Source organism: Neophocaena asiaeorientalis, unplaced genomic scaffold (assembly GCF_003031525.2).
Source record: "Neophocaena asiaeorientalis asiaeorientalis breed wild unplaced genomic scaffold, Neophocaena_asiaeorientalis_V1.1 scaffold21, whole genome shotgun sequence".
Classification (NCBI taxonomy): domain Eukaryota; kingdom Metazoa; phylum Chordata; class Mammalia; order Artiodactyla; family Phocoenidae; genus Neophocaena; species Neophocaena asiaeorientalis.
In genome coordinates, this window is record NW_020174053.1 from 1,823,254 (window position 1) to 1,955,722 (window position 132,469).

Sequence of the window (132,469 nt, forward strand, 5' to 3'; positions counted from 1 at the left end):
ATGGTGAGGGCACATCACATTTAGAACTGACGAGGCTATCTACTAAAAAAGAAAGGGAAGGATGTGGCTATAAAACCCAGCACTGAAATTTTAATTAATTTGAGATCAGTACAGCTATCCATGAATCTCAAACAGTAATGTGATAATGTAGACTTTGGCCAAAATACTAGCATTACAAACTTCAACACTCCTTTTTTGTATGGAGAGTCCTCAACTCCCTTTAACCAGAATGTAGTAAAAGTGGTTAACCAGAGACATTTTGCACAGAATATAGGCAAACAGGGAAGCCTCCCTGAGCAAAAGTCAAAACTTATTTATCTCAAAACCATACTTCCCTTTCTTCTGAGATAAATATTCCTTAAATCACAGAGACATTTAGTAGCACAAAATCTATGTGACATAAACCAAGAAATTAATTATATTCTTCTATGGCTTTGCTTTCAGATAGTGGGGAGGTGAAATGTGTTTCTATAATACCTTTTTATTAGAAGTTAATGCAGGGCTTCCCTGGTGGCGCAGTGGTTGGGAATCCACCTGCCAATGCAGGGGACATGGGTTCCAGCCCTGGTTGGGGAAGATCCCACATGCCACAGAGCAGCTAAGCTCATGCACCACAACTACTGACCCTGCACTCTAGAGCCCGCGAGCCACAACTACTGAGCCCACATGCCACAACTACTGAAGCCCACGCACCTAGAGCCTGTGCTCTACAACAAGAGAAGCCACTGCCATAAGAAACCCACGCACCGCAACGAAGGGTAGCCCTCGCTCGCCGCAACTAGAGAAATCCCGCGCACAGCAACAAAGACCCAATGCAGCCAAAAATAATAAATAAATTAATTTAAATTTTAAAAAAAAGGATACATAAAGTTTAAAAAAAAACAGAAGTTAATGTACTGATGAAAATGCAAACCACTCTACAGGCAACTAAGAGAGACAATACTTTCATGAGTCTAAATGAACATAACCACAGGAGCTACTTGGGCCTCCTACTTGCCATGGTAAATCTGCTCCACTATCGGATGCTATCCTTCAGTTCACAGAGCACCCATACTCACCAGCTGGCCTGCCAGCAGTGGCATATACTCAATGATGGCCAGCCGGACCCTCCATTTGGCATCTTCAGCCAGCTCCACTATGGCAGGAAGGAGTGATTGAGAGAGCTGCCGGATTCCAATCACTTCATTTACACAATCCAAATTGGAGATGATGTTCAAACGAACTTCAGGACACTGTAAGTACACAAGCCCCAAGAGACCACATGTAAAGATCAAGTTCTCTGCCCAATATTCTCCTACCAACACAATGAGTAAATAACATTTAAAATAAGAAAGTACTGACTCAGGTGAAAAAAGTATTGTCTTGGAAGAAATACTTAACACTGAGTACACAAATAATTCAAAGCACATAATTTAACTGATCTTAACCAGAACTTTCAATGAAAAATCTATAGAAAGGTAAAGGGCACAGGCTATGAAATCAAATTACATGCATTCAAATCCCAGATCTACCACTGCTGAGACCCTGGGTAAGTTATTTTACCTCTGTGCTTCACCTTCTTCATCTGTAAAATGGGAATAATAATAAGACCCACCCTCATAAGACTGTTGTGAGAATTACATGTAATAATAATACATGCAAAGCATTTATGATCATGCCTGGCACATGGTGTTAATAAATATTAGCTAATGTTATAATTTTGATATTATTATATTTATATTTAAATGAAAGAAACTTATCAAACAAAGATCCATTAAGTTTAAAGAGAAAAAAAAAGCAGCAAATATAAGCAGGAAATAGGCAGAGAAGATAGAAAGACATTTTTAAGTCTGTATCAAATAGCCCATTTTCTGGGGAACTTATAACCCCATGCCCAAACATTGTCAATGGTTTAAAATAAGTTACTTTGTTGGGTTCTATCTCAGTGAGACCCCAAACAAAAACCAAACCAAATCACTGACTATCAAAGGATAACAAAATTTATAGCCAGACTTACCTCATCCTTTAACTGAGCTAAAAAAAGAGGTAGAAGATGTTCAATGGTATTCCCTTTGCCCAAAATCGTAGACAATCCCATAATTACAGAAGCTAGAGCCGACTTGACATGTTGATTTGTATCAGATACTAATTCCTAAAACAAAATCAAAATTAAAAGCCTTTCTTTTTTTTGCAAGACAATAGAAACTTCCATACCATTTCACAAGGAATTTTAAAAGTCAGCACTATTTCAGTATTGATTAGTTGATAAAGTTTCCTCAGACCATCTGTCAAATAATATAAACCTATGCACCAAAGAGCACTTTACACTTATAAAGCACTAATAAGTAATAAATAATAATGTCACATGTTAACATATCTGTCCCATTCATCCCTGGTCCACGTTTAAACTCAAAGAGCTTTAAGGGAATGTTGATACAAACAAAAACTGAGGTAAGGTTTACCTTCATATAGGGCAAAGTGAAACAAAAAATAAACTAAAGTTAGGTTTACCTTTATATAGGGCAGAATCTGATTCATAATTATGGTCTCTCTACCTTCCATGGGCAAGTTCTCACAAAGTTCTAAAAGAGATAAATAGAAAAAAAAAAAATGCTTAATTACAAGGAACCAAAAGAAGAAATTTAACCGGGTTTATCAACAGTTTCAAGTTAAATCAAATCATATGTTTAAGCAAGTAAGCTCCAAGGAGGAAACCTGGCTTATTTTAAATGCACTTTTTGGTCAATCTATATGCCACTGTGTACCACACCAATCCAACCTGGAAATGCCTTTTTTCTTTTTTTTTCCTAAAAACAGAAACAGGGTAACACAGCTGTTTGATTTTAAATATAAAGGGAGTAGCTTTATGAGACAATGTAACATTTCAACACATTAAAATCATCTCTATTTACTTGAAAACATAATCTAGAACAAAAAAAATACAAAATTCACTGACATAAAAAATGCACCAAAGTGAATGACATAAACTACAACATAAACTGATGTCTTAACCTTTTACTTTATGGGCAGCAGCTGCTCGGACTTCAGCTTCACAGTCTTTGAGTAGGTTCTGAAAGGCGGGGATGAGGTCATTTAGGGTGATTTTGGGACCCACAGCTTTCTGGAGCTATAAAAGAATTTGTAAAGGTTTTAATGTATTCTAAACAAAATAAGTAACATGAACACACAAAACAGCGCAATCTTCAAGTACAGACAGTCCCCAACTTATGATCGTTTGACCTAAGATTTTTCAACTTTAGGATGGTGTGAAAGCAATACACGTTCAGTAGAAACCAAACTGCAGATTTTGAATCTTGATCTTTTCCCAGGCTAGCGATATGCAGTACAATCCTCCCGTGATGCTGGGCAGAGAGAGGAAGCCCCAGCTCCCGGTCAGCCATGCAATCATGAGGGGAAACAACCGATACACGTAAAACCATTCTGTTTTTCACTTTTAGTACAGCATTGAATAAATTACATGAGATATTCAACACTTTATTATAAAATAGGTTTTGTGTTAGATGATTCTGCCTAACTGTAGGCTAATGTAAGTGTTCTGAGCACATTTGAAGTAGGCGAGGCTAAGTTATGATGTCCAGCAGGTATTAAATGCACTTTCAACTTGCAATGGGTTTATCGGGACATAACCCCATCCTGAGTCCAGGAAGATCTATATATGTTTTTGCCATGAGCACTTCCAATTCAGAAATTTTTGGTACAACAGCAAATCTGTGGGTTTCTGGTTTTTATCTTTAGTACTCAAAAAATGTCAGTGCAACCATTTTACCTCTGAAAATTTGTCAGCTACCATATAGCGAACTCGCCAAGATTTATCTTCTGCTGCTTGTCCAAGTGTAGGCATCACCAAAGCCTCAAGGTCATCCTCAGAAAGTAACTGAGCAATATTGACACAAGCTTCCACAGCTAGGAGGCGCACTGAATCCTAATGAACAAAATTCCTTTCCGTTAGTCAGATAATATTTACTGAGAGCCACGCGGCAGTGTGTGGTGTGTGGTATTGCCGTGGGTATCATTTAATTTAAAAAAAACCAACCACACTATATGCAACTCATGTCTTTATGTCTTGAAATAGCTGCTCCCTTTGCCTGGAATGGCAGGCATGTCAAAGCCATAAAGGCAGAAATGACTGTTCTCTGAGCGAACAGCAAAGTAATGACGTTAGTTAGAGTGCAGGATTTTTATTAAGGAAAATGAAAATAAAATGTGAAGATTAAGTGAAAAAAGAAAACATTTTAATGATGTCTCTAAATCCTCACTATAAGAAGTTGAGGGATAAAAATGAAAACAATGCTTGTACAAGTTGTTTACAACAGATCAGAAAAGAGAAAGAGAATGGGGGATAAGAGTAAGGGAATGACTTAGGAAGCTCAGTTTTCAAAATACTCATTGTAGGATGGCAGTAATAGGAGTTTAGGCATGAGATAATGACTTGGAAAAAAATACATAGAAAAACAAATTTTAAAAGTAATTTAAAAAAACATTCAATTTAAATGTTGATGATCAAGGACAGAATAACTTTGAGGTAGCCAAGCATAAAAAACCCAGCAGAAAAAATTAGGTATGGGATTAATGAACTCAGCTTCCCAAATGTAAACCACCAAGTATCAACGTAGTACCTATATGACCTTTGCACAAGTGGAAGTATATAATTAGACAAATCAATGAAAAATAGGGAATTGAGACTATAGAGTTGGGAATCATAAATATATTAGTAGGAACTGAAAATACAGAAACATCTGAGCACCCAGAAGAAACAAGACAAAAATTTTAAGAGTATGTGTGTGTATATATACATATATAAATATTTTATATATGTAACATTCCTGTATGCGTATATCTAGGCATGTGCAAACACACAAGGGATAACAGCAACTCCAACTTTCCGAGACACTACACGTTTACAGATCAACAATAACTTACCCTACGCCCAAGACACTCACTACTCTATCTAAAGGAACAGGCTAAAAAAGGCAGAATTAGGTTCTTGGTAGTAGCTATACAGCTATTTTCAGATTCCAAAAATTATGATGAATCAAGGGATTACCATCATCTATGGAAATATATACCCATCAATATTTGTTCAATTAATCAACTGCTTCTCTTCCAGAACTCCTGATTTTCTTCCCTGTACCTGCTACTCCTCCCAGAATCTTCTCCACTCAGCAGTGACACCAGCATCCACCCAGTTGCTCAAGCCAAAAATCAAAGAGATCTTGATTCCTCTTCCCTTCATCCAATTCAATCATAGCTCTACTGACTACCTCCAAAACTATCTCCAGTTTCTCTCCATCTTCACTATACCACCCTAGTTCACCACTGTCTCCTGCCTGGATTATTACAAAAGTCTCCTAACTTGTCTTGCTGTTTCTACTCTCAACCCCACCTTACAATTTAGTTTCCACCCGGAAGCCAGAATGATCTTTTAAAAATGTAGATTACATCAAATCACACCGCTGCTTAAAATCTCGGTGTATTCTCATTCCACCTAGAAAAGAAAATCCAAACTCTACACCCTTGTGGTTTAAAGGTCCCCCACAATCTGGCCCCTGCTTATCTTCTCCAAACTCATCTCTGATCAGAGTCCCTTTCGCCCACTATGTTCTAACCTCAGGGCCTTTACACTAAGTGTCCTCTCTTCCTGGAATTCTCTTTTCCTGGAGCTCTGACACCCTAGGAAAGGGCATGGCTGGCATTTTTCTTTCATGTCTCAGTTTATGCCACCTCTTCACAGTCCTTCTCTGACTAACCAGTCTAGAGGATGCCCTACAATCACTCCCCACCACTGTGTCACCCGACTCTATTTTCTTCATAGTATTTATCCCCAATGTTTCGTTTGTTTATTATCTGTTTTCCTTCATTAAATTGTAAGCTCCATGACAGCATGGTCCCTGTACACCCTGTTTAACACTGTAAACCAGCACTAGAACAGTGCCTGATATGTAGAAGGTGCTTGATAAATACTTTCTCAATGAATGACTAAGGCAGGAGCAGCAATTCTATCAGTAGTCAGAGTGAATATACACACATGTATTTTACAACTAAGCACAATATTTTTTTGAGCATCCATCGCTGCTAATACCACAACTAGACATATCTCTTGATGAAAAGTAACCTCCACCTACGAAGTGATCTTATTGCCCCCAAAATATCAAACCTAACTCTCCTTAAGCCTTTAGATCAGAGCTGGGCCAAGTGCTGGCCAAATCTGAAAAGCAGCAAGTTTCTGTAAATAAAATTTTACTGGAACGGCACCATGCCCATTAGTTTACATATTATAGAGTGCTACATACAACAGCAGAGCTTTGTAGTGACAACAGAGACTGTCTGGTCCACAAAGCCTAAAATATTTACTATCTGCCCCTTTCACAAATCTCCACTCTAGATTCAACTACCAATTTTGCAGGACAAAAGAAAATGTTAAATTATACCACTGGAAATGTAATCAACGAGATCTCCAATGAGGATTCTAAACCTGTACTGTCCAATGCGACAACCACTACCCACTCACTACCTACTTCTGTGTGCCTGAAATGTAACTAGTGCCACATGTTTAAAGGATAGTTATTTTGGATATATTGGGTTAAAATATATTATTAAAATCAACTTCACCTGTTTTTTACTTTTTAAAACGTGGCTACTACAAAACTTAAAAGTAACAGCGGCTTACATTGTATTTCTGTTAGATACTGCTGTTTTAAACTATACTGTATGAGTAATAAAAATGCAAAGAGAAGTAAGGAGGTGGTTACCACGAAAGTCAAGATGAAGTGTTAGTCTTAAGGGGGTGGAGAGTGAGGAGTGGGAACTGGGGAGCGGGGTTGTGTTTGGGAGGGAGCCCATGCTGGGCTTCCAGGGTAGTGGCTGTCGAAGTTCTATCTCCTTTCATGGATGAAAGTCACAAGATGACATTAACTTGTAATGATTCATTAAGATGCATATTCACTTTGTGCTGTTTTCTATATATTATTTTAATAAATTTAAAAAATTATTTCAAAACATTTACCATCTTTAGATCTAGAAGCTGAAAATAAGACTCATGGGTATGTATCTGCTGCTCGTGATCCTGTACACATAAAGTGATTCTAGGGCAGCAACTAGGTAAAACCTGAAGGGCTCTTCTTCTGGAGTCCAGGAACTCTGGGGGCTGATCCTCCAAAGCACCATACAGAGAGGCAGTGCAGCTTAGCAGTGAAGGCCATGAACTCTGGAGCTAAACTGCCTAGACTCAAATCCCAGTCCAACACTGCTAACCATGCAACCTTGAGCAAGTCACTTCAATTTCCTGTGCCTGTTTCCAATTATGTAAAGTGGGGTATCTACCTAATGGGGCTGTCGTGAGGACTGAATTACTTCCCATATGTAAACCACTTAAAACAGGCTGAGAAAGATTTATTTAGGTGCTTGCTAGTGTATTATTATTGCTATTTCTACAACAATGAGATCCAGATCCTTGGATTTATAACTGCTATCAAGTGAAGTCATCCTATACACTCACATAGAGGATGCAGAGGGTCAAACAGCTTTCCCAATACATGCTATGCTTGTTTATCTGAAAGCCAAAAATTCCAGGAAACATTACGCTCCCATGACAATCCAGCCTGCAGTGCCCAAAGGTATGTTACCCTTTCATGCAGCTTTGGTCTTCCTTTCTAATTATGGCTCCCATTTCCTCTTTGACACCCCCTTCCTTTTAACAGCTGCTAATGTAAAAGAAAACTGTGGTCTGGCTAAGAAAGAATTATAAGGACACTGAGATGGGTCATATTAAACTTTATCCAGGCCAGAATTAAGTATTAATTCTGCAAAAAGGATCCTACCACGAGAACAAAAACACCCAAAGAAATTCTTAAAATTTTAAGAGGAGCATATCTGTGTACTTTAATTACCAAGAGTTAACCTACCTGTTCATCGGAAGCTAGATTAGTGAACAATGGAACAATTTCACTTTTCACACTGTCTAATTCCAAAACTTTTGCAAATTCACCCAATTTGGAAGCAGCAGCACGTCGTACCATTGGTGTGTCATCTGAGCACAAGGAACGGAAGTGCCTGCAGCAAATAAAATGATGAAGGTATTTCCTGTCAAATGCCATTGATTAAGCATCCCCCAACGCACACAGAAATTTTAGAGGTTTTCTCTTACAACCATCAGGGATCAGACTTCTACTCATAGAAGTAACAAGGGAAAACCCACGGGTATATTCAACTGGACAATTAAAAGTGGTGTCATTAATCCGACTACCCTGATACCAGTCACTCACTGGTAACAGGGTACTGTGTAACTTGTCAGCTGTGAACTCCCAATAACCCCAAATAACTAAAAAATACCATATCTTACTGTCTGATTTCTGCTTTGACAGCATTTGAAGCCCTGGGATAGCAAACGCTGAACAAACCACATGCAGATGTGCGAGAGGTAAACCAATCCCCACTCGCTAGGCGTTTCACCAGAGGGACAAAGTGAGCCTCCAGAGCCACAGCAGTGTGCTCCTGGGAGATCTGCCTCAGGGACTCCACAGCCTTGTCTCGAACCACAGTCTCTTCCACGGTCGCCAGACTTTCCAGAGGAGGCTAAATAGACCGAAATGGAAAACCAGAGAGAAAACTTACTCAATCAGGTTAGATACAGATTATCACCTTTTAAAGTGACTGAAGGGAGGTGGTACATGTAACCAGAATGTTAGCTACATCACACCAAATGGTTACTTTCAGTTCACATGGTGATAACATATGGTGTGTCCAACCTGAAGACACGACTTCTGTAGGACAGCCAAGATCTCACGTCCCAGATGGCAATTCCCAGATGGTGTCTACAAATGACACAGTGGAAGAGACTTGACACAATATTAATATTATTGCGAGCTGAATCACTAGATTTAAAAGCTATGTAGCAGGACTTCCCTGGCGGTCCAGTGGTTAAAACTCCGTGCTTCTACTGCAGGGGGCGTGGGTTTGATCCCTGGTTGGGGAACTAAGATCCCACAAGCCGCACGGTGCAGCCAAAAAAATAAATAAATAAAAGCTTTGTAGCCAAATTCAGACAGGATAATGTACACTTCCTCGAGTAAGTGCAAAAACATGACCAACGCTGGGCACCATAATTACATGAGGACATCTCATCAGGACACTGAGTCCACGGCCTTTGGGTTATTATTCTACCATTCCTGGAGGTGGACGCTACCTGTGTCCACTGTCTCCACACCAACCTATAAATGGCTGAGAACAAAATCGTTTTTTCAGAATACATCCAGAATCTTCCCATGAGCCACACACAGTGGGAGCTTCCAAAAGAACAATTAAGTGAAGAGTGCAGAGGTGGTAGCAAACCTTGCCTGCAGCTTTAGAAACAGAAGAGACCAAAGGGGCTGGTCTGGACTAGGATCAGTGAGTGACTATAACACAGCCCAGTAAAAAAGTGACAGAGGGCGGGTTCTCTGAACCTCTGCCTTTCTGGGTTTACACTCAGTCCAGGCAAATGCAGCATATACCATGAGGTGCAAATGTTAAAGACAAAACCCACATGTAGAACTGACCAGGAGAATGAAACACAATTGTGAGTCAAAGGAGAGACGTGTGTCTATCCAATAATACATTTCAAAAATTATTTGATACACAGAGGTAGAAAGTACTCAGCTTTTCTAAGAGGCATTTCAGAAGCCCTTTGAAAAGATATTGCTTTCTGACTTGTAAAGGCCTTTCATGATCTGTCCACTGCCATCTCTGACCTCCTCTCATGCAGTATCACTGGATAATCTCTATCACTACTACAGGATAAGGCGAGCTCCTGTCTCTTGATGTGAACTCTGCCTATCTCTCCATGCTCTTTTCCTATGCCCCCGGACCACCACTTCTTCCAACTCTAGCACCAACACTGTATACTCCTGCAGTCCAACCGGCTCCATGCTTCCAAGGCTCTTAAACTCTTTCTTTTAAAATGATAATTATTGCTATATTCTAGCACTGAGGATACGGAAGAAACAAGGCCACAATTTCCTTGCTCTAGTGGAGTTCACATTCTTTTTTTTTCTTTTTTGGGTCTTTTGATTTTTTTTTTTTAATTTATTTTATTCATGTACAGTTGATGTACAATGTTGTGTTAATTTCAGCAAAGTGATTCAGTTATACATATACATACAGTCTTTTCCATTACGGTTTATCACAGGATATTGAATATAGTTTACATTCTAATGGAGGAAGATAACAACTAGTCACGAAACCAACTAGATGGTGTTGAGTGTTCTGTAAAGAACTAGAATAAGGGGAATTCCCTGGCCGCCCAATGGTTAGGACTCCATGCTTTCACTGCCAGGGGCCCAGGTTCAATCCCTGGTCGGGGAACTAAGATCCCACAAGCCAAGCGGTGCGGCTAAAAAAAAAAAAGAATAGGATAATGTGATAAGGGGTGAGTGGGGAAGCAATTTCAGGTTGAGTGGTCAGCGAAGGTCTCTGAGATGCATTAAAGTTGATATGTGAATGACAAAGAGACAGCCCCAGGAAGCTCAAAAAAGAAACATTTTATTATAGGGAATACCTAGGGCAAAAGTCTTAAGGCAATAAACCTGGTTTATTCAAAGAACAGAAAGAAGACCATCGTGAATGGAATGAGGTTATTACGAGGGAACACATGAGATAAGCTCATAGGGGCAAGTTTTGTAAACTAAGGTACAAGCTAAGGTAGAAATTTGGGATTTTCTAAGAGTCGTGGCAGGTAGTGAGTGATCCACCCACTGGGTGAAGAGTGAACTGTAGTGGTGGGGCGGGAGGCATGAGTGGAAGGCAACTAGTTAGAAAGTTACTGCAGTAATCTAGAGGAAAGATCATGTCGTCTAGAAAGATTAGAGGAATGAAGAGCTAGGTGGTAGTAGGGATGAAGGAGAGTGAACTGATTTGGAATATATATAGAATCTATAGGAGTTACTAATGGGTTAGATGTGGGAAATGAGGGAAAGCGAATTCAAGAATGTCTTCTAGGTTTTGGTTTGTGCAACTGGGTAGACGGTGATGCCATTTACTGCAATGGGGCAACTAATAAGGAGGCATATTTGGGGGAGAAAATTGATGCTGTTTTAGATATTAAATTTGAAATGCCTGTTTGACATCCAAGTAGAAAAATCACAGGCAGATATATAGAGAAAGACAAACACAGATATTTATATCTATCTTTCTACATATATCTATAACTGGAGTTCCATGGAAAGGTAAGAGGTAAAGACAGAAGTCACAAGAGTCAGCAACATAATACAGACAATATTTAAGCCCGGAAGCATTCAGCCCTATCTTGTCTAACTGGCAAATTCCTAGTCATCCTTCAAAACCTAGTTCAGACATTCTCTCCCAACAGATCTTCCCTGATCACCCTGGGTTAATCACTTGCCCTTCTCTATTACTTGAATGCCTTTTATGTGCTTCAAAATTTTCCATCTAACACCGCACAGTAATTATTTGTTGACACATAAGGACAGAGGCCTCATTCCATTCATAATGCTCTTCTCTAACATTAACATTGTAACTTCAGTGCCTGATATAATAGGTTCTCAATAAATGTCAACTAAATTAAACTGAATTCATCAAATTCGCAAAGTAAGTCAGAAGCAAAAGTTACAATTAAAGACAAAACTAATAAACATTCCCAAAGCCATAACATTGCTAGATGAGCATTAAGATTTCCACTGTAAGGGGGAAAAAGCCATGAACAAAAACCATCAAATCCTTTTTCTCCTGACCTCTAAATTAACAAATCTACAGAGGCAAAAAAGAGGGAGAAGTTCTTTAATTCATAGTCAGAAAAAATAAGAAAGGGTTAATTGAGTCCAAAGGGCCTAGTTATTTGTCCTCTCAGTAGCTAACACTGTGACTATCCATAAAAAGATCTGTATAAAAAATGCTGCAGTGTGCCTATCACCAAACAGGGTATCATTTATACTGCAAAAGTTGTAGAAGGAGAGTAGGCAGAATATACTCACCAACAAACAGTGGGCAAAGTCAGGACCTCCCACCAGGCCAGTGAAATTTCCCAGCTGCTCAGCAAGAGCTAACAGTACCTCATCTTCATCATAAATTGTATCTGGAAATGACAACAACCCAGTACTCATCAACAAGGATATCTGGCCCAGAGCTGGACACTCACACAAAACTAGGAATAGACTCAATATGTAACTAGATGGTCTGTCACAGTCCTAACAGCCTTTTCCTCCTTCTCAATCAAGAGTCTTTGTGGATCTGTTTTACAGAATGAGTTAGAAATTCATAATCCATATCAATTACTTTCCTATTAGCTAAATAGTTAAGGTCTGAATATGTCTGGCCACAAAATTACAGTATATGCTGTCCTGTTTCTTCATGGGAAACAGCAGGCTCAGTTTAGTACTTACTAATACTGTGGGTCACAAATTCGAAAAAAAATAGCCAAAGTTTTGAAAGCCACTGGAAAACAGAAATGCCCATGTCTTTCCTCCAAGAGTCACATACCTGTAAGGAAAGGCAGCAGTTCAGTTCGCGTCCTTTCTACTCCAAGTGCTAGAGCAATTGTTGATAATTTCTTAATACTATTGAGACGGAGCTTTAAAAAAGTAGAAAGAACGAAGTCAAGAAACAGTTGTGATTTAGACCAAAAGACAGTAGTTGCATGCTTCCCTGATGGCGCAGTGGTTAAGAATCTGCCTGCCAATGTAGGGGACACAGGTTCGAGCCCTGGTCAGGGAAGATCCCACATGCCGCGGAACAACTAGGCCCGTGCGCCACAACTACTGAGCCTGCACTCTAGAGCCCTCGAGCCACAACTACTGAAGTCCCCATGCCTAGAGCCCGTGCTCCGCAACATGAGAAGCCCGCAATGAAGCCCGTGGGCAGCAATGAAGACCCAACACAGCAAAAAATAAATAAAATAGTTTTTTTTTAAATGTGAATCATTTTTAAAAAATTTAATAAAAAAAGGACAGCAGTTGCAAACAGGTGAGATAATAACATACAGGTAAGAATGAAGAAAACCTTTAATTTAGATTTTATTCTATGAGGAACCTCAAGAACAGTGGAACACGTCTTCATTAGCTAAAGGAAGATTTCTTAGGAGAAACACGTTGACGGGCCCATTAAAGAAATGAAAGAAAATACAATATTCAGAAAAGTGAGACAATTTTAAAAAGAGAGAACTTTGGCAGTGGTGAAGCAGGTGAAACGGTTGAGTACAACCCCTGCCTTTTCAAAGAAAAGTTCCATCAGAGGTGATACACCGCCTCCTCTAGGTTAGTTAGCCATCCAACCTAATTTCTACCCCACAAGCCCAGCGGAAGGCAGTCATTCACCTGCACTTCACTGGGCGCCTTGGCATCCTTGCAGCCCGCTCCAGGCCCTCGCGGTTCCGCTCCGCCCTCCTCCCGCTCGCTCAGCTACAGGGACGACCCGCCCAAGGCTGGACGCGGCGTTCCCACCGCCCGACCCGGAAGGAGGGCCCAGGACGGAAGCCGGTTCCCCTACAACCGCCCCGGACCCGGTGCGACCGCCGGGCCAAAGCCTCAGCGGGCCGGGACAAGGGGTGCTGGAGAGGTTCCCGGCCCGTCGGGTCGAGCCACCAGAATCCCTCACGGATCTCTCCCCTCCTCCCTGTCAAGTTTCTGCTCCGAGTCCCAGCTTTTAATCCCCGGGCCTCCCCTGCCCCGGGGCGGGCCTTCCCCCTTCCCTACCACGCGCCCGGCCGAGCCCGCCTCCGCTCCCCGGCCCGACTCCAGTACCTGCACATCCTCATTGCGCAGCTCGTCGATTAATACCGCGATCGGGTAGAGCGAATCGTCTCCATCTCCGCCCGCTGCCCCCTGGCCCATGCGGGGCCCCGCCACGCCCGCCATGTTCTTTCTCCTCCGCTTGGTCGCCACCGCCCGCTTCGCTCCCAGGCCCCGCCCCGCGCCCAGGCCCCGCCCCGCGCCCGGAGAGGCGGGGCTAAGACCCAGGCTCGGCTGGTGCTGAGGTCTGGGAACTAAGTGCCCGGCCGGCCGGTGGAGGCCCCACCCCGGACCCCGTTGCTGGAGGTGCACGTCTGAACTCCAAAAGACAGGTGGGCTGAGAAAGCGAAAGGAGCCCGCGTGTCCTTTCCCCAGGCAAAAGAAACAGGGGCGGGGATTCGTCCTGCTCAGATCTGAAGGCGTCGGGGACTACCTGAGTGAACCATGCTGTGCCCTCTTAGGACTCAGGCGGACCAACGAGGATGCCCAAGGACAGGAGGAAAAAAGATTTAGCGCCTCTCCTGACTTCATCCTGGCCCTGAGCCATTTGGGTCTCCAGTCCTAATTTCCCCGCTATCCTCAAACTTCCACAAAACCCCTCCACCTCTTCCTCCGGCCTGTGCGCCAGAATTGTATCTGGCTCCTGCCCCGTAAGACAAATAACGCGGGCGGTGAGAGAAAATGAACAGCGCTATCCAAACTCCCCAGTCAATATTTTTTCCGCTTTCTCCATGCAAGCTGTTAAAAACATGTTGCTCTCTTGTTTTTGTTTCTTTTCAGTTTGGTACTGGAATGGTGCCTTCTGTTGTATTTTCTTCCTCCCATTTTTTAGGTCTTTAGCATGCTAGAAGTACAACAATCAAGCAAAACTAGGACAAGCTTTAATCCTTCCAAATTGGGTGGCGTGGCTACTTTGCTTGTACAAGAAAGGCTAAACTGACCTCTCTAGAACTCCAGAAGTCCTCAAAGGCAGCAGTGGCAGGAGGTGAGGGTATGGGAGTGCTTTCTTACAAAATTTAGTGGGAAGTTTCCATTTACCCTTGTTAGGGCAGCATGGAATAACTACAATGTCCCTTTCTGTTTGTTTGTTTTGAACTATAATTTAAGCAGCTTAGATTGATAGCTACCTATGGTGATCACAAGCTCTGAAATGATAATTCTATGTGTTTGATTAATAAAAAAAGTAAAATTATTAATAAATCTAATTTAGGAGACTTTTTAAAAAAAACATGGGGTTCGGGCTTCCCTGGTGGCGCAGTGGTTGAGAGTCCGCCTGCCGATGCAGGGGACACGGGTTCGTGGCCCGGTCCGGGAAGATCCCACATTCCGCGGAGCGGCTAGGCCCATGAGCCATGGCCGCTGAGCCTGCGCGTCCGCAGCCTGTGCTCCGCAAAGGGAGAGGCCACAACAGTGAGAGGCCCGCGTACCACAAAAAAAGAAAAAAACAAAAAAAAATATGAGGTTCTTGGAAGTAAACACAGTAGATGAGGCTTTTGATCATAGTGAAAGTTTGGGAATCAATGGATCTGAACAGTAATTCTCAATTTAGGTTTGTGCATGTGTTCTCTAGAGTTTTGTCTTTTTTAAAAAATATTTATTTATTTATTTGGCTGCATCTGGTCTTAGTTGTGGCACACGGGATCTTCCTTGCAGCATGTGGGAACTTCCTTTGAGGCGCCTGGGCTTCTCTCTAGCTGTGCATGGGCTCAGTAGTTGCAGCACGCGGGCTTAGTGGTTCCGCGGCATGTGGGATCTTAGTTCCTTGACCAGGGATCAAACCCACGTCCCCTGCATTGGAAGGCGGATTCTTAACCACTGGACCACCAGGGAAGTCCCTAATTTTGTTTTCATTTTGATAATTTTTTTTTAGATTTGCATAAGCATATTCTGGATTATTTGGATGACTACTTTATAACCTGGTATTGCCACGTGATCTCAATACCTACATTGCATGTGTGTTCATTGCTGCTTTTATTGTTCTGGGATCGTGAGAAAAGAACAGAGGTGGATTTAAAATGAAACTGGTGTTTTCAAGCACAAAATGAAAGCCAAATCACATCATAGGACTGCACTGTCACAGTAGTTCTAACAGAAAAGTGGTGAGAAAATTGAGATAATATAGGTCACTTGGTGGCATAAGCATGTTGAACTCAAAAGAAGCTGAGCTTTCGCAGGCAATAACAGTCACAATACAAGGGATAATTTAGTCTCAGCAAAATACATCATTTGCCGTGTTAAATTACTATAATATTAATATGAGTAGTATTAGTTTTGTGGCTTCATTTGTATTTAACTTATAAATCTATTTTGTTTTTTTAGTTGTATAAGAACTATAAATAAAAGAACATTATATTCCTACTTTATATTTGTAAATTTAAGTAACATGGTAATAAAAATAATTTAAGTAAACTTAGGGTTTTCAAGATTTTTTTCCTTAGAAATGGATCCAAGTACTACTTGAGAAGCGGAAAGTTAATAGTTTTTTTGATTTAGTACTCTACCAGTTAGATCAGAGGGGGTTCCTATTGGCATGAGGAGAAGAAATCTGTTCCCTTATAGTTTATGTGAAAAGGCTTCAGAAATGATGAAGGAAGCAAGCGCAGAAAGAAGCACATTAAGTCAGTTCCACACATATCATCTCTAGATATTAGCTCAGGCTTAGACGAGCTTCGGTATGATAAACAAAAACTAGCACACTGATGGATGCTAAGCTATTTTGTTAAAACTCAAATATGCTTTGCTTACCCAAGCACAATGAATTGGACACCTATGGAATAACACAAGCTGAGAAAATAGGCCCCAGAAAATTGCCCGGTTTGAGAGTCATCAATTCTGGACTTCCGTGCCCACCTCTGTCTCTGACTTATCGTGACTTACCTCTCCCTATGCCTCAGTCCCACCTCCCACCCCCTCACCCCCAATAAAATGGAGCTAACCACCTCTGATTCCCTCTCTAGTTACTGCGATGATGTGAGGATGAAACAGGTAGTAAACGTGGAGATGCTAGTAAATCCTTCAATAAAGTGATTAAAACAAACAGACTGCAGCAGAAAGAGGCTATTTCAAACACTGGGCTGAATGGAAACTGGAACTAAATCTAAGACTGTCTTTTGGGGAATGTAGTCCACTGACTATCTGAATCACCTAATATGCTTGTTAAAAATGCAGATTCCTGGCCTCCACCCCGGATCTACTGAATCAGAATCCCTGAGAATGGGGCACATCTTGCCGTTCACCCCTGGTGATTTTAATGTTCACTGATGTTTGAAAGTCACTGATTTTAAAAATTCATCTGGAAAAATAATTTCCATGTCAACAAAGAAGCATCTGCTCATGGAGAGTCTGAAAGGTCTGCTCAGGTAGACTTTGGAGGCCACCTCTGTCCAGGAAAAGCAAATGACAGCTACAGCTGCTTATCACTAAACAATTCTGTCCCTTTTGGTTGTGGTTTTTGCCAGATTATAATGATCCCTCTTTCCCGTGGTTCCTGGAAGCTAGCAAAGCACTGCAAATACAGTCCTGTGGCACTGAGCTGTTTCTATATCCCCCTCCCCCCTCTGCTGCTCCCTCTGGTTCTCCTTTCCACATCCCACACACACCACAAGAAGCTAGTGGCCGGGGAGCATCAGAGGCAGCCGCTGAGATTAGGCTGAGGATTTAAGGCAACCCTTGGGAAACAATGTGACATGCTCAGCACGAAAGCACTGAGTTCTGACACCCACATACAGTTCACTCATCAAATGAATCAAAGGAAGACAAGGTTAGACTTGCCAGTTCCTGTCAGATGAAGCATGGAGAATACACAGAAGCACAGGCAGATGGGATCAACAGCTCTCAGTGTCACAACAGAAAAGGGTCAGTCCTGAGGAAGCTTGGATGACATTGGCGTATCCTCCTGCCTCTTGCCTCACGTGTATTAAAGTTGCCTCTTCCTCACAGAGCTTTGCAAATAAGCACTCATTCAAGGGCTGATCTGCTCCACAGTCACCCTACTGGGAGAAGGCTGAGTGCAGGGGAGAAAACTACGTGTAGGTGGTTCTCTCAGGGCAGACCCAGAAGTGTCATCCCATTGAGAGGCCGTCAAGGAAGCGGTGGGTGGCCCAGTTCATGCACAGAAAACCTGAGGCACATACAGGCATGTTCCAACTCTGTTCATTTAGCAAGATGACCCTGGGAAACTGATTCCCAGGTCTGTACTTGATTCACTGCAGAGTAGTAATTATCACCGTAGCATTAACGATATTTCCAATTTATATTTATACAAAGAATGTCTTCATTCTGTGGGACTCAAATATTTTCCCCTCAACTTTACCTCAATATTTTCTCCTTTTTTCTCTTTTCCACTTTGGGGCAAAATTTTAATCCCAATATTATGGCTGGGAATACTTGACAAAGAGAAAGAGACTTTACCTGGACCCACACAGTGACTCGGAAGAAGCTATAGAACTCATAATCAGGGATTCTCACTGTCCCTTGCTTTATCCCCTCCCTCCGTGCCACAGCTTATCACCGTAGGTAAAATTGGATTTCCAGAGCAAAACTTTGTTTGAATTCTTGGGAAGAACAAATCAAAGAAATGAGACAGTTCTGATTCAGGGCAGTCTATACAGTGGTTACGAGAGTATACAGTGGAATCAGGAAGACCTAGATTGACATCCCAGCTCTACCAGTTACTAATGTGTGACTTTGGGCAAATAACTTATCCTCTCTGAATCTTGGTTTCTTCATCTGTAGAGTGGGGCTGTAAAGCTTTACCGCATGTGGTTAAGATTAAATAATTCACATAGAGTGCTTAGATTGGTACCTGACAAGAGTAAGCCCTCAGATATTAGCCATTAATAGTTATCATCTACTGAGGAAACAGAAGCAGGAAAGAAAACATTCCAATCAACTGAGCTTTGGCAACAGAGAGGACCAATGTGAAAGGATGATGAAATCTACATGATTTAGAGTCAGAAGACCTGACTCAAGGCCTTCCAGAAGGCTTTCTCATTGGTAAGATAGGGACATATCTTACCTTACTTTTCTCTTGGGGTTGTTGTGAGGAATAAGATCCATACTGTAAAGTACCTTGTAAATGGTAGGCATGACACGATTGTTAGCAGTTATGTTTTTGATTTCCAGGGGCTCACTGAATCACTGAATCTGGTGCCCACACCAAACACATAAAAAGGACACCTGGAGACCTAAGTTCAAGGTCTGTCGGCCCCCAATTCCTGAAGAACAGCAGTCAGAATTAGTACTTCCCCTGACCACAAGGGTAGATTTACAATACAACCAATCTGGAGATCAAGCAGACATGACATGGTAACCTTTCTCAAAAGTCTTAGGCCCCTGAGTCCTATCATGGGCCCTAACATTCTTAGGACAGACCCCTGGTTATCTTGCCAGATGCTATACACAGCCCAACAAAAAAACCTTTGTTACAGTGTTAAGTGAAAAAGCAAGGTACACAGTGTTATTGAAATTGTGGTACACAGTGTAATTTAAACTGAAAATGTTCAGAATTAATAGATTACTCCTAAATAGTTAATATCAAAATATCTTAAGATTTAAAAAAAAAAGCAAGTGCCAGAACAACGTATATAGTATCTTACTATTTGTATAAAATGGAATGCACATACATGTGCTTGTATAAGCATTAAAAAAAATCTCTAGAAGAACGCACATGACTGATCACATTGGTTGATTATGGGTATCTGGGAAACAGAAATGGGAGATTTTTCAAGTTTTCCATTTATCCTTTTGTTTGTTTGGTTTTTACTATTTACTAAACTCCAGATTTTACTCAAATTTCATCCATTTTTCCACTAATGTCTTTTTTTCTGTTTCAGGACCCAATCCGGAATATCACATTGCATTTAAGCTTTTTGAATACTGAACCATAAAAATTATTACATATTCAAACAAACACACCTTCTGGCTCTTGGTTACCACACTGTAGACTGCACTCTGCCTCCCCCTGGTTGGTTTCCCCTGTGACATCCATAGATGTGTATTAATAGTCCCCTCCTGCCAGCTATTCCCTAACTAGCCCTGCTATGTCCATGGGGTAGAGTCCAGATTCCCTTCTCCCTTATTTTTGTAAGCCCTCATCACCATGTATTGTACTACGCCCAGCCAACATAAGTAGCTTCCAGCATCAGGGCATACTGTCCCCAGATCCCAATTAGACAGAGGTTTGATTTAGCAAAAGCAGGGATTACTTAAATATTCCAGGTCCCCTAAAAGCTTTTCCCTGTGGTGTCCCCTGAAGATGGTATTCTTTCCCATTAAAAAATATTTATTTATTTATTTGGCTGCGTTGGGTCTTAGTTGCAGTGTGTGGGATCTTTGTTGCAGCACACGGGCTTCTCTCTAGTTGTGGCGCACAGGCTCTAAAGCATGCAGGCTCAGTAGCAGTGGCACACAGGCTTAGTTGCCCTGCAGCATGTGGGATCTTAGTTCCTTGACCAGGGATCGAACCTGCATCCCCTGCACTGGAAGGCAGATTCTTAACCACTGGACCACCACGGAAGCCCCCCCTTTTTTTTCTCTGACCTGCCCAACAGAACTGTTAGGAAAAAGGTCACAGGAGTAAGAAAGAAGCAGTGCCAAGACCCCTGGACACACCATTCACATCTCAGCAGAGATTCAGCTGGAACTGTAATTAGAAACCAGAATTTCCACTGACTTCTAGGACTTCAGGAAATCAGCTCCCTTTCTAGTGTGAAATTAAAATTAGCTGAGGGCTCACAGTGTTCTAGAAAATCCCCTACAGATGAGAGTGGGCATATTCAGGGTGGTATGGCAATAGACATACAACACAAAAACAGACTCACAGACTTCGGAAACAAACTTATGGTTACCAAAGTGGAAAGGTGGGGGGAGGGATAAATTAGGAATTTGGGATTAACAGATACACACTCCTCTATATAAAACAGATAATCAACAAGGACCTACTGTATAGCACAGGGAATTCTACTCAATACTCTGTAATAACCTCTATTGGAAAAGAATCTGAAAAAGAATGGATGTATGTGTATGTATAACTGATTCATTTTGCTGTACCCCTGAAACTAACATAGCATTGTAAATCAACTATACGCCAATATAAAATAAAAAATATTTTTAAAAAAGAAAGAAAAGAAAAGCCCCTACAAAGACTGAACACTCTGTCTTACTAGGACAAGCTCTGGGCTCCGATTATGGAAGGTAGAATAAGAAGGTTGTTGAAAAAATGACATGACTATGACTAGACCGTGTTCTTATCTCTGCCCATCTAGCCATTCCAGACACCTGAGCACAATACCCAAACAAGAGGTCATGAAATAGGGAGTGTACCATCATGGTTACGAGAGAGGGTCTGGAGCCAGACAGACTGTTTGCGTTTGAATCCCAGGTCTGCAACTTTCTACCCAGGTGATCTTGGGCAAGACATTTAATATCTCTGAGTATCAGTTTCCCCATCTTTAAAAAGAGGATAATAGTTACCGAGCTCACAAGGTTGTTGTGAGGATTATGTGAGGAAAAAAAGCAACTTGAAACCTTCTTGACATATAGTAAATGCTTAATAAGTGTTAGGTATTACTCGTATTATTTCTGCACAGAGCAAATCTGATGATCTAGAGGGTAAAAAAAATAAAAGGAAAACAAGAAACCCCCCAAATGACAAAAACCCCAAACCTCAATCTATTCTTTATCAAAGAGCTGAACTTGTCTGGCCCTAAAGGCCTAAATCTGCCTAAGTGGATACCCTATACGTTTAAATGCAAATTCTACTTCCTTCTGCAAATGTTTGCTTTTCACCCCATGACCTACACATGAGGAGAAATCAAAGGTATTCTCAGACCGTTTACTTTATAGGGGCTCAGCCCCTTCTACCTTAAGTTGAGCTACTGTGCTGTAGATAATGTGTTGGCATCTGATGGAGGGGAGAACCCTGAACATTCATATAGCCTTTGAGTTGCCTTTGATAATAAGTTAGCAGAGGAAAAGTTAAGACTGCTTTGCTCATGTCTGGAAACTTGAAAATGAGTAAATGGCTGGTAATTACCCCTAAAAGTAGCTGCTTCCCCCTCTCAACCAAACACATATCTTTTACTACCTATGAAGACCATCAAGGGCATGTCAACAGAGGTAAAATTAACTGGGAAGAATTGACCTGTGGATCATTTACCAACCAGGGAATCACTGTTAGCGGTGATGATCCAGCTGTCACAAATTATGGTCACGGTTTTCTCCAGGAAAATTTTGTAATTATAGAAATATAGGAGTGTAATTCTAAAGTATACAGATTCTCAAGAAATGCAACTCAGATATTTCAATTTACACCGGAATTTTGACACCAAGGATACAGCAATTAGTGGAACTAGTTAGATTCCTAGAGGAAAAGGAGAGCTGAAATTTTTATTGAGAATAGGCTGCCCTCTGCTGGACACTAGGGCACTGCAGACAAGGCTCCCTCGAGTTTTCAGAAACTGTGATACTTGGGAGTAAAACAAAAACAAAACCCAAAAAGCATGGCAACAAATTTAAACTCTGAGTTCTATTTTTTAGAATATCACAGACTCTGGGAACACAATTATAGAAAAAAGCCCAAGGAAAGGGGAAGGGGCTGAGTTTTTTTTAAAAATTCACAAGATTCTTTTATAAATGTAGCACTGCAAAGCCAGCCTCCTTTTCTACGTAACTCCACAAATACTTCACAGGCAAGAAAAAATGGGAACATATTATAGGAAATACCAAGGAGGCTTAGAGACATATTGTTAATAGGGAGACAAGGAGCAAGACCAATTCCTGAATGATACATGGTGTTTTCTTGCTGGTTGGGTGAACACATATCAGGTCATTTCTCTCAAAACGTGATTAATCTTTGCTCTCATGTCTGCGGGAGTGAGGAGGGGGAAGTAGCAGCAGCTCCAGAGAAGCTCCGAAGACCAGTGGCACAATAACAAAGGGGAAGTCTTCACTGTACTTGTCTCAAACAAACAGATAAGTATATAAGATCGACAAAGCAGCCTCCCTCAGTGTGCCCAGAGCAGGAGGGCTTAACACCCACACACATTTTTTTTTCATTCTCCTATTCAAGACAGCCACAGGTCCTTATCTGAGGGGGCCAGTAGGGTTTGAAAAAGGCCAGGCAGTCTTCCTGAAGGTTGGATCTGCCAGCTGAAACTCTCTCCTCCCATATAATAAATAAATTAAATGGCACTTGAATGGGTCTGAAATTGCCAAGATTAGTCATTCCTTTTTTCCAGATTGTTATCATTCAACTGTACTGAGATGAGAGGATCAATGAGAAGGGAACTGGAGTAAATTATTAACATCCATTAGTGTACTTCAGTACCACATTAGTTAATTGTTTCCCAGAAAGCGGGGCCCAGAAAGAATGAGAGATGGGACAGGTAAGGTTTGATAGGGCAGAAAAAGCAGAGAAAAGGGTCTGGGGAGGGGAAGAGGGCTGGGTTCACAGGCGTTGTAATTGGAAAAAGACACCAAACATTTTGCTGACTTAATTATCTTTGATCTTTCGTGTGATTGTTTGCTTTCCAGTCTCTAATATCAATAGCAGTGGGTAGTTAGAAAAATCACCTAAGTAGTTTAAAAAAAAAAAAAGTAATGATGACTAGGCCCATCTTGGGCCACTAACTCAGAATTCCCTGGGAGGAAGGGGGTGGGTCCAAGCAGACAGTGGCAATTTTCAAAGGGTCCCCAGGTGATTGTTTCGTGGAGCTCCAGCTGAGAATCACTGCTCTGTGGTCACATCTTCTCCAGCATTGAGTATAATGCTGCTGAAGCGGCCTAGCAAACAGACCAGAAACCATACCCTTCTCATTTGGCAAGCTGGAATTCGAGGGTTAAAATGGCAAATTACAGTCCAATGGCACCAGTTGCCAAATACCTACAGGCAAATAAAAGTCAAAGGTAATCCTCCTAAGGCAGTAAATGGCTGGAATCCATGGCTGTGGTCTGCAAAAAACCCTTGTCAGAAGTTACTTTTATCTCACACCATCTTTTGGCTGACAGGACCATCAAGAATCACCCGATTTACACTCTTATCTCTAGGCATGTCAAGGCAGAACATGCAGCCCAGAAACGAGAAGCAAAAACAAACCCAAAACCCCTACTACCTTCAAGTATCTTATAAAGATACCTTAAGATTTCCTTAAATATTTTAAAGAGATGCTCATACTTAGGTATGCTATTTAACCCAATTGTTAATCACGAGCTGTTTATTCTAAGGAGCTACAATAGGAGTTCCCAGTCTGCCTGTCGTCTCACTACAATTCTGTATTCTCACATCCTTTATCTGAATGTCTCTCATTTCATTTATCAAATCTGTTGGTTGTAATTTGTTTCAATGCCAGGTCTGTGGTGAACTCCAGGGCTGAAGAGAGCCAAAACAGCTTTCAGCTGCAAAAAAAACACTTACTACTTGATATTATTGAATTTGAACGTATCACTACGAAGTCATCTTGCAGTTATAGACTTCCTTTTCCTAGCAGGGCATGTATCTGGTAGGAACTGAGCATCTCCTCACACCTGGAGGAGAGGCTTTCTGCTCCAAATTCATTCAGAAGGTGTTGTGGGCTGTCTGACTCTCCAAAACCAAGTAATAATAAAAATATTCAATGAAGGTACACAATCTCTCTTTTTCGAAGGTATTCTGAGGAATCCTCCTTTGTGTGAAAGCATGTGTCCTAAAATATACATAGCATTTAGCCTCATTCACATCTTTCAAATTGCGCTTTGAGTTACTATAGGGCTCATGACTTGCTCTATTTTCTGTGGCCTAAAATCGACCAAACTGAAAGTAACAGCTGTATTTTTTTTTTGTTCAAGGTTTCTTTCTTTTTTTTTTTTTTTTTTTTGTTCAAGGTTTCTTTTTTTTTTTTTTTTTTTTGTTCAAGGTTTCTTGAAGTGTGACATGGTCTTTGCCCCCAGACGTGCCAACAATGTTCTTGAGAGACAGGCTTGCAAGGGTTGCATGTTAAGGTTCTATGTCATTAGTAAAGACACTGGGTACTCAAGAGGGTTCAGGAAGTAATCACAGGGGTCTGAAGTCTAGAAAGACTTCATAAAAGAGAGGGAGACTCGAGCTGGCCCTAAAAGTAAGAGAAATAAACAGGGAGAAGGATGGCCTTCTAGGAGGGGAAAAGAAATTCATTAGGGCTGTGGACTTCTCCCTTCTGGAATTATATTAATAAAATATCCTTCTCTAAAACAACTTGGAAGAAATAATCAAACCAAGTTTCCTGGGCATTTTGGGTCCTATGGAAAGAAAACTGGTAACCAATGGTACTAAACCAGATGGCTACTAGAAGTTATTGGCTATAAGGTGCAAGATACAGGAATGACGTTAGAAATTCATTCACAAAAAAAGTTTTATTGCTCCTTACAACCTCTGACAAAGTGGAAAATTACCTAAATGTTAGATATTACTAGATCACATTTCTATGAATATTAAGACTCTCAAAGCCCAGAGATTCTTTTTTTTTTCGGTATGCAGGCCTCTCACTGTCATGGCCTCTCCCATTGCAGAGCACAAGCTTCGGACGCGCAGGCTCAGCGGCCATGGCTCACGGGCCCAGCTGCTCCGCGGCATGTGGGATCTTCCCGGACCGGGCCACGAACCCGTGTCCCCTGCATCAGCAAGCGGACTCTCAACCACTGCGCCACCAGGGAAGCCCGCCCAGAGATTCTTAATCCAAAAACGTAACATGGACCCAGAAACTCTCTTTTAGGCACAATGTTGACACACTGAGTAGTTCCCACTGTGCTTGGTTTTTCCACAAAATTAAACTAACCCTCACTGGGTTTTCCAATGGCTTCTTCCCAGAGTTTTCAGAATAAACATTCTGGGCTATTTGGTCTACAGAGGGCAGGTCTATACACTGAAGGAGGAAAGTGGGGGTGATGGAAGGAGTTGAGCTCCTTCAGGTTCCAATCTCCACCAAAGATTTAAAAGCTAAAAGCAAAAGAGAAAATATCAACTTAATAAAAGGAAAATCAAACTGCCAAGATTTATTTAACTTTTTCTTTCACAGAAAATACAAGTATGTAATGTAAACACTGACATGTGAAATAAGGATCAGGAAGACAAATGAATTGAACAATACTCTTGCTTCAACACTGCAGTGCTTCCTGATTTCACTTGGCAGCATGAATCTAACGGTTAAATAGATTATATACTGGAAAAATTAAAGGCAACATTCATTTAGATTTATCAAAACACCAGAGAGCCTCTGAAATCCAACAATGCTATATGGAAGTCAGATCTTTCTTTTGCAAAAAAATTACAGCTGAGCACATGTCCATTTATCTGTTTACCCAAGGCATTTAATGTAGGAGCCTAAGAATGAATTAATACATGAGCTTAATATGCCTGTGGAGGCAAAGATTAAACTGTGCCTCTTTTCGCTCTTCAGAGAAAATAAAATTCACCAAATTTAAAGCAGAGCTGCCCAACACTGGCCAGAAGACAGCACAATCACAGTGAATTCTTATTTCAATAAATCCTACAAAATGCAAAACACAATAAAGGATTTCCATTTGTGCTTTGCCCAAATGGTCAATCTGGATGTAATGCTGCAGAATTACATGGGGTTTGGAAGGTTCTTTCCCAGAACTCCAAACTAGAAAAAATGACCCAAATAAATGGTTGGGATCAGAACCACCTTGATTTAAAACAGAGAATCAGTTTCTAGACTTGAATTCAGTAATAAGGAGTGTGGGCTTCACTTTAATGTTATAATCTCAAGAGATTAAAATGAGTGGTCTTTCTTATCAGATGACACCTACCAGTTGACAGGTATACTTTGATAGCAGATGCTACTACACAGGCTGGTTCAGTAATAGGACTCAGTGTTGTGAGATCTGGGGTTCAGACAAGGCTGCTTAAGATCCAGAGATCAGAGAGCCCTGGGACTGCCAATACACCCAACTCCCTTGCTCAGATCTACAATCAAAGCTTATTACCAATAAGCTGTAGACCTTCATTCATTCCTTGATAGTCAACAATCTGTGGAGAAAAACGTACCTGAGATACTTTATCCTTACAGTGAGCAGAGCGGTCAGCTCATGCTGAACACTGATTCTCTGGAGGAGAAATGCTCCTCTCACCAAGTGTTTTGAAACTCTCTTCCCAGGCAAAGCTAACCTCCCTGTATTGCTGAGGTGGAGATGTTTTGTTTTTTTCTTTTTGCGGTACGCGGGCCTCTCACTGTTGTGGCCTCTCCCGTTGCAGAGCACAGGCTCCGGACGCGCAGGCTCAGCGGCCACAGCCCACTGGCCCAGCCGTTCCGCGGCATGTGGGATCTTCCTGGACCGGGGCACGAACCCACGTCCCCTGCATCAGCAAGCGGACTCTCAACCACTGCACCACCAGGGAAGCCCAGGTGGAGATGTTTTAACGCGTTTATATACCATGTGAAAAACACCTTCACAACAGACGACATTCATTTTTATATCCCTTACCTATCGAATTTGGCAGAGTGTTCTGCAATTTACTGTGCTCTCACTAAAGACATTCATAGAACAGAGCAAACTGAAATCAGGTGTTAAAAGGGATAGCAGCTGATATTCCCAAGGAATACCTAGATTGATCATGACCTTTTTTGTGCTATATTACAGTAAGTTCTTGCTTAGAAGGCTTTTTTTTTTTAACATGCAACATGATAAAATGGATCAGTACTGTACCACTTTGATTAGAAAAAAACCACTCACCATGGACCTCCATTACTGTACCTTCTCATTTACCTTGGCAAAAAAAAGAGCTCTAGCCACTGTGAAGGACAGTGCACTATTACTGCAGGTACGGCAAGATCTTTCACTAGAAATTCTCTGTCCCATAGTCAGACCACATGTGCCAATATCTGCCTTGGGAAACAGTAATCAAGTATTGAAAATTAAATACAAAAATCCTTAAAGCAGCAAGTGGGACCCCAGTTTATCTTCACTCTCCAGTTATCATTGTTCATGCTATCTAGACCTACTGACTCACAATTCTTCAACCCCTCCCCAGATATTCCTTTAGAGGGGATCCGAATGAGGACTCTTCATATGGTAACTAGCCATTTCTTCCCTTGTCACTTCTCCTCTCTTGGATCAGTTCCTACTGAAAATCCCTTCTCTTTGAAAAATGAAAGATGGAAACTCTGAAAAATGAATGCATCCTATTTGCAGATACTAGACACAATCACCCTTAGGGAAATAAGGCACTATAAAGTGACCCCAGATTGACTGTAGGAATGGAACTGGTATTGGATCCTGTGTGGCTGCAAAGGAGCTTGACTTCCAAACATGAGCACTACTTTCTTGCCACAGGCCAGGCTGCATCCCGGAGTACTGCTATGATGGTCTAACCAATAGGCAGACTGGAGGCTCCAAAGAACTCACAGAAACACAGATAAAATTCTTCCTTAAAATAGAAAGTTACGTTATCAATTAGGTCTCTGGCCAACCTCATCATTCTTTCAAGTAATGTTCTCATAGTCAAGTGAGGAGTAGGGACGAGCACTGGATGAGAAGTTAGGCAACCCAGGTTCTGGTCCTAGCGCTACTACTTATTGGCTGTGTGGCCTTGGGCAAGTCACCTTACCTCCCCCTGCCCCCTGCCCCCTGCCCCAGAGTCTCAGTTTTTTCATCTGTAAAATGGGGATAAAACCACTTGTTTTGTCTACCTCACGTCATGACTGTGAGGATCAAATGAGATAATGTGAAAGTGCTTTGTAAACTATGAAATACTGTGTGTAAAAGCAAAGTATATACTTATGTTTTGATTAAGTCCTTATCATTGCCTACTTGACTAGAGGTGCCCCATGCAGGATGTGCTTTGCAATAGACATACTCAAAAACAGGTGCCATGAATATACACTGGTCTTTTTCACTAGGGTTGTTTAAAAAAGGGAGATTCTTAATTTCCTCAGAAATGGCCTCAGAATAAATTACTTTAAAATGTGATGTCATCCAAATCTACCAAATGATAGAGTTAATTTTCTCCACGTATGTCCTGTACAGTTATAGTCTGGTCTGTTGATATCTTTATACAGGGAAGTCTTGAATTCAAGAAACAGCATGCTAAAGCTTAAAAAACAAACAAACAAAAACCCAAACCCATATAGTTATAGTTTGTTGTAAAGGAAATAAGATGAAAGCAAGAGGCATCCTATGTAATGAAATTAAGCCACAGTTCCTCAACTGGTTGCATTTTTCCTGAGATACCTCCAGGGTAGGGTCCTGGTCCTGTGACGTGCTTTAGAAAAGCTTAGTCTTGCCGGAGGTGAAAAGGACATGTAGGTTGGAAATTAGGCTGTGCTCATTTTCAGCACTAGGCTTGGAAGGAGGTCGTCTGCTAGGAGCTGCCAAAGAGCTTTGGTGGAGAAGCTCATACGGCCCAAGGGAGGCTAGTTCTTGGATGCCAAGCCAGAGTGTGTAGAACAGCTCAACACAGCCATCCAGTCCCGGGATTTTCAATTCTTCCTGAAAGTTGGTTCTACTCTTCTCCGGTCTAGTAAATAATTGAACAGAAGAAAAACAATGAGATGTGGAGCAATGTATCTACCCGGACTTTAGGGCCTTTCTCCACCTAGCTGCACCAAGTGTACATGCAGAACAGAGACACACATTAAGAAGTGAATGTGATTAACTCTGACAAGCCCAAAGAGCCCAGATTCCAGTATTCTTGTCAGACGGCTTTTATTACAAATGTTACAAACGATGACTTGGAGGGAGTCCTGTCAGTGGAATTACCAGTTAACAGGATGGTTGTCCTTTGGGGCCACAGGCATGGTGCTAACCTCCACTTTTCTTCCTGATTTGCTTTCCTTTCCGGGGTTTGAGGATGGTGTAGTTTGCATACACTGTATACTGATCTGACAGGAAGGGAACATAGAATGCCCGCAACAACTTTGAAGATCTGAAAAACAAGAGAAAAAAGACAAGACAGAATTTTATCATTTGAGAGGATTTACTAATGTATTGAAAATGATTAAAGGAAATAAACAAAGTGCTATGCTGAGGATATTTTATACAAGCAGCACAGAAAAGTCTGTTATTTAGCTACTAGATCTTGATGAAAGACTTAAGCAAGACCAAGTACCTTCTTACCTGCACGCAAATGATAGCCTCTCTATTAAGCCACAGGATATCCTTCAGAATAGCTCTAGGTCTGCACTTTGCATTAGAATTTGCCATAGAAAAATTCCAATTCAATCAAAGGACTGCTATTACAGAAATAAATTCTTAATACCTCAAAGGTTTCTGTACCTAAAAAACTGTAGAGATGCCAAAATGCTCAAATGATCCTGACTCTGGCTCTAAGTTTTCCTAGAGAGCTGGAGAAAACTGTGTTCTGGGCTTCCTGTGAGTACCGTTATGGCAATTCTTAAGTCAAAGAGAGAATCTTTTTACTTTTTGCTAAAATATAGATAAGAACAGCTAAAAACCTGAATTTCTCACAAGTTTCTAAAGAATGTGAAAAATACCTCACATTTATTGAATACCTATTATTGAACAGGCACTGGTGCTTATACTTTTAAGGATATTATTTAATCCATCTGATAACCCTATGAGGAAAGTGATATTATCCCTATTTTATAGATAGGAAAGTGAGACTTACATAGATTAAGTAACTTGATCAGGGTTACACAGTAAGTGATAAAGCCTTCATTCAAATCCAGATTTGATTTCAGGTTCTGCACTCTTACCACTCTGGTTTATCCTGCATCCCAGGAACAGGCTAACAGGATTCATCACTTACTAGAAAAAGCGGCAGTGATAGTTTTAAATTCTATACGAAGTATTACTTCTTGACTATGGTTTCTGAGTCTAAAAACCAAAAGTTGGCCCTGAAACCGCCAACCTAAATAAGGTAGCTGAAGGGTGTTCCACTGCCAGTCCTCTTCCAGACTCTCAACTTGTAAATGTCATGTCAACGTGGCATTTGTACTGGCAGCCTACCCCTGAGTTTGGCAGACTCCTGCAATGCCTGCACACAATGATATCGTGCTTGGCATACACACCTCTTAGAGATTCTCCCCAACTGGGATGCTGGCAGTGCTCTGTGCTCTACAGAGATGCACTTCACTTCAACAGCTAACAGCTCAAGGGCTTTGATAGAGAAAAGAGGCTTAGAAGAGAGACACACGAGATAAAGCAGGGCTCCTGCAAACAAAATGAACAGGAGGAGGAAGCACCTACCTCAGTCAAAAAGAAGTTAATTTATTCTTTCTGTCCGTGCTGCACAGATAAGGGGAAGGTCAGAACAGAAAGTTGTAAGCTGGAGCAAACTCTTGCAGGCTTCAGTGTAGTAAAGAAAGGCTAAACCGAATTAAACGTTATTTCCATTCCAGTTGACTCCACACTAAAAGCTTCACTAATAACAGTCAGTATATATTTCCGGTCAACTCAGTCCTTGGTATAACATTAGGTCCATTGGGCCCAATTTTACTTTCTTTTTGGAACTATTCCTTACTACTTGGAAGGATTGCTATTTCATAATTTTATTCTTCTTAGAGTCTTCCAAACAACAAAGGGAAATTATACTTACTATCAAAAATAGAGTAAAACTCATTCTATCTTGTAACTACCATATGGGTCCAGCACAAGCTTTTATAAATTTAAGCTATAATACTGAATCTTAGTGGTCTTTTTTTTTTTCCCTACATCTTGGATTATTTACAACTGTGCTTTAAAAAAAAGACAAATGATAAGAGAAAGGAAGAGTGATGAAATCCCCAAAAAGGATGATGCAAAAGTGATTCAATTATATTATCCTTCAATTTTCTCACTGCACTGTCCAAAGTATGCATCATCTTTCAATAAGGTGCAAAAGACTTGAGACACTATCTTTGTAGTCTGCACTTAGCTTTAATTGAGCACAGCTGAGAGTTCAGAATTTTAAAATGTTCTGTCCCTAATGCCAATGAGAAGAAAATTGACAGAGGAAGACATTTCACAATTAGACAAATCAGAAGATGAATGCAAAGAGACAAATTGCAGCACTTAAGACTCTAATGATGATGGTAACATTTATCATAAAGGCAAATTTCACACTATGAGTCTTTAGATGACCACATACTAGACAAATTTTCTAACTCAAGAAGGGATGAGTGAACAGTATATTTCTAAGAACAAAAAGGAAATAGGTGTTCTCATTCAGTCAGTCATTCAACAGGAAGGACTTTGGAGGGATTCAGAATGAGCCTCCCCAAAGCATACAGCTAGCATGCAGACTATTTTGAGTCGAAGATAAGGCCCAAGAGACACAGGAAGAACTTTCTACCTCCCCCTTAACTACCTAAAAGAATCTAGGTAGGGAAGCTGGCTCAGAGAGAGAGGTATTACCAGAGATAATTTTTTATCTGAATGACATATCTGTGTGGCAGGGAAAACATCTGCCCTTCTTACTGTGAATGACCCTCCTCCCCTCCAAAGCCCCAGGCCTCTATCCTGTTCCTTAGCTCAGGATGGCATATAAGCCTCAAATGCCTGAGGCTTGTCTTTGGGTCTCTTATTTTTATGGGGCTCCTGTACATATGAAATTAAATTGGTTTTTCTCTTGTAAATCTGTCTTACGTCAATTTGATTATTAGGCCAAACAAAAGAACCTAGAAGGGTAGAAGGAAAAGTTTTGCTCCCCTACGACTTCATCATGCAATATTTTGCAACAAGAACTTGACTATCCTGTTACGCTAAAAGGGCATATGACTACATTCTTTTATCTTTTATGGGGTCTGTGTGCCAAATTCTATTTGATACAGTTCATGAGTGGACAAATGTTGAGGGCAGGTTAATATATGAAAGTGACTAGAAGGATACAGATAATAAAGAAATAAAAAATTCAAAGAATTGATCATTTTGATTGACGTTTATAAATCTAAAGATGAAAGTGTTTAAATTATGGAGCAAAGAAGATAGCTCTCTTCTCTTCAACAAAATTACGAGCCATTTAAGGTTTCAAAAAATTCTTCAAGTTTTGCATTTTGATAATACAAATGCAGGAAGAACCAGAAGTAACAAGCTAGAACCTATTAGAGATGTATCTGAAGTCTGGAACCAGTATTTTCAAGATGTATATATTCCAGGTTCATGCATGACAGTTGAGTATTTAGTTGAGTTCAGAGGTGCCCATTTCAGGTATGTATATTCAAAACCAGGAGAATATGGAATAAAGATTGGGATTGCTACATTTATATTATTATTAAAATTTCAAATGAAGATTTTTAAACTGTCCTTTCATTATTCTTATAAGTTATTTTTAAAATAACTAAAATATATGAAAACAAACAGGGTCTATTGGGCCAAGACAGCAAATGGTGATGATTATTTTTAGGCTGATAGGTCATGCCAAGGAGTTCGTTCTAAAAGATCATTTCAGAAAACTATCTTGGGCTACACATGGGACATAATCATCATCAAAAATACTGACCTCCCTAAAATGGAAGAAGGGCCACTATGCTTTACTGCTGAATGCAAAAGGCAAGCTGAAACAAAGATAAAAAAATAAAAGAGATTGGGACAAAATATTTACCATACATTAACAGAGGAAGAGTTCCTAGAATATATAAAGTATTCCTGCATTCACTAAGACAAACAACTCAAAAGGAAAAAATGACAAAGGACATAAACAGAGAAAAGAAATGTAAATGGCCAATAACCATATGAAATAATGTCCAATTTTACTAGTAACTGGGGAAATGTAAATCTAGATACAATTTTTCAATAATCAGGTTTGCAAAAGTTGAAAAGTCTGACAGTATTAAACACTGGCGAGAAATTAGGAAATTGATATTGCCAGTAAAAGTGGAAACCTGCAAGAGCCATTTGGAAAGGCAATTTTAACAATACCAATTAAAACAAAAATTATGCAGTCCCTATGATATAGCAGATGATTTTTATTTTGTACTTTGCACCATATTACTTTTTTTTAACAACCTACTTTGTTTTCCATTTGTTACATAGAAAATTTCAAATATATACAAAAGTACATGAAATATATTACTTGTAATAATTTTTAAAAACCAGTAGACAAAGTTTTAAATAAAGGAAACCTCAAATCCTTAAAATGAACAAACAAAAAAAACCCCTATGTGCTTACTGTGTGTAGAGCTTTGTGTGCTAGCCCTGAAGCCTCTGTTCTCAAAGAGCTAATAATCTATCGTTGGAAGAAACAGAATATGAACGACGTAACCATAATGTAGCATACACTAAATATTAAATAGCTGATACAGAAGTTCAAAGTGATAATACACATATTCAGAAGACAGAACAAACACTGAGGGTTGTATAGGTGTGGAAGAAGCATTTACTACACATTATTCCATTTTGTCCATCCAACATTCCAAGGTACACTAGGCAAAAAAAAGCAACTTGCCCATCCATAACCAAATCTATAAGCCACTCAGGTTAAATGCTCTGTCCACTCAGCAACAACTGGAGAATGGCTTGAATAAAATCCAAACTCTAATGATCTACAAAGCCGTAGGAGATCTAGCCCTCACTTACCTGTCTCACCTCACCTTGTGCCATTTTCTTCCTTGCCCACTACACTCTCACCACACCAGCCTCCTTTCAAGTTCCTCAAAATTACAAGTTCTTTCCTACTCTCAATGAGGATTTCAAAGTCCCACTGAATGTGTGGTTTGCAATAACCATCTTGCTAAGGACAAGCATGTGTTTGTCCCAAGAGACCCAAGAAGCACTGGGATTCTTCCAGGCTTCCTCAGTGTACAAGCATAAGAAATTTGGCATCAAATTCTAGATAATGTGTTCAGGAAGCAAGGAGGCATTTCTAATTAAGCCTGAACACAAAACTATGTAAGAAGTGGGAACTAAATGTAAGGAGAAGTTAAGTAAAATTTATCATCAGTGCTTCGTACTGGAAAAATCCTTACTAGAAGATGAACCTTCTTTTCTCTTGCAGATTTTGCTTATGATTTTTAATAGCATTGTCTGTCTTTAACACCTAAAGCCACTAATTTCTTCCAGTGGATGAAGTGAGTAAACAATCAACACATACACTTCTGAGCTGGGAAGGGAAGATTCTGTGATTTTTTTTTTTAAACCAAAAGACGAAGTTGATGTGAATCCTTCATTTCTAATACTATAGCTGCTGTTCTAGATTAATTTCTTTCCCATCAGTAGCTTTAATATGTTAAGCATGACTAAGGCTTTTCAAATTGTTATATTGTACGATTGCTGGAAGAAGGGAAGAAATCATATTGGTTATTTGCCTTTGTGAAAGAAAAGAGCACTGGAATAACATGCATGTGCGCACATTCAGACATGGGGAAACAAAGATCAGACTGAATCACAAATTAGAACAAAACTAACGCCGATCAAAACTCATACAACGTCCGTAATAATGTGAAATGCCGAAGTATTGCCCTAGGGAAGCACAGGTAGCATAATTGAGGGAGACGCAAAATATGTGCCTCTATCGTGGACACTGAAGTACTTCCCCTCCCAGTGAGAAAGTCACTCAGGCAATTCAAGGATGAAACAGGCGTGAACAAAGCAATTGCCTGAATAGCATACTTAGCTGATAGCTCAGAATGTTTTCTAATTCAATTACCAGCCCTACTTATCAGGGCTGGGGAGCACTCTGCTGTGGAGATTTCAATCTGCTCTTGCTGACGTCAGTGGAAGACTGGCTGCTGGTCCCTGATGTCACCAGTTCAACAGATACAATGGAAATGCTGGGTCAATTTTTCGTTTTAAAAAGAAAACGTCCTAGTACTCAGGTTTTCTCTTTTACTTTTATCTATCTCTCTATCTCTCCATCCATCCATCCATCCAAACATTACTATCCGTGTAAACCTGTAGTCTGAGCTCACTGCCAGTTCTCTTTCTTTTTAAAGTTAGTTCCCTCTCTTTTTGTCTTTGTCTCTTGTTCTCTCTTGCACTTAGTTCACAGTTCAGTGACAGACTTCCACAACCCTCAGAACAGAACTGGCCTTTCAGAGAAATCATCAATTCTGAAGAGAGTCTCAGAATTCCCTCAAGACTTAATCTTAGTCACAGTCAGTCTTTAGTCTCATATTAAGCCGTTTAAGAACTGCTCAAAAAACTGATATGCAGCAAAAATGTGGCTGGTCTTTAATATACTCTAATAGGAAATGGGGTGGGAGACATTACTCTCATGGTAAGTAAGACAGAGGTGATATTTATCCCTTCTCCAAAATAAAGAAATGGACACAGGAGTTACATGCTATATGTTAATTCTCCCCTAGAATATCAGTCCCTTGAAGACAGAACTTTACCTGTCTAACTGCTGTACTCCAGCTTTTAGAACAATGCCACAGAAAGTGCTCAATAAATATCCTGTGAATGAATGAATGACTACACCCTGACTCTTAAATCAGAGCAACTAGTTTATCTCCCTCGCTTCTGGCAATATTCATCATCTACAAGGAAAATGAAATATCAAAAATATGAAGCTCTTCTGTCTCGTCTCTTCTCAACCAATTCAGTCCTAAAGTCACCAGATGGGGCAGAGCAAAGTAGGAGTCTTCAGTGTGCACGTGGGGAGGGGGAAGCTGCAGTGGCCATTGGGATCTCAGAGCACAAGTGAGATGTGGAGGGCATCCATATCACAGCAAAGAGAATATATATATATATATATATTTTTTTTTTTTTTGCGGTACGCGGGCCTCTCACCGTTGTGGCCTCTCCCGTTGCAGAGCACAGGCTCCGGATGCGCAGGCCCAGCGGCCATGGCTCACGGGCCCAGCCGCTCCGCGGCATGTGGGATCCTTCCGGACCGGGGCACGAACCCGCGTCCCCTGCATCGGCAGGCGGACTCTCAACCACTGCGCCACCAGGGAAGCCCGAGAATATATTTTTTTCCCCAAAAAGTTTTAATCTCTTTTTGGTGGGGAGGGAGGCTTCACACATCAAGGATTTAAAAAACAAAATCTGGTAAAAGTAGATGAGAAACACCTGTAGGACACACCTGTACAACACAAATGGTCTAAATGTCAGTAAAATAGTAGCCAGGGGAACTGACAGTGACTGAAGGAACAGGAAGAGGAGAGACAAGAGACAAAACCACAGAGAATGCCAAAGACTCTGACAAAGTGGAAAAATGCGTTCAAATCCATTTTAAAGCGTTGTGCTGGCTGTACAAAGCATTTCTGCAGACCTGCATTTCTCATTCTTTGCTAGGGCTTCATGGAGCTGATCAGATTACTCTCACACTCCATGTTTCGTATCATCTTCTGGTTCCTATTTCCCTTATTGCCTTGTTTTCCTCTCCTCCAGCCTCTCACTGTATGCCCCAGCAACACAGAACTACTTGCACCCTCCCATTTCTTACCTAGCAAAGAGCACGTTAATGCAAAAGGTCAAGAAACCTCTCCAGGGACTTCCCTGGTGGTGCAGTGGTTGAGAATCCACCTGCCAATGCAGGGGACACGGGTTCGAGCCCTGGTCCGGGAAGATCCCACATGCCGCAGAGCAACTAAGCCCGTGTGCCACAACTACTGAGCCTGTGCTCTAGAGCCCACGCACCACAACTACTGAGCCTGTGCGCCACAACTACTGAAGCCCGTGTGCCCTAGAGCCCATCTGCCACAACTAAGCCCACACACTGCAAATACTGAAGCCTGCGCACCGTAGGGCCCACATGCTGCAACTACTGAAGCCCAGGTGCCTAGAGCCTGTGCTCCGCAACAAGAGGAGCCACCGCAATGAGAAACCTATGACTCTCCAGGTTTCAGTTTCCACAAAATTTACTAAATTATCATTACCCATGTGACCAGAATGACACTGTTTTCAGTGGGCATGTCCACAAACCCTTGAGCATTCAATGAATACATTCACAGTTTTGACTGTTTGATCCACAACTCCAAAGAGCCACACTGTGGATGACCTGGAAGTTTGCTAAGGAACAAACGAATCACATCACCGCAAGACTGGTGTATGGAGTGAATCATTTCACTGCTTTGTGGCCTTGGCCAATCATCTGACATAACAGCATAAGCTCTTGACCAGTCACCTTTCACCAATATTCAGAATGGGAGAATTGAGAAAGAATTGGTATTAAGCAAGCGGTCATTGTCTGACCTTCAGTCCCACCAAGGTTGATGGAGAAATGCTCTTGACCAGCCTTTTTCCATCTGATAGCTACTTAGATGTGAAGGTATTACATGCTCCATCCACCATTCCTGTGGAGAAGACACTAAACAGTGTTCAAGAAGGTTTCTGTCCCTACTCTTTGGACCCTCATTTGAGCTACTTCTCTGTGACAGACAGTAAGTAGCACTGGAGGTCACAACAGGTAGATGATTCCGGCAAGTTTTAGAGAGAGGAGATAATGAGTATACTTTAAAATAACTCAACAATCTTTTCTCTTCTTTTTTAGCTTAAAAAAACAATTTATTATTTCTCCCAAATCTGTGACTGACTGATAGGTTTTCTGTTTCACTGGGCTTTGGCCGGAATGTTCATGGCCAGCCATGGGCTGCAAGTTCAGCTAGATCTACAGGCCTTCAGTCCTCCTTTATGTGGGCTCCTCTCTCCACACAGCCTTTGGATTTCCTTAAGAGGTGGTACCTGGGTCCAAAGAAGGAGCAATCCAGGAGACAGGAAATAGAAGCCAATCAGCTACTCCACAATCTTTATTTTATCAAATAAGAGCATGAGAAACTTCTGAAGAAATTCTTATTTCACCTTTTTTTCTTCTTGCTTTGACATAAATCCAGTTTTAAGAGCATGAAATACATCAAATAATTGATAACCATTTTCTGAGACCCTAATATGTGCTAGGAGTTGTGAGATTCAACAAGAGATGTTCTAACTCACGAGAAATCTAGAACAAACACCTCTCATGATGCCAGCTGCTTGGTCTAAGCTAGCTAAACGTGGTGGCAGTTCTAAGACACTGTATGTATATACTCTTCAAGCCTGAGAGGCTCTATAGCATGGACTTGGAGAACAGACAGTGTCTTTCTGGAGAACTAACTTGACAACAATGGAAAGCAGACTCTCTGAGCTTCAGAACAACAAAATGATAATGATTAAGCAGTTGAAGAATACAATGAGCAAAACACCAGTGTGTTCTGAAGCCAAATCTAGCCTGAGGTAGTAGTCCTGCCAGACAAAGGGTCTCAGGAGAGCATTTGGGGAGAAGAAAAAAAGGACAGCCCCCAAACTGGTAAAGAAACAGAAAGTATAAGAGAATAATAAGGTGATAAAGAATTACAAAAGTACAGAAACTCCGATCGCTTCTTCCTTACAGTTTCTCAGTACTCTTGGCAGAGATGAAGGAGCTGAGGGCACCACTGTGGTTGACGCGCAGGGAAAAGACAAGAGCACTTCAATCGCTGCTTGGGAGGGAGAACTAATTCCACCCAAAGGATCTGAATGCCATCGGAAGCATGTCAAACTGTTGGCCTAAAGCCAAATTCTGCCAGGGAGTGTAGTCTCCCTTTCTACCTGGGTAGCAAGAAGCTGCAGATGGAAACAGCCTGCTGGACTATTTTGGGCGCCATAGGTCTCTTCTGCAAGAAATCTCCTTCAAAACATATTCTTTTTCAAAAATTATCTAATTCGGATAAAGAACAGCATCAAGAGCTGTGATGTTTTTAAAGCACGTCCATAAATTCTTACACTCTCCCCATCAATACGGGAAGTCTAATTCCTTTCCCCCTTGAACATGGGCTATTGGAATGCCTTGCTTTCAATGCACAGAATGATGTGGGAGTGATACTGTGTGAATTCCAAGGCTAGGTCATAAAAAACTATACAGCTCTTGAGATCCTAGCTCCTGAGAGCCAGCCACCATCCTGAGAGGAAGCACAGGCCACATGGATAAGCCACTTGTAGGTGTTTTGGCCAACAGCCCCAGCTGAGAGCTAACCAATAGCCAGCATCAACGGCTAGACATGTGGGAAAGCCTCTGAGATGCCTCCAGTCCCCACCACCATCTGATGGCCAAAGTATAAGAATCCGGAGTAGCTGAAAAACTGCCTAGCTGAGCCCAGTCAGGTCACAGACCCATGAGAGAAAACAATAATAAATAACTGTTGTCCTTTTATACCATTAAGTTTGGGATGACTTGTTACACAGCAATAACTGGAACAAGAGTTCCCAATTAATTTTCACTTTACAGTGGTTTTCCAGTGGTCTTCTTATCTTCCAGAAATAAACTGTTCTGCTTATGCTGGGGTTAGGGCTGGGGACACAATGGCTGCCATGAACTAGACTACGACACAGAACCAAAATGGATACAGGTGCCACGTACTCTTTAGGCCTCACAGCTGCTGGATTCCCTTCTTGGATGTTAAAAGGAGAGTAATAGTCTCAGTAAGAAAAACCTACACGAGAATCCTGTGCTGGGCAGTGAAGGAACACAAGCTGCAGATGCTATCACCACAATCCCCACCTGGCTCTAAGGAAATCCTCTGACTAGAAAAGGCCCCTCTCCTACCATACTAGCTGAAGATGTGAAGTTCTAACTCTTTGCTTGCATCTACCTGTAACCATAAATTTGGCAGGGCTTTGAAATCCTGTCCTATTTAAGTCTCCCCAAATTATCTCACATCCTTAGTCAGGGAAAGCCTAAAATCCAGCTGGATGAGGCTAATATGCTCCAAAATGGGGAAGAAGAAAATATCACAATCCAAAAACCAAAGGCGAAAGCAAAGCAAGCAAAACAAAAGGGACCTATAATGAAGGAGGAAAGAGTGGGTGGCAAGTGGCTGTGCGAAGCACTGGCAGGGCCTCCCAATTTGTTTCTAAAGCTACAAACAGGCTCTGTTGCTCAGGAGGCCAACTCCAACATCCTGGAGAGGCATTTCCCACCAGACTCCCTCAGCCAAATATTCTCACCACACTTAGAAAGGAACCCACCGTTGAGCTGGCAACTTATTGCAACAGTCTCCCTTCACTCCTCTCTGGGGAATCTCAAAGTAAGCATTACATCCACCCACTTGTCCAGCTATTTTACACAAGTAGCCATTATACCATGTTTCAAAGAAAGAAAAAAAAATCCTCTCATTTTAGAAACTTTGTTGTATGAGATGTCCACAGAGTAACGAATGTGTCTTGTTTAAAAAGTGGTATTTCACCTAGTTTAGCCCCCATATCTTGGAAGTTTGATAAACCTTTCTAATATTAGCCAGACACAGACATAGCAAACTCAGGGAGAGGAAGCTGCAGCTCTGGTACCAGCTATGTGCAAGGGGAGACAAGAAGATGGTTATCAAGATCTTATGCCCGGATCTTCTCTCAAACTAATGGGATCTGGGGTCTCCAGTCCTTTGATAAAGCAGAGAAGAAGCCTAACAGGAAAAGAATGGATGGGCATCTGGGCTGCTATTCTCCCAGACGGGCTAACAACATTCAGCCCTATTTGTGAGTCCTTCTCCAATAGGCCAACAGTAAGGGCCTTGCTTATCTTCCAACAAGTTCAACAGAAAACACGCCTCTTCACATATTCATAGGTATACAGAATTCCTAAATTTGCACCAGTCACAATATTGTCCTAATAAGTTTAGGTTGCTTCCCCCTGGGGCTGAGTCTCCATTGGCATACACTCAGAGTACAATTTTTTTTTTTTTTTGCGGTACGCGGGCCTCTCACTGTCGTGGCCTCTCCCATTGCGGAGCACAGGCTCCGGACGCGCAGGCTCAGCGGCCATGGCTCACGGGCCCAGCTGCTCGGCGGCATGTGGGATCTTCCTGGACCGGGGCACGAACCCGTGTCCCCTGCATCGGCAGGCAGACTCTCAACCACTGCGCCACCAGGGAAGCCCCAGAGTACAATTTTTTATGTGCCGGTACTGTCTTCAAACTAGACTCATCACTTCCCTTTCAGAGAGCTAAGACCCAATCCATGCTACAGCACCAAGAAAGGTCCACAGATTATCAAATAAGTAAGCTATGGGCAAATCCACATGGTAAATATGGACTGTGGGGCAAAGGAACTACATCTATGTGCTCCATTCTCCCATCCTGCTTTTTGGAATAAGCTCTTGTATGTATCCTGGCCACATTACAACAGGATGACCACCTATCTCAATTCGCCCAGGGCAGGGCCCCTTTCACCTTTAAAAGTGTTCTGACTTGGATGATATATTGCAGATCACTTTAACTAAAAGCAAATTTAAATCAAAGAGGTAAATTAAACTTTTCTTTTTTGCTTTTTTTTTTTGGGCCGTGCCTCGTAGCTTGTGGGATCTTAGTTCCCCAACTGGGATCGAACCTGGGCCATGGCAGTGAAAGCGCCGAGTCCTAACCACTGGACCGCCAGGGAATTCCCTAAACTTTTCTTTATGGACCCTCAGGCCCCTCATCCAACAGGCTTCTTTTTATTTTTATACCTGTGCTCATGCTTTCTTCTCCTTGAATTACAGACGTGATTCTACCTTCTTTATCACTGGTACAAATCCTCTTTTTCCTTTAAGCCTCAGCTCAAGCACCACCTCCTTCAGGAAACCTTCAGAGGCTACAGGAGGTTAGTACACTCTTAACCTCCACAGTTCTAGCACACAATCTGGCACCATCTATGGTCTTTCAAGGTGTTTTTGTATATGTAACTACAAAAGCTGTAAATTATTCAAGGGTAAAAATCTGTGTCTAATTGCTTCTCTTATACCCCTTAAATAATCTAACTCTGTGACAAGGACATAATAGCTATTCAATAAATATTTTCTGATTTCCAAACCTGCTTAACCAGCTGGCTTCAGGACATAAAAGAAGACTCCAGGGATGTCCTGCTGCTGACTCCTTCTCTCCCAGCACCCTGTACTCTTCTCTTAAAGTACTTAACATGGGTTGTAATTCCAGATTGATCTGTACGGTTATTTGTTTAATGCCAGCCTCCCCATTATACTGTAGGGTCCAAGAGGACAGGGAATTTGTGTGTTCTGTTCACCACCATATACTTAAGCTCCATCACAGTTCCTAACAGTGTTCAAAAAATATCTGCTGATTAGATGGATGTCATTTAGATAGACAGATAGATGGATAAAGGAAGAAAGAAAAAATGAACTCAAAGTGAACTCTAAAGACAGCAGATTTAAATTTTAGGGACTTACACAGATGTAGAAAACAAACTTATGGTTACCAAGGGAGAAAGGGGGGTAGTGGAGAGATGGATTGGGAGATTTAGGATTGACATATATACACTACTATATATGAAATAGATAACTAATAAGGACTTACTTTACATTTGGTACTGTATATATGTCAATGCTACTCTCACTTCGCCCCAGCTTACCCTTACCCTGCCCCGTGTCCTCAAGTCCATTCTCTATGTCTGCGTCTTTATTCCTGTCTGGGCCCTAGGTTCATCAGAACCATTTTTTTTGATTCCATATATATGTGTTAGCATATGGTATTTGTTTTTCTCTTTCTGACTTACTTCACTCTGTATGACAGACTCGCGGTCCATCCACCTAACTACAAATAAGTGAATTTCGTTTCTTTTTATGGCTGAGTAATATTCCATTGTATATATGTGCCACATCTTCTTTATCCATTCATCTGTCGATGGACACTTAGGGTTGCTCCCATGTCCTGGCTACTGTAAATAGTGCTGCAATGAACAGTGTGGTATATATCTGTTTTTGGATTATGGTTTCCTCAGGGTGCTAGTGGGAAGCAGCTGCATAGCACAGGGAGATCAGCTCGGTGCTTTGTGACCACCTTAGAGGGGTGGGATAGGCAAGGTGGGAGGGAGGCTCAAGAGGGAGGAGATATGGGGAAATATGTATACGTATAGCTGATTCACTTTGTTATACAGTAGAAAGTGACACAACATTGTAAAGCAATTATACTCCAATAAAGATGTTAAAAAAAAAAAGAACCTACTGTACAGCACAGGTAACTCTACTCAATACTCTCTGTAATGACCTGTATGGGAATAGAATCTAAAAAAGAGTGGATATAACTGATTCACTTTGCTGTACAGCAGAAAGTAACACAACATTGTAAATCAACCATACTCCAATAAAAATTAATTTAATTTAATTAACACAATAAAATGAAAAAAAAAAGCCTGGAAAAAAATTTTAGGGGCTTCAACATTTGAGAAACTAACCTGCTTACATTTCTAAAAAGATCATGTGGTGGTACGTCACAGGCTTATGAAAACCTCCTTTCCTCGGGAAGAGCTAAATAATAAACAGGTAGGCCTGCAGCCCCACCTGATGTAGGGTCTAAGACATGAGTGACTATTACATGTGGATAGTACCATTCTCTCTCCTTGTTATATAAATAGCTAAAGTACAAAAACCATTGTTTCAAGAAGACAGAGGAAACATTAACAGCCCCATTCAATAGGCTCAAAGGCATTCCAGGGTCAATCTCCCAAGAGCCTTTCATATGCACCACCTCAGAGTGGTATCCCTGAGGCCCACAGCCTCTGACAGTACAGTCCAGCTTGACTGGCCCCAAGTCAGCAACAGGAGATGTCACAGTGCTGACAGTTACAAATTGCTGTGGCAGATGGGGCTGTAGGATCCTGCTGTTTTTGCAGTTAGGTCAGTATATACTAGGAAATGCTGAGGAAGAGAAATGTAAAGAAAATCAGCATAACTTTGGAACTTCAGGCAGCCTGCTAATTAACTGGAAGGCCTGACATTTTATATAATACTTTAGAATTTAAAAACACTTTCATATTTCAGCTCTCATTTAATCCTTACAACATTCCCATAAAGTATGTAAAATATTATTATCTCTGTTTTCCCATAAAGTATGTAAAATATTATCTCTGTTTTACTGATATGGAAATTTGGGAATAGAGAAGAGCAACCAGCAAGTAACCAGGATTAAATGCACATGTCTTCTGACCCCATGCTCTTTTCACTATACTTTGCATACCTTCAAGTAACTGTACCTTTGCAGTTCTTAAACCAACTGATTTCTTTCTTTTCTCAGCATTTGGTCATGAAAAGAATTCCAGTTTAGGGGAAATTAGTACAATTTATGGGAAACTGAAAATCTGTGAAGGCATTCCCCAATAGCCTTCTCCTTCCCTCTACCTACAATAGAGGTGTGCTCAGTGGGCAAATGGGAAATGAAGCTGCACCAGGGACCCACAGGAGAACAGGATGTACAAGAGAACAGGACATACAAGGAGATAAGCTTAGGGTCTCATCGCTCTAGCAAGTGCTGCTCAACTTGTGAAAGCTTCTGGTTAGGGACCAACCCAGCCACAGAAAGCAAACAATAAAATGGTTAGTACTTCACTGCTAACAGAGCAAAGGAAAAACTTTAAAAGCTTGATACAGTTCACTGGGGAAAGTTGCAGGCTTCTGGGATCTAAACTTTGGCCTGATCTTTCTCTGCAAAAATGTGCCTCCTGAGTCCATCCATCCTTTGCAGCTGAGTTCACTCTCTCGTCACCTCTCATCTAGTCAAGCAGAATAGCCTCCCAACTTGTCTGTATGCCTCCAACGTTCCCTCCCTTCATCCACCTCCCATACTTAGCACCAGTGTGACCTTCAGATGTCACCTCCTCTTGGAGTCTTCCTTAGTCCCTCTCACCATAGCCTCCTGGAACTAACCCCTCCCTCTGATGCCCCAACAGCACCTCTCTGAACTACGGTGTACCTCCCCAAGTAAACTATAAACTCCCAGGGCAGCCATCTCACCTGCACACAGTCTACATAGTCTTACATGTAGAAGACGTTCAACAAACGTTTATCAAACTGAGCCAGTCATGCTCTATTTCTGCCCTTAAAATCTAGCTTGTTAGGGAAGCAGGATGTTCAGTGAGGAGCAGTGAGGAGCACCCCTGGGAAAGGCCCTCATATTTCATGGTCTCCCACTGTGTCCACTGCTCCCTCTGGCTGAGGAGACGGCTGAACACAGAGGGCCCTGGAGGAGTGATGCTCAAGCACATCACTGTGTGACTGTGTGGTCATCTCTGGTCACTCTCTGCTCACCACAAGGCAGATGGGAAGGTGACCAACACCTTCTGCTCTTCCCTCAAAAGATTTCCAGTTCTCCAGTGAGAAGCATACAAGCAGCAGGCTTCTTTGCCTTGAATGGGCTCTCAGTTCATGTCTACCAGCTGTGGTGCCTGTGTGCTACCAAAAGGGGAAATGGGAAGATGAGGAACCTCACTTCAATCCTTCAAAACCAAAAGGAAAACAAATTTGCCTCAAAAATACTCCCTTGCCCCATTTGCTATAAACAGAGTTTATTCTGTGACCAAGGTACTGCTGGTCAGTATTTGTGAACCACTAAGTTTCCCTTTGTTAACAGGAAGGTTGTTTGGGATCTACTGAGCCTCCAGGGCTGGAGATATTTTCAGGCCCAGATCTCACGTCATCATAGTTTTCTTAACTCAAAAATGAAGGCACAATAGCGACCTGCCCCCCAAATACTATATCAAACAAGTCAGGCACCAAAGAATATGTGTGATGCAGAGAACTTCATACCTTCACTGCTGCTTGAAAGAGAATTTCAAGCTCTCTCCTACTACTGCCCTGATTCTGACAATTTTTTGAATATCAGGCCATGATCCCACCACCTGTCATGGTCTTCCACTCCCTCAGTGCCCTCCCCGCTCCCTCCCTACCCACTTAAGGCCATGATCAATCACTGACCTTTTCTATTGTTTTCTTTGTCTATTTCATTTATTTCTACTCTTACCTTTATGATTTCTTTCCTTCTACTAACTTTGGGCTTTGTTTGTTCTTCTTTCTCTAGTTGCTTTAGGTTGTAAGGTTTCGTTGTTTGAGATTTTTCTTGTTTCCTGAGGTAGAACTGTATTGCTATCAACTTCCCTCTTAGAACTGCTTTTGCTACATGCCATAGGTTTTTCTATCGTTGTGCTTTCATTTTCATTTGTATCTAGGTTTTTCTTTTCTTTTTTTTTTTTTTTGCGGTACGCGGGCCTCTCACTGTTGTGGCCTCTCCCATCGTGGAGCACAGGTTCCGGACGCACAGGCTCAGCGGCCATGGCTCACGGGCACAGCCGCTCCGCGGCATGTGGGATCTTCCCGGACCGGGGCACGAACCCGTGTCCCCTGCATCGGCAGGCGGACTCTCAACCACTGCACCACCAGGGAAGCCTTATCTAGGTATTTTCTGATTTCCTCTTTGATTTCTTCAGTGATCCACTGGCTGCTGGATTGGCTGTATATTGTTAAGCTTCCAAGTGTTTGTGTTTTTTTACAGTTTTTTCCTTGTCATTGATTTCTAATCTCATAGCGTTTGGTCAGAAAAGATGCTTGATATGATTTTAATTTTCTTAAATTTACCAAGGCTCACTTTGTGGCCCAGCATGTGATCAATCCTGGAGAATGTTCCATGTGCACTTGAAAAGAATGTGTATTCTGCTGCTTTTGGATGGATGCTCTATAAATATCAATTAAATCCATCTGGTCCACTGATGAAAGTAGGGTGTTAAAGTCCCCCACTATTATTGTGTTACTGTTGATTTCTCCCTTTAATGTGGTTAGCATTTGCCTTATATATTGAGTGCTCCTACACTGGGAGCATATATAGTTACAATTGTTATACCTTCTTTTTGGACTGATCCCTTGATCATTATGTAGTGTTCCTTGTCTGATATGAATATTGTTACTCCAGCTTTCCTTTGATTTCCATTTGCATGGAATACATTTTTCCATCTTCTCACTTTCAGTATGTGTCCCTTGATTTGAAGTGCGTCTCCTGTAGACAGCATACATACAGGTCTTGTTTTTGTATCCATTCAGCCAGTCTGTGTCTTTTGGTTGGAGCATTTAATCCATTCACGTTTAAGGTAATTATTGATATGTATGTTCTTATTGCCATTTTGTTAATTGTTTTGGATTTGTTTTTGTAGGTCTTTGTTTCTTCCCTTCCTCTTTTGTTCTCTTCTCTTCTGATTTTATGACTAACTTTATTGTTGTGTTTAGATTCCTTTTTCTTTTTTGTGTGTGTATCCATTGTACATTTTTGGTTTGTGGTTACCATGAGGTTTTGATACAGCAGTGTAATGTTTTAAGTTGCTGGTCTTTTAATATCAAACGCACTTCCAATATCTTGCATTTGTGCTCTCCTCACAACTGCTGGGTTTGATATATTTGTGTGCAGATGATTTCTTAACTTTACTGTATGTTTGCCTTTATCGGTAAGCTTTTCCATTTGTAATTTTCTTGTTTCTAGCTGTGGCCTTTGTTTTCTGCCTAGAGAAGTTCCTCTAGCATTTGTTGTAAAGCTGGTCTGGTGGTGCTGAATTCTCTTAGCTTTTGCTTGTCTATAAACCTTTTGATTTCTCCACTGAATCTGAATGAGAGCCTTGCTGGGAAGAGTATTCTTGATTGTAGGTTCTTCCCTTTCATCACTTTAAACATACCGTGCCACTCCCTTCTGGCCTGCAGAGTTTCTGCTGAGAAATCAGCTGATAACCTTATGGGAGTTCCCTTGTGTGTTATTTGTTGCTTTTCCCTTGTTGCTTTTAGTATTTTTTCTTTGTCTTTAATTTTTGTCAGTTTGATTAATATGTGTCTCAGCGTGTTCCTCCTTGTGTTTATCCTGCCTGGGACTCTCTGCACTTCCTGGACTTCGATGATTGTTTCCTTTCCCATGTTAAGAAAGTTTTCAGCTATAATCTCTTTAAATATTTTCTCAGACCCTTTCTTTTTCTCTTCTCCTTCTGGGACCCCTATAATGCGAATGCTGGTGCATTTAATGTTGTCCCAGAGGTCTCTTAGGCTGTCTTCATTTCTTTTCGGTCCTTTTTCTTTATTCTGTTCCATGGCAGTGATTTCCACCATTCTGTCTTCCAGGTCACTTATCCGTTCTTCTGCCTCAGCTACTCTGCCACTGATTCCTTCTAGTGTATTTTTCATTTCAATTATTGTATTGTTCATCTCTGTTTGTTTGTTCTTTAGTTCTTCTAGGTCTTTGTTAAACATTTCTTGTATCTTCTCAATCTGTGCCTCCATTGTTTTTCCAAGATCTTGGATCATTTTTACTATCATTACTCTGAATCCTTTTTCAGGTAGATTGCCTATCTCCACTTTACTTAGTTGTTCTTCTAGGGTTTTATCTTGTTCCTTCATCTGGGACATATTCCTCTGCCATCTCATTTTGTCTAACTTTCTGTGATTGTGGTTTCTGTTCTGCAGGCTGCAGCACTGTAGTTCTTCTTGCTTCTGCTGGCTGCCCCCTGGTGGATGAGGCTGTCTAAGAGGCTTGTGCAGTCTTCCTGGTGGGAGGGACTGGGTGCATAGTGCTGGGTCTTGTCCGTCTGGTGGGCAGGGCCATGTCTGGGAGGTGTGTTTATTATCGGGCAGCTGTTTATTCAGGAAGACTTTAAGGGACTTCTCTGGCGCTCCAGTGGTTAAGACTTCACTTTCCAATGAAGGGGGTGCAGGTTCAATCCCTGGCCAGGGAGCTAAGATCCCACATGCCTCGGGGCCAAAAAACCAAAAAACATAAAGCAGAATCAATATTGTAACAAATTCAATAAAGACTTTAAAAATGGTCCACATCAAAAAAAAAAAATCTTTAAAAAAAAAAAAAACTTTAAGCAGCCTGTCTGCTAATGGGTGAAGCTATGTTCCCACCCTGTTGGTTGGTTGGCCTGAGGCATCCTAGCACTCAGGAGCCTACAGGCTGTTGGGTGGGGTCAGGTCTTGGTGAGAAAATGGCAGCCTCCTCGAAGGCCCATGCCAATGAGTACTTGTCAGAGCCACTGCCGCCACTGTCCCTGTCCCCACAGTGAGCCACAGCCGCCCCCTGCCTCTGCAGGTGACCCTCCAACCCCAAAAGGTAAACCCGGCCCAGTCTCTTATGAGGTCACCACTTTTTTCCCTGGGTCCTGGTGTGCATGACACCCAGTGTGTGCCTTCCAAGAGTGAAGTTTGTTTCCACCAGTCCTGTGGAATTTCTGTGGTCAAATACCAGTGGCCTTCAAAGTCAGACCTGCGGGCTCCTCCTCCTGTTGCCAGACCCCGAGACTGGGGAGCCCAATGGGGGGCTCAGAGCTTTCACTCCTGTGGGAGAACTTCTGTGGTGTAATTATTTTCCAGGTTGTGGGTTGCCCACTTGGCAGTTATGGGATTTGATTTTATTGTGATTGCACTCCTCCTACCATCTCGCTGTGGCTTCTTCTGTGTCTTTGGATGTAGGCTATCCTTTTTGGTAGGTTCCAGTGTTTTTTTGTCAGTGGTTGTTCAGCAGTTAGTTGTGATTTTTGGTGTTTCCATAAGAAGGCGTAAGCTCATGTCCTTCTACTCTGCCATCTTGCCTCCTTCCTCCCTGCTAGTTTTGCTTTGACCCCTCTAATCTCAAGTCCCTATGCCCCCACCATTCCACTAAAATTGCTTTCATCAGCTGCCAAATCCAATGAACAATTGTTATATTAATCAAACGGACTTGATCAGTAGGTTCTAATCACTCCTTCCTGAAAATAGTTTCTTCCCTGTTTCTGAGTCCCAGACCTGCCTCTCAAGACCTGGTCCTCTACCTTTTTGTTTCTGCCTGATTTCTTGGATCCTGGGCTCTGCCCACCAGGCGTCCCTGGACCTCCTTAACTTCAACTGTCTGTCTACCTGGACCTCTGCCCACAGACAACCTACACCTTTCTAACTCTCCCTCACTCCTTCACCTGGATATCCTGACTCAACCTCTTATCACGAATTCTGAGGCTTTTCTGAAGAGCCAGCCAAGCCCTGGTCTATTTGGTGTCACTACTACTTAAGATCTAGTAAGGCCTGGTCCCATCTCTGACTGAGCCTTGAGCCCAAAAATAATGCGGATATGAACTTCTAGCTCCTTAAAGAACACAGTCAATCTTCCTAACAGTATTAGAAAACTCTTGGTTAAGAAAGTTGAAGTTGATTGCCAAAAATAATCAAACACTTATTTGTGTTTTCTTCAGTGGATCTATCTGTTTAGATTCTGTTATTTGAATGATACCAGAATATACTTTGCACTCTGATGCCTAGAAAAGAAGAGCACTCTTTTAGATTTCTCAGGGAACTGGACAAGAATAGAAGATGTTTGGGCCCAAATAAAAATAAAATTAGATGGCTACTAGAGTTAGCCCAGGATTGGAAGTTATTCAATCCCAGATTCCAATTTTTGCCCTTACTAATCCTAGTACATTTCTTAGGACTAAAGCCACATACCTAGATGCATCAAGGAATGGTCTGTAGGCCAAGTTGATCCATTCTTCTCTATTGGATGAATATTTTGGCTCCCGGGGTGTTTCTCTCACAGTGTCCAAATCCACTAAATAATGGCATTTATTGATGTCAATCTGCAACAGAGAAAGGCCAACTCTTCATCAGTAATTGCAAAGGTCCTTTCAGAGTAAGAAACATCAACTGTAATCCTAAGAATTCCCACAGGGTTTTAGAAGCACAAACATCTAAGTCCTCAGAAAATGTTACCAGTGCTCTCTTCACCCAGCTAAGAGTGCTGGGTGTGGGGGTGTTATTTAGGCTCCTGAGGGCAGGGGTGAGACATGCACTCACCCAGCCAAAGTTCACTTTGCTGTGCACCTGAAACTAGCACAATATTGTAAATCAATGATAGTCCCAAAAAAATACAGTAAACAAGTTTCTATGAGATTAAATAAAAACCCAAAGATGGAAATCATTACTGTGATATTGTGATTTATAATAAAAATTTTTTTTGGTCTTCTTCCAATGTTTCTGGTTCAGAGCACCCCAAACCCTTGTAATTTCCTAAGCCATGAGAGCAATTGGAGCATCTTTTGTTATAATATTCAGTCTCTTGTCCTCAGTTCCTGAAATCCCTTCAAAGCCATAATGGTGAAAGGGGTGTCTTGTTATTCATAACAAGCCCCTTTCAACCACAACGGAACTTATGTTAATGAGGTGACTTTTGAAAATCCTGTAAAGATGGGAGGGGGTGCTGGTCACCAGTTGAACTAACCATGTGAAAAGAAGGTTGGACCTTTCAGTCACTGGGGGAGGGGGGAGGGGCTGGAGATTGGCCAATGATTTAATCAATCATGCCTGTGTAATGAAGCCTCCATAAAACCCTAAAAGGACAAGTTTGGAAAGCTTCCAGGTTAGTGAACACGTGGAGATTCGGGAAGAGTGCTGCACCTGGAAAGGGCATGAAGATCCCCACTCTTCCCCTATACCTTGCCCTGTTCATCTCTTCCATCTGGCTGTTCCTGAATTATATCCTTTTATAATAAACCAATAATCTAGTAAGTAAAATATTTCTCTGTGTTTGCCACTCTAGCAAATTAATCAAACACAAGGAGAGGGTCATGGGAACCTCTGCTTTATATTCAGTCAGAAGTATAGGGAACAACCTGGACTTACAACCAGCACCTAAAGTTCAAGGAGGGGGTAACGGCTCCAATCTGTAGCCAGGCAGTCAGAAACAGGTAACAACCTGGGCTTAAGATTGGCATCTGAAGTAGGCAGGAGAAGGGGGCAGTCTTGTAGGACTGAGCCCTCAATCTGTGGAATCTGATGGTATCTCTGAGTAGACAGTGTAAGAATTGTGTTGAGTTGTAAGACACCCAGATGGTGTCTGAGAATTGCTGTTACTGTGAAGAACCCCCCAACACTCAATATTAGAAAGCGGATCCCAGAACCCTCTTAATTACTAATGTAGTCAGCTAAAGATAAGTAAATCTCAAAGGAAAGTTGCATTTTTTACATGCAACTATGTTACACATATTATTTTTTAAATCATTATATAAAGGCCTATAGGGGATTATTAATTCCTATTTTATAAATGAGGAAGCCAAGACTCAGAGACAAATTATATAACTTCATTTTTTTCAAGATCTATATTAAGCCCCTACAATGTACTAGGCATTAATAAGTTAAAGCTAATGATACAGAATTAACTAAATAGCATGCAGTTCTTGCCCTAAAAGGATTTATAATCCTAACCAAAATCACATGAGTTTATAGTAGAGCCATATTTGGACTCAGGTCAGTGTGACTTCCAAAGTCATACATCAAGACTGCCAAAAATGACCGAATCAGAGGGGAAGTACCCTCAGGAGCTCATTTAAATGTTTCTTAAAAATTAAAACCAAAAAGGATTTGTCCTAGAAATCCAGGTTTCAGCTAAGATAAAAATCATTTGAAATATGAATAGAAATAGCAAATCTCATATTTAACAGTGAAGGGTTGAAAGCTTTTCCTTTGGAATCAGGAATAAGTCAAGGCTGCTTATTATCATTACTCTATTCAACACTGTACTAGAGGTTCTAGTCAGCAGGGTAAGATACAAGGAAGAAACAAATGGCAGAAGAAATGAAAAGAAACAAACAAAAGTCCTTCATTCATCACAATGATTGATATATATAAAATCCAAAAGAATCAACATAAATTTTTGGGATTAAGAGAGTTTATCAAACTTTAAACTATTTATAGAATGTAAAATTAACATCATATGTTCCTATATAACAGTGGTAAACAACATATTAAATTACATTTTAAAAAATTATGTATTTTCAAATTACATTATAAAAATATCATTTAAAAGGATTTGAAAACATGTGTCTTGGAATAAATCTAACGAAATATGGGCAAGTCCTCTACAAAGAATTATAGAATTTTATTGACTAGTGTCTATCAACTGATGAATTTATAATATGGTATATTCATATAATCAAAATGTGGTATATACATGCAATGGAATATTATTCAGTCTTAAAAGGGTACATACTACAACAAAGATGAGCCTTGAAAACATTGTGCTGAGTGAAAGAAATGAGACACAAAAGACCATATTTTGTGTGACTCCACTTAACATGAAATGTCCAGTAGAGGCAAATCCATGAAGACAGAAGGCAGATTAGTGGTTGCTAAGGATTGGAGGAGTGACAACTTAATGCACATGGGGTTTTTTTGGGGGGGTGTGGGGGATGATGAAATGCTCTGAAATTAGATAGTGCTGGTGGTTGTATAACATTATGAATGTACTGAAAGCCACTGAAAAAGTTCTGGAGGTAGAGAGTGGTGATGGTTGCACAACAGTATAACTGTTCTTAATGCAACTGAAGTGTATACCTAAAAATGATTAAAATGGTAAATTTGATGATAAAATATTGTTGAAATATGAAATTTACCTCAAAAAATTTTTGGATAAACAATAAAGTAGACCTTATTACATGGAGAGATAAACCTTATTTCTAGATTTAAGACTCACTATTATAAAGATGTAAATTCTAAATAAATGGATAGATTAAATGCAATCTCAATAAAAATGCCAACAGACTTTTTTGATGAAACTTGACAAGCTGAGTCTAAAATGTATATGGGAATGCAAAAGGACAAGGATAGCCAAGGCACTCTTAGAAAAGAACAAGGTGGGGACTTACTTACTATAAAGTTATAGTAATTAAGACAATGAGGTATTAGTGCAGAAATATAACAGACCACTGAATAGAACAGAGCCTGGAACAGATACAGGCACATATGGACCCTGATCTATGACAGAAGTGACACCTCAGAGCAATGGTGAGAGTATCTCTCTTCACTAATTGGTGCTGGGACAACTGGATATCCATTGGGGGAAAAATGAAATTGGACCTCTGTACACAATGAATAAACAACAAGGTCCTACTGTATAGCACAAAGAACTATATTCAATATCCCATGGTAAACCATAGTGGAAAAGAATATAAAAAAGAATATGTGTGTATATATCTATATCTATATATAACTGAATCACTTTGCTGTATAGCAGAAATTAATACAACGTTGTAAATCAACTATACATCAATAAAAAAATTGATAATGTAAAAAAAATCAACTTCAGATGGATTACAGAACTAAATGTGAAAAACAAAGCTCTTGGAAGATAATATGGCAGACTATCGTCAAAATCTTACGTATGGCAAAAGTCATTTTAGACAAACACAAAAAGTATTAACTATAAAAAAAAAGATGAATAAATTTGACTACATTAAAATTGGGAATATCCGTTCATCAAAGACACCAATAAGAGAGTAAAGAGATGAGACACAGAATGAAGATACATGTGACACATTAACAATCAAGTATTCATATCTAGAATATATAAAGAACACCTGCTGATCAGTAAGACAAAAATGGACCATTCAACAGAAAAATAGGCAAATGACTTGAATAGGTACTTCATAAGAAGAAATCTAAACAGCCAAAAACAAATGAAACAGTACTCAACTTCATGAGTAACCAAGGAAATGCAAATCAAAATTACAACGAAAAATTACAATACCAAATGTAGGCCAGAATGTGGGACAATTCTTATACGTTGCTGGAGGGAGATTAAGTTGATACAAGATTTTTAGAAAACTATTTGGCAGAATATACTAAAATTGAACATATGCAATTCTTATGATCCAACAATTCTACTCCTAGGTATTACAATGAACCATATGGAATCATTAATATGTGACTGATCCACAAAAATGGTACTTTCAGGGACTTCCCTGGCAGTCCAGTGGTTAGGACTCTGTGCTTCCACTGCAGGGAGGCACAGGTTCGATCCCTGGTCAGGGAACTAAGAATTTGCAAGCTGCACGACACAGGGGGAAAAAAAGGTAATTTCACATGGTTCAAGGTAATGTATATCCAACGGGAATTCGTGAACCAAAAGACAAGTTCAAGAATGTTCAAAGTGGGGAATTCCCTGGTGTTGCAGTGGTTAACAATCCGCCTGCCAATGCAGGGGACATGGGCTTGATCCCTGGTTTGAGAAGATCCCACATGCTGTGGAGCAGCTAAGCCCGTGAGCCACAACTACTAAGCCTACACTCTAGAGCCCACGAGCCACAACTGCTGAGCCCGCGTGCCACAGCTACTGAAGCCTGCACACTTAGAGCCCATGCTCCTGAACAAGAGAAGTCAACGCAATGAGAAGCCTGCACACCACAATGAAGAGTAGCCCCTGCTCACCACAACTAGAAAAAGCCCACGTGCAGCAACGAAGACCAAATGCAGCCAAAAATAAATAAGTTTGTTTAAAAAAAAAGAATGTTCAAAGTGGCATTATTTACAGCTGGCCCAGACTGGAAAGAACCAAACAACTATCAAAAGTAAAATAATATAGTCATACAATGAAATACTCTAATAAAAGAGAACAAACTACAGCTATATTCAACAATGTGTAATTACAAACAAAACATTAAGTAAAAGGATCAAGACACATAAAAATGCAATATGATTCCATGTATATGAAGTTCAAAAATAGGCAAAATGAATTTATGTTGCTTAGGAATGCATATAAAAGTGGTAAATCTAAAGAGAAAAGCAAGGAGATTATTACCATAAAAGTCAGGAGACTCCTGAAGGGGGAACTGGGTAGTGATCAAAAGGAATTGTTGGGGGAGCTTCTGGGTGCTGGTAATGTTCTAGTATTTGACCTGGGATGATTACACAGAGGTATTTTCTATTATTATTAATTATTATTAATTTACTGTACATTTATGTTTTGTGCACATTTAGGCTTATGGGTTATACACAATTGAATGTTTGAAAAAGTGTGTATAAAAACAACTTGGTCATCTCTGGCTTACAGTAAACTTGGTTCTTCCCCAACCTCTAACTCACGGTAATGTTCTCATTCTCTCCCAGCATTATTTATATGTAAAAGAGACTTCAGTCTCACATCTGTCTCTACATATGGGCTATTCCTCTGGGGAGAGAAAGCACACTGAGAATTGACGTCAGACCCAATTCCATTCCTCATAACTCTCTAAAAATGACCCTTTGCACAAACACTCCAGGAAGCAGCCTTTTTGGTCTGAACACCCACTCTGTAGCTCCCAAGGATTTTAAAAACATGAAACAAGTTTTTAAAAGCTCTGCCAGCACCATGTCTCTGTAATCAAATAGAACCAGCAAGGGGTAAAGATTCATGGTCTCATGCCTAGACCTCCTTTGGTGAGGGAGCTCTGAGTATGACATTTCAATACTTGACCTCAGCCTGGCCTTTTCTGGCTAGGCATACTACAGGTCTGATTATCTAGTTTTGGTGCTGGATACATGGTCTACCAGAGATGTGGGTAGTAACTAATTAATACCCAACTACACCAGTTAGCTTTAGGCTTCACTCATCACACCATCCATATGCAAATTTCATTTAAAGTTTTTAGAAAGATACTAAGGCAAAATCATATTAATTGAAATACTAATCCATTTAAAAAATGTAACCTCTTTTCATGCTTCCTGAGAAGCAGCTGCTGAACATTCTTTTTTTCTAGGAATCAGTTACTGAACAACTAAAATACACAAGGACAAAGGTCTCTGGCAGAAAATGGTTAAGTATGAGCAAGGGCAGATTCTCTAATAGAGAAGAAATACAGTGTTTAAAAAAGGAGCCCCAAATAAAAAGGCAACCTATGGAAAGAGAAAAAGTATTTGGAAATCATATATCTGATAAGGGGTTAATACCCAAAATTTATAAGGCACTCATACGACTCAACAGCAAAAAGCCAAATAATATGATTTAAAATGGGCAAAGGACCTGAATAGACCCTTTTCCAAAGAAGACATACAAATGGCCAACAGGTACACAAAAAGGTGCTCAATATCACCAATCATCAGGGAAATGCAAAACAAAACCACAATGAGATTATCACCTCATACCTGACAGAATGGCTATCATCAAAAAGACAAGAGATAACAAGCAATGGCGAATATGTGGAGAAAAGAGAACCCTTGTACTGTTGGTAGGAACGGGAACTCGCATAGCCATTATGGAAAACAGTATGGAGGTTCCTCAAAAAAATCAAAAATAGAACTACCATATCATCCAGCGATCCCACTTTTGGTATGTATCTGAAAGAAATGAAATCACTACCTTGAAGCAATATCTGCACCCCTGATGCTGAACTCACAGAAACAAAGTAGAATGGTGGTTGTGAGGGACTGGGGGAAACGGAGAGATGCTGGTCAAATTTCAGTTATAGATGATGAAGTTTTAGGGACCTAGTGTACAGCCTGGTGACTACAGTTAACAATACAGCACCGCATGCTTGAAATCACCTGAGAGAGTAGAGAAAAATGGCAACTACGTGAGGTGATGGATGCGCTAACTAACTTATTGTGGTAGTCATTTCACAATATATACATATACCAAATCATCCCATTGTATACCTTAAACTTCCACAATGTTATTTGTCAATTATACCTCAATAAAGCTGAAAAAATTTTTTATTTAAAAAATTAAGAGGCTTCCGGTCAAGATGGCAGTGGGGGTGGATGTGGAGTTCGTGTCTCCCCACAACTAGGGCGCCTGCCAGACGCTAGTGGGGGACCTGACCGCCTAAGGAGACAGGAAGAACCCCTCAGCGACCAGGTAGGACATAGGGGGAGTGAGAGGGGAGGCAAAGTGGAGGCTGGACAGGACTGGCGCCCCTGAGGGGTGGCTGGGAGTAGGGAGGGGTTCCCACGCCTGGAGGAATCCTGATCCTCCGAGACATTTCCCTGCCCCATCGGGCCCGGGAAGCCTGTGGGGCTCCCAGGAAGGGTCCTCCACCATTCGAGGCCCCCTCTGGGCCACGTTGGTCCTAGGGGTGTAGGAGGGAGGTGGGGGGAGAAGAGGAGAAGCTGGCAGGAGGGGCCCTCGAGGACTGGAGGATCCAGGGAGGTACAGAGGGCATTTCCCCCACTCACCCAGGCCTGGGAAGACTGCTGGGCTCCCAGGCCTGGCCCTCCATTCTCCGGGGTCCCCTCCAGCCTCATGGTTCCTAGGGGCATGAGAGGGAGGGAGGAGTGAGGGGAAGAGAAGAGGAGGCAGATGATGGGGGGAACCCTCCAGGACCAGAGGATCAGGGGAGGCCCAGCGGGCATTTCCCCTGCCCACTTGGCCCCGGGAAGCCTACTAGGATTCCAGGTCTGCTCCCCTGCTTTCTGGGGCCCCCTCCACCATGTGGATCTTAGGGACATAAGAGGGAGGGATGGGAGAAGAAGAAGAGAGGCCAACAGGGAGGGGCCCTCTGGGATGGGAGGATCAGGGGGAAACGCAGCTGGCTGGCGTTTCCCCCACCCACTTGGGCCCAGTGAGCCTGCTGGCATGCTGGACCTGGCCCTCTGCCCTCGAAGGCCAGAGGCACTCCTGGGCCCCTCCAGCTGAGATGAGCCTAAGCCCCACCCCCAACCCCCCAGGGCCTTTTCCAGCCCTGTGGTCCTAAGCAAAGGCCCTGCTCACTGCCTAAACCCTGCCCCTGCCTAAGCCTCACCCTCCACAGCCAAGGCTTTTTTTCCTTTTCTCCCCTTTTTTACTATTATGGTTCTGTTTTACCTTCCAGTTCTTGTTTCATCTACATTTTTCTTTTTTTTATTCTTTGTAACATATCTGTTAGTTTTCTAATCTTATTTTATTTTTTACTCTTTGTTATTGTTCTGCTATTTTTCTTTTTTTTTTTTTTGCCACCCTGCATGGCTTGTGGGATCTTGGTGCATGAGACAGGGGTCAGGCCTGAGCTCCTGTGGTGGGAGCTCTGAGTCCAAACCACTGGATTAACAGAGAATCTCAGACACCAGGGAATATTCATAGGAATGAGGTCTCCCGGAGTTCCTAATTCTTGGCACCAGACCCACCTCTTCCCAACAGCCTACAAAACTCCAGTGATGGAAGCCTCAGGCCAAACAACCAGTAAGACAGGAACACAATCTCACCCATTAAAAAAAAAAATATATATATATATATATAATTTACAAAGATCTAGAAGAACTACAGAACAAAAAAACAGAGATGAACAACACAATAACTGAAATGAAAAATACACTAGAAGGAATCAAGAACAGAATAACTAAGGTAGAAGAACGAATAAGTGAGCTGGAAGACAGAATGGTGGAAATAACTGCCAAGGAGCAGAATAAAGAGAAAAGAATGAAAAGAATTGAAGACAATCTCAGAGACCTCTGGGACAACACTAAATGCACCAACATTCACATTACAGGGGTCCCAGAAGAAGAAGAGAAAAAGAAAGGGTCTGAGAAAATATCTGAAGAGATTATAGTGGAAAACTTCCCTCACATGGGAAAGGAAATAGTCACCCAAGCCCAGGAAGCGCAGAGAGTCTCATACAGGATAAACCCTAAGAGAAACACACCAAGACACATATTAATCAAACTAACAAAAATTAAATTCAAAGAAAAAATATTAAAAGCAGCAAGGGAAAAGCAGAAAATAACATACAAAGGAATCCCCATAAGGTTATCAGCTGATTTCTCAGCAGAAACTCTGCAGGCCAGAAGGGAGTGGCAGGATATACTTAAAGTGATGAAAGAGAAAAATCTACAAGCAAGATTACTCTACCCAGCAAGGATCTCATTCAGATTTGACTGAGAAATCAAAGGCTTTACAGACAATCAAAAGCTAAGAGAATTCAGCACCACCAAACCAGCTTTACAACAAATGCTAAAGGAACTTCTCTAGGTGAGAAACACAAGAGAAGAAAAAGACCCACAAAAACAAACCCAAACAATTAAGAAAATGGCAATAGGAGAATACAAATCAATAATTATCTTAAATGTAAATGGATTCAATGCTCCAACCAAAAGACACAGGCTGGCTGAATGGATACAAAAACAAGACCCATATATATGCTGTCTACGAGAGACCCACATCAGACCTAGGGACACATACAGACTGAAAGTGAAGGGATAGAAAAAGATATTCCATGCAAATGGAAATCAAAGGAAAGCTGGAGTAGCAATACTCATATCAGATAAAATAGACTTTAAAATAAAGACTGTTACAAGAGATAAGGAAGGACACTACGTAATGATAAAGGGATCAACCCAAGAAGAAGCTATAACAATTATAAATATTTATGTACCCAACAAAGGAGCATTTCAATACATAAGGCAAATGCTAACAACCATAAAAGGGGAAATTGACAGTAACACAATAATAGTAGGGGACTTTTAACACCCCACTTACACCAATGGACAGATCATCCAAAGAGAAAATAAACAGGGAAACACAAGTTTTAAATGGCACAGTAAACCAGATAGATTTAACTGATATTTATAGGACATTCCACCAAAAGTGGCAGAATACATTTTCTTCTCAAGTGCACACGGAACATTCCCCAGGATCTATCACATCTTGAGTCAAAAATCAAGCCTCGGAAAATTTAAGAAAACTGAAATCATATCAAGCATCTTTTCTGACCACAACGCTATGAGATTCAAAATCAATTACAGGAAAAAAAACTGTAAAAACCACAAATATATGGAAGCAAAACAGTGTGCTACTAAATAACCAAGACATCACTGAAGAAGTCAAAGAAGAAATAAAAAAATACATAGAAACAAATGACAATGAAAACACAACGACCCAAAACCTACAGGACTCAGCAAAATCAGTTCTAAGAGGGAATTTTATAGCAATTTAATCTCACCTCAAGAAACAAGAAAAATCTCAAATAAACAATCTAACCTTACAACTAAAGCAACCAGAGAAAGAACAAAGAAAAGTCAACGTCAGTAGAAGGAAAGAAATCATAAAGATGAGAGCAGAAATAAATGAAATAGAAATGAAGAAAACAATAGCAAAGATCAATAAAACTAAAAGTTGGTTCTCTGAGAAGATAAACAAAATTGATAAACCTTTAGCCAGACACATCAAGAAAAAAAGGGACAGGACGCAAATCAATAAAATTAGAAATGAAAAAGGAGAAATCACAACTGACACCACAGAAATACAAAGGATTATAAGAGACTACTACAAACAACTATATGCCCATAAAATGGACAACCACGAAGAAATGGACAAATCCTTGGAAAGGTACACTTTCCAAGACTGAACCAGGAAGAATTAGAAAATATAAACAGACCTATCACAAGTAATGAAATTGAAACTGTAATTAAAACTCTTCCAACAAACAAAAGTCCAGGACCAGATGGCTTCACAGGCGAATTCTACCAAACATTTAGAGAAGAGCTAAGACCAATCCTTCTCAAACTCTTCCAAAAACTGCAGAGGGAGGAACACTCCCAAATTTGTTCTATGAAGCCACCAACACCCTGATACCAAAACAAGACAAAGAAATCACAAAAAAAGAAAATTACAGGCCAATATCACTGATGAACACAGAGGCAAAAATCCCGAACAAAATACTAGCAAACAGAATCCAACAACACATTAAAAGGATCATACACCATGATCAAGTGGGATTTATCCAAGGAATGAAAGGATTCTTCAATATACGCAAATCAACCAATGTTGATACACCATATTAACAAATTAAGGAATAAAAACCATATGATCATCTCAATAGATGCAGAAAAAGCTTTTGACAAAAATTCAACACCCATTTATGATAAAAACTCTCCAGAAAGTGGGCATAGAGGGAAACTACCTCAAGATAATAAAGCTCATATATGACAAACTGACAGCAAACATCATACTCAATGGTGAAAAACTGAAAGCACTTCTACTAAGATCAGGAACAAAACAAGGATGTCCACTCCCCCCACTCTTATTCAACATAGTTTTGCAAGTCCTAGCCACAGCAGTCAGAGAAGAAAAAGAAACAAAAGGAATACAAATTGGAAAAGAAGTAAAACTGTCATTGTTTGCAGATGACATGATACTATACATAGAAAATCCTAAAGATGTCACCAGAAAACTAATCAATGAATTTGGTAAGGTTTCAGAATACAAAATTAAGAAATCTCTGGCATTCCTATACACTAACAACAAAAAATCAGAAAGAGAAATTAAGGAAACAATCCCATTTACCATAGCAACAAAAAGAATATAATACCTAGGAATAAACCTACCTAAAGAGGCAAAAGACTTGTACTCAGAAAACCATAAAACACTGATGAAAGAAATCAAAGATGACATAAACAGATGGAGAAATACACCATGTTCTTGGATTGGAAGAATCAATATTGTGAAAATGACTATACTACCCAAAGCAATCTACAGATTCAGTGCAATCCCTATCAAACTACCAATGGCATTCTTCACAAAATTAGAATTAAAAATTTTACAATTCGTATGGAAAACAAAAAACCCCAAACAGCCAAAGCAATCTTGAGAAAGAAAAGCAGAGCTGGAGGAATCAGGCTCTGTGACTTCAAACTATACTACAAAGCTACAGTAATCAAGACAATATGGTACTGGCACAGAAACAGAAATGTAGATCAATGGAAGAAGATAGAAAGCCCAGAGATAAACCCACGAACATATGGTCACCTAATTTATGACAAAAGAGACAAGAACATACAATGGAGAAAAGATAGCCTCTTCAATAAGTGGTGCTGGGAAAACTGGACAGCTACATGTAAAAGAATGAAATTAGAATACTACCTAACACCATACACAAAAATAAACTCAAAATGGATTAAAGACTTAAATGTAAGGCCAGACCCTATAAAACTCATAGAGGAAAACAGGAAAAATGCTCTTTGACATAAACCACAGCAAGATCTTTTTTGACCCGCCTCCTAGAGTAATGAAAATTAAAAAATAAACAAATAGGACTAATTAAACTTAAAAGCTTTTCTACAGCAAAGGAAACCATAAACAAGACAAAAAGACAACCTTCAGAATGGGAGAAAATACTTGCAAATGAAGAACGGACAAAGAATTAATCTCCAAAATACACAAACAGCTCATGCAGCTCAGTATCAAAAAAACAAACAACCCAATTAAAAAATGGGTGGAAGACCTAAATAGACATTTCACCAAATAAGACATATAGATGGCCAAGAGGCACATGAAAAGATGCTCAAGATCACTAATTATTAGAGAAATGTAAATCAAAACTACAGTGAGGTATCACCTCACACTAGTCAGAATGGCCATCATCAAAAAATCTACAGACAATAAATGCTGGAGAGGGTGTGGAGAAAAGGGAACCCTCTCACACTGCTGGTGGGAATGTAAATTAATACAGCCACTATGGAGAACAGTATAGAGATTCCTTAAAAAACTAAAAACAGTACTACCATATGACCCAGAAATCCCACTGGGTTTGCTAAGAAAACCATAATTCAAAAGGACACACATACCCAAATGTTCACTGCAACACTATTTACAATACCCAGGACATGGAAACAACCTAAATGTCCAACGACAGATGAATGGATGAAGATGTGGCACATATATGCAATGGAATATTACTCAGCCATAAAAAGGAACAAAATTGGGTCATTTGTAGAGATGTGGATGGACCTAGAGTCTGTCATACAGAGTGAAGTAAGCCAGAAAGAGGAAAACAAATACTGTATATTAACGCATATATGTGGAATCTAGAAAAATGGTACAGATGAACCTATTTGTAGGGCACGAATAGAGACGTAGATGTAGAGAACAGACATGTGGACACAGAGGGGGAAGGAGAGGGTGGGGTGAATTGGGAGATTAGGTTTGACATAAGTACAATACCATGTGTAAAACAGATAGCTAGTGGGAACCTGCTGTATAGCACAGGGAGCTCAGCTCGGTGCTCTGTGATGACCTAGCTGCGTCGGATGGGGTGGGGGGTGGGAGCGAGGTCCAAGAGGGAGGGGATACGGGGATATATGTATACGTATAGCTGACTCACTTCATTGTTCAGCAGAAACTAACACAACGTTGTAAAGCAATTTTACTCCAATAAAAAAAAGTACATAAAAATAAATAAATAAAAATTTTTTAAATTAGAAGAGGAACTTTAAGTCAGAGGCCTAGGTTCTGGTCTGGGCTCCAAAATAAACTAGCTGGGTGACTCACACTGATTTAAGTTTTTTATACCTCAACTTCTTCTTCAGTAAAAATTAAGGATAATACCATTTACCTCAAAGGGTTGTAATGAGGATTAAATGAGATGATTCGTTTAAAAGAAACAAGGATAATACCATTTACCTCAAAGAGTTGTACTGAGGATTAAATGAGATGATTCGTTTAAATAAAACTTGCAAACTATAAAGGACTAGTATTCGAATAGCTGTAATATTAGAAGGAATCCTAATTACTTCTGTGAAATGTGAGAACTTGACTAATATAAAAGAACCTTGGAGCATTAGAGCCCGTTACAATGAATTATTCCTGTTGTCAACCTAGATTGGTGTTTACTGTCAATTCAAGTTACGCCCAATGTGTAGGACACAACAGTTACAATATTAACGACTCATAATCCTTGATTAGCAACCTCCACTAAATAATATTGAAATGAATCTTCTGGACTCAAAGAAATAGAAACTTATTGTTACCAAAGGGAAGAGGGAGAGGGGAGGGACAAATTAGGAGTATGGGATTAACAGATAGAAACTACTACACATAAAATAGATAAGCAACAAGGCTTTACTGTATAGCACAGGGAATTATCCCCATTATCTTGTAATAACCTATAATAGAATATAATCTGCAGAAACCCTGAATCACTATGCTGTACACCTGAAACTGATGCAATATTATAAATCAACTATACTTCAATTTAAAAAAACTGGAAAAGTCAGTCTTCTGGGCATCATCAAAGCCTTTATTAAGTACCTATACTTAGGTGAATCCTAAAGCAGGGTATATAAAATTCCTGTAAGACATGTCTCTGTTTTTAAATTTAAAATTTAGGTCAGGAAATAATATTAGCACATATGAAATACAGAAAGTATTATAAGTAGAGTTCAGAGATGAAGAAATCACTGGGGGCTACACTAGTTGAAAAGCTTTCCTGGAGACAGTGGCAAATGTTAGAACAGAGAACAAAGGCAGAAAGGAGCATGGTTTACAGAAAGGGGAAAGAGGTGGAATATCTGTTTGTCCCAAGAGGTGTGTGTTGAGAAACAAAACTAGAGACAGGCAGTCTGAGGACTGATAACCGAGGACCCAAATTAGGGGAATCTGGATTTTGTGCACCAGGAATCTACTCTAGGTTTTTTAACCAAGGAGTAATATAATTAAAAACGGGTCTCAGAACGAGAGGTCCGTATTGGCTATGCTGGGGAGGGTGGGGCAAGGAAATGTTGGAGGAGAAGGCTGGAAGGACTCTAGTCACTATCACAGTATCCAGCTGTGAAGTGACCATACCTTGAAGCCCTATGGCAGGCAGAGCAAATGAAGGAAGCAGAAAGGGTAGATCTCAGGTCTATTTCAAAGGAAATCAATGACACCAAGACTTCTAATGCAGTGAGCTGGGGAAAAGAAGGAATTGCAGTGAAGAATCAGTTTAGGTAAGATTGAGAAAAGATGATAACTCGTGTTTCATCACCTGAGGTGGGAAGAAACATGGTGTATTCAAGGAACTGAAAGAAGGCCCATGTGACTAGAATACTGAGTTAAGAATTTTCTTTTTTTTAATATTTATTTATTTATCTACCTATCTAGATATCTATCTATCTGGCTGCACCAGGTCTTAGTCGTGGCACACGGGATCTTTTAGTTGCAGCACGCGGGATCTTTAGTTGTGGCACGAGGGACCTTTTAGTTGCGGCATGTGGGATCTTTAGTTGTGGCACGAGGGGTCTTTTAGTTGCAGCACGTGGGATCTTTAGTTGCAGCAGAGAGATATTTTAGTGGCGGCATGCGGGATCTAGTTCCCTGACCAGGGATCAAACCCAGGCCCCCTGCATTGGGAGCACGGAGTCTTAACCGCTGGACCACCAGGAAAATCTGCTGAGTTAGAGTCTTCTGTTGCAACTGCCTGGTACACTCCCTGCTTCTACCTCAGAAATTCCTACTCACCCTTTAGATTTTAGCTAAGAATGATTTCCTAGGGAAGACTTCACTGTCCACTTAAACTAGGACAGGTCCCTAAATTACATGCTCTCGTATCAACCAATACTTCTCCATTAAAACACTACTTAATTATAATTTATGAATCAATTGGGAAAATAGTAAATTCTATGGAAGCTGGAGCTGTATCTATCTCATTCATGCATGCATTCCAAAAACCTAGTACCTAGCATAGTACAAAGCACACAGTAGGTGCTAAGTAAATATATATTTAACAAATGTACCCAAGAGTGCATGAATAAAAAAGTGAAAGATGAGGGAGGAAAAGGTGAAAGGGTAGGAAAAGAGAAGAAAGAAGAGAGAGGAGCAGAAGACCCCAGAAAAAGTTTGGGGAGATACCTAAAGTACTGGGCAGAAGAAAGTGGCAGAAGTAGGGTACGAAAAGACCCCTTAGAGAGGTCGTAGGAGAAGGATCAAAGAAGTACACTGTTTTGAAACTCGGGGAGAGTGGACTTCAAAAGCCACAGAAAGGCTGTGGAGGAGGCTGAAGACTGAGAAAAAATAACAACAGGAATGGGTTTAACAGTTGTACCAAACAATAAATTTATTACAGCTTAGAATGTCGTGTGGGGACAAAGAAAGAACTAATAGTCTAACCTCCTTTTCTCAGTGACCTTCCCTGCTGTCTATCCAGCCGCCTGAGCCAAGCCCCCACAAGTCCTAAGGCAGGAAGGATGTGAACTTGCATTCATGCATCTATCAGTTGGAAACAACAATGACGCACATAGCTGTAAAAATAGAGATCTCTGGCAAGGGCCAACGTGAAGTTCAGGGAACATCACAGAGAAACCATCTCCATGTAGAAAACATCTTATTTCTCAAATGTCACTGAAAATTCTTTGGTAAACAAATGCAATAAAGAATCCTCTAAGAGTTTAAGGTGATGATGTGAAAGATCAATCGAAATCAATCGTCCTGTAACCTCCAAGGCAAGTGGGAGGACTGAAGCTGAAAAAACTGTTTAGACGCTTTGCCCAGAGCTAAGTAAAATTTGGTTCTAACTGAAGCTACCAAACAGCAACAATGGCTGACATACACTATGAATTTACTACTTAACTTTTAAGCAGTACTCAGGATGTCCTCTTTCTTTCCAAAACATGTAATACATTTTGATTCACTACATGTCTTCATGTCCCTCTGTGAGCAACTGTAGTGAGGCCCAGGACTCCTTATAGCTGAGCATTCTAAGCTCTGTGAAGGCAGGGACTGAGTCCCTCTTGATCAACACTGTCTCCCTGGTGCCTGATACAGTACCTGGCACACAGCAGGCAGTCACAAAATATTTGCTGAAGGAAAGAATGGTCACCAGCTGCATCAGGATGCTGGATAACTTCAAACACCAAAACTGAAACCAACTATCTGTAAGTGCGAAGAATTTCTTCCCTTAGCTTCTAAGCCCCAGGAGGACAACCTATTTCCTCCAAAATATACAATAAAGATCAAATCACATTGTGATAAATCTACTAAAAAGTCTCTAGCTATCAAAATGAGTTCAAGTTCTAGTAAACTGGCTACTAATTTTGAGTAAGGCTAGACAATTCATCATAACAAGATTTGATTTACTTAGATATTTTATAGAATAAAAAAATTAAAGTATGGGAGTTGCCTAGAAAAATCAATTTAAACAATTATTCTGGGATCCCACTACTGTGAATAGAATACGTAACTCCCTTCAGATCTATGAGTGCATTCCTGCTCTTGGGAAGGGGATTAGAGAACACAAAGAACACAGAAAATGAACAGAAGAATCACATTTAAGAGTAAACCAGGGACTTACCTGGTGGTCCAGTGGTACAGAATCCACCTTACCATGCTGGGGACACGGGTTCAATCCCTGGTCAGGGAACTAACATCCCACATGCCGCAGGGCAACAAAGCCCGTGTGCCATGACTACTGAGCTCGCATGCCCTGGAGCCTGCGCGCCACAACTAGAGAAGAGAAAACCCGCATGCCACAGCTAGAGAGAAGCCTGTGCACCGCAATAAAAGATCCCCCACGCCTCAACAAAGATCCTGCGTGCCGCAACTAAGACCCAATGCAGCCAAAAAAAAAAAAAAGTAAAGCAAAACTCCACATGGATATTCCTTGCTTATTCTCAATTCACAGACAAGATGTTAGAGACAACTAAGTCCAGTTCTACAAGCTTGCAGAACTTTCTGCATGTAAAGAATTTCTCTGAGAAGATACCTTTTGATTCCGTTTTAGCCACAACGTTTCATTATAAAGAAGATAAGTGTATAAAGAAATCCTACTGTATATAATCCTATTATAATTAGATGTGGATTCTGCCAGCAAGGAATCATAAAACAAACAAGTATTTGAAACAGCTAAATCTCTGAAATGACACCAATAGCAAAGCAGAATAATGCTCTGAACCCCTTGACCCCAACTGAGAGCTCTTCTTATTTAAACCTGTCTAATATTACCATGCATGTCAAGAAATGGGACCTCTAAATACTCTACCTCTAGCTCTAGCTCTGTGATTTAGGGAAGTTCTTTACCTAGCCTCAGAGGTTTTACCATCTCTTCAAAGGGTTTAGACTACAAACCACTAAAATCCCTCTCAACTCTAAGGATCACTGTAGAGAAAATAATTTCATTATAATTGTAAATATACTCCACATTGCTGATTCTACTCTTCTCAAACTACTGCTGTTCATCATTAGATGTATTTTCATATTGAAAGACATCCCTATACTAGAGGTAACAAATACACAGGGTCTGCTTTTCATATTGCCAAGACATGGGCAATTAGAAGGTCTATGTTACTACTAGCACTGAACATAGTTGAAGATACATATTTGTCAGGAATGGCAAAGGCAAAATGAGATCATTCAGTTCTCTGAACTCCTTAAATAGTCAAGGAGCTATTTAAAGCCAAGACGTTATCATTGTTATTCTGACATTGTTAAATATGCAAAGGGTTAGGGAAATTTTGTGGGCTTGTGTGCTTGAAAAAATGTTAAATTTTTACAGAGCTTCTTCAATTCCAAGGGCTCTAATCAATGTACAGGCGGGTGAATACCCAGGATAGTGGTAGTGCCACTCAATGAAGCCCAATCTACGTATCTCTTAGTTCTCAAGAACACATCTCAATATAAACAAATCTACTATTTTGTACAAAATGCATTTTCAGAAAACTGAGAAATCATGGGAGACTGTTTCATTTCTTTTGTTTTACAACAGCAAATTCAGGGTTTCTTCTGTAAATTTGATTTTTTTTTTCTTTTGCCCGCCATGCGGCTTGTGGGATTTTAGTTCACCTACAAGGGATCGATCAATCCCAGGCCCTCAGCAGTTAAAGTGCTGAGTCCTAACCACTGGATCACCAGGGAATTCCCTGTATATTTGATTTTTAAAAATATCAGTTGATATAAAATATTTTAAGACTACATCTATAATATAGAATGAAATTCATCAGTTTTTATGACTGAAGTCACTATCACTACCGTCTTTAAGAAAAGTCTATTAAGTGCCAAATTAGGGAAAGAAAGAAAAATAAATCACACAGCTTTCAGAAAACTTCTACTTAAGTTGAGTCATATATACAAAAAGCTATTCACCATTTTTGTCAAAATTTTCCTTTTTCTCTTTAAGGTTTTTATACTGTCACTGTAATTTAAAAGAAGACCAGAGGAAGACAAACATATAGATAGATACCTACCCTTTAGGAGCTCACTACCTAAGATGGACAATACAAGATGAATAAACTTCAAATGGCATTCAGCCAAGAGAATAAAGCAATTATGCCAAAGTAGAAATAAAAAGTAATAGAAAGTTAATTTTTAATCATCCAGAGTTGGCAAAACATGCTCACAATTTTTTCTATTATAATTTTCTCTGCTTAATCAGTTGATTGACATTATTATCAGTTCCTGGTATATATTTTGCATTCCAAGAAGAAAAGAAGGTTTTTAAATTCAAACCTTTCACGGTTGTTTTCATTACCCATTCAAAAGGATATAAATTCAATAAATGAAGCTCTGCCTTAGGTTAATATTTGCATCAACCTATGAAATTATATAACTTGTTCTGTACATGAATGTTGGGAAAAGAGAGGTAGGGGAAACAGACTGGGAAAGGTGATAATTTTCTGGTGATTCTTATGCTGGGTTTCAATGGGTAACTTTGTTAGTTTATTTGAAATTCTGTGAATTCTCAAAATATTAAGAGCAAAATATATTCAGGAGTAGCGGTTATTTATGTACTGTTGTTTCTAGTTACATAGATAATTGAAGGGTGGCTATAAATGGATTTTTTGGAAGATTAAGATTTTTAGATTTTTTTAAAGGGAAATGGATGGTGCATAATTAATAGGGGATTGGAGAGGGTAAAGAGCCATGGGAAAATCATGTCACAATAACAAAATAAAAAGAAATATAAGACGCTCTCCTTTGCTAAATCTGCAAGAACTCCCGTAGAAAACAAGATCTGTAGTTTGAAAAGTGGTTTGGCAGACTATCTGGAGGAAAGGCAGCAGAAAAGAGTGGCATTACAGGAATAGCAAACTACCTTTGTAACGAATCACAGGTGTAAGCGAGCCAGACAGGCCAGGTGAAAGAGACTAACGTATGTGAAGCAGCTGTGGCTCCCAGGCTTTGAATTAGTGTTTCTGTACACGACCCTGACTAGGGAGTTCAGAAGCATCCATGTGAAAACAGACCTAACATAGCTAAAAGAAAAGTAGAAAAGTATTCTATCTTCCTGCAATACATCAAACTTGATAGGGAAACAGCTAGGACACAAATCTGCCAAACACTAAGCTCTGCCAACTCACATCAGAAACAACAGAAGAAAGCGACACTGTATCTTAAGTGACTCTGAGGTCACAGATAGTATACTGAAGGTCTCTGTAACCAAGAGATGAGATTTTCAATTTCTGTCCAGGCTAAAGGTTGGGATTTTGGAAGAAAAAGATACGGGAAGTGAACAGCAGGATATAAACAATGGAATCAAATTACAGAACAGTATTTCTGAATTATGGCTTATAGACTACTGAGTTCTTGGCAAGGGTCAGGATACATATCACCAAGACCAGAGTGAATGTGCTTAGAAAAACTTACAACTAAATAAAGAAAATTTTAAACTAAAATCTGAAGGAGGAAAAAAACACCCAGAGAAAATCATAAAATCAGACACTCTAGTCCAAAAGATGTGATATTAAAACACACACACACACACAGAAGGAAGAACTTAAGTTTCAGGAGAAAATAGAGAAGAGAATTAGAAATAGAAACCTATGGCCTCAAACATCAATGAAGTATTTAATCTAACATGTTAAAAGAAGGCGACAAAAAAAAAACCAGAGTAGGTACTTTTCCATATTCCTTCAGCTGAGTCCAGCTGAAAACCCTGGACATTATGCATGAAACAAATATAAGACAACTAGAAAGAGTAGATGAAAGAAGGCAGACTGGCTAGGAACCTCAGGACCACAGGAACAATATTTTTAGACAGTAACCACTCTACTCCAACTGATAATTAATTTTATGTGTCAACTTAGCTAGGCCACAATACCTAGATATCTGGCCAAACATCATTCTAGATGTTGCTATGAAGGTATTTTTAAGATCAGATTAACATTTAAATCAGTAGACTTTGAATAAAGCAGATTACCCTTCATAATGCGGGTGGGCCTCATCCAATCAGCTGAAGACCTTAAGAGGAAAATAAGTATTCTCTCACCCCTCTAGGAAGAGAAAATTCTGTCTCCAGACTGCCTTCCGACTGGAGCAGCAACATCAATTCTTCCCTGGGTCTTCAGTCCACCAATCAACCCTGCAGATTTCAGACTTACCAGCTCCCACAGTTGTGAGTCAATTCCTTAAATCAAGCTCTCTCTAATACACATAAACACACACACACACACATACGTACATGCATGCATACATATACACACATTCTATTGATCTCTGTTTCTCTTCAGAAACCTAACATACTAGCCAACACACCATCAAAAACATGTCATTCCACCCATACCTCTGACAGTAAATGTCCAGTGGAGAGCCCAGCTTTTCACCTTCATCAGGCTGTAAGAGGAACCCCTTCTCCCAGCATGGATGGTGTCAGAAAAGACCAAGTAGGGATCTGGGCAGTAACAAGCTTCCCCTCTCCCTCACCACCCTGTGGCAACAGTGGAAAGCATGCAGGGAGCCTGGACTCCCAGCTACCTGGCAGTAATGAGGCACCCCTCCTCTTACATGCTGAGGTGGTCTCAGAGAGGGCCTAGTGGAGAGTCAGGACTTTCACTACTGTCCAACAGTAATGAGGCCAGCCCCCTCCAATGACATCAGTCGAGGCTATGTGGAGAGCAGTGACAAGGCACCCCTGCCCCTCTCAGCAAGGCGATATCGGTATAAGCCTAGTAGAGAGCATGAACTCTTGCTGCCATCCAGCAGTAACAAACACTGCTGTCCAGCTCCAGGGGTCAATGGAGGCCAAGTGGGGAACCTGGACTTCCATTCCCCATCTGGCAGTAACAAGGCAACACAGCCTTTCTCCCATCACTGTAGGGTCAGAGGAAGCTGGCTAAAACAGAAGCTTTAAATAAGATCCAGAGTTTCATAATACTCAAAATGTCCAGGTTTCAAAGAAAGGAAGATCTCAAGACATGACAAATGACAACAAACAAACTCCAACATAGAAATGACAGAGATGTTAAAATTATCTAACAAAGATTTTAAAGCCACCATGATAAAAATGCTTCAACGAGCAATCACAAACATGCTCGAAACAAAAGAATAGAAAGTCACAGCAGTGCACCTGAAACTATCACAATGTTGTTAGTCGGCTATATTCCAATATAAAATAAAAAGTTAAAAAAAAAGTCACAGCAAAGAAATAGAACGTCTCAGCAAAGAAACAGAGGAAGTAAAGAAGAACCAAATGGAAATTTTAGAAATAAAAAGGACAAGAACTGAAATTAAAAGCTCAGTACATGTGCTAAACAGCAGAACAGATGAATCAGAGGAAAGATCAGTGAAGTAGAAAACAGAATAATAAAATTATATAATCTGAATAACAGAAAGAAAAAGGACTAGAGAAAAACAAGGAGAAGAGAGGTTCAGGAGCCTGTGGAACGGTAACGAAAGATCTAACACTAATGTCACTGAGTCCCAGAAGGAGAGAAGAAAGAGGGCAGGGCTGAAAAAGTACTAAAATAATGGCTGAAAGCTTCCCAAATTTGGCAAGAGACTTAAACTTATGGAATCAAGAAGCTAAGTGAACCCCAAACAGACTAAACTCAAAGAAATACACTCTAAGACATATCATAATTCAACTTCTAAAAACTAAAAACAAAGAAAAACTCTTGAAAGCAGCCAGAGAAAAATGACACCTCACCTACAGGGGAGAAACAAGTAGGGTGACAATAGATTGCTCATCAGAAACCATGGAAGTCAGAGGAAGGGGCATAATATTTTTCAAGTGTTAAATGAAAAAAAATTATCAACCAGAATTCCATCTCGAGGGGAAAGCAAAACATTTCCAGATGCACACTGGTCAGAATGGTCATCATCAAAAAGTCTACAAATAATAAATGCTGGAGAGGGTGTGAAGAAAAGGGAACCCTCCTGCGCTGTTGGTGGGAATGTAAATTGGTGCAGCCACTATGGAGAACAGTATGGAGGTTCCTTAAAAAAATATAAATAGAGCTACCATACGACCCAGCAATCCCACTACTGGGCATATATCTGGAAAAGATGAAAACTCTAAGTCAAAAAGATACATGCACCCCAGTGTTCACAGCAGCACCCATCTACAATAGCCAAGACATGGAAACAACCTAAATGCCCATTGACAGCTGAATGGATAAAGAAGACGTGGCATATAAATTTATTCAATGGACTATTACTCAGCCATAAAAAAGAATGAAGTAATGCCATTTGTAGCAACATGGATGGAACTAAAGATTATCATACTACTTGCAGTAAGTCAGACAGAGAAAGACAAATATCATATTATATCACTTACAGGTGGAATCTAAAAAAATGACACAAATGAACTTATTTACAAAACAGAAATAGACTCACAGACTTTGAAAACAAACTTACAGTTACCAAAGGGAAAAAGGGTGGGGAGGGATAAATTAGGAGTTTGGGATTAACAGATACGCATACTATATATAAAATAGATAAACCACCAGGACCTATTGTGTAGCACAGGAAACTATACTCAACATCTTGTAACAATCTATAATGGAAAAGAATTTGAAATATATATATGTATAACTGAATCACTTTGCTGTACACCTGAAACTAACAAAACATTGTAAATTAATTATACTGCAATTAAAAAAAAGAAAAGACATTCCCAGATGAAGGAAAACCAAGAAAATATGTTGTTAGCAAACCTACCCTGAAAGAATGGCTATAGGAATTCATGAAACAAAATGGAGATGATAAAAGAAGAAATCACATAAGGAAGGAAGAAGAACAGAAAGAGTAAGGATATGGATGAAAATAATAGATTTTCCTTCTCTTGAGTTTTCTAAATTATGTTTAGAGGTTGAAGCAAATATTATAACATGTTCCAAAGTGCTTCTCAATATACATAGAGGAAATACTTAAGACAATTATATTATAAACAGGGGAGGGTAAAGGAATGCAAAAGGAGGTAAGATCTCTACACATCACTTGAACTGGTACAGCCAATCTGGAAAACAGCTTGGCAGTTCCTGAAAAAACTAAACACATACCTACCATATGAGCCAGCAATCACATTCTGGGGCATCTATCCCAGAGAAATTAAAATGTATATCCACACAAAAACCTGTACACAGAGATTTATAACAGCTTTATTTGTAGGAGCCAAAAACTGGAAACAACAAAAATGTCTTTCAATAGGTAAATGGTTAAACAAACTCTAGTATATTGATACCACCAAATACCACTCAGAAATACAGAGGAACCAACTACTGATACAGTATGGATGGATTTCAAGAGCATTATGCTGAGGGGGAAAAGGTAATTTCAAAGGTAAGGTAACACACTACATAATTCCAGTTATATAAAATTCTCAAAATAACAAAATTACAGAGGTGGAGAACAAATTAGCAGTTGCCAGGGGTTAGAGATGGTGAAGATGCGCTGTAACTAGGAAGAAGTAGTACAAAGATGATCTTTGTGGTGCTGGAAGAGTTCTGTACCTTGATTGCAGTGGTGGTTCCATGAATCTATACATGTATACATGAATCTATACAGCACAGAACTATACTAATGCCAACTTCCTGGTTTTGGAATTATATTAGAGGTACACTGGGGGTAACTGCATGAAGGGTACATGTACCCTTCTCTGTACTGTCTTTGTAACTTCCTGTGAATCTGTAATTATTTCAAAATAAAAAGTTTTTAAAAATGAAAATAAAGCAGCAAGGAGCCTCAAGATCTGGGGGGATGGTATATGTGACTGAACTATTTAACTTCTATCTATGAGAAGGGTATATCTTTCTCAAAACAAACTCAAATAATATAAACAGAATGGCCAAAACTCATAAAAATCCTTCAACATGACAGTAGAAATGGAGAAGACTGAACATGTTGATGAGACTTGAAAAAGAAATAATAGAAACAATATTAATCAAAAGAAAATATCAACCTTGTTTTCTAAAAAATAAACTAAACAGTCTTGTAGTAAATGCTACGATATTAAGGCAATAAATAATACGAATCTTTTTAGTGGTTTGGCATTTTAGTAGGTAACACAAACCTATTTAGTTCTATTTCTTACTAAAGGCAGGCAGAGACAGCTATAGAAATCTGGGTTTTTGGTAATTTAAGGATCTCACTATTAAAACAAGAGGAAGCAGAAGCATTTATTTCTTTCAGTCTGGCATCTGTTAATGAATACTGAAAAGGTTCATTCAATTAGTATCTGTCAGTGCTGGGCCATGTGGGTGATGCAGTGATGGAAAGGACATGATCTCTGCCCTCCAGGGGCTTGTAACCTAGTACACTAACTGGACTATATACCCAGACCTTGAAGAATGACAGTGCTCGAATCCTAGTTAGTCTAAATTTCTACTATCATCAGGGTCTGCGGAGGCCTCTCTTCAGTTCAAGAAGACTAAATGAAGGGCTACTTATTTTAGTTAAATTTTTTAAATGATCTGCTGTGTATAAGCCCTATGTGAGTGAGGTACTGTGGAGGTACGTGAACTCTTGTCCTTAAATAAATGTATAATTTATCAGAGAACACAGTCACACACATAGATAATGAGAATAAATGAAACAGGGAAGTAAGAAATTAAAAATGCTCTGCCCAATTACCTAAAATCTTGAAACTTCAAACCATTTCTTTTCCCCTGAACACTCGATGTTTTTTCATATTTCAAGGCTTTGCATGTGCTGTTCCCTTTGACGGAAATGTACACTTTCCTTCCTGTGCCAGAGAACTCTCAATCTTCCTCTAAGACCCAGCTCCCCTGCCACCTCTTATGTGAAGCTGCCCCCAAACAGAGAAGTAGGAAGAGTGCTTCCTACTTCCTCTGTGCTCCCACAGCATACTATGGTACTCATTATACTACTGAATAATATTTTAGAACTGCCTCTCCTACTAAACTCTGAGGGGAAGATTTATGCTTTTCTCTAAATTCATCTTTAGGTCTATCAAAATAATGTATGTGCATAGTTCAAAATTTAAGTGGTACAAGAAGCTTATTATGAAAAACAGCAGTACACTCTTATTCCCTGGTCCCACTTCCCAGAGGCAACAACTCACAACTCTTCCAATGTTTTCTTCTGGTAGTTCTTGATGTTTCAATTATCAAATAATAATACATGCTGACTTCTTTTGGCACTTAGTACATCTTGGTATGAATCATTTCTCATTCATCATTTTAGGTACACTTTGTGGGGTCTTTCAATCTGAAAAGCAATGTCCTTCAGTTCTTGGGGAATTTTCTCACATTATTTCTTGGGCAATTTTCTTTTCTCCATTTCACTTGGTCTCTCTTTCTGGAACTCCTATTAGCTAGATGCTGGATTCTCTGGTCTTTTTTCCTTTTCCTATTTTCTCTTTGTTTTTTTGTTCTGTTTTTGTATTGTTACTGTATGGACGATTTCTTCAACTTTGTCCTCTAATCATGCTATTGATTTTTAAAATCTCTATTATCTTGTTTTTCATTTCTAGGAACTCTTATTTTCTGATTGTTCCCTTCTCAAAACATGTTTTTGTTTTATGGTCCCCAAAGTTTTCTTTTAACCTATCAGGGAACACTAATTATAGAAGTTAAATTTTTTTTTCTGGTTCTTACATTGTTTTCCAAATTCCTTTCTAACCCCATAAATTTTTTCTTTCCTTTTTTACTTGTTAGGGACTTTTCTTAAATGACAGGAGACTATGTTTTTTGTCACTTTGCATCTTCAGCACATAGTCTAGAACAATAAAAAGTTATATAATGAGTGGATGAATAAACAAAGAAGGAACAAAATAAGAAACATTTTAAAATAGTTAAGAATAAAAAGATGACAAAGGATTGGAGATCACTGTTATTGTGCTGATAAGCTTTACAGGTCACTGTCTTTTTTTTTTTTTTTTAATTTTATTTTTTGTGGTACACGGGCCTCTCACTGCTGTGGCCTCTCCCGTTGCTCCGGATGCGCAGGCTCAGCGGCCATGGCTCACGGGCCCAGCCGCTCCGCGGCATGTGGGATCCTCCCGGACCGGGGCGCGAACCCGTGTCCCCTGCATCGGCAGGCGGACTCTCAACCACTGCGCCACCAGGGAAGCCCCGGTCACTGTCTTTTTAGCCAGTGCTCTAGGACTGCTGGGGATGCACCTGCCAACAGGTGGTCTCTGGCACTCACTGGATGGACAAGGCCTTTTGTCCAAACCTCAACAATAGGCAAATTATTTAATTTTATTTACATTTTTATATAATTCTTTAACTCCCCTCCTGTCTGGAAGAATTGAACATATTACTTTATATATTTTCTTTGCCACAGCAACATCTTCTTTTAGTTTTAGATTTAAAAAAAATTTTTTTCCTCATAGCTTGCAATAGGTAAACCAAATTTATTTCTTTGAAGCAATCTAGATCTAGTTTGCAGAAAGAGCAGCAAAAGTAGTCTTAGATATAATGACTGAAATGACTTAAGAGGCCAGAAGGCTAAGAGGCAAAAATTACTTAATAGAAAATCTCTCTCTCAATTTTGAGGTGACAGTTCTTGTGCTCAAAGATAAAAACCTGAGGTCAGTTGACTGCATGCCGAGTACTGTTTGTAAAGCCTACCAGAGATCTTAGTAGTCTCAAAGATTTGATATCTATAGTAATCTATAGATATCTATGGTAATTTTTTAACTTACGAAAGTAAAATATGATTTATTATAAAATATTTTAAAATGCATTTTAAAAATCACCTATAATTCTACCACCCAAAGAAAATCAACATCAACCTGTTAGTTTATGTTCCAGGCTTTTTTCTTTGGAGATAAAGATTTTTCTTCACAGAATCTGGATCATGCTATATATTCTATTTTACTGTGACTATTTATAGTTTGAGATTTCTCAGTTTGAATCCCTGGTAAACCAAGTGACTACTGCCCCTTAGTTCTAAGAGAATCAGAAAGAATAGTTTCTTCTCTCAATTTTATCAATGTCTCAGTGCAAAATCTGAGCCCACACTCCATAACCACATCATATACAATTCAAAAATCAAAAAGCTGGATTTAAATTTAACTTAAATTGTAACCAAATAGCTCATTTTTTTGTTTCTTCAGATTTAATCATTCTTTCTTGCATCAAAAATAACAAAATTGTAGGGTGACATTAACACATGATCGTGAAACAAAAATGTGTTTCATTTCATTAGTCACAGGCTACATATCAACCAGCTGTCGAAGCTAAAAATATGTCTTAGTATAAAATTTTGTAAAATACAAGCATTTAAGAATCACTTTGAAAGAAATGTGACTTCTTTCAGTTTCTAACAATCCACTAGAAGCTTTGAAGAAGAAAATATCAGCACCTCTAAACCAAAAGAAAAAGAAAGGTGGTGGGAGGGGAATTCAAACGAATTTACTGATAATCGATATCACATTGTTTACATCTTATCAGGAAGATGTAAGGATGTTACATATTAAGGATGACAATTTAATGCCACCTCAGATGTAAACAAAAATATAGAATCTAAGAAGAAAATAAAAGGCCTGAGATAGAGATCAAGACATCAATAATAAAAGGTGTACGTTTTGTTGGGGGAGGAGTGGGCCCAGGGGATTGGGCAATAATAAATATTCTCACAGCTTTTCCTCATCAGCTGTTGCAGAGATTCTGCCAGGGATAGAGTCTGCAGCCATGTCTTCTCAACTCTCAAACATCACACTCAGGTAGCATGACACAGATACTCATCTCCTCTGGGACAGAAACAGCAGACAGACTTCCATCTCTGGTCATGAGGTCATGTGGCCCAGAAATCATGTTTCAAGATAAGATTTGCTACCATGAAATATTTGATTACAAAACAGGACCAGCTGAAATCTAAACACTGCAACTGGATTTCAGATGTAGTTACAGCAAATGAGAGAGATGCAAACCTATTTCAAGGGTCTTAGAAACTCATAAAATCATATAAGAATAAAATATACTTCACTGAATTCTAGAAAAGAATCACAGGCTCTCCTAACTCCCAGCCCAGTGCTCTTGCCACTACATCATTGTGCCAGGCGTCAATATTATCCTATGATAGTCCCTTTCTTTGAAATAGGAACACTGGGGCCTAGGAGGAAACATCTGATAGGGAAAGATTTCAAGTATTTTTCGGGATTTTCATTTCTTTGATATATACTAAAATTAAATTTTGAAAAGTAGTTGTCACCCAGAGGCACAGGCTGCCGTATAGTTTTATTGTCTCCCATAAAGCCTCGCTAAATACATATTTATTGAATGAATCTTTAAATTCACAAGTAAAAATCTACTGCACTATAAAAATGTAAACTCACAGGTAAAAATTTTGGGTCATTCAATCACTAAAGATCATGAAAACATCAATTCATTTCTAAATGCCAACACAATGGATACTAGTGAATTAATTTGAAAGAATCATTGTGAACAGCCTTAACTTAAATTCAGAGTGGATTCCAATCTTATTCTACTGCACATATTACAGCAATTTTAATCTGCTTGCTCTGCTACTCAAGGCTAATAAAAATTAGTAAGGCTATCTATAGGGCAATTAATTTTCTCCTCGAACAAGAACTTCCAGTAAGGGCAGGAGAAATGATTAAAAGAGAGAAAAAGAAGAAAGAGAGAAAAAAGAAAAGGGAGAAGACCCCAATCATTTCTTTTGATTACTACATAAAGTACCTGGCATACATGTAATAGAGCTCTAGAAATGGAAAGTAACTTCTTAAAAAAGTAATGCTCAGACTTCCCTGGTGGTGCAGTGGTTAAGAATCCAAGTGCCAATGCAGCGGACACAGGTTCAAGCCCTGGTCCGGGAAGATGCCACATGCTGCGGAGCAACTAAGCCCGTGTGCCACAACTACTGAGCCTACGCTCTAGAGCCCGCGTGCCACAACTACTGAAGCCCGCGTGCCTACAGACCGTGCTCCGCAACAAAAAGCCACTGCAATGAGAAGCCTGCGCATCGCAATGAAAAGCCTGCGCACCGCAACGAGGAGTAGTCCCTGCTCACCACAACTAGAGAAAGCCCACGTGCAGCAACGAAGACCCAGTGCAGCCAAAAAAAAAAGTAATGCTCAACTACTTGATGTCTATTCAGCCCTCTTACATGAAAGAACAATTAACCATTGCATGAAAACATATATTCAAGTGATACACCATATGGTATAAACTTGGAAGTAAGAGGAGGCGTGAAAAGAATATTGAAGAATCCTGAAACCAAGTTTCTTATCCTAGGACTAACCTTTGTCAGGTTACCACCTCTCTGAGCCTCAATTTTTTTCACCCATAAAAAGAAGAGATCATAAACTTTATGATACCTTAAGTTCCCTTCCAAAACCATAATTCTTCCCATTGGTTAAATGGTAAAGGCAGGGATAAAGAAGAAAAAGAATATACAGTCAGTTCTATTGTAACACTTGTTTTGAAAATGCAAATTTGTTCCAACGCAATTGATATATTAGGGAACAATGTGAGCACAATTCAATTTCTGTGTTTGCTTATGTGTCATTTAATCCACAAGAAAAACTAGATGAATCCAGAAAATTACACCCAGTTGAACCAATCAGCCCAGAAATAAACAAAGTGCATACAAGCCCACACTCAAATTATCTCCCAGCTTCTTCCATTCACTGCCTGTTATGAACCACACCCATTCATATCATCCATATTTGGTATTACAGCTTTCTGTCATGTTTCAAATAACCCTTATTTCACAAGCTGCAGCCCTCCCAATGCCACTTCAAGAAGCAACCTGAGGTCTTCTTCAAGGTAAACTGCCATGTTATTGTAGCATTTATGTACTTTTCGCCATTTAACATATATAAAACTATGCCACGGTTTTTATTAGGTTCCTATCTTTTTTATGTGTCACTGACAAAGTTTTTGAGTATTGTGTCCCTAACTCCATTTTTCCCACAAGCCTTGTGGTTTTCCACACAATTATCTTTGGCAATTGTATATCACGTTATAGCAGAACTGACTATATTACTATTTGGGAAAAAAATTAATCAATGACCAGTTTTATTTTTTCAAAGGTAACAGATGGAAAAGCTTCCTGAAAATCTGCTTAAGCATTAAGTCAAAGTCAGGGAAAAGTCTTTATCTGTAAGATCCCTCCTGAACGCGTGTTTTTTACCCCAAACTTCATCCACTGACTAAGCAGCACCCACATCAGACACCAGATTTGGAAACAGAAGGTTATCATTCACCTTGAAACAGTGAACAAAAATTTGGATTTGTCAAGAAGTAAAGAGGAGACACTGAATGTACCTTCTAAATTCAGACCTTGATTCTGGCAGAAAATCTTGGCAGGTACCATTGACTAATACCACCTGTTCAATAGCTACTCAGTATCTATCATGAAAGAATATGCAGCAAAAAAAATATTATTGCTGCAGTATAGTTATAACAATACAGTAGAAACCAAGAGCCTTTACAAACACTCACTCCTAATTCTTGATAAACTCAGAGGTAAAAGAGCATAGGGAAATACAGGAGGCCATGCATGTTTCTTAGTTTCCGCTCAGACTAGGAATAGGAGACAGACCACACCATTTAGCACTGGAGCCAAGAGTTGGCTAAAACCTGTCACTCAGAACCAAAGGGCAAATAAAAATAATGCTGCTATTCAGCATGCTCAGGAAAGACAGAGAACATAATTATTTTGCCTTTGTGAATGAACCCATACTTAAAACCAGGGCTGATACCAGAAGCAACAAACATAAACGTACTACAACGTGTGCTCTCACATTTTGGCCAAATGTGAGACCAAAATTATTTGGTCACTAGTCTTGATCCTGGCACCATTTCTTAAAGAACTACATTATTTTTCAAAATAATTGAGATTTTTATTTACATACGTATACATATATGAATGCAAGAGAAAAAAGTGAAAGAAAAAACCATCAAAATGGTAACAGTGATTCAATATTGGGGTAATTTGATTATAGCTGATTTTTTTTATTGATAGCTTTCATTATTTTACACAAGTGTTTATTACCTTTATCATCAAAGAAAAACAAATACCTTTTTAAACAGTTAACTGAAAGAAATTAATCCCTGATCATAGTTTGTGTGGAATTCACAGTAAGCCATCAAGTGTCTCTTTCCAAAGTGTCAAAGGTGAGTGGACTGGATTTGAAGGGCACTTCCCCCACTATGCAGGAAAATCCAAAGAGAGAAAGGTGTATGAGCACAGTGACAGACACTACACACTCAGAACACATATAGGACCTGTTTGTCCCTGATTTTACCAGCCAGCATTTTGGTGACTCCTATAGGTATTCTAGAAAATCTTCCCCTTTTGGGTAAAGCTAATATAGTCACTTAAATTTAACAGTATCTGGTAGTGGAGAACATGGAAATATGATCTAACCAGAGACAACCTGTGACCAAACCTTAAGAAATGTACAACAGGCCACTGTAGTTTTTTTTTAATTGAAGTATAGGTGATTTACAATATTTTATTAGTTTCAGGTGTACAGCATAGTAATTCCATTTTTTCTTTGTAGATTATATTCCATTGTAGTTTATTACAGGTATTGGATATAATTCCCTGTGCTACACAGTAAATCCTTGTTGCTTATTTATATATAGTAGTTTCTATCTGTTAATCCCATACTCCTAATTTGTCCCTCCCCACCCCCACTTTCCTCTTTGGTAACTATACGTTTGTTTTCTATGTCTGTGAGTCTATTTCTGTTTTTGTATTCATCTGTATTATTTTTAAGGTCCTATATATAAGTGATATATAGTATTTGTCTTTGTCTGATTTACTTCACTAAGATTAATATTCTCTAGGTCCATCCATGTTGCTGCAAATGGCAATAGTTGGATGTATGTGTGTGTGTGTGTGTGTGTGTGTGTGTGTGTACCACATTTCCTTAAGCCAACTGTCTGTTGATGGGCACCTGGCTTGTTTCCATATCTTGGCTATTTGTAAATAGTGCAGCTATGAACACTGGGGTGCATGTATCTTTTCATATTAGAGTTTCTGTGTTTTCCGGATATATACCCAGGAATGGGATTGCTGGATCATATGGTAAGTCTATTTTTAATTTTTTAAGGAAGCTTTATACTGTTTTCCATAGTGGCTGCACCAATTTACATTCCCACTAACAGTGTAGGAGGATTCCCTTTTCTCCACACTCTCTCCAGCATTTATTATTTGTAGACTTTTTTTTCGGACTGCATAGGTCTTCATTGCTGCATGTGGTGGCTACTCTTCCTTGAGGTGCTCAGGCTTCTCACTGCAGTAGCTTCTCTTGTTGCGGAGCAGGGGCGCTAGGCATGCAGGCTTCAGTAGTTGTGGCATGCAGGCTCAGTAGTTGTGGCTTGCGGGCTCTAGAGCACAGGCTCAGTAGTTGTGGTGCACGGGCTTAGTTGCTCCGCGGCATGTGGGATCTTCCCGGGCCAGCGCTCGAACCCGTGTCCCCTGCATTGGCAGGCAGATTCTTAACTACTGCACCACCAGGGAAGTCCCATTTGTAGACTTTTTGATGATGGCCATTCTGACTGGTGTGAGGTGATACCTCACTGTGGTTTTGATTTGCATTTGTCTAATAATTAGCGATGCTGAGCATCTTTCCATGTGCCTGTAAGCCACTGAAGATTTTATAGCCAGCTTTCTCTCAATATCACTATCTCAACAATGATAAATATTCATCTCTCAAGTCAGAAATCATATATAGGCTAACTACTAGATACACAGCACTATCCTAGCCACTATGGTGAATACAAAAGAAATAAGGTGCAGTCATTCTCTCCATAGCACTCACAATCTGATAGTGAAAAATATGACATACACATCAGAAATATTTAAATAGCATAAGACAACAAAATTAAATGGCTAAATGAGTTATACAGATAAATATTTAAGGCATTTAAAGAAGGACACTGCCCACTGTGGACTTTAATAGTTGGGAAAGGCTTCAGAGAGAAAGAGTTTTGATAGTATAAGAAGGTAGACAAGGGAAGTCCAGGAACTGTCACCAAGATAAGCAAAGTCACTGGGATTGAAAAAGCAACACTGAATCTGGACAGACTGTAATAAAAATCAAGTTGGGAAGCAATAAAATTAATCCATCAAATACACCATTATCAAATTAAGAACATATGTGGGAAAAACTATGTACCAGACACTATGCTATATATGACAGAGATATGATATCCAATCTCCTATTATTTCTTCCAAAAGTAGGTATGGTTATTCCCACTTCACAGACAAAAACTGCAATTAATTAAACACAGATGTTAACTAATTTGCCCAATGTCATCAAAGTAGGCAACAGAGTTGGGACTAGAATTCAGGCCTACTTGACTCCAAAGTCCATGCTCTTTTTTTTTTTACTACCCTATACTATCTCTTCCCAAATTACAGCTGTGACAACAACACTCTGAATTTATTATATCCTCCCCCTATCACAGTGTGTTCTCCTACCCTTCTGACTATCCAGTGTCCCCATGGTGATCCCCTGTACATCAAAGCCTGCTCTCAGGAGAATATCTGCAGCTAAAATAAAAATGACTAGCAACAGAACATACTGTCCAGGGGTATTGTCACTGTTACAGGAATCAGAGGCTTAAGTTAGAAGGAAGCTACAGGATAAGTCACTTAGTGGAATACATGTGTCACCTTCTCAGGGAGCCAAGCCAAGTTTGTATTTTATCATGCCCATTTTCATAGCTTATAAGCGAAAGCTCACACAGTAAGAATCTCACTCATAAACCCTGAGGGTCTCCGTGGAATAACCTGCCCCAGTCTGGGAGACAAAAAGCCAGCTGTGGCTGCAGGTTTGCTGTGGAAGAGAACTGAACGTCCTGATATTTCACTTTAAGTATATGACATAAGAAAATCTAAATGAAATGTATTTGACATTTAAATTGTTAAATGTTTCTTAACAGATAGGTTGCCAAAAAATGTGTTTTCTAATAATTCTACAAAATAGTCCTTTACTGTCTCTGGGAACCAGGAACATTATCTTTATTGCTCTCACCTTTTCCACAATCAAAGATTTTACAGGTATCAAATGACAAAAGTGTCATCTTTCGAAGGAACTGAAATAAAATCCACATGGGATCTCCGAGTGCGTAAAGATGAGTGGGTAGAAGAGCACGGCCCTGACAGATATTGCTTCATGGACTCAGTGTGAGAACAGCCTTCACTGACCGTCCACTTGCTAAAACCAGAGTATACTAATAGTTAGGTCAAAGGTCCACCTATAACTTGAAAGTTCCCCATGAAGCATTTTAATAGACCAAGGAGTGATAAGAGCTGCAGAATGTGTTTCAAGATGATGATTTGAATTAAACATAGGAAATTTTCCAGCCCAGTTTAGAAAATATGTTGAATTATATATTTTACATAGAAAATAAAGGAGGTCATTTGAAAATAAAAATGATACTGTTCATCCTTTCTCAACAAAAGTCGTTATATCCCTCACCCTAAAGAAATCACTTTCTAAGAAAGTCCCATTTCATCAATGCTCTATTATGTATGCCAACAGATTTTAAGGGTAGAACTCTTTTCAAAGTAGTAAAAGGAGAATAATGCCCTTACATATCTGGATGGCTCCTCTAGGTTCTGGTCATTCATGTCAGTAGGAACAATCCGGGTGGCCAGTGGTCCCTCTGCGAATGGTTTTGGTAACTGGCCTCTGAACTCTGATGGAATGAACTGAAGCTGCCAACTGTCAGAAACACAAATAAGGAGAATAAGAAAAACACAGGGGGCTCACATTGCCAAATGTACTTGAAATACACAAGCAAAAAAAAAAAAAATTTCATGTGAAAAACATTTCACTTGGAGACAAAATGTTTCTGCTAAAACCTCAACCAGAGAGAATAGAGACAGAGGTCACAATTCAGTCCAAAATCATTGAGAAATTTTCAACTAGAGGTCTCTCAACCCATTTCACCAACTCTTAGCAGTGAAATCTGCAATAGTGATCATACCATCAAAAGAGAAACATCAAAGTTATTGCCAATTACCTGTGATCAGAGGGACTTATCAAAACTAAAGCAAATTCATCAGGTGTGTAGAGAAAAGAGTGAAATGTAAGAACTCACTGTGGGAAAAGTACTTTGTTCCCGAGTAATCCTCAAAAGTATCTTTAGTTGTGAAACTATTTCAAATGTAAAAGGCAAATGCTAAAGTTAATGCGTAAAAAACAAGTTTTAATTAATCATTAATGACTGATACAGGATTTTTATCAATCAAAAGATACTACCACCAGCTAAGCTGCTGAAGCCAGTCCCCAAATGGAGCAACATGACTCATCTTAACCTGACTTCCCTTTTCCCTAAATAGGACTCTTCTCTGTCCAAATGAGGCAAATACAAGGGAACTCAGAGCCTATGCTATCACATCCAACAACAGACAGCATTGAGGAAAGTGGTACCGAGGTCTTCGCCACAGCTTTCCCAGTGTCCATACATTGGTAGAGAATGTTCACTGCTGTCGGACGACAAACATGTCTTCTCTAAAAACACTCTAGAAACCTAGAGTCTCTAAACCACTTTTAAAAGTGGATATCAGTTCATTATAAAAATTTAAATATGGATCCTCAGGAAGAGCCACTAGCAGAAGCCCTGAGCCCAAAATGTCTTCAGACGTCCCCAGACCTCTGTGGTTAAGGGCAGTGCAGGGTGCATTACCGGACACAGCACTCATTCTACCAAACACAGGCCATGGGTGCTCAGCACAGTTCCCACAGCTCTCTGAGATGGAAAATCATTCAAAAACTCGTGAAAAATCTAAAATGAAGGAAAAATTAAGAAGATATTGCCACAGGATTGCTATTTTTACACCTTGATTTAATACTCTGAGAATTAAAGGGCAACTTACTTATCGGGCAGAAGGAAGCTGCTGGGAAATCGATACCACTCTTTTCCTACACAGACATTAACAGGTCGGCCTTCTGGGACAGTGTGGATGGTTGGGTCTGTGGCAATTCGGTGAAATTCTGGATACAAATCAAGGGGCCCATGATACCCTGGAAGGGAGAAAGGTTTGTGAAAGCCAAAGGTGAGGAAGATGAGATCCTGACATTTAATTATAATGCATGTTCATGTCCCACTGTGATCCATGTGAAAGGTACACCGCAACCCCAGCAGGAAGCCCACTCTACGGTGTAAAACACCTCTACAGTTAGGAAGATGATTAAAGCAGAGGCCCTATTTTTGCCAGAAATAATTTGCTTTCTTGCCCTTCTCTATACCCTTCCACCTTTTTAATTTCACGTTCTTTGAGCACAGTTCACTATTCTGGATCCAAATAACGATTATAAGAAAGAATATAATCATGGGACTTGAGCCCCAAATTTGCATCCTAAGTTTAAGGCTTCCTTAATTCATCCTTTAAAAGGAAAAAAAACATTAGTAGGAATAGAGAAGACATTTATAGTTAATCACACTAAAAGGAATTCTCAATCTTCTCCTCAATCCTAAGGTACAGAATTCACATCCCAATCTTATTATTTTTTTGTTTTTTTGTTTTTGCGGTATGCAGGCCTCTCACTGTTATGGCCTCTCCTGTTGCGGAGCACAGGCTCCGGATGCGCAGGCTCAGCGGCCATGGCTCAATTGGGGCCAAGCCCCCAATCTTAATACGAAGTCCATAGGTTCTCCCTGTAGAAAAGTCCTCCCCCTGCAGCTTAAACTGAATTGTATTAAACAATCATGGGGGGCTTCCCTGGTGGTGCAGTGGTTGAGAGTCCGCCTGCCCATGCAGGGGATGCGGGTTCGTGCCCCAGTCCGGGAAGATCCCACATGCCACGGAGCGGCTGGGCCCGTGAGCCATGGCCGCTGAGCCTGCGCGTCTGGAGCCTGTGCTCCGCAACGGGAGAGGCCACAACAGTGAGAGGCCCGCGTACTGCAAAAAAACAAAAAAAAACGCAAAAAAAACCCCAACAATCATGGGTCAAGCAAAACCAAGGAATAGTGCCTTGTGAGTACGGGTTAAGATATTCTCAGTACATCTACCTCTGAACAGTGCCACAGAGCGAGAAAAAGATAAGAGCCCAAACAGGAAGAGTGTTCCCAACGCCAGCCAATTCGATGTCACAGTATAGTGCTCCAGGCGGTATCGCTGAAACACGAAGTGGTAACATTTCTAGAAGGAAAGAAAACTTTATTGAAAAAAGAAGATACACCTTGCAAAATATACACAATCACAAGACACGACTGAGAGGAAGAAAGCAGAAAAAGAGGTTCTACCAAGGGTCTGAGCAGTAGCAAACAGTGAAATACCCACTCCAAATTCTCACATTAAAGCAAATTCTGCTAAATTGTCTGTAGATCAGCCTAGCCAGAGGGCTTGCCAAGAATGAAATCTCACTAGCTTCATAGGAAAATCATTTGGATACTTCCCTAATGCTTAAAGTCCTAATAATTTATTTTTTTTAATATTTAAACAAAAATGCTTTTCCTAGGTTTTTTTGATATATGAAGTATCTCAATCTATTCTGATATAACTAGTTATTAACCTTCACTTTCCTTACTAACAAGTTTTCATCTAAGTTTTTAGCAACTGACAAAATGTCTCATGACCAAACAAAAAGAAAAAAGAATTCCTCACATAGAATATTAGGAAAATTCTGTTAATTATCTGCTAAACTACTTCACAAACTAGATGAATATCATTAACAATATATACACACCTGCATGAGTTCTGCAGCCTTTGAACACCTTCCCATGAGATTTCTGTCCTCCCTTCTTTCCCTCCTAGACTAGAAACTACTTTTGGAAAGCAATTTTGCAATACATAACAAGTGCCATAAATATGTTTGAACCCCTTTCATATTTTCTGGAATCTCTCCTAAGCAAACAATCCAAATACCTAAACAAAGATATTTACCCTAGCATTATTTATAATACTGAAATAAGTGAGCAATCTAAACTTTAACATAAATTATATCTAATCATTATATATAACCAATTCAGTATATTATATATTACATAATAATGTATATTATATCACCTTAGAATATTATATTGCTATTAAAATGATGGGTACAGATATGGCAATATAGAGAATGTTATAATTATATTAAGAGGGATGTAAAGTTACATGAACCTTAGATTACAATCATAATAGATTGTTATATGATCGGCAAAAATGCTAGAAGGAGATTTTGTTAGGGTAGTAGGACTGATTTAGAAAGTGGTAAAAGAAAAATTATCTGCAATAAAGTTCAGTTACTTTTATAATTAAAATTATTTTTTAAAACTATCATCCTAACATGGATGAGCTTTAAAAACATTATGCTAGGACTTCCTGGTGGCACAGTGGTTAAGAATCCACCTGCCAACGCAGGGGACACGGATTCGAGCCCTGGTCCAGGAAGATCCCACGTGCCGCAGAGCAACTAAGCCGGTGCAGCACAACTACTGAGCCTGCACTCCAGAGCTTGTCTGCCGCAACTACTGAGCCCACGTGCCACAACTACTGAAGCCCGCGCATCTAGAGCTGGTCCTCTGCAACAAGAGAAGCCACCGCAATGAGAAGCCCACGCACCGCAATGGAGAGTAGCCCCCCGCTCGCCACAGCTAGAGAAAGCCCACGCACAGCAACGAAGACCCAACACAGTCAAAAATAAATAAATAAAATAAATTTATTTTAAAAAATAAAAACATTATGCTAAATGAAAGAAGTCACAAAAGACCACATACTTTGTGATTTCATTTATATGAAATGTCCAGAATAGGCAAATCTACAGAGATACAAAGTAGATTGATTGGCTGTTGCTTATGGCTCAGGAGATATGGGAGGGGGGTTATGACAGCTAAAGGGTACAGGGTTTTTGAGGTGATAAAAATGTTCTAAAATTGACTGCAGTGAGGCTTACATAGATCTGTGAATAGCCTAAAAAAGACTGTATCATACACTTTAAATGGGTAAATTCTATGGTTTGTGAATTATATCTTAACATAAATCTGTTAAGAAAAAAACTAGAAAAAAACTATCACCCTAATTATTCTTCTGCTAACTGCAGATGGTAGCAGAGGTTAAAAAAAAAAAAAAAACAGAGTCTGGCGCTTCTGAAGCCATAATTACAGAGATATTCAAGATTAGTTCTGACAGGGAATTGACCTGGACAGGTTTTAAGCCAGGATTACAAAGTGTCCCACATTGCTAACTGCCTGATGTAATCCCAAACACTTGAGCCAGTTTCATTCAGGTCTTGTAGTGGAAGAGTACACATTCCATTAGCTCTGCTGTGGTTCCACCGTTCTGTGCTAGGCCCATTCAGTGACTTAAAAAAATTCCTTTCATAACAATTGGATTCTTATTGGCAACAGAGACAAATTAACACACAAATTAACACTGCAAATATGTAATCAGCAAATAAGAGTCAATGCAACATTTAAGCAATCAGTACATAAAGCTTTATAATATCTGTATCAGGTGTAATGTACAGATAAAATATCTTAGGTGGAAGCATTCTGTAATTTGCCTATAAGCTTTATGAACGATTTAAAGTGAAACAGAATGAAGCAGATATACATTTCCCTGAAACTCACCTGAAGTGCAGAAAGGGCCACAGCACCACAGAGACATACAAGTGGATATACAGGGAAAAGAAATCTCTCCTCTTTGTGAGGCTGGATGAAGAAAATTATAAACCAAATATACATTGGAGCCAAGGTAAGCCAATATGGGTGGCCTAAATTCTGAACTGTAAGACAGAAAAATATCCACCTTTCACCATGTTAGAACAAAACAGCATGTTTAGTTTCAATGTTCTCTTGACCTCAAACTGGGATGTATACCCTAGGGCATCCAATAAAATGTTTCAATTCTTGTACTCACACTTTCTCTGATATAATAAAGGAGTAAAGTAGAAAGAGGTATATACTCCTTAGCCCTCCCAAGAGGTCCAACATTTAAAGGGAGGCACAATACTGGATTTAGCTAGAACAGGTGAATGGGTAATAGAGCTTAATAATTTCTACACTGGATGAAGAAAAAACAGATTTCTCTTTCTAATGAGCCCTGCCACTAAGATTAAAAGTTCCTGAGATCAACCAAAAGCATAACATAAATTCATTTCTTGGATTTTAATTCCTATGCTCTGTTTACTGCATTAATCTTACTTATACACCAAATGGCTATAGATCAAAGAAAAGGAAAAAAGTAGGATTCTGAAACCCATCACTGGTTTTCCTCAAGCTATAAATGACAGAGTTTGTCTCAAAGCAAATATAAAAACACTCTTAAAGGAAGTTTACTGATCAAGTTTTCTCTCCTGTTCTGCAGTACCCATCCACTCTGCATCGCAAAATTAAAGCCAAGATGTACTTAAAAGCATGTGAAAGAATTAAAGGAATTTAATGAAAACTAAGACCTAAGCACCTACTGGAAGGTTCCTGTGGTTAGGTACATGAACACTGAGTGATAAACCTGCAACCTACAGCAAAGGCATCCCCTGCTGTGCTTATACTAGTGACAACAAGCAGTGCGCAGGAATCACTGGCCAAGGGTAGATAGATAGCGCCCCCTGGTGTCCATTATGTCTACACTGAGCAAATTTAGATTAAAAGATCAGGGTTGTCATCAAAGCCCAACTTAGCAATGTTTAACTGTGCTCCGTAGTTATCCGTGCTTTTGCTGAAACTCTTTAGGAATAAAAATTCTTGAACTGCAATAACAAGCTTATCTTTTAAACTTTTCACTCTAAGATTTTATCATGAGATTTTAGGTTATAATTTAGGACTTATACCTTTCCAGGAGGTATTTTAGGTTGGAATTTTCTTCATCATAAGAAAAAATCTGTCTTCTATAAGTAAACAATCTCTTCCTCTTCTGTATCTTAAAAGCTAACGAATACATTTTAAAAATATGGCCTAAAATTTTGAAATGTCCTCTATAAAATGTACAAAATTATAACCAGTTGTACTACATGATGAGATAATGGGTAATTTCTTTCCTGCCTCTTTATATTTTTCTACGTTTTTTCTTTTATTATTTTTATTTCTTAATGTTTCCTCTTTTGAAAAAGTATTGTTTCCATTATAAAATACAAAAAAAAATATAAAGAAAAAAACAGAAGAAAAGTACTAAAAAAGTATTTTAAAAAGTATAAAGGAAAGCCCCTAGGTAACCTAAGGATGGGGACTAGTTACTAGGTGGACATGTGGATACATTACACACTTTTAAACCAAAACTGGATTCATACTTCGGAGAACAGCTTAATATACTATTTTTATTTTAGTTTTACTGTTTTTATACTTACATCACAAGCATTTCCAAATTTTCCACAAGCATAAATATTTTTATAGTCAGGGAAAAAGTTACTTTTCAAAAAAAAAAGAAAAAATGATCCTTAAGAAATACAAGGAATGGAGGAATACATTAATACCTCGAGGGGACAAACAGCTGAATCCAAATGTGGGACACTATGCAAGATGAATGACCTGGTTTCTTTAGAAATCTCCAGGAGGAAAAAGGTGAGAGGGGGAACCTCTAAAAAAGCTTATGAAACATAACACCAAGTTCACTATATGACTCTTGTTTAGATCCTGCTTTAAACAAACAAACTATAAAGAACTATAAAAATTATAAAAAGCTATTTTTCAGACAATGTAGGAATCTAAATATTACCTGGGTATTAGATGATATTAAGAAATTACTGTTAATTTTGTTAGGATAATGGCATCACGGTTATGTTACAACGAAAGTCCTAAAACAAAACAAAAGTGACTCTGAAGGCTGCTTTCATATTCTATGAACACAGTGAAGTCTTTATAAACCATTAATAGAAAAGCAGAATGGGGAATGGTACTGAGGGATCATATGGCATCCAAATCAGACTAAAAATTCTGAAGTTAAATCTCCTTCCAAAGCTCAGATGCATTTCTGCTCAGATCTGTCTTCCATAAAAGAAACTATGGGCACTACATATCCAGAGCCATGACAACCTGAGAGAACACTGGCTGTGCAATACAGAATCAGAACAAGCATCAAATTTGGGGGAACCTCTATATGGTTTAGTTTTCAAATTTTTGGTTGAATTTCCCAGAGAATGTTTGCCTCTAGCATTGATTATCTTAAGCAATCTTGCATGCCAACACACAGTTCTTTAAAAAACAGAAGACTCATATAGATAGGCTTATCTCCCAAGATTTTATAAATGTTTCTGCCTCCCCAGGTGGTTGTGTAAATCATACAGACTCCTCACTTGCAATTATTAACCAAACTTTCACACAGGTTAACAACATAAGTTAAATAATCTACGAACACAAATGGAAAATGCAATAAACCAACCATTTCCATAGGAAGAAAATGGAGAATAAAGTAAGTAAGTTCTTTTTCACTTCTTGGTACCCATCGTTACTTCTCTTCCCTCCCACACCCCACCAAGTCTATCATCTGTTATGCCACTCACCATGAAATCTCTGCAGTAGGTATTCCATAAGAGAAGTCAGTGGTAAGACCAGGAGAGCCAAAGCAAAGACTACATTGAAATTCAGAAATCCATTAATTAAATAGAAATACCAGGGCTCTGTACCTGAGGGAGATAACGAGATAGGAAATCATTAGTGGATGCCTCCAATACCTATTACAACGCTTGACTCATACTGTTTTTTGTTCAAGTAATGTTGATGATCCAGTGCCTCATGTGTATGAGAGTCCACAAGCCGCCCCCCTCTTAGAAATCAGGTTTCAAATATTTAGCTGTATTTTCTATCATGACCACTATATCTAGCCCAAATGGAACTAATACTTTTCAGAACCACCAAATAACATAAATAGCTTAGTGGTGACACTATGATTTATAATAAGAAGTATTTATTTGGTCTTCACTCCCATTCCTAGTAAAAAGCTCCTAAAATTACCCTTGTAATTTGCGAAGGGGTGAGAATAATAAAGGTGTCTTTTGCTCTGTTAATGAGGGAGCTTCAGGAAAGCCCCAGGTAACCTAAGGATGAGGACTAGTTGCTAGGGGAACCAATCGAGTGACTGGAGGGTTGGAACTTTCAGTCCTGTCCTCCCCTTCTCTGGGGAGGGGAGAGGGGCTGGCAACAGGGTTTCATCAACAATGGCCAATGATTCAAGCAATGGTACTTATGTAATGAGGCCTCCATAAAAACCCAAAAGGACAGTCAGTGTTCAGAAAGCTTCTGGGTTGGTGAACAGGCAGAGGAGCCCACGGGGCTGTGGCACACCCAGAGAGCACGGCAGTGCCACGTTATCTTCCCAAACACCCTGCCCTACGCATCTCTTCCACCTGGCTTGTATCCTTTATAATAAACTGGTAAACACAAGTAAATGTTTCTCTGAGTTCTGGGAGCCACTCTGGCAAATTAATTGAACCTGAGGTGGGGGTTGCAGGGACAACTAATCTACAGCTGGTCAGTCAGAAGCCCAGGTGACAACCCGGACTTTGAATTGGCACGTGAAGTAGGGGCACAGGGGTTGGGGGAGGGTGAGCGTGGTAGGTTGCAGTCTTGCAGGGCTGAGTTATTAGGGCCTTTCCCATTTCCTTCCTACCTGTTTCTCCTAGTTACATTCTAGCATCCTTCCCCTTGATACACTCAACCACTATTTGATAGTGTGTATACAGGTCCCCTGTGTTCCGTAAAAAGCAACAACTTGTTTTCCTTAGGAAAACCATGTTCAGAGACCCAGACCCTGCTCGGAAGTTTTGGGGATTCAGAATGAAACAAAATGACTGAAAACACAAGCCTTACTCACACAAGTTTTGATTCTTTAACTCAAAATCCTTAAACCCAAATGATGAGAAAAAGCCCCCCTCTGCACATTTAGCAGGTTTTTCATCTGCTCTTCCCCTCCATGTGATTACTTCAATCAGGCAGTGAATGACACATGCGGGTTTTAATCACTGTGTGTTGTGACACCCGCGTTGCACCACAGCAATTTACTGCAATCAGCATTGCTTAAAAGGGTAATCAGAAGGCAGAGAAACAGGCAGAAAAGCCTGACATTTTTGCAGCTTGCACAGCAAAATAAGATTAGAAACCAAACCCTTAATGCTAGAAACATCTAAGGGAGGAGGAAGAAGAACAGGGGGACCCTAAGGAAGGACTCAAATTCAATCGTGGGTCACCTTTTGGGAAAGCTCTCTCCTTCCTGTCTAAATACAATGATAGGGACTGTTCAGGAACAGAGATTTTGTCCCAGGCCAAGCTCATTAGAGACATTTATATCTTGTATTCTCTACAAATAACCTTTTGGGTTATAGAAAACTAATGGATGGTTTTATTTTCAAAACAGAAATACACGTCTTCTCTGGATTTTAATTACTATTTAACAACACATTTCCTAAACTGAGTTCTTTAGACATCCAGTTTCCAGAGAAGTAAGTTTTTGCACAATCCTCTCCTGACTGCCAGTGTGGTGGCAATGCTATCAACCTTGACCCACCTTTTTCTTTACAAAATTCTGGAAATCTGACCCTGAGAAGAAAAACCAGAGTGACTAGAGGAAAGGAGATCACCTTCCACATCATCTACTACAGATGCTAAACATCAAAAGAAAAAAGCCTCTTTCTCTTTGATCTTTGCAAATATACGTTTTTTTCAGGAAAGCTCTTTAGTCTTTTTGTCTTTACCACAACTTACTATGCCCTTCTGTTAGGGGTATCTTTTTACCAAGGTACACTGTACTCTGAGATGAGGAACCAAAAGCATTAAGTTGGTAAACTCAATTATTTTTACGTGTTACGAGCTCATAGATCAAGTTCACAGCTAGGCTGTGAACATTTCGTAAGACTGTTACTTCCCTGAAGGATGGGGTAAAAATCGGGGGATAAGTCAAGATTTGGGAAGGTTCAAGTTGACAACAGTCTTAAAAGCAAGAGCAAAAGGGGACAAAAATAGTGAATCCTGTTAGCCAGTGTCCTCCCCTACTTGATGAGGCATCTGCCTTCAAAGAGTAAAAACTTTTATCTCTTTCCAGGGAGATATTCAGTGCTGCTCTCAGAAAATATCAAAGCTGAACTATGTAGAAAAAAATGTGTCAGAATGACAAGCTAAGCATTTAACTGGTGCAAAGTGAAAGGTGAAAGGAAGCTGGAAGCAGGGTCTTTGCAGGGAGTGACTCACCTATCTCCCTCTTTGTGGAAAGTGCCTCAATTCCTTTCATTCAAACGAGCTAAAGGGAGCTTTGCAAGAGGCTAAAAGAAGAGGGGATAATGTTTATTGTTCCACAGATTGAATGGAATCTGGAATCTTTTATAGGCCTACAATTTTATAGAACTCTAGGAACTAAATTATAGTAAATCGTCCTTATAAATGTCAAATTTGCACCACCAAGAAGAAAAAGCCACCAAGGTTCAACAGAAATGATTAACAAAAGAGGGAAGGCTCTGGAACAGCTGTGGCTGGCAGGTGACCCTGAGCACTCCCCAAAAGACTCCTCTGGGGCTTCATCCTCTGCCGCTGCAGGAATGGAAAACTGTGGGCCTTCTGATAGAGGACACCAGCCCCTACCTTCTGAAATCTCCTGTCCTGTGATCTGACAGATTTGATAAAACACACAAACAGGCAGGGATCACATCCTAGGCCACCAAGTGGCATCCTTGAGCAGACCCACTGTTATTTTTGAGGGGAGAGCATTTCTTACACCTGTCCTCCCACACCTTCTCCAGGCCTGTGTCCTGCTCATCAGACAGCAGCACTGCTCTTCACTCACACACAAAACTACTTAACCTCAACATCTGAGGACTTGAAATGTTACAAGGGAAAGAGGCAAAATCAGTGCCAAGCCCAGTCACTTCCCTTTTTGCAACACTAAATTTCACCTCTTGATCTCTGACCCTATAGAGATGTTTTCCCTACAACTTTGCAACTTTATGTCTACACTACTCTAAATTTCCTAAATGCCAAGTATTCTTTACCTCATCCAAGTAATAGTTGTGAAAACTATTTCTTTCCCCTGGCTTCAAAAGTCAAGAGTCAGCCCAGATCTGGAATGTGTCATTAATATATGTTATCTGGCCAAGAAAGTATAGAAAGGTCCCTTTGAAAACCAGAAACAACAGACAGAATAAATATTTACAGATCGTCCTCGACTTATGATGGAGTTAAGTCCTGATAAACCCATCATAAACTGAAAATATTGTAAGTCAAAAATGCATTTAATACACCTAACCTACCGAACATCACAGCTTAGCCTAGCCTACCTCAAACATGCTCAGAACACTTACATTAGCCTACAGTTGGGCAAAATCACCTAACATCAAGCCTATTTAATAACACAATGTTGACTGTCTTATGTAATTCATGGACTACTGTACTGAAAGTGAAAACAGAATGGTTGCTGGTAAAGAATGGCTGTAAGAGTTTCCATTGTTCACCCTCATGATGGAGTGGCTGACTGGGAGGTATGGCTTGCTGCCACTGTCCAGCATCACGAGAGATATCATACCGCCTACTGGAAAAAGATCCAAGTTCAAAATTCGAAGTATGGTTTCTACTGAACGTGTATTGCTTTTGCACCATCATAAAGTCAAAAAAAAATTCTAAGTTGAACCATCATAAGTTGGGGACCATTATTACAATCACAATGGAGAGACTGAAATTACCTTGCTCATGCCTGTGTAGTTCCTACCTAAAATTCAGCTAATGCTGTAAAACTACTTTAAGTTTTTAAAAAAGAACTCAATATTCAATCTTTTTGTCTCAGCAGTCCCTACACTTGAAATTCTATTTTTCTACAATGTACCCGCCTGGTGCCTACCTGGCAAACTCCTTCTCTTCCTTCCAGGCTCAGCTCAAAGATCACTACCTCTAAGAAGTCTTTCCTGATACTACCAGATGAACTTGCTCCTTTGATTCCCTACCTTTCCACTGTAGCACATAATAGATTGGACTGTAATTATCTATTCATGTGTCTGCAGCCTTATTAGACAGTAAATTCTATGAGGACACATGATAAATGCTCAAAAGCAATTGATTCAATGTTTCTTTAGCTGAAGTCATTTATCCATTCATTCAAGAAGTATTTATAGGCTTATTATGTTCTTATATGTAAGAAACAACACTAGATGTATACAAAAACTATCAGCACAACGCATTTTAAATTTTCAGATAAAAAACTATGTGCCTGGACTTCCCTGGTGGTGCAGTGGTTGAGAATCTGCCTGCTAATGCAGGGGACACGGGTTCGAGCCCTGGTCTGGGAGGATCCCACATGCCGTGGAGCAACTAGGCCCGTGAGCCACAACTACTGAGCCTGCGCGTCTGGAGCCTGTGCTCCGCAACGAGAGAGGCCACAACAGTGAGAGGCCCGCGCACCGCGATGAAGAGTGGCCCCCACTTGCCACAACTAGAGAAAGCCCTCGCACAGAAACGAAGACCCAACACAGCAAAAATAAATTAATTAATTAATAAACTCCTACCCCCAACATCTTCTTAAAAACAAACAAACAAAAAAACTATGTGCCTACCATAGCTAACAAAGCACTTTAAGCAGGAGACTCTTAGAAAATAGTCAAAATAATGCCAAAAAGTGCCAAACAAGTGAAAGAGTTTCCATGACAAAAAACAGGCTGTCTGACAACTGTACAGCATATAAGTCTTTGATATTTACTGAATGGACTCAACAATTACAATAAAATTAGCTGACAATGGTAAAGTACTACTTTCACCTCTATTGTTCTTAATTTGTATCAAGATAATCCCAACCTAGCACACCACAACAGGTCTAGACAAAATAGTTCTAGGACATAATAGTGATCAGAGCACTTAAGTAATCTGATGGGTACTCCAGAATTTGTTCATTCATTCATTCATAAGAAATCTTTATTGAAGACCTAGAATACACAAAGACTACCTACTCCTAAAATGGAAGAAACATTCTCTGTAAGTCTGCTAAAGCAAAATGGAGTTAACATGGAAATCAGACACCCCTGAAAATTTGTCAAAGATGAGGGAAAAGCACAAAAATTCTACCATCAAGGAACAACCCCCTAAAGTCTGGCTGACTACAGCCCGGCAATCAGTCCTGTTGATACCCAGTACGACAATTCCCTCTGTCCCAACAAAGCTTTTTCTATCATTAGGAAAGTGATCAGCTCCTGCACATCCAAAATAGCAAAATCTGAACTGAAGCTAACCCAGGTTCACTAAAGCTGGCAGAACAGAGACCCAAGGACTCTTCCCCATAAAACGCTGGCTGAAATGAACAGCAGATGCCAACATGCAGGGAAAGACTGGCCACTGCTCCGCTGGATCCCAAAACCTACCCACTGTTAAACTAGAAACATAAACTTAGGTCAGAATTTACTCTTTCTTTCCTATTCTCCCTACCAACCTGCTTATCTCTAGATATAAAATCCTCATCAATCTAGAGGACTATAAAAATTATGAAACTTTCATATACTCTCACACAAAGTTTCATTTATAAATAAGCAGTCAGAATATCAATATGTAATAACCCATTTAAAAGGTGGAGAAGCCAACTTTTTAAAATTTAACTCAAATTAACACAATTTATTCACCTATATATAATGTATATTATGTTTCCAATAGGTTCCATGTAAATCAATTTCTAATATGCAATCTGGATGTAGGAAGACAGTCCCCCTTCTATTGTCCTGTAGAATCAACTGAAGTTTTACAAGTAAACTAAAACAATGGGCAATTAAAAACATGCAACTCTCCCTAGATAAAGGGAGACATCTAGAGGCAAAAGCTTAAAATTGGGGCTTTTTCTCATAGTCTCAGCGATCTTGGAGCCACATAAAAGAGCCTTTTAAAATTCCTTCACTTAGCAATTATTCTCTAACTATGCAGTTTGTGGGTTCAATTCACTGAACAAAACACTGTTTATTTTTAACCTATTACCCGCCATCTAAAATGACAACATTCCCCAAATCCCAGGAGGCCCAATTAAATCCCATTTATATGCTTACTTTAATTCTCCTCAGTCAATCTGTTGGTTCTATTGGCAAAGTGGCACAGAAAAATGATGGGCGTGGGTTAAATTGATAAGAGACACAGAAATAATATTAACCTGCTTCATAGCAGAGCCCAAGACAGTCACATATACAGAATGCTCTAAGACCTTCAAAAGATTAAGGCAGAAGAAACTATACTTATTTAATGAGAAACTGTCTCATAAAATGTTTACTGACTTGGCTGATCTCATTAGAAAGATCTCTAACTTATCCCTCTGTAGTGGTCACTAACTCAAATGCCCTCAGGGGACCAAAAACCCAAAAAAACAAACAAAAAAAAAAAACAAAACAAGCTCAAGGGCTGGCTGGGAAAAAAGAAAAAAGGGGAGGGATGGAGATGGATGGAAATTGGAGAACCAACCCCAGACTAAAGGCATTCCCTTTTTTCCCCTCTTAATCCTAAACTGGCCAAACTATCCACCCTCTCATGCTGACCTCACCCCCATTTGCTACACTTTGTCTACAGATTTTCTAAACTTTCTCCCCTAATGCATAATACTAAAGTAAAACAAATTAAAAAAAGAAAAAGTAACTCCAAATGTTATACCAAATGTATAGAAAATCTCTGGAGGAATATTTTCCAACGTGTTAACAAGAGCTATCTGGAGATGATAGGATTATGAATGTTTTAATTTTCTTATTTTTGTTATCATATTGATTTTCTAATGAGAAGAGAAAAAAGTAACTTAATTTTAAACGAGTAGCATCAAAACCCAAGGCATACCCAACAGAGTCTTCACTACTCTGAAACTGAGAATAAGAGGCAGCAGGACTAACAGAAAGCCAGATCTGAACATCACATTAATCAAGGAAAAATATTTAGTGGCTATATATCATCACTGTGCTATGTTCAAATGTCATTTATTTTTAAATAAGAAAATATTACCTGCAAAGAAAGGCTATATTTGATAAAATGTGGCAGCTGAATTAAAATTTCAAAGCTGAGGCAAATTAAGCTATCCCCTAACTCTTCCCTAATTTCATAAGGCCTTACCATAAAGATCAGGTCCATGAGGAGTAAAGACATTATACAAAACAATGTTCAGTGGTGCAATCACCAACTTCCCGTAATAGTAGCTGTCAATGACCACCACAGGCACCTAAAAGAGAGCAGAAAATATATAGCAATTGTAGAGTTTTGCTCTGGAAACATTCTCACAATGCTAATAGGATAAACTTCAGAATGAAAAACAGAATCAATTCCTAATGTTCTCTTTTCCATCCATATCAGAAGTTGCTTTCATTACAACTTTAGAACAAGATAAAAAGAAAACTCACCAGAAAGATCATTAGGGCAACCAGCGACCAATGAAAGAAACTCTTCCATCTGTGCTTCATGACCAGCAAATCAAAGGCAATAGGTAAACTATTTAACAGAGAGATAGAAAGTGGGGAGTTAAATACTTAGAATAGAAACTGAAACAGGTCAGATTTACACACACCTCATGCTGAACTGAGAATAAAATGTCTCTAGCAATTACAGTGAGGGAAGAAAGCTGGTATATGAAAGGATGTCTTCTCAAAAATAAAAAATGTGATCTCTTCACAGGACTCATCAGAATGAGATGCATCCCACAATGCACAAGAAATATAAATATTCATATTCGGAATGAGCTCCATTTTACACGTATTTATGTGTAATGGACATTTAAAATATATTAATTGTAAGTAAATGTACCCTATTGCCCTACTCCCACCCTGCCAAATAAATAAATACTGATTTCTCCCTTCCACGATGTATTAAGATTTTAGTAATAAAATATTACAAACTTTCACTTCAATTCTGATATATCCCTTTCCAATATGTAATACTGCTCCAAAATGTAATATGTAATATTTGTTCTTCTTCCTTTCACTTAAATTCCTCAAGCAAGTATCAACAGCATATGTGTGTTGTCTTCACTATTTCTTCCTTAAGGCCTAACATCAAGCTATTAAGACTGATCTAAGGTACCAGGAATCTCCTGTCCGCCAAACCCAGTATGTTTCCACAAGCTTCATCTCCCATTGTCTTTCTGTTGCACTTGACACAAAGCATCTGCTCCTTCCCTTTAGACTCCCTGGCTCAGATGTTCTTTTCTGGGGGCTTCCCTAGTGCTCCTTTCTAGGCTTCTTTTTCCCTGCCTCACGGTGTGCCCTACCATGGTCCTAGCTCCCAAAAGCAAGGTTGTACTTTTCTCTATATATACTCATTTTCTCGGGTGCTTCAACTCCTCTTGCATGAACAATCACCTTCATATCCATGACTTCCTAATCTAGGACACTAGTCAGAGCCCTTACCTATGCTCCACTCACAAAGAATTCCATCCCACACCAATCTATTTACTTACACAGAATCTACCCAATGTCAATTACAGGCTCTGCTCCTGCCTCTTCCATAAAGTCTTTACATTTATATGGCACTATCGTCTCTATCATCTCTTTGGCAATGTCATGTGAACATCTCTTCTAAGATTTGAAATTCCACATTCTATTACCTAAATATTGCATTAACATTCTGTGTTTTTTTTTCTCCCCAACTAGTTACATTTCCATAGCACCTGCATTTCTCCTTTGATAAGTCAATAAATGATAGTACATTGCTAACTGACTGATTAACTGTGATCCTGAAAGCATTTATCTAAAGGCAGACTAATCAAAATGCGCCAACTCAGAGGTATTTGGGGAACTCATGAAGTTAAATGTAAACCCAGTAGAGAGTAAAAGGAATGGAGAAACTGACAAAAGGAGGATGGAAAAGTAAAAAGGAGGGAAGAACAAGGCTTTGTGAGTCACATTAAAGTTTCGACCCCATAGAGCAGGGGTTGGCAAACTTTTTATTTAAAGGATCCAATAGCAAACACTTTAGGCTTTGCAGGCCCCATATGGTCTCTGTTGCATATTTGTGTGTGTGTGTGTGTTGTTTTTTAACAGCCCTTTAAAAATGTAAAAATTTCTTAGTTCTTAGGCTATACAAAACAGGCCAGCTGGATGTGTGACCCACAGGCTACAGAATGTCAACCTCTGTGACACAGAGCAATGGGGAAGCTATTACAAAGACAAAACAGAGTGATAAAATCATATTTGCATTTTAGGAAGATAACTATAGTTTGAGCGTGGAGAGCAGATTTATAAGGATCAAGACTAGAGATGGGAAGATCATTTATGAGCCTACATAAAAGAACAGAGGGAGGTGAAGAAAAGTAGATTGAAAAGATATTCAGGGGCTTCCCTGGTGGCGCAGTGGTCGAGGGGCCACATGCCGATGCAGGGGACGCGGGTTCGTGCCCCGGTCCGGGAGGATCCCGCATGCCGTGGAGCGGCTGGGCCCGTGAGCCGTGGCCGCTGGGCCTGCGCGTCCGGAGCCTGTGCTCCACAACAGGAGAGGCTGCAGCAGTGAGAGGCCCGCGTACCGCAAAAAAAAAAAAAATATTCAAGAAGTACAAGAAATTAATAAGACATGAGAAAGAGAAAACAGTCACAGATAATTTTCAGGTCCTGGCTCAGCACAGACGGTGGTACCATTTCTGGGCTAGAAACAAAGGTAAAGGACAGATTTGGAGGGAAGATAATGAGTTCAGTTCTGTAAATGTTTAGCTATATAAATGGAGATATCCAATAGGCAGCTGGGTATACATGAGAGAAGCTTAAGAGATGACTGGACTATATAAAGATTTGGGACTCATCAAGATGATGGAAAGAGCAGAAAGTACAGAAGAGGCTCTTACACAAAATCTTGAGAAATATAATTAATTTGAGAATGATGTACAGAATAGAAGAAAAGATTGGAGGTGGGGAAACCAGCCTTTAAAATCCACTTAAGAAAATTTTAAATGTCTATTCTGATTTAGTAACTCCCTTATAAAAATTTATCCCATAGATAAATTTCCACAAGTGTATAGATATATGTACAAAAATGTTCACTGAAGCATTGGGTATAACAGCAAAAAAACTGAAAACCAAATGCCTACCAATAAAACAATGGTTAAATAAATTATGGACAGCCATATAATAGTAAAATGTTATGCAACTGATACAAAGGACGATATAAATCTATGTACAGAAGATATGCATATGTATAGGATAATTCTGTTTGTTTTAAGAATTTAAGTATGTATGTATAAATGTGTATGTGTGCATTTATTCATGTAAGGATAATTTCTGGAAAGATATGTACAAAACTATCAGCAGTGACTAACTGTGAAGACTGGGTTAGGGGAGAAAAGAACTAAGAATTCTTTTTACCTCATACAATCTGGTACTTTTTTAAAATAATAAAGATATACTACTATGATAATAACCTTAACACAAACTAACATATTTTTCTAAATAACTAGTGGTACAGGCAAGAAATTAAGGCAGCACAAACTAGAGGAGTTGTGAAAACAAAAAGTACAAAAGGAATGAGAGGTACTATGGAACTTGGAAAAAAAAAAGATGCTGCAGGCAGGAGAGAAGAAGAACTGAAAGGAAACTCAGATAACAAGCCTGGGTGACTGGGAAAATGCACAGCACAGGGTGGTACAGCATGGAAAAAACATCAGCTGTTACAGTCAGAAGGCCTGGATTCAAAGCAAACATAACCTTAAAGGCAAATTACTCAAAACCTCTCGAAGTCCACTTTCTCATTTATATAAAGCACTAATAATTGGAGACTTCCCTGATGGCACAGTGGTTAAGAATCTGCCTGCCAATGCAGGGGACACGGGTTCGTTCCCTGGTCCAGGAAGATCTCATATGCCACGGCACAACTAAGCCTGTGCACCACAACTACTGAGCCTGCACTCTAGAGCCCACGAGCCACAACTACTGAGCCCACGCGCCACAACTACTGAACCCACCCACCACAACTACTGAAGCCCATGCGCCCTAGAGCCCACGCACCACAACTACTGAGCCTGCACTCTAGAGCCCACGAGCCACAACTACTGAACCCACCCACCACAACTACTGAAGCCCATGCGCCCTAGAGCCCACACACCGCAACTACTGAGCCCATGCACCGCAACTACTGAAGCTCGCATGCCCTAGAGCCCACGCACCACAACTACTGAGCCCGCGTGCTACAACTACTGCAGCCCACGCACCTAGAGCCCATGCTCTGCAACACGAAAGCCAATGAGAAGCCTGCGCACCACAACAAAGAGTAGCCCCTGCTCGCTGCAACTAGAGAAAGCCCACACGCAGCAATGGAGACCCACCAAAAAAAAAAAAAGCACTAATAATTGTATTTGTCTTACAGAGTAGGTTTAGGAATAAAGTTCATAAAGGGTTTAGCTGTGCACAGGATACAGCAGATGCTTAACAGTCACTTTCTTATTAGAATTAATCGTAACAACAAGTACTAAGAGAAATATTCTTCCAATTCCCAGAATCTTTGAATAATTAATTTCTATAACTTTAGGTCCTACCCAAAGAATATGGAGGTAACCTAACATTAGGATTGACTATATACCCAGTGATACATGGAAGATGAATCAGGTTAGTTTCTTACCCAAGAGCTGCACTGAATGGCCAGCCTAAGATAGCCCCAGCTGCTACTCCAAGCACAGCAAAGGAAGTTTTGTCCATATACCAGCCAGTCATGGCTATCAATGTAGTGTACATACAGAAGCTGCTAGGAAGGAATGCTGCAAGACAAAAGAAATGAAAGAAAACGGGGGAAAGGGACAAGAGATTGAGATTTATGAGTTATCAGTTATTAAAAATATAGCTGCACTGCAATATGTCAATAACCAGGAACACACTTTGAGCAATGCTATATTAGAAATGAGGAGTAAAGTGATACTCGTTAAAAAAAAACAAAGTTCAATGATTTTATTTTCTCTCTCCTGTTTTTTATGTACCAACACATCACCCAATTATACGATGCCAACCATACCATTTATCTCCTGGCCTGTACCCCAAGTCTAAAACTTACAGGATTCCAGGTTCCCCAGATGTACCTCCAGGTTATATTTCCAGACAGGAAGTATGCTTCAAGAAATTTAGAGCCATTGCTAACAATCTGTTTCTGAAGAAGTTTATCCTCTGATAGTCTTCTGAGACTGTCCTATTAGCAACCTGTACCCCGTAGGAATTCTCAGAAGCCTTCTCAAGGAACAAATATGTTCGATGGCAGCACTGCTTTGCATCCTTCATCCACTGACATAGATAGCTTGGCCTTTAGATGTCCCCCTAATTATTTCCATCAAGGTAACTTTCTTGTTGCATACAGCAGAGGACTGACCACCTTCAGGGTCTCTGCAACAGTAACATTTCATCAAAATGTTTCTAACAACTCTACAAAAAATGCAGATCTGCCTTTCCCTGCTGTTTAAGTGCTTCACCTAGCACTAGAAAAATCAATACCAACTCCAACAGGGACCACAATGAACAGGCAGTATGATTTGAGAAACTCAGCAAAGGGTTCAGAGGCTCATATCAAAGGATGCCTTTAACTTATCTGTGCCTTAACATCCTCAGCTGAAATTATAAAACTAAAAATACTCTCAGGTATCTCCCTCACATAAGAATCAATTTTAGGAGTAGCAAAGTAACTAAAAAAACATGTGAAGGGCTTCCCTGGTGGCGCAGTGGTTGAGAATCCACCTGCCGATGCAGGGGACACAGATTTATGCCCCGGTCTGGGAAGATCCCACATGCCGCGGAGCGGCTGGGCCCATGAGCCATGGCCGCTGAGCCTGCGCATCCGGAGCCTGTGCTCTGCAACGGGAGAGGCCACAACAGTGAGAGGCCCGTGTACGGCAAAAAACAAAACAAAACAAAAAAAAAACCATGTGAGGTACAACCTTCCCAGATAAATGCTAAATAATATTGATGCCATCCAAAGCTGTTGATTCTAGCTCCAAGGGGAGCAGAGGAATATGAGGTCTCTGCCAGCTCAGAGGGCAAAGCATAGTCTCATTTAGGACAGTGGATCTCAAAGTTATTCAGGCGTGAGGCCCTGAGATCTCTGCAGAACATGGATTTTGATACAGTCAGTGAAAAGCAAATATATACTTTTGCGCTAGATACTACTTTTTGTGTATATTTAGTGTGTATACTAGATTCTGGTACACACAAGCAAAAATTAAAATTAAAATTGAGATGATTATATCTAGTAACTTAATTTTTCTGGAAAACTGGAAACAGGCTACCTTTTGGCAACAGGCCACTTTGGCTCAGCTCATAGAACACAAATCTTCAATGGCAGCACGGTTTGAAAGCCACCACTCTACATTAACAATTTTATTCTAAATTTCCAGAAGCTTACTTTATTCTATAAAATACAGTACTTTATAGAATACTGTATTTTATAGTATACGTTTATACTTTTATAGAATACACTGCAAATAACTGGCATAAAATAGAACCATCAAGACCAGGGTTTTTAGACATAAAGTGCTTCCTTGAGCAAAATAACAAAATTATTGTCCTTCCCCTAAAAGCAAAGAAAGGCAGTGGATGCCTCTGTTTCTCAGCCCTGCTGTGATAAAAAATATAATAATGTAATAGAAAGCAACCTGATGAAAATAACAGCTCTACAACTTATGAGTTCTTTGGCTTTCAGTAAGTCGCTTCACCTTTCTAAGTTTCAGCGTCCTTACCTGCAAAAATGAGAAAATATTTATCTGACTTATAAATATTTATCTGACCTTACAACCACAGGATGGCTGTAAAGGTCAATCAAGATCAGGTAGATAACAGGACTATAGATTACTGACATGTTACACAAATATAACCTACATCTGGACAAGTTCTTCTGCTTGATGCAACTGTGAAATATCAGTGATCCTTTTATGCCCTCACCTGCTCTTTTACTTACCTGATGATGAGCAAAACATGCCAGTGCTGAGAACCAAGAAGGCTAGCATCATTCGACTCACATGCAGCCCAAACTTCTTGCACACAGCCCTAGAGGAAAGGCAAAGACTATCAGCATAGCAAACCTTCAGGATGGAAATTTCAAATTAAAGGACAAAAACATGTCTGCATCACAGAGAACACTGAAGATCTAAAGTCAAATACAGAACTGTCTCAACAGGTCTGTTAGCAATTCCATGTGCATAAGAAACCCAAACATTCTTATTCCTTAAGCAGGAGAGAAGCTCTCTACCTAAGAGGAAATGTACACTTTCTGTGCTAGATTATTTCTAATATCAGTAGGAAAACAGCCTGATATAGTGGAAAAATAACAGGCCTCAGATGGGCACAGGTTAAAATCCTGGCCCTTCCACTCACTAGCAGTGGTACCCTCATCTAGTTACATAATCTGTCATATTGCTCATCTGTTAAATGAAGATAATGATAATACTTTTACTGCATAAGGTTTCTGTGAGGGCAATGCATGGTAAAGTGCACAGAAGAGTGCCAGGCACAGACTTGCTCAATAGATGGCAGTTATCAGAAAAAAAGACTAGGAGTTACACCAAAGGTTTTTTTTGTGTTTTGCGGTACGCGGGCCTCTCACTGCTGTGGCCTCTCCCGTTGCAGAGCACAGGCTCCAGACACGCAGGCTCAGTGGCCATGGCTCACGGGCCTAACCACTCCGTGGCATGTGGGATCTTCCCGGACCGGGTCACGAACCCATGTCCCCTGCATCGGCAGGCGGACTCTCAACCACTGCGCCACCAGGGAAGCCCCCAAAGTTTTAATAAATAGTTATCTAAGTCAATGTTTCTAAAGCAATTATATACCTCCTTTTACTTTTGTCTTACAGGCCTTTTCAACCCTATAAATAAAACATTATTAGAGGTGATCATTGCTTCATTTAGTCAATATCTGTTCAGACTTAACTATGTGTTACCTATTTTCTTGCTCAGGTTCCTTATTGCATCTCTGACCTTCTTTCTGAAATAATTTTGTTTCTTCCTAAATATATCCTTTAGAAGGTTCTTTAGTGAGGATCTCTTAATGGTAAATTCTGGCTTTTGTTTGATCTTTCTTTATATTTTGTCTGAAAAGTCTTTATTTAACTCTTGGTCTTAAAAGGTGGTTTAGCTGAGTACATAATTTTAGGATGACAGTCATTTTCTCACAGAACTTTGAACATATTTTTTGTCTTCTGGCTTTTGAGAATGCTTTTGTTGGTCTAACTGCCTGACATTCCTTTGTAGGTTTTATATTACTCCTCTGTCAACTTGTAAGATCTTCTTTGTCCTTTGTTTTACACAGTCTTACCAATTCCTTTTTATTTATCCAGCTCAGCATGTTAGGCTTCCTGAATCTCTGCATTAGCATATTTTCTCCTTTGATTCTGGAAAAATCTTATTAGCTATTACTTCCCTGAATCCTGCCTCTCCCTATTCTCTCTCTCCTAGATCTGATTAGATATATATCAGATCTTTCAACTCGACCACATACTTTTTTTTTTTTGCGGTACGCGGGCCTCTCACTGTCGTGGCCTCTCCTGTTGCGGAGCACAGGCTCCGGACGCGCAGGCTCAGCAGCCATGGCTCACGGGCCCAGCCGCTCCACAGCATGTGGGATCTTCCCTGACCAGGACACGAACCCGTGTCCCCTGCATCGGCAGGTGGACTCTCAACCGCTGTGCCACCAGGGAAGCCCCCACACACATTTCTTAGCCTTTCATATTTCCTTTTTTCTGTCACTCTGTACTACATTCTTAGTAATTGCTTCAGATCAATCTTCTAGTTTACTTATTAGAAGTGTCTAATCAGTTATTTGATCTACTGAATTTTCAATATCAATCATTATGTTTTCATTTCTAGAAGTTCTGGTTGGTTCTTTTTCAAACCTGCCTGGTCATTTTTGTAGTCTCATTTGTTTTTTTTTTGTTTTTAATCCTTTTAATTTTATTGTGGTATGAACACTTAATATAAGATCTACCTTCTCTACAGATTTTTAAATGTAAAATACAGTATTGTTATCTATAGGCATAATGTTCAGCAGATCTCCACAGCTAATTCACGTCACGTAAGTGAAACTTTATACCCATTGATTAGCAACTTTCCATTTCCACCTGCCCCCAAACTGGGCAGCCACAATTCTATCCCTTTTTTCCATGAGTTCAACTATTTATTTTGGATAACTCATGAAAGTGGAATCATGCAATATTTGCTCTTCTGTGACCAGTTATTTCCCTTAGCACAATTTCCTCAAGGTTCATCCACTTCGTCACATTTGCAGAATTTCCTTCTTTTTTAAGACTGAAAAATACTCCATTGTATACCACGTCCTCCACCCCATTCATCTCTCACTGGGTATTTAGGTTGTTTCCAATCTTGGCTATTGTGACTAATGCTGCAACGAATACTGGAGTGCAAATACTGCTTTGAGATCCTGATTTCAATTCTTTTATATAAATCCCCAGAAGTGGGTTTGCTGGATCATATGGTGGCTCTATTTTTTTAAATTTTCTGAGGAACCTCAAACTGTTTTCCACAGTGACAGTACCATTTTGCATTTCCACCAACAGCGTGCAAGGGTTCCAACTTCTCTACATCCTCACCAATACTTGTCTTTGTTTTTAGACAAGAGCCATTCTTTTTTCTTTTTTTTAACTGAAATATAGTTGATTTACAATGTTCTGTTAGTTTCTGGTGTACAGCAAAGTGATTCAAAGTATATATACATATATATATATTCTTTTTCATATTCTTTTCTATTACAGTTTATTACAGGATATTGAATATAGTTCCCTGTGCTATACAGTAGGACCTTGTTATTTTATATATATTAGTTTGTATCTGCTAACCCCAAACTCCTAATTTATCCCTCCCCCACCCCCTTTCCACTTTAGTAACAGTAACTTTGTTTTCTATGTAAGTCTGTTTTCTATGTGAGTCTGTTTTCTATGTGAGTTTGTTTTGTAAATACGTTCATTTGTATCATATTTTAGATTCCACATATAAGTGATATCATATAGTATTTGTCTTTCTCTTTCTGACCTACTTCACTTAGTATGATAAACTCTAGATCCGTCCATGTTGCATATGGTATTATTTCATTCTGTTTTATGGCTGAATAGTATTGCATTTTGTGTGTGTGTATACATATATATATATATATATATATATATATATATGTATACACACCACATTTTCTTTATCCATTGATCTATCAATGGACATTTAGGTTGCTTCCATGTCTTGGCCATTGTAAATAGTGCTGCAGTGAACACTGGGGTGCATGTATCTTTTCAAATTAGTTTTCTGTGGATATATGCCCAGGAGTGGGATTGCTGATCATATGACAATCCTATTTTTAGTTTTTTAAGGACCCTCCATACTGTTCTCCATAGTGGCTGCAGCAATTAACATTCCCACCAACAGTGTAGGAGGGTTTCCTTTTCTCTACACCCTCTCAGCATTTATTTTTTGTAGACTTTTTGATGATAGCCATTTTGACCAGTGTGAGGTGATACTTCATTGTAGTTCTGATTTGCATTTCTCTAATAATTAGCAATGTTGAGCATCTTTTCATGTGCTTACTGGCCATCTGTATGTCTTCTTTAGAGAAATGTCTGTTTAGGTCTTCTGCCCATTTTTTGATTGGGTTTTTTGTTTTTTTGTTATTGAGTTATAGGAGCTGTTTGTGTGTTTTGGAAATTAAGCCCTTGCTGGTCACCTCATTTGCAAATATTTTCCCCCAGTCTGTAGTTTGTTTTTTTGTTTTGTTTATGGTTTCCTCTGCTGTGCAAAACCTTGTAAGTGTGATTAGGTCCCATTTGTTTATCTTTGCTTTTATTTCTCTTGCCTTGGGAGACTGACCTAAGAAAACATTAGTACAATTTATGTCAGAGAATGTTTTGCCTATGTTCTCTTCTCGGAGTTTTATGGTGTCATGTCTTATATTTAGGTCTTTAAGCCATTCTGGGTTTATTTTTGTGTATGGTGTGAGGGAGGGTTCTAAATTTATTGATTTACATGCGGCTGTCCAGGTTTCCCAACACTACTTGCTGAAGAGACTGTCTTTTCTCCATTGTATATTCTTGCCTCCTTAGGCAAGAGCCATTCTAACAAATATGAAGTGATCTCACTGTGGTTTTGATTTGCATTTCCCTGATGATTAGTGATACTGTCATCTTTTCATATATGTTGGCCAGATTATTAGGTTTCTTACTATTGAGTTACAGGAGTTCCTTATACATTTTGGAAATGAATCTCGTATCAGATATATGGTTTGCAAATATTTTCTCCCATTCTGCAAGTTCTTTTTCACTCCACTGATTGTTTAGTCTCTTGTTTCTTCTTTATGTTTTCAATTCCTTCTTTTATTTTTTAAAAATATTAAATGTAATTATTTTATATTCTTATTTTAGTAATTCCTAATAAATGAAGTTTTGCAGGTCAGCTTTCTATTGATCTGTTATCTCTGCTGGCTCTCACTCATAATGTTTTGTTCCCTTCTGTGATTTGTCATTTATTTTTACTATAAATTCTTGTTCACTAGAATTTTATCTATGGTAATGCTTTGACACCTGGATTAAGGATCCACTTCTCTAGAGAAATTTTACATTTGTTTTTGCAAGATGCCTGGGAACACTAACAACCCAGAACAATTTAAAGTAAACTCTCAACTTGGGGTTTAGGGGGCCATGTGGGTGATTTGAATTCAGTCCTGAACTCATATAAAGACCAACTTAAGATTACAATCCTCAAAGGCAGCAGTGGATTTCTTTTTTTTTTTTTTGCGGTATGCGGGCCTCTCACTGTTGTGGCCTCTCCCATTGCGGAGCACAGGCTCCGGACGCGCAGGCTCAGCGGCCATGGCTCACGGGCCCAGCCACTCCACGGCATGTGGGATCTTCCTGGGCCGGGGCATGAACCCGTGTCCCCTGCATCGGCAGGCGGACTCTCAACCACTGTGCCACCAGGGAAGCCCTGGATTTCTTTTTTTTTCCTCTATTCTACCCAGAGTCAAGGCCAAAGAACTTTTTTATCTTATATTTTTGGCTGTTTTGCAGTGGGAAGACTTTAAATAATGATTACTAAGTCCAGACACCTTTTAAGGCATTATTAAAATAAGATGTTTCTTAGGTTTCATGTTAAAAAAAGGTAGCTATTTTTATTACTGGAACACTTAACTGCTTAATACTTTCACTAATATTCATTCAACCAATAGGTACTTGGTGAAAGACAATGTACTGGGTGCAAATAAGAGCATTGAGTTCCACACTGGGAATAATTTCCTATCAGCTCAGCTCAAAGGGAGAAGAAAGAAATCATGATCCTATCTCTCAGGACCAAAAAAGAAAAAAAAAAAAAAAGGGCCCTACTAAATCCTACAAAATAAAAATACCAGTTAGATATTTATTAACAGAATTAAAGTTAATAATATGAAGATATGCCATTTATCACCTCAGGAAAGAAAGTGATAATTAGAAGCATTCCCTTCCAATGGTTCGTTTCAAATAAGAAATTGCACTTTAGATATAATATTAGAAGCTAGAAGGAAAATGTTTTCTGTTTCTAAACACTGCTTCTACTATCACAGTAATAATCTATGCTATATTGGGCTTCCTCATAGCACTTTTAGAAGCAAAGCTTTTATACTCACTTGTAAAAGTAAAGTTCACATATACAGCTCACAAAAGCCAGCAAACATCGTAAAAAGTAAAAGACAAGAATCTGAAAGAAACCCAGAACAAGAAAACAGAAGTTAAAGATAAGTTAGAAAAACTCTTAAAGATGAAACCACTCTCATTTGTCACTAATAACTATAAATTGATATAATCCTTTTGAAAAGCAATATGTATCAAGAACCATGCAAATTTTCATGTCCCTAAATTCAAGTATAGAAGTATATCTACTTCTCTGATTCCGGCCCACAGAAGTAACTCAAAATATGGGAGGGGAGGAGTTCTATTCATAAAAATGTTAATTGCAGCTCTACTAACTTAGTAAAAACTATTTTAAAAACTATAAAATGTTCAATTACAGGGAAATGGTTAAATTATATCTATTCATGTATTATTATACACGTATCAAAGTTTATGGTTACAAAGACAGTGGAAAAATTCTTATGATATAAAACTCATTTATTCAACAAGCATTTCTTAGACAATTATAACTGATTATAATTATTATAAAATTATATTACAAAATACTAAATGAAAATATATGATATAACATTATTTATACATCAGAGTTACAGCTATGGAAATCAGAAGTACTGTATATGAAAAAACTGGAAAGAAATATAATAAAATGGTAAAAGTGGCTATATCAGGCTAGTGAGACTTAGGTACATATTTTTCCTCTTATTTTTCAAATGTCTATAATGTGGTTTTTATTAATTGTAGGAATTGACATGAATTTTACAAATAAAAATAACAAAATAATAAGAATTGTACCGAATAGCTTTTATACTACAGTATACTGGTATGTTTAAAAGCAATGAATACCTCTGAAAATAAGCACTATTTAAATATATTCTATGATTAATATTACTACATATAACTTAAAAGTTCTTTCAGTTTTCATCATTATGTTCAATCAAGTGATCAGCAAATGCCCAAGTTCATTCATTAATTCAATAAAACCATACTGAAAACCTACTATACATTGAGCACTCTCTAGATGCTACTAGGAATACAGATAATTTTAGTACAAGGTATCCACACTTAAGGACTCTTCATCTGGTTGAGGAGAGTACAAAAACACACTTAGAAAGTTAAAAATTAACACAAGTTAATATAAGAACTGTATTTGGGAATAGGACAGTGATGCTCCCATAGCAACTAATATTCAACGTAGTAACTGGATGTCGGGTTAGTGCAAAAAGACACAAAAAAGAAATGAGATATGAGGAATGGAACAGAAGAAACTAAACTCTACATGCACAGATGAAAGAGAATCCAGAGATTCACCTGACAAACCACTGACACTAATAAGGAAATTCAGTGAGATTTTGATCAAGATCAAAAAGCAACTGTGTTCCTCACAATTGTGTTCCTCACCTGCAATGACCTCCTACAAAAATTACAGAAAACAAGATACCGTTCATAACAGTAACAAAAAGTATAAAGAATCTAGTCATTATCCTAGTCAAAGAATGGATAAGCCTAAAATGGATACATTGTTTACATTTTATTAAAAGACACAGAAAACCTAACTAAGTGGATAAATACATCATTTTAGGGATGGAATGACTCAACACTCTAAATAAATATTGATTCTCATATTAATACATAAATTCAATGCAACTCCAATCAATACCTACCAGAATTTGGGAAAGGGGCAAATTGATTCTAAAATGATTTTTAAAATACAATTTTAAGGACTTCCCTGGCAGTCCAGCAATTAAAAGACTCCGTGTTCCCAATGCAGGGTAACTGGGTTCAATCCCTGGTCAGGGAACTAGGTCCCACATGCTGCAACTAAGAGTTTGCATGCCGCAACTAAAGATCCCGTGGGCAGCAACTAAGACCCAGTGCAGCCAAATAAATAAATAAATACATAAATATTTAAAAAATTAAAAATGAAACACAATTTTTAAAATGGATAGAGAAATTCATCAGCCAAATATTAACACATACTACAAAGCCATAATAATAGAAGCAACATGGTACTCTCTGACAAACTGACCAATGATACAGAATTAAAAAGGCCAGAAACATACATGGGAATGAGATGTATGATACAGATGGTATTACAAACCAGAAGGAAAAGGATGAATTATTTAGCAGATGGTGCTGGAAAATCCAGTTCGCCATATAGGAAAAAATAAAGCTGGATCTTTCCACAATTTATAAAAAATAAAATTCAAATGGACTAAAGCCTTGTATGTGAAAGATAAAATAATAAAGTTACTAGGGAAAAATACATAAGAATATCTTTGTGACCTGTGGTGAAGGATTTCTTTCAGAAAGACCCAAAACCCACCAACCGTAAGTGAAAAACTAATTGGTTTGACTCTATCAAAATTAAAGATTTCTGTTCAACAAAGGACCACAGACAAAGTTAGTAGACAGGTGACAGCCTAAGAGAAAGGATTTCCAGGATCTAAAACTTACAAGGGGTTACTGTTGAGAACTTCTGCAAATCACAAGAGAAAACCACAAAACCCAACTGAAAAACAGGCAAAGGATGTAAATAGGTAATTCACAGAAAAGGAAATATGAATGACCAATAAATACATGAAGAAATTCTCCACCTTACTAGTTGTCAGAGAAATGTAATTAAAATGAGAAGCATCTCATATACATGAGAAGGGCAAAAATTAGAAAGTCAGAAATATCAAGTGCTCAGATATTAGGAAGCTGAAACCCCAAACATTATTGTAGGGAGTATAAAGTTGAATAGCCATTCTGGAGAGCGATCTGGCAGTGCTCCATGAAATTAAGTAGCCCATGGATCTATGTACAGGATGCCACTGCTGAGTGTATAATTCAGAGAATTTCACACCTCAATCCATAGAGAGAACAAAGCTGTTCTTGTTTAGGGTAGCAAGTTGTAAAGGTAACCATCACTAGGGGTGCCAATTATTACCATATTGTTTCTCAGCAACAATCCAACCTTTTCTACTCTAATTATGATGATGGGGCTGGGACCCTATAAGCCACAACTCCCGCTTGCCCTGTGGCTCACCCTGGCAGAACCTAAAAAGGAGGAAACTGGAAGAAAGAACAAGAGAACAGATATCTTCATTCCTGTTTTGCTTGCTGTTTGTATCACTGATGTAAGAGGTAGGACTCTGGGTTGAATATGCCAAATTTGAAGTGACAGTGGATATCCAAATGGAGATGAAAACCTTAAGCACTGCATATTGTTATTTCTCTACTAACTCCCTCATCCTATATATCTTTCCTCTGAGACCACTTGGAGAGCCTGGACTTCCACTCCCCCAAACCTAGCAGTAATGAGGTACCTCTACCCTGACCACTAGGGTGGTATCAGTGGAGGTCTAGTTGGGAACCTGGACTTCTAGCCCCATTTGGCAGTCACAAGGTGGTGAACCCTCTCCTTTTTCCAGCTGCAGTGGTATCAAAAGAAGCCAGCTAAAAGAGAAGCAGAATAGTGCAGAGGAAGCAGGCTGGGCCCATGAATAAGATCCAGAGTCTCATACTATAATACCCAAAATGTCCAAGTTTCAACTAAAAATTACTTGTCAACCAGGAAGATCTCAAACTGAAGGAAAAAAGTCAATTAATAGATACCAAAACTGAGATGAGATATAAGAATTATCTGACAAAGTTTTAAAGGAGCCATTGTAAAAATGCTTCAATAAGCAATTAAGAACACGCTTGAAACAAATGAAAAAATAGCAAGTCTCAGTAAAGAAATAGAAGAGAAAAAGAAAAACCAAAAGGAAATTTTAGAACTGAAAAAATACAGTAACCAAAATAAAAGCTCAATGGGTAGGCTCAACAGCAGAATGAAGGAGACAGAGGAAAGCATCAATGAACTGGAAAAAAGACAACAGAAACTGTTAAATCTGAACAGAGAAAACAGACTGGAAAAAAGAGAGGGCTTCCCTGGTGGCGCAGTGGTTGAGAGTCCGGCTGCTGATGCAGGGGACACGGGTTCATGCCCCGGTCCGGGAAGATCCCACATGCCGCGGAGCAGCTGGGCCCGTGAGCCATGGCCGCTGAGCCTGTGCGTCGGGAGCCTGTGCTCCACAACGGGAGAGGCCACAACAGTGAGAGGCCCGCGTACCGAAAAAAAAAAAAAAAAGTGAAGAGAGCTTCAGGGACCCATGGGACTGTAATAAAATATCTAACATTCACATCATTGGAGGCTCAGGAGAGGAGAAACAGGGTGGGACTGAAAAAGCACTTAAAAAAATAACAGCTAAAATCTTCCCAAATTTGTGAAAAGACATAAGTCTAAAGATTCAAGAAGGTGAGTAAGCTCCAAACAGGATAAACCCAAAGAAATCCATGCTAAGACACACCATAGTCAAATTTCTGAAAGGTAATCAGGTTAGGTCTCAGTTAACTCCTAATTATCCTTCAGTATTCTGTTTAAATTAAGCTCTCCCTAATATGCTAACCCACTGCACATTGTACTTTTCCTCCATGACCCACTGCATTTATAATTACTTGTTCCATGTTCGTCTTCTCCACTAAACTATAAATTCCACGAGGGCAAGGATTTGGTCATTGTTACACCCAGAGCACTTAACAAAGTGTCTACCAAATAAAAGTTGCTCCATTAATACTTGTTGAATAATGAATGAATAAATGATTCTTCTTAAAAACAATCCCCTCCTAACTATGAATATATTTGGTCCTTTTCCCAAATTGTTCCAGAGACTCACCCACCACTTGATCAGTTGTGATTGCTTCCAGGTTGGCCCGCCCTTACCTTATTAGTTTGTAAAATTCTTGCATGAAATGCAGCTGGCCAGGCATGAAGCAACAGGTAAGCATAGGAGCGAATGGCATAAGCTGGGGAATACTCCCAAGTCTGAAACCCCTTCCCATAGATGAGGTAGTGTGTCTGAAAGTACAAAACGGATGGATTCAGGGTTATATTGGCCAAAACTCCTTGTTAAGAGGATGCAGGTGAAGTTTCTAAGCAAAAGTATTAATGAGACAAAGGTACACAAAAAAGCTGAAATTCTCAATAAGGTTTGCAACTAATGGATAAGAATCAAAATGACCCAATACTGAAAAATATTAAGACATTATAAATCCTACAGGATTATTGTTTGGCCAACATTGAAAGCTTGAATTTTACCCTCTATTTATTTTTTTAAAAATACTCATTAACCAAAACAGGAAAACTCTAAATCTTGTATTTTCCTTAAACTACCTACCCTAAGCATTCCTTATTGTTTTATGCAAAATGTGATCAGAAAATTTCACCTCTGCATTTCCTATAACAGGGAGTCCAACAAACTTATAAAAGTATAAATCAAGAAACAGCAATATAAGCGTAGTATGTAGCAACATTGTTTATTTTACTAAACATCAGAAGAAAAAAACCAAAAATGTTTAAAGAAAGTGGTTGCCTCTGGGGACAAGGATTTGGCCATGAGAAGTGGAACACGGAGTTTCTGCTTTTCTTTTACGTTTAATATTTTTAAACTACCTCAAAGTAATATTTTGACTTAAAAAATTTTTAAGAAAATTACAAATTACACCTTTTTTGTATAACAGCAAATTCCTATATCCTTCAATAGGAGGTAAATCATCAGTTTAGAATACAGAAATGAAAATAAGGTTATTTTACTAATAGTCACACTTGTATATTATTTGTATCTTGATTCATAACAAGGTTCCAAGCAGTGAAATCAAGAACAAAAAAACTAAAGAAATCACCTACTGGTTCCCAGTAGTTGAATGTTTCATCACAGTCAGAGATGTTGCTGAGGAGAGCAGCACATAACCTTGCTGAGAGCAGACACTTGAACGCAGTAGATCCTTCAGGTGCCCAGACTTGTCCTGCTTTGTTCCCAGATAACCTGCTCAGAAGCAAAAAAAAAGTATGTGTCAGAAAGGACCTGCCAACTAGAAGGGCTAAAACTAGACAGAAAGGACAACAAGTCAAGAGACACCAAAGCACATGAGTTAGTCACCTAAAAGGGTGAACCGTTAATTGTCCTGAGTAGAATAAATAAGGAACGAATTAAGACCTTAATCAACGTTAGTCATTACTTCCTGCTTTTAAGGTGTAAGCTAATTCACGCACTTTAGTTCTTTGCATCTATGACACTCCGCTTACCCCAAGCCAACAAATCGCTCACTTACAGGCCACAAGCTGTTATTCGCCTTTTCTTTATTCTCCTAACAAGGTCATTACTTTCCATGGCTTTATTCATTTCCCCATCTGTTCAAATGCCCAGAAGCTAACTTGTGCAGTGGACATCACCTTTTCCAATTCCATATGCTGACAGCTCCCCAGCGCAGGCTTAACCTGCAGCCCTCCGGCTTGAAAAGAGAGGTGTTTGCTGGTGTGCAAGGTGGTGGGGCCCACACAGAAGAGTAAAGGGTCGGGACTCTGCGAGGACTGAAGGAAGCTGGGAGAGACAGCCGGAAAAGGTACTCCCTGCTCTCGCCTGCGTCCCCCACGGGGGCTCGGACACACACACACACACACACACACACCGCGTCGGACTGAGACAGTCCCAAGCCATCAAAGGCCTAATCTCCCCTGAGCGAGAAGGAATTCTCTCCAAGCGCGACTCTTCCCGGGCCTCCAGCTGGCCAGCTCACCCTGCAGGCCTCCATAATTACATGAGCCAATTCCATGAATAAACTGTTTCTCTTCCTGTCTCTCTCGCTCTCCCTCACACACACACACACACACCCACGCCCCCAGCCCACCCTGGGCCTGGGCCGGAAGCCGCACAGACCTGCAGGGTTTCTTCACTAGCAACACGGGACCCGAGCTGGGGAATCTAATCTAAGGAGGGTGAAGACCCAGCGTCCACCCGCCCTGGAAGAGCAGAAAGAGCAGGGTGAAGAGGCGGCGGGCCCTCCCGGCGGGAAGGTCGGGCAGGGCGCAGCACAGCACAGCGCGGGCGAGACCCGCTACCGGCAGCCCCGCGCCGCCCGCCGCCCGGCCACGCCCCCGCCGCGCCCGCACACCTACTCGGGCCGGGGCTCTGCGCTGCCCGCCTCCCGGCTGCACAGCAGCTCCCGCAGCTTGTCGGCGGCCGAGGTCGTGTCCCCGCCGCTGCCCCCGCTTCCCTTCAGGCGCTGCCGGGCTCCTCGGCTCGCCATGGCAAGAGTGGGAAAAAAGGTAGAACTCGGCGCCCTACGAAGGCGACGAGCGCGGAGACATAGCCTTTGGCAGGCAACGGTGTCCGCCGAGGGACAAAAGACCTCGACATGCGCAGACAGGACTAAATTATAGTTTTCTGGGCTAATTGGGGCAAATCCCTGGGTAGAAAAGAAATGCGACCTGAGACTTTACTTGGCCGTTATAGCTATCCCTTCCACATACTAGTAACTCTAGGCATGCCTCCCTCCCTCTCTCTCTGCCTTCACTTATCAGCATTCTGCACTCTCCTACAAATACTGTCCTTCAGCATCCCTGTTTAAAAGAAAGCACAAATAGAGAGTAATTAATTCCACCGAGTACGCAGATATTCAGTTAAAAATCATAGCACAGTCGCCTACAAAAGAGGAAGTTCTTTAAAGATCACTGGCACCTTGTCCTTTATATTTTGGCAAGTGATAGGGACAGCCTGCAGCTAATTAACTGCTTCAGAGAGATGAAGCCATAATGGCAGAATACAGAATGAGGAGAAAAGTGAAAGACTGAAGAAACTCTGTGCAGCAAATTTAATCAGACACCAGTCACTGCCATTGCTACTACAGCATTATGGTAAGCATTTAATATACCTTATCCTTTTAAAATATAATACAACAACCTTGTTTTATCAAAAAGGAGACTGAGGTCCAAGGTTGCATAGCTAGGAAGTGATGGAGCCATGTTCCAACCCAGGTCTTACTACAAAATCCATGCTCTTCCAACCAGGAGATCAGGAGAAAGCTCTTGATTTCACACAGGCATTTTTACATGGGCGCTTTGATGATATCATGCCTGTGACTCTCAGAAGTCATTCATCTGTTCCTGATACTCTGCCTACTCCCCCAATCACAGAGCTCTATCCCACCCTGTGAAGCTCTGTACCAGTAAGTAAAAGAAGGTTATAGAGGGAGTGCTAAACTTGACAGGGTCCCAAGTTATGAAAATAATTCTAAAAATTCATACTAAAAATTCCTGAGTATTAACAATGGAGATTGATCCTATTGCTCAATTCCCACATGAAATTACTAGTTGCCAAATTCAGACATCTCAATGTAACTATATCTCATACAGCCACCTCCTTTTCATTTCACTCTAGTGCAGGCCCCTCCCTGACTCTACCCAAGTCTACTACAGTAGCATCCTTACAGGGATCTCCCATCTCAAATTGATCCTGTGCAATACTGTCCAATTAATTTTCAAAAATACTACACCCCAACCTACTTTTCTTATCTCCCACTACTTTCCTATACACATTTTATGTTCCAACTAGCCTGTAAAGTACCCCAAATGCTCCCATATCTCTACCTCTGCTCATGTATGCCCTCTGCCTGGAATGCATGCCCTCCTTGCCTAACAATCCTTCCATCACAACCCTGCCCTTGTTTTAAGATCCAGCTCAAATGATACCTCATCCAAGTGATACCAAACCAAAATTGGGTCTGCTCACCTACACACAGAAAAGCCAATGTACTGACACCAGGTTGTGCTGAAGCAAAGTACAGTGTCTATAGCAAGGAGAAGAGGCAGCTTATGCTCAAAAGACCTAAACTTCCTGAAGCTGTCAGGGAAGGTTTTTTAAAGGCAAGGTGCGGGAAAGAGTTGAGGTGTGCATGATCAGCTCATGGACATCCTTGATTGGTTGGTGATGAGGTAACAGGTTGGTATTTCAGGGGTCAACAGCATCAACCTCCTGGGGTCTTTATGCTGGTGATCAGCATGCAATTAACTTCTTCCACCTGGTAGGGGTTTAGTATCAATAAAACATACAAGGATATGGCTCAGAATATTATCTATGGCCCTTGAGGAGGAACTAAACGTACTTGACTTTTTTTATGGCTAAACTACCATAATTTTGTCTTACATGACTGTTTTCCTTTGTTTCTGCATTTTCTCATTTCTCAGGTTAAATCTGCTCTTTGGTGGACTTCACTAATGGTACAGTTGTTAAGCCTCCACTCTTCCATTGCAGCAGACGCAGGTTCGATCCCTGGCCAGGGAATTAAGATCCCACAGGCCACGCGGCCAAAACAAAAACACAAAACAAAAAAACTACTCTTTAGAGTTCGGGGAAGCCCTAGGAGGCTAAAGCTTTTCTGCAAACAAGAGGCGGGAGACTCGGAGAGGGTGGGGGAATCTGTCTTCAGGAAGGCCCTGCAGGGTCTGCTTGGTTTCACATGTACCAGGCACTACTGGGGATGGAAGAAAGCTATAAATCACATTACCTGCCCTCGAGTAGCTTTAAGTCTATGTGGAGAGCTAAGCAATACACATGTCCATAAGAGATCCCTTGATTCTTCACTCCCCAAACTTACTCCCATGCCAGTTTTCCTATTCTGATTAAAAACACTTCTATTCTCCCAGTTGCTTGGGTCAAAAACCGAGGGATTCTGTTTGATTCCTCTATTTCTCTAACTCCAAAACGTTCATGCATGCACATATATTTAAATCATCAGTAAGTTCTTCTAATTATTACCCAGTCCAAACACTTTTTACCACCCTGGTCCAGGTCACCATCATATCTTGGTTGCATTATTATAATAACCTCCTAATTTGTTTCTTTGCTTCAATTCTTGCCTTTCCACATGCTCTTCTCCAAATGCAAGAATAAATAGACAACATATTAAATCAACTATACTTCAATTAAAAAAATTTTTAAAGGAATTAATAAGACAGTTATTTCCTTCACAGAGTTTACAATATAGCTCCAATTGGTGGAGCCTAACTATTAATTAACAGGAACATACATTAATGCACATTATAGCACCCCATTCTGCAGAGTCCTGGGCTGAGCCAATCTCCCAAAGTCCCTTAGAGATGCTTACAACAGAAGTCCCAAAATCTAGGGGGGAAAAGTGTAGAGTTAATCACAGTTCAGAGATTACTGTTGAAAAAACTATGGAAGGAAAAGTAAAGTAACAGAAAGTGGCAGAAAGAACAGGGGCTTCTGAGTCAGACAGACCCAGGTGTGAGCTCTAAGTGAGACACTTACTTAGTTCCTTGACTTTAACAGCAGTCAACCACAGAATAAACATGATGACGATACCAATAATACGGAACACTTGCAACTTTTACCCAAGGTAATAAATGCCGGTCTGTCTGACTCTAAAAACTATTCTCAATGATTTAGAGAGATGATATGATAGAGTTAAGGAAAGAGGAATTGACAATTCAGAAAATATAATTATAAATATATTTGACGAGACACTCAAATTCTACTGCTTCAGCATTACAGCATCTAGTGTATAAGATGCTGTTTTGTTTGTTTTCCTAGTCATTACTCATGAACAAAATATTGCACAACTCCAAAGGTCACCACTCACATTATAGTCTGTAAACTTTAAGTGATCGAGTCACAGATATCTTTAAAGTCAACCATCAGTAGCTATAGTCACAAAGTAAAAGATTAAAAAAAAAAAGTCTGGAAAGAACTACCGGTTACAAATTGGTCTTTTTCATCCACACCCGTGAGGATCACTATGTAGAGATGAATTTACTAAACTACCGAGGTATCACATGTAGTCGTTGTTGAATCTCCTTCCTTAGCTGGGACTGCATTGATGCTACCTGCTGCTGGGTGAGGGCCTTGTCACAGGTCTGGTAGGTCAATCTATAGCAGAGGCTGACCTGTTCCGTCTTTGGATGCTGAAAACGACTAAGGAATTGTATGGAAATGACAGTGTCCTGTGACACTGCTCGGGCCACAGTGTGAAACTCTACTTCATCAAATCTTTTCTTTGTATCTAACCAAAAACTAATATCATGCACATAGTATGGAGGATATAGTGAATAGCTTTTAAAGGGTTCTATTTTCCCAGGGGCAAAATTCTTCAGGAAACGATTATCAAAGGTCCACAACATCCTCCAATCAGAGATACCCCAGACAAGCATGGCTAATAGGTCCAAGTTCATAGACACACACACAAAACACTGGTCTTTGTGTATGATGCTTGTAGCAGATGTGGTAACAGACCCAATAGTCAAATCCTTAACACAATCTGGGCCAAAATTTTGAGACTTCACAGTAATCATATAATCTTCCCCAGGTGGTTGAAAGACAAATTCCACTGAACTGCCCAGCTTAGAGCCCTTGAGCAATGTCTGGGTCAGAAGGCTATCTAGAATGCCCTTCAGATGATCCAGTAGTGACTGAAGACAGCCATCCTTCAGATTTTTATTAAATCCAAGGATAAACAAAGTCTCATGAAATGCTGGCATTGTGAAAGGTGAGATGCGGCACTTCTGAAAGACAGGTCCACTGAGGATGTACAGAGAACCTGGGAGGAAGTCTGGTGCTTGGATTAGAGCCTGAACATGAACTAGAAGAGAAGGTCTAAGGCAGACCTTGGCCTGGCCATATGTTCCTTCCTGAGCTTCTTCCTTACTGTCTCTTCTAGGGTTCTTGGGAAGGCTGAGTTCTGAAAATGACACTAGAAAATCCTCCATGTCTTGTGTTGTCCCACCAGTGAGGGACTCAAAATTTGAGTTATCTTCATGGAGACTAATCCAAAAGGCAGATGATAGGATGTCACAGTGGCAGGAAGTGAGAACACCGGTGTCTCCCTGTGGCAGCAAAGGGGAAGAACACTTCAGCCTTTTTAGAGGGAAAGCTTTCCCCAATTCAGCAATGAGTTTCTCATTTATGGTTTTGATAGGATGATATGAAGGTGCTTCTAGGAAACCCCTGTTTAAACACACACAAAAATAAACTTTTTTAACTTAAAATTATTAATAATTATAACATAGCTAGAATTAAAAGCACAAATAGCTGTATAGAAAAGAATTATCCTTAAGTTGATCTGGAAAGGAAACAAAGAAATCATCTACCATAAAGAGAGATATCATGTGTTTCAGAACTCTGACAGCCTACAATAAACCAGAAAATACGACAATTAAAAAAAAAATTTATTAGAGTACAGTTGATTTAAAATGTTGTATTAGTTTCAGGTGTACAGCAAAGTGAATCAGTTATACATATACATATATCCACTCTTTTTTAGATTCTTTTCCCTTATAGGCCATTACAGAGTGTTGAGTAGAGTTCCCTGTGCTATACAGTACGTCCTTATTAGTTATCTATTTTATATATAGTAGTGTGGATATGTCAATCCCAATCTCCCAATTTATCACCCCACCTTATCCCCTGGTAACCATAAGTTTGTCTTCTACATCTGTAACTCTATTTCTGTTTTGTAGATAAGTTCATTTGCACCCCTTTCTTTAGATTCCACATATAAGTGATATCATATGATATTTGCAGAAAATATGACAATTTTTAATTCTAAAGAGGCTTGTGCAGGCCAGACTGACAAGTATTCACAGCATGACATCATTAACAATTAATGTGGCATCCATTCAATGTATGGTTGCCTGATTATCAAGCCAATCAGGATACAACTAGAGATAGAAGTGATTTCTGGTAAAATCAGGTTACCTGTTCAGCTTTCCTACAAGTACTTCTGGTTCTAGAAAAGAAAACCACTGGTCACCCAGTTTGATCCTGGAAATTCTTGGTTGCAAACCTTCATAGGGTAAGCTCCGGGTAAAGATATGGTTCAAAGCACCTTCTACATGAAAGGACTTATCTTGACTCCTGGCAAAATAGACAGCAATTATTAAGACTGTCATTATTAAAGAAAGCAAGTATTTCTAGAGACTGAATCAAGAAATAGACAAAGAAAAAGTATGTCTCTGAGATTTTTTTTTATCATTAGTGAGAGAGATGGAAAAGGCTTAGAACTCTGTTATTACTTACCTATATCCAGTGCACTTGTACCCTGGCACAGCCTCACAGCTGAAGGGATGCACATCACTTAAAATGAATCCCCCTAGAGCTGCCATAGCAACCACTTGCCAACTGTTGTGCCATTCTCTCATGGGCTTATCAGCAGGAGTCCCACCTTGTCCTCTACACAATGCCACATGGACTTCTCCTTCCTCTGCAAGAACATCTGCACAGCTAACGGGGGTAGGGAAACACCAGCCGTTTATCAGAAACAAGTAGAAGTTACCATAGGAGTTAGCTGTATGTATATGGTTTGGCTGTTAAATAGTTAAAATCAAATCATATCTATTTGCAAAGGTCTATTAGACTTCAAACATGCAAAAAAAAGTAGCTGGAAGTAAACAAGAATTTAAATTCAATGTTCAACTCATAACTGATACTAGTGGCTGACAACAGAGTTATCCAACGTTGTTTTTGTATTGTACATCTATATCTCATTGAAAAGTCAATGTCTGTAAAGTTCCTATGTGTGATTCAGCGATCAGGCTGTTCTTCCCCACTTAGAAAGTTGTTCTTTTCACTCCCCTCCTGCCTGTTAACTTAAAATACTGCCTCTGTGAAAAGTTTCATGACAACTATGAGCCAAAGAGACCTCCATTAGTAGCATGTGTTATTGTATAATAGTATAAAGCACTGTTTTGCGTTCACAATAATTTTATGAGGTAGTTACTGTTAATATCTTCAGTTTATGGATGAGGAAGCAAAAGCAAGTAAGGATCAAGTAAACTTAATCCCCCAAATCACAAAACTATTAAGTGGTGGGTAGGGATTTGAATGCAGGCAGTCTGGCTCCTAAATTAGACTATACTACCATCATTTCTCATTATCAAAAATAGATGATCCTCCCTTTGCCGGCCGAACAGTACATTATTAGTACTTTTATTTAGCATTTAGGGTTAAATGTCTGCCTTTCCAACTAGATTGTGGGTTCATTTGGAGCATTATATTCTCTTGTACGCCATATTTCCCAGACTAACATGTTTGAGCGCAGTAACTATATAATGTACCTCTTAAACATTTCACTTCTGAGTGCTCACCTCTGGAAAAACTTGGCAAGCAGTTCCCTGTTCTTAGCTACTCCAGCTTTGCGTCCACAGTGCGGAAAGTTAAAATAAATTCGATCAAACTCTCTGTCTTGCAGTTCAAAGGCATCTACCAGCTGGGTGCAGTCCACACCAAAGCGTACCTCGGTACCTGGAACGAAATATAGACAGAAGGATGTCTTAAGACCTGGAACGAGAGAAAACCCCTCCCTAACCTGAACCATGCAAAACAACCCAGGTCTAGGCACACAGCAGGCTCTCTGTAAATGTCCACGTAAAGACCAAGAGCAACCCCCAGATTCCTTGAATCCCCACGTGCCCACACTTTCCACTTTGGGCGGTGCCACAGCTGGGCGGGGCTTCACGGAGGGGTGGGCCTCGCTACCTCGCTCGCGCAGGCGCTGCAGATTCTCCCGGGCCAGCGGATCCCGGGCCAAGTCGGCCGGGCCCTGGAGGCAGGTGGCAGTTATACTGGTGCTCGGATCCAGGGTCTCGCTCAGAGAGGCGGCGAAGGAGAAATTCCCCTCCCCAACCAACAGGAGGCGCCGAGGGGCCATGGCCTCAACGTGCTCCCAGCTCGCGTTCTCGGAGGCGCTCCCTTTTACGTCACTTCCTTCGCCGGTTTCTTGCGGCCCCACCTCTTCACCCGTCGTTGGTTGATGACGCTCCAGAGCGCCCGGTTGTTTTAACAGTCTGGTGCAGCAACATCCGAGGAGGAAAATATCCCTGAGTGCAAAAGCGATACGCCGACCGCCCCGTCCCCTCACTCCCTCACCCTATCGGAAGTGTTAAAATAGATGCCTTTGGGCTTCACTGGTGGCGCAGTGGTTGAGAGTCTGCCTGCCGATGCAGGGGACACAGGTTCGTGCCCCGGTCCGGGAAGATCCCACATGCCGCGGAGCGGCTGGGCCCGAGAGCCATGGCCGCTGAGCCTGCGCGTCCGGAGCCTGTGCTCCGCAACGGGAGAGGCCACAACAGTGAGAGGCTCGCGGACCGAAAAAAAAAAAATGCCTTTTAGCCCTGAGCGACTTCATCACACCTACATGAGGTCACAAGCAGTCACTAGTGCCGAGGGACAGGTCGAAGGTGAGGCGAGTTCTAAGTGAAGGAAGCAGGGCCGGGCTGAGGCCAAGAAGAGGTTGGGCTGTGTCCTGCATCCTGACACAAAGGATTTTCTAACAGCCTTCCTCTCATCCGAAATGACTGCAACCCATTGTTACTGCTGTTCGGAATTTCTCCAGGTGCTTCTATTTCCTACCTTTTATTCATTCAAGAAATGTTGAGTGTCTGTTATGTGCCAGGCCTGTGAGAGCAGTTAGATATATGGAGGAACAAGATGTGGCCTGTGATTTCACCAAGCTTGTAGTCTGGTGGAGGATGCACAGCAAAAGAGGCAATTCTGATTTAGTGGGATGCAGTGCTATGAATGGAGTAATTCAGGGTGCCGTGGGAGCACACAGAGGGGAACCTTACCAAGTTTGGGGGTGAAGTGGAAAGATTCCCTGGATGAAGTGCACCTGGGTTGAAAGCTAAAGGGAGGAAAGTACACCTTACCTGAGTCAAGAGGAGTGAAGAGGCAGAAGGAACAATACATGCACAAGCATGATGGAAAAACACAACAGCTGAGTTTGGCTGAAATGTACTTTGAGGGAGAGTGGGTAACAGATGAGACGGAAAAGTTAAGCAGGGACCAGGTCATATAGACATTTTAACAACCTTGAACCTTGCTCTGCAAACAGTGGCCAGCCAGTGAAAGATTTTAAATAGGAAGATGACACAATTAGATTTTCATTTTCAAAAATTCTGCTTTCCTATAGAGAAATGATAGGAGGAGAAAAAGGCGGATGGCAAGGAGGTCAGAGAGAAGGCTACTGCAGTAATGGAAACTAAGGCTGATAGTGATCTGAATTGGAACTTGGCAGTGGAGATGGAGGGTAGTGGACTGATTCAAAAATCAACAAGACCTAGTGATTGAGAATGGATGTAGGGAGTTGAAAGAGAAATCAGAGTCTAAGATAAGCCCCAGGTTTCAGACTTGGACAACTGAGTGGGTGGTGATTTCTGTCCTTACAGCCCCAGGGACGGTGTCATCTTGGTTTGCAGTCTGAGTACTTGGTCTGTTGGGCTTTGTAGGACCAGGTACTCTTTAGTCATCATGCTGTTTGTTGACATCAGTGTGTGCATCTTTCTTCACAAAGGCACATGGTGTGAGAGCAGTTACCTTTAAACCTACAGTGTTGGCTTTGTCGCTACCTGTGGAAAAGTGGGTGGGTGGTGACTCCCAAATCATGGCTATCTGGTGATCTGGGTGATCTATATTCTTTCTTTGCTTGGAGAACTGGGAGGGCCAGGTTTGGTAACATCTCTTCCTTTAAAGAACATGGAACGGCAGAGTAAGGTTTTCTGTCACTCTACCATAAAATCTTCAAACAACACAAGCTCCTCAACTTCAGATTACTCAGCTTCAGGGAAGGTATTGTCTTGCTCCTAAGCCAAGGGACCAGACTCATCTTTTAACCAAAAGTAAACATGGTTAGGCTTCTGATTACTTACAAAAAATTGAAATTCAGACATTGGCCATCTGGTATGTGCCAAGTACTATTGATTAGGAAGGTAAACAGAAGGAGAGGATACGGTAATGAAAAAGACACAGATCCTGTCCTCAAGGGATCAGTGTAGGAGATTCCACACTTCCTTGAAGAACTCTAACATATGGTATAAATTTATAAATATATAAAGATGTGAACATAAAGTTCTGTGTGAGACAAGTGAAAGAGAAGTTAACTTGAGGGAAGGCATCATGAAAAGGGAATGGCACATCCTGAGAAGTGACATTTGATCTGGACCCAGAAGGAAGGAAACTGTCATTTATTGATCATTTATTGTATTATCTAGTTATCCAACTCTCATTTCTTCCTGTTCCCTTTGACGATAGCAATACTCTTAGTCCTTAAATTCCTACATCTCAAAATTACCAGAACATTTTCTAGTTCTCCATATAGTATTGGGGGTACTGAAGTTCTCCTGTCTTTTACGGGGGGGGGGACATTTAACCTATATAGTCACCTACTACTGCTGATTGAGAGGGCAGGTCAAAGGATTCATGAACTTGGAGAGAGAAACTGAACCACAGCAATTAAACTGGGAGGAAAGCCTAGATTCTTAGAAGGTGTTATGTTATGCTTGGCGAAGGAAGAGAAAGGGAGGCCTTTTCTCCTCTCTGGTTTGTGCAACAAGCTTTTCTATTCCTGCCTTTTCCCAGAGAGAGTTCCTCACCTCATTCCTTACAAACCCACACTGTGGCAGCCTCATTAATGCAGATGGCCATGCTGAAGTGTGGACAGATTGGAATGATATGTCCAAGTTTTTCCAGTATGGATGGAGATGTACCACTAATGAAGATGCCTATTCAAACCGTACCCTCATGGGCAACTGGAACCAGGAGAGATATGACCTAAAGAATATCGTGCAGCCCAAACCCTTGCCTTCCCAGGTAATCGAACTTTCTCTTCTTTGTTTCCTTCTGTTAGAAAAGGAAATACCAATGACCATTTGAGAGTCAGGAATCTGATAACTTCCAATGCTGAGATCTCTCAGATCTCTCTGTTCATTGAGTGGTTGGGACAGGGCAACAGTCCTCAGCTGGAATGCCTATCCCACTTTACTATCAAGTTGACCATTATATTATTGTAAGGTAATGAAAGGATGGGTAGCATGCTTTTTCTCTTGCTTCTCTTTGGACTTCATCAATCTACAGAAATATATATATATAAAAGGTCTCCTGACTCAGGGTAGCTTCTTCCCTGGTCCCTGCCTACCTAGACTTGTTGTTTATCTGCATCTTTCCCTTAAATCTCCTAAACAAACAAACCAACAAAGGATGTGAACATTAGTAGGATATAGGCTAATGACATATAGACTTATAGTCAATCTAAAATATGACACAGCCTGTTAGAATTCATGTCACTGTATCCTGTATTTCCCAGTATTGGTTATAGACTCCTGTATTTTTAATCTACTACTTTTTCTTTGCAGTTTGGACACTATTTTGAAACGACATATGATACAAGCTACAACAAAAAAATACCACTTTCAACCCATAGTACGTGGACTATCCTTTTTTTTTTTTTTTTTTTTTTTTTTTTGTTTTCC

General features: G+C 39.9%; 4 protein-coding genes across 14 annotated transcripts in view; 1 reads left to right on the plus strand and 3 right to left on the minus strand.

Moving 5' to 3' along the window:
- PPP2R1B (protein phosphatase 2 scaffold subunit Abeta) overlaps positions 1 to 13,862 on the minus strand; it is a 35,956-nt gene extending 22,094 nt beyond the window's left edge. For both annotated transcript variants that reach the window (XM_024754216.1, XM_024754215.1), the window contains exons 1-10: positions 13,728 to 13,862; positions 12,469 to 12,559; positions 11,964 to 12,064; positions 8,339 to 8,571; positions 7,902 to 8,049; positions 3,767 to 3,922; positions 2,992 to 3,106; positions 2,491 to 2,561; positions 1,997 to 2,131; positions 1,059 to 1,232 (exon numbers count right to left, since the gene is read on the minus strand). In XM_024754216.1, coding sequence (XP_024609984.1) covers positions 1,059 to 1,232; positions 1,997 to 2,131; positions 2,491 to 2,561; positions 2,992 to 3,106; positions 3,767 to 3,922; positions 7,902 to 8,049; positions 8,339 to 8,571; positions 11,964 to 12,064; positions 12,469 to 12,559; positions 13,728 to 13,841 — 1,338 coding nt within the window. In that variant the 5' untranslated portion in view covers positions 13,842 to 13,862. The remainder of the gene's footprint in view (positions 1 to 1,058; positions 1,233 to 1,996; positions 2,132 to 2,490; positions 2,562 to 2,991; positions 3,107 to 3,766; positions 3,923 to 7,901; positions 8,050 to 8,338; positions 8,572 to 11,963; positions 12,065 to 12,468; positions 12,560 to 13,727) is intronic.
- Positions 13,863 to 25,348: 11,486 nt separating this feature from the next.
- ALG9 (ALG9 alpha-1,2-mannosyltransferase) lies at positions 25,349 to 121,514 on the minus strand. 9 transcript variants are annotated; one of them, XR_003004420.1, is made up of 17 exons: positions 121,328 to 121,509; positions 120,059 to 120,197; positions 119,096 to 119,230; positions 114,345 to 114,415; positions 108,649 to 108,737; positions 106,336 to 106,471; positions 102,141 to 102,228; positions 101,857 to 101,962; positions 94,326 to 94,448; positions 91,462 to 91,616; positions 88,921 to 89,050; positions 87,785 to 87,932; positions 86,498 to 86,627; positions 50,779 to 50,909; positions 29,495 to 29,613; positions 28,920 to 29,205; positions 25,349 to 25,665 (listed from the first exon to the last, which is right to left on the minus strand). XR_003004420.1 is itself a non-coding variant. In XM_024754238.1 (16 exons), exons 1-16 carry the CDS (start codon positions 121,456 to 121,458, stop codon positions 29,168 to 29,170), a joined length of 1,869 nt encoding a protein of 622 aa, XP_024610006.1. In that variant the 5' UTR covers positions 121,459 to 121,509; the 3' UTR covers positions 28,335 to 29,167. The 9 variants fall into 9 exon arrangements, 8 of the variants coding, with proteins under 8 accessions (XP_024610006.1, XP_024610009.1, XP_024610012.1 ...); XM_024754238.1 differs by lacking the exon at positions 25,349 to 25,665 and having other exon boundaries at positions 28,335 to 29,205; XM_024754241.1 differs by lacking the exon at positions 25,349 to 25,665 and having other exon boundaries at positions 28,335 to 29,205; positions 29,448 to 29,613.
- Positions 121,515 to 124,174: 2,660 nt separating this feature from the next.
- Positions 124,175 to 128,881, minus strand: FDXACB1 (ferredoxin-fold anticodon binding domain containing 1). Its single transcript, XM_024754237.1, has 5 exons — positions 128,703 to 128,881; positions 128,312 to 128,468; positions 127,245 to 127,448; positions 126,924 to 127,082; positions 124,175 to 126,173 (listed from the first exon to the last, which is right to left on the minus strand). Exons 1-5 carry the CDS (start codon positions 128,872 to 128,874, stop codon positions 124,991 to 124,993), a joined length of 1,875 nt encoding a protein of 624 aa, XP_024610005.1. The 5' UTR covers positions 128,875 to 128,881; the 3' UTR covers positions 124,175 to 124,990.
- A 385-nt stretch (positions 128,882 to 129,266) lies between these two features.
- Positions 129,267 to 132,469, plus strand: part of CFAP68 (cilia and flagella associated protein 68) — a 4,191-nt gene continuing 988 nt past the window's right edge. Inside the window, exons 1-3 of one of the 2 annotated variants that reach the window (XM_024754250.1) lie at positions 129,267 to 129,558; positions 131,580 to 131,810; positions 132,353 to 132,419. In XM_024754250.1, the coding sequence (XP_024610018.1) occupies positions 129,517 to 129,558; positions 131,580 to 131,810; positions 132,353 to 132,419 (340 nt within the window). In that variant the 5' untranslated portion in view covers positions 129,267 to 129,516. The remainder of the gene's footprint in view (positions 129,559 to 131,579; positions 131,811 to 132,352; positions 132,420 to 132,469) is intronic. The other variant, XM_024754251.1, reaches the window with a different exon arrangement.

Coding starts and splice junctions, on each gene's coding strand:
- FDXACB1 (XM_024754237.1), bottom strand. CDS start 128,874: ATGGCCCCTCGGCGCCTCCTGTTGGTTGGGGAGGGGAATTTCTCCTTC. Junction 128,469..128,702: donor GCAGCGCCTGCGCGAGCGAG/GTAGCGAGGCCC, acceptor ATTTCGTTCCAG/GTACCGAGGTACGCTTTGGT. Junction 126,174..126,923: donor CTTGTAGGAAAGCTGAACAG/GTAACCTGATTT, acceptor GTGTTTAAACAG/GGGTTTCCTAGAAGCACCTT.
- ALG9 (XM_024754246.1), bottom strand. CDS start 121,458: ATGGCGAGCCGAGGAGCCCGGCAGCGCCTGAAGGGAAGCGGGGGCAGC. Junction 108,738..114,344: donor TGTGAACTTTACTTTTACAA/GTGAGTATAAAA, acceptor CCTTTCCTCTAG/GGCTGTGTGCAAGAAGTTTG. Junction 50,910..86,497: donor TAGAGGAGCCATCCAGATAT/GTAAGGGCATTA, acceptor TCTCTGTTGCAG/ATTGACATCAATAAATGCCA.